The sequence below is a fragment of the Astyanax mexicanus genome, chromosome 21 (genome assembly GCF_023375975.1).
Source record: "Astyanax mexicanus isolate ESR-SI-001 chromosome 21, AstMex3_surface, whole genome shotgun sequence".
Lineage (NCBI taxonomy): Eukaryota > Metazoa > Chordata > Actinopteri > Characiformes > Acestrorhamphidae > Astyanax > Astyanax mexicanus.
Genome location: NC_064428.1, coordinates 38,909,340 through 39,053,518, shown reverse-complemented (window position 1 = coordinate 39,053,518; position 144,179 = coordinate 38,909,340). Strand labels below are relative to the sequence as shown.

At 39.9% G+C, this 144,179-nt stretch overlaps 7 protein-coding genes across 7 annotated transcripts in view; 2 read left to right on the top strand and 5 right to left on the bottom strand.

Moving 5' to 3' along the window:
• The window catches only part of LOC111189985 (B-cell receptor CD22-like), a 10,341-nt gene extending 831 nt beyond the window's left edge, over window positions 1-9,510 (bottom strand). Inside the window, exons 1-3 of the mRNA XM_049469532.1 lie at window positions 9,288-9,510; window positions 130-570; window positions 1-48 (exon numbers count right to left, since the gene is read on the bottom strand). The exon at window positions 1-48 is cut by the window's left edge and continues 204 nt beyond it. Coding sequence (XP_049325489.1) covers window positions 1-48; window positions 130-570; window positions 9,288-9,510 — 712 coding nt within the window. The remainder of the gene's footprint in view (window positions 49-129; window positions 571-9,287) is intronic.
• A 23,073-nt stretch (window positions 9,511-32,583) lies between these two features.
• Window positions 32,584-135,083, bottom strand: LOC125780487 (B-cell receptor CD22-like). The gene is made up of 14 exons (XM_049469531.1): window positions 134,744-135,083; window positions 134,397-134,648; window positions 134,029-134,296; window positions 133,726-133,771; window positions 133,400-133,620; window positions 126,245-126,261; window positions 125,600-125,944; window positions 124,748-124,999; window positions 124,390-124,647; window positions 33,841-34,098; window positions 33,488-33,755; window positions 33,182-33,227; window positions 32,856-33,076; window positions 32,584-32,632 (listed from the first exon to the last, which is right to left on the bottom strand). The coding sequence occupies exons 1-14, from the start codon at window positions 135,069-135,071 to the stop codon at window positions 32,584-32,586; spliced, it is 2,829 nt and encodes a 942-aa protein (XP_049325488.1). The 5' UTR covers window positions 135,072-135,083.
• On the top strand, window positions 43,444-44,557 carry LOC125785849 (B-cell receptor CD22-like). The gene is made up of 3 exons (XM_049470029.1): window positions 43,444-43,765; window positions 43,849-44,100; window positions 44,201-44,557. Exons 1-3 carry the CDS (start codon window positions 43,444-43,446, stop codon window positions 44,473-44,475), a joined length of 849 nt encoding a protein of 282 aa, XP_049325986.1. The 3' UTR covers window positions 44,476-44,557.
• Window positions 49,196-63,493, bottom strand: LOC111190589 (B-cell receptor CD22-like). The gene is made up of 6 exons (XM_049470028.1): window positions 63,385-63,493; window positions 50,800-51,240; window positions 50,467-50,718; window positions 50,155-50,366; window positions 49,470-49,690; window positions 49,196-49,244 (listed from the first exon to the last, which is right to left on the bottom strand). Exons 1-6 carry the CDS (start codon window positions 63,491-63,493, stop codon window positions 49,196-49,198), a joined length of 1,284 nt encoding a protein of 427 aa, XP_049325985.1.
• On the top strand, window positions 80,796-84,887 carry LOC111196663 (advanced glycosylation end product-specific receptor-like). Its single transcript, XM_049470027.1, has 10 exons — window positions 80,796-80,869; window positions 81,052-81,106; window positions 81,457-81,469; window positions 82,383-82,718; window positions 82,963-83,214; window positions 83,315-83,563; window positions 84,243-84,327; window positions 84,420-84,465; window positions 84,630-84,698; window positions 84,774-84,887. The coding sequence occupies exons 1-10, from the start codon at window positions 80,796-80,798 to the stop codon at window positions 84,885-84,887; spliced, it is 1,293 nt and encodes a 430-aa protein (XP_049325984.1).
• LOC111190588 (B-cell receptor CD22-like) lies at window positions 97,375-109,121 on the bottom strand. Its single transcript, XM_049470026.1, has 7 exons — window positions 108,998-109,121; window positions 98,984-99,424; window positions 98,651-98,902; window positions 98,286-98,550; window positions 97,980-98,025; window positions 97,654-97,874; window positions 97,375-97,423 (listed from the first exon to the last, which is right to left on the bottom strand). The coding sequence occupies exons 1-7, from the start codon at window positions 109,119-109,121 to the stop codon at window positions 97,375-97,377; spliced, it is 1,398 nt and encodes a 465-aa protein (XP_049325983.1).
• LOC125785783 (B-cell receptor CD22-like) lies at window positions 121,793-124,351 on the bottom strand. The gene is made up of 4 exons (XM_049469948.1): window positions 124,052-124,351; window positions 123,823-123,910; window positions 123,332-123,380; window positions 121,793-122,545 (listed from the first exon to the last, which is right to left on the bottom strand). Exons 1-4 carry the CDS (start codon window positions 124,254-124,256, stop codon window positions 122,429-122,431), a joined length of 459 nt encoding a protein of 152 aa, XP_049325905.1. The 5' UTR covers window positions 124,257-124,351; the 3' UTR covers window positions 121,793-122,428.
• Window positions 135,084-144,179: the final 9,096 nt, after the last annotated feature.

Genomic DNA, 144,179 nt, shown 5'->3' with positions numbered 1-144,179 from the left:
CTGCTGATTCTCCTTCTGTTACTTCTCCAGGAGATTCTACATGGAGCTCTGAGATCATTTGAGAATCATCAGAACAGGAAAGTGATTTATTAAAACAGGAAAACATTGAGAAGCTCTGCTTTATCTTACCTGTAACATTGAGTTTTATTCCAGGTGTTCCTATCCATTTATCTCTTTCTAGAGTTGTTGTGACTCTGAAGCAGTACTTATGTTCATCCTTCTTCATTATGTTACTCAGCTTGAGGGCGAAATTATTCTGTTCATCAATAAAATACTCAACCCTGCCTGAGAAACTTGAAACTGTACTCAGATCAGGTGAATCAACACCCTTAACTGGGTCTATGACCCAAAATGACTTATTCACTGTAAGATGTTCTGGATGTGTAAAAGTTCCGTTCATAAACACTGTAGATCCATTTAAAGCACATATTTCCTGCTGGATGTAATTCATACTCCACTTTGCTCCAGAAACTCCTGAAACATAAGATGCAGTAAAGATCTGATTACTGAGGCTGGAGATTATCAGACAGTCAGAAACTCCAGCAGCTACTGAACAACACTGATCTGATTCTGAGAGAAAAACATAAAGAGAGAAGAGCTCTGAGGTTCCTGGAGTTCTAGAGAGAGTCTAGTTCTAGTCCAGAACAGTTTAATGATCAGTTCAGCAGTGAATCACTACAGTCATGATGAAAGAGAACAGTAAGGGAGATAAAGTCAGATGTTTCAGTGATGGAGTTACAGTAGGATCTTCTGACTCACCAACAACCATCAGCAGAAACACCAGAGGAAGTGACATCATCAGCCTGCACAACATCAAACAATCATTAAAGTTTATTTTACTTAAAAATAAAACAATATAAAACACAAAACAATACAGAGCACTGTATATATGCATATATAGAGTGTACATGACATTATAGAAATCATTTTTGCATTACAATCAAAACTGATCCATCTCAACCAGTATTAAACTAGAAATAGGAATATTTGAGCACATTCAGTTCACAGGCTACTTTTATGATTGATTTTCTACAGTTTTATAGTTCAGTAAACTTTTAAATATTGCTATAAATATATAAAGATTACAGAAATAGAGCTGTTTTTATCTCTCTGAACTGAGCGTCGTCTGCAGTGTGAGAACAGCGAGTGAAGACTGAAGAAACAGCGCTGAAGTTAAAGCTGATAAAGCTTGTGGTTTATTCCGGTTCTATATTCATATATATAAATATAATATTGCATCAACTTCCTGTTTACAGAACTGTCAAACTAAATGCACACAGTAATAAGCTGGTAGTGCTCTGCAAACTCATTTAACTCAATTCAATTCAGTAGCTTTTTACTTACTACCTATTACTGGAATTAAAGGGTAACGTGTTCAGTATTTGTCTTTTAAGACTATATAATAAATATAATAAAACTACTATAAAAAACACATTTAAACACAGAGTAGAAAAGGTAAAGTAAATATTCTAGAGATTTCAGCTCTCCCCAATCACCAATCACAACCCTCTACCACTACTGATACTGATCAGAAACCACACAAACTACTTTTAACCTGAATCTACTGCTACAGACAGTCCTGCTGCACGAGGGCCTGTACTTGTGTCCTGGTGCACAAGGGCCTGTACTTGTGTCCTGCTGCACAAGGGCCTGTACTTGTGTCCTGGTGCACAAGGGCCTGTACTTGTGTCCTGCTGCACAAGGGCCTGTACTTGTGTCCTGGTGCACAAGGGCCTGTACTTGCGTCCTACTGCACGAGGGCCTGTACTTGTGTCCTGCTGCACGAGGGCCTGTACTTGTGTCCTGCTGCACGAGGGCCTGTACTTGTATCCTGCTGCACGAGGGCCTGTACTGGTGTCCTGGTGCACGAGGGCCTGTACTGGTGTCCTGGTGCACGAGGGCCTGTACTGGTGTCCTGGTGCACGAGGGCCTGTACTTGTGTCCTGCTGCACGAGGGCCTGTACTTGTGTCCTGCTGCACGAGGGCCTGTTCTTGTGTCCTGCTGCACGAGGGCCTGTTCTTGTGTTCTGGTGCACGAGGGCCTGTTCTTGTGTTCTGGTGCATGAGGGCCTGTTCTTATGTCCTGCTGCACGAGGGCCTGTTCTTGTGTTCTGGTGCACAAGGGCCTGTTCTTGTGTCCTGCTGCACGAGGGCCTGTACTTGTGTCCTGCTGCACGAGGGCCTGTACTTGTGTCCTGCTGCACGAGGGCCTGTACTGTTGTCCTGGTGCACGAGGGCCTGTACTTGTGTCCTGCTGCACGAGGGCCTGTTCTTGTGTTCTGGTGCACAAGGGCCTGTTCTTGTGTTCTGGTGCACGAGGGCCTGTACTTGTGTCCTGCTGCACGAGGGCCTGTACTGGTGTCCTGGTGCACAAGGGCCTGTACTTGTGTCCTGCTGCACGAGGGCCTGTACTTGTGTCCTGCTGCACGAGGGCCTGTTCTTGTGTCCTGCTGCACGAGGGCCTGTTCTTGTGTTCTGGTGCACGAGGGCCTGTTCTTGTGTCCTGCTGCACGAGGGCCTGTTCTTGTGTCCTGTTGCTTGGTTACTAATGTTTATTTGAGTAAACAACACCTGAACAAAGATCACTATCAGCCTCCAGATCTTCACACATTTGCATATTCTCACTTTAGAAGATGGGCCTCCTCACAGATCAGCTGACGGCCAGTAAATGATGTCATTTCCTCTGTAGCTCTGAAATAAACTCCAGCAGCAGAAACTCATCTCCTTCTTACCATCAGCGCTCTGGATTCAGAAGATATAAACTCATAATTTAATACATAATTAAATATTAATAATGATTACTTTATGAACGTCTCCACCAATCCTGATGATCATTAAAGTGATAATTGTTGTTATTGTTTGGGAACTGGGAGCAGGGGGGCGCTGTTTAGTCTGCTGTGTGAAATTAGTGGCTTTAACACAGTGATCTGTGAAGCTGAGGGATTTTTGGCTTTAATAGTATATTTAATTCAAGGCAAATGTGAAATATTTGACACACACATATACTAAGTTGCCAGGGTGTGAGATAGCAATGAAATCACGTCATGTCTTGTACAGGATGTAAGGTAGGCCCTCTATTTGTAGCCTCTTGGGCCTCAGTCCTGTCAATACCCACATCATCCTTCCAAAAAAACAAAACAAAAAAAATCAATTTAATGATGTACCTGTTTGATTAGAAAACACCTAAAAATATTTTATTATTTTATTTTTTAAGTTATAAGCAGTGCCAAAATTGGCACCCCTGCCAAAAAGTGCAACCAATGGACACTAAAATTCTATGGGGCTGCAAAAGTGTAAAAAACAGGTTTTGTGCCAAATTTGACATCCATGCCAAAAAGTGCACCACCATGGTCACTAAAAAATTATATTAAGCTACAAAAGTGTGTAAAGCAGATGTTATGCCAAACTTTTGCATCCCTGCCAAAAAATACACCCCCATGGGCACTTTAAAAATGTTTAAGCTACAAAAGTGTGAAAAACAGGTGTTGTGCCAAATTTGTCACTCCTGCCAAAAAGTGCACCCCCATGGGCACTAAAAAGACTATCGGGCTGCAAAATTTTGAAAAAGAGGTGCTGTGCCAAATTTGGCAAATATGCCAAAAAGTGCACCCCCTGAAAAGCAGATTTTATGCCAAAATTTTGCACCCCTGCCAAAAATACACCCCCATGGGCACTTTAAAAATGTTTAAGCTACAAAAGTGTGAAAAAACAGGTGTTGTGCCAAATTTGGCACCCATGCCAAAAAGTGCACCACCATGGGCACTAAGAATGCTATTGGGCTGATTCCTATCTGATTCTGAGAGAAAACACAAAGAGAGAAAAGCTCTGAGTGTTCATCAGAGAGTCTAGTTCTAGTCCAGAACAGTTTAATGATCAGTTCAGCAGTGAATCACTTCAGCCATGATGAAAGAGAACAGTGAGGGAGATAAAGTCAGATGTTTCAGTGATGGAGTTACAGTAGGATCTTCTGACTCACCAACAACCATAATAAAACACCACTGTACACATATGTATATATATAGAGAGTACATCAAATTATAGAAATCATTTTTGCATTACAATCAATACTGATCCATCTCATCCAGTATTAAACTATAAATAGGAATATTTGAGCACAATCTGTTGTTCACAGGCTACTTTTATGATTGATTTTCTACAGTTTTACAGTTACTTTATGAACATCTCCACCAATCCTGATGATCATTAAAGTGATAATTCTGCTGTTATTGTTATGGTTACTGTGTCTTTAAGCAGTAGTGAGGGGTGATGATTCTGTCTGCAGTTTGAGAACTGAGAGCAGGGGGGCGCTGTTTAGTCTGCTGTGTGAAATTAGAGGCTTTAATACAGAGATCTGTGAAGCTGAGAGGTTTTTGGCCTTAGTAGCATATATAATTCAAGCCAACTGTGAAATATTTGACACACACACACACACACACACACACACACACACACACTAAGTTGGCGGTGTGTGAGATAGCAGTGACATCATGACATGTCTTGTACAGGATGTAAGGTAGGCCCTCTATTTGTAGCCTCTTGGGCCTCATTCCTGTCAACACCCACATCATCCTTCCAAAAAAACTTTTTTTTAATCTAATAATGTACCTGTTTGATTAGAAAACACCTAAAAATATTTTACTATTTTATAAACTATGTATAAGTTATAAGCCAAAATTGTCACCCCTGCCAAAAAGTGCACCTCTTCGGGTGCTAAAAATGCTTGAATGCTGCAAAAGTGTAAAAAAGAGGTGTTGTGCCAAATTTGGCACCCCTGTCAAGAAGTGCACCCCCTTGGGCACTGAAAATGCTGTTGGGTAGCAAAATTGGGAAAAAGAGGTGTTGTGCCAAATTTGGCACTCCTGCCAAAATATGCACCCCCATGGGCACTAAAAACACCATTGGGCTACAAAAGTGTGAAAAACATCAAATTGTGCAAATTGGCACCCCTGCCAAAAAGTGCACCCTCTCGGACACTGAAAATGTTATTGGGCTGCAGCATTGTGAAAAAAACAGGTGTTGTGCCAAATTTGACATCCATGCCAAGAAGTGCAACCACATGAGCACTTTTGGGCTGCAAAATTGGGAAAAAGAGGTGTTGTGCCAAATTTGGCACCCATGCTAAAAAGTGCACCCCCATGGGCACTAAAAACAATATTAAGCTACAAAAGTGTAAAAAAAAAAAACAGGTGTTGTGCCGAATTTGGAATGCCTGCCACAAAGTGCACCCACATGGACATTAAAAATACTATTGTGTTACAAAAGTGAGGAAGGAATGGACGTAAGTGCAGAATAATTATTTTAATAAGTAAACAAACTAAAACAAACTAACAAACAAAATAAACCAAAGTTACACTGAATACATAACTACTAAACACTAAACTTGAAAACAGGACTCTAACAAACAGCAAGAGACAAACCTGACCACGGCAAACAAACCAACAAAAGACTAGACAAAGAAGGCTTGAAACAAAGGAGCTTATATACACATGGAGGGAACAGGAAACTGGAAACACCTAAGGATCAATCAAGAGGGGGCAGGGTTACAAATAACTAATGACAGGGTGGGGCTAAGGCGGAGACAGGACCAAAACACAACAATAGCACATGGCTGGGAAACATGACAGGTAAACAGAGGGGCAGGAGCACATGGGACCAAATGAGGGAGAAACAGAAGACAGACATGGGCTAAACCGTGACATATTGGGCTATAAAAGCGTGAAAAAGAGATGTACCACGTTTTTGCCCCCTGCCAAAAAGTGCACCACCATGGGCACTAAAAAACGATAATGTGCTAAAAACGTGTAAAAGCAGGTGTTGTGTCAAATTTCCTCACCTCTGCCAAAACGTGCACCCCCATGGGCACTAAAAACATTTTTAAGCTACAAAAGTGGGAAAAAACAGGTGTTGTGCCAAATTTGGCACTCCTGCCAAAAAGTGCACCCCCATGGGCATTGAGAATGCTATGGGGCTGCAAAAGTGTTAAAAAGAGGTGTTGTGCCAAATTTGGCACCCCTGCCAAAAATGTGCACCCCTATAGGCACTAAAACACTTTTGGGATGCAAAAGTGTGAAAAACAGGTGTTGTGCCACATTTGGCACTTCTACCAAAAATTGCATCCCCTAGTGCACTAAAAATGCAGTGGGGTATAAGACAGCAATGAGCATCACAACATGTCTTGCACAGGATGTAAGGTCCTGTATCTGTAGCCTCTTGGGCCGCATTCCTGCCAATTCCCACATCATCCTTCCAAAATCCTGTTTTTAAATCTAGAGATGAATCTGTGTGATTAGAAACACCTATAAAATAGTATAATACAAAATTAATTAATTAAAAGTAATTAAGAGGCTATTAGCACGAGTAAACGTATAAACTGAGACTATGTGTGTAGATGGTTTGAAAGGTGTTCTAAAAATAAGCTGCACAGGAAGTAAGAAAATAGCGTCTTAAAACCTCAGAGCTGTTTCTTCAGTCGTCACTCGCTGTTCCGGGGGTCTAGATGAGAAGAGGTAAGAAGAGCTCATACTATATATATATATATATGCTTTTTTAGTGTATGTTTATTATGTTTGTTAATGTATGTATATGTCGGTGTCTATATATATAGAGAGTGGTGTGAAAAAAATGTTTGCCCCCTTTTTTATTTTTTGCATGTTTATCTCTCTTAAATGTTTTAGACCATCAACCAAATTTAAACACTAGTCAAAGACAATACAAGTAAACACAAAATGCATTTTTTTATGAAGGTTTTTGTTATTAAGGGTGAAAAAACCTATATGAAAAAGTGTGAAAAAGTGTTTACCAACTTAGTTCCACGCCTCTTTACCTAATCAATACCTAATTGGAGGGTTTTCCAGCATGAACAGCCTTTTTAAGATCACGCCACAGCATCTCAATCAGATTCAGGTCAGGACTTTGACTAGACCACTACAAAGACTTCATTTCGTTTTTCTTCAGCCATTCAGAGGTGGACTTGCTGGGGTGTTTTGGGTCATTGTCCTGCTGCAGAACCCAAGTTTGTTTCAGCCTGAGGTCAAGAACAGATGGTCGGACATCATTCTCCTTCAGGATCTTTTGGTAGACAGCAGAATTAGTAGTTCCATTTATTTATCACAGCAAGTATTCCAGACCATCACAACACTACCACCACCATGTTTTACTGTTGGTATGTTCCTTTTTCTCGAATGCAGTGTTTCTTTAACACCAGATGTACCGGGACACACACCTTCCAAAGAGTTCAACTTTTGTCTCATCGGTCCACAGATTGTTTTCCCAAAAATCTTGGGGATCATCAAGATGTGTTCTGGAAAGGTTGAGATGAGCTTTAATGTTCTTTTTTCGCAGCAGTGCTTTTTGTTTAGGAACTCTGTGCCATGTCGGCCATTTTTTCCCAGTCTCTTTCTGATGGTGGAGGCTTGAACTCTGACCTTAACTGAGGCGAGTGAGGCCTAAAGTTCTTTGGAAGATGTTTTAGGGTCTTTTGTGACCTTTTGTATGAGTCGTCACTTGGCTCTTGGGGTAATTTTGGTCGGCCGGCTTGTCACTCCTGGGAAGGTTCACCACAGTTCCATGTTTTCACCATTTGTGGACTATGGCTTTCACTGTGGTTCTCTGTAGAAATGGCTTTATAACATTTTCCAGACTTGTAGATATCAGTTCCTGTTCATTTTCTTTGGATGTTGGCATGATATCTAGATTTTGAGTATCTTTAGGTCTACTTCTCTTTGTCAGGCAGGTCGTATTTAAGTGATTTCCTGATTTTGAACAGGTGTGGCAGTAATCAGGTGAGGGTGTGGTTAGAGAAATTAAACTCAGGTGTGATAATACACAGTTAAGTTACGTTTAAACTGGGGGGGTAAACCCATTTTTAATACAGGATCATGTAGGTTTGGATTGTTTTTCTATCTTAGTAACACAAACCTTTATTTAAAAACTGCACTTGGTGTTTACTTCTGTTGTCTCTGACTAATATTTAAATCTGTTTGAGGATCTGAAACTTTTCAAAGTGACAGGCATGCAAGAAGTAACAAATCATGAAGGGACAAACACGTTTTTACACCACTGTATACACATTTAAATATAGAGTTAAAGTCTTTCACTGTATTATAAACAGCATTGCATGTATGTTCTGTTAGTGGAATATATTGCTGTATTAGGGTGGTGTTTCTGTGAATGTTTGCAGCTGAGGGTGTTAACCACAAGCTCAGCACATTAGCGCTGTAGTTTACTTGCTGCTATGCTTTGTAAATAAGAAGTTAGATTGACATTGTGATTAAAAGAACTTTTAAGAGATCATGATCTGAATCTTTAGCTCTAAATAACATGAACATAAAGGCCTGGTCTTTTAGCAAGACTTTAGTAACCATAGTAACCATAGTTAAAAACAACAAGGGTCCTAAAACTGAGCCTTGTGGAACAACATATTAAATACTCTACAGTGAACAGTAATTGCTTAGCATGAATTAGCTTGCAGACCACTATTCTGTTAATGTGTATGTAGATTTAGGTTTAAGACGTCTGATATGTTTGCGTGAGGTCCTGGGTTCAGATCCTGGACACGCCCATATTCTGTTACAACCTGGTCTAGGATCAGAAAACAACAGAAAATAAGAGTGGCCTCAATTGCCATTGAAACAGAAATGGTGAATATGGCTTCAGTGGTGAACATAGGCCGAAATAAATAAAAACTTCTTTAAAAAGACGTCTTCTCCATTTGGCTGGATCCAGGGCATCTTCTGGCGTGACATTGATTATCTTTTATTTTGACGAGCCAGTGCAGCTTTGGTCGTTTGTGTGGTCGGTGTTCTTGGGGGTTCAACTGCATCACTGATTTCACCACAAAGTTCTCGTCGGTGTCCATACCACCGTAGTCAAGCCTCTCGTATCTTGTCTGTGATTGGTGAAACTCTCAGTTTTTTCACGTATGTCTTCGTTTCTGATATTATCAAGGCAGGAGATGCCCAGGGTCCATCGTAGCATCTGCATTTCTATAGCATGCATGGCTTTTTCTTGTTTCACTGTTGCTGCCAGCATTCATTTCCATGTAATGTCACTGGAGGTACAACGGTTTTGTGTCACTGGATAGGAAGATCCTGTCATCGGTGAACAGGAGAGACCTTTGGTGCTGGTTTTGTAGGTCAGCGGTGATCAGAATTAAAGAGGATAATTTAGTATTTAAAAGAACAAGTAAAAAGCTATTAAATTACTGTATGTGGAACTGGATTAAACTGCATGCACTTTAACAGCTCTAGTGTCTGTGTTCCAGTTCCTGTCCCCGCTGGTTTCTCTACGCCAGTCCCTGTTACTGTGTTTGTGTCTGTCCCAGTCAATGTTTTCATCCCTGTTCCCTTGTCCAACATCCAGCCCCGTGTCCAGTGTCCTGCCCCCTCCCCTGTCCAGTTCCCTGTCCTGTCTCCTTTCACATCCCCAGTCCAGTCTGTATCTCCATTTGTGTCTAGTGTCCAGTCCCGTGTCCAGTCTCTTGCCCAGTCCCTGTCCAGTCTCCTGTCTCATCCCCTTTCACCTCCCCAGTCCAGTCTCTTGTCCAGTCTGTTTCTCCATTTGTGTCTAGTGTCCAGTCCCTTGTCCAGTCTCTGTTTCAGCCTCCAGTCCAGTCTGTTTCCCCGGTTGTGTCTAATTTTTGGTCCCAGTTTTTCTCCCCTGTCCATTTCAGTTTTCTGTCCCGTCCTCTGTACAGTCTTCTCCTTTGTGTACTCGGCCCTAGTCTTGTTTGGTGTCTTGTTTTTTGCTTTCCACCCTCTCCTGACCGGCTCCCAGTGTTTCAGTCTTTGATTATTTCTTGTTTAGTCTTTGTTTATTCCTTTTTTCTGTTTAATTTATTCTGTCTTGTTTTAGTTCCTTGTTTCCTTGCTTGTTTATTCGTTTATTTGTTTGTTTATTTATTTAATGAAACCCTCTTACCTGCATTTACCAGCTTTAACCTCAGTTCTGTTTTTTCTTATGTCTTTACTCGCTGTTCTTCCGCTGCAGAAAACACTGCAGTACTAATCTGTATTCACTGTTCTCAACAAACTGCAAAAATTAAATCAAACTAATTTATGTGCTATGATATTTCTATTTCCTGTTTAGTTAGTCTAGTTGAGAAGGACTTGGTAATGCTAAAACGATTACTATAATTTTATGTACTGTATCTATAGATATTGTGATATAAAGTGCCTATGAGTGATATAGAGTGCATGAACTTAAAACATACCTTTACTTTGGCAAAACACTCAAACAAACTCAAAGAAACAGAACGACAGTCCAGTGTGGCTCTAGTTGCTCAATTTTGTAGTATTTTTAGGTTTGTGTCGCCTCAGTTTCTTCTCAGCATTAGTGTTTCACTGGAGTGAAGGCGGGGTCTTTATACTGGTCCCAGCTGGCTGTTCAATCAGTCCAATGCAGGCCAGCTGGGACAAACCGGGGCTGCACCCCACGACTCCCCTCACCTCCACACATCACAATATCTATACAGTGATGTTTCTGTATTGTTAATTTTCCCAGTATGTGTAACTAAGTACAGAAACAATGAATATGTACTAAAATGTGAATAAAAATATATATTCATGTATCTAAGGATTCTGGATGATTTTAGTGGGATTTTAGTTTAGTATTAAAGATATTCTGAAACAGTCTGATTGTTTGATGTTGTGCAGGCTGGTGATGTCACTCAGAATGGCTCCTCCTCCTCTTCTTCTGGTGTTTCTGCTGATGGTTGTTGGTGAGTCAGAAGATCCTACTGTAACTCCATCACTGAAACATCTGACTTTATCTCCCTCACTGTTCTCTTTCATCATGACTGTAGTGATTCACTGCTGAACTGATCATTAAACTGTTCTGGACTAGAACTAGACTATTTCTAGAACTCCTAAATGCAGTTTGTTCTTGAGATCAAGTGTTTTGTTACACCTCAGTCTTAGAAAGGGGAGGAGGTTTAACCCTTTCTGATGGTAGACGCTGAATTGTAACATCACTTTAACATACATTTTGGGGATATGAGCTGTAGATCTGCAGTTCAGGAGATGATACATAGTTGCAAGAAAAAGTATGTGAACCCTTTGGCATTATACTTGGATTTCTGCATAAATTGGTGATTAAATGTGTTCTGATCTTCATCTAAGTCACAACAATAGGCAAACACAGTCAATTATATGTTTGCATGATTTTATTGAACACAGCATGTTAACATTCACAGTAAGGAGGGAAAAGTATGTGAATCTTTGGATTTGATAACTGGTTGATCCTCCTTTGGCATCAAAACCCTCAACCAATCATTTCCTGTAGCTGCAGATCAGACCTGCAGAACGGTCAGGAGGAATTCTGGATCATTCCTCTTCACTAAACTGTTTCAGTTCAGCTATAATATTATGGGATATCTGGTGTGAATCTCTCTCTTGAGGTCACTCTCTTCTTCCTCACCTCATTGATCATTCTGTGCTGTGCTCTTGCAGTCACCTTTACAGGACTTTACCACACCAAGGGAGAGTAGCAGCAGTGCTGAACTTTCTCCATTTGTAGAGCGTCAGTCGTGTAGACCGTGGACACATGAACATCAAGGCATTTAGAGATATTTTGTAACCCTTTCCAGCTTCATGCAACAAGTCAACAATTCTTGAACATAGGTTTTCTGAGAGGCATGATTCACATCAAGCAATGCTTCTTAAAAACAGCTCAAAACTCAAAACTGGTGTGTTTATGTTTTTTATAGGGCAATGAAGCTTTACCCAACCCATCCAATCACATTTCATTACATCCTGCCTCCAATTGTTAGCTTTTAGAAAAGTCATTAGTCTAGGGGATCACACACTTTTTCCGCTCCTTACTGTGAATATTAACATGTTGTGTTCAATAAAACCATGCAAACATATAACTTTTTTGTGTGGGTTTATCTTAAGCAGACTGTGTTTGTCTATTGTTGTGACGTAGATGAAGATCAGAACACATTTAATAACCAATTTATGCATAAATCCAAGTATAATCCAAAAAGAGTTTACATACTTTTTATTACAACTGTATGCAGATATGTTTGCAGTTGTTCCTCTTGTCATCAGCAGCTGTAGGTCATTCTAAGTTTACATGTTTTAAGTAGTGTAAAAAAGATTGTTTTCCCAAAAGTCTTGGGGATCATCAAGATGTGTTCTGGAAAGGTTGAGATGAGCTTTAATGTTCTTTTTTCGCAGCAGTGCTTTTTGTTTAGGAACTCTGTGCCATGTCGGCCATTTTTTCCCAGTCTCTTTCTGATGGTGGAGGCTTGAACTCTGACCTTAACTGAGGCGAGTGAGGCCTAAAGTTCTTTGGAAGATGTTTTAGGGTCTTTTGTGACCTTTTGTATGAGTCGTCACTTGGCTCTTGGGGTAATTTTGGTCGGCCGGCTTGTCACTCCTGGGAAGGTTCACCACAGTTCCATGTTTTCACCATTTGTGGACTATGGCTTTCACTGTGGTTCTCTGTAGAAATGGCTTTATAACATTTTCCAGACTTATAGATCTCAGTTCCTGTTCATTTTCTTTGGATGTTGGCATGATATCTAGATTTTGAGTATCTTTAGGTCTACTTCTCTTTGTCAGGCAGGTCGTATTTAAGTGATTTCCTGATTTTGAACAGGTGTGGCAGTAATCAGGTGTGGGTGTGGTTAGAGAAATTAAACTCAGGTGTGATAAAACACAGTTAAGTTACGTTTAAACTGGGGGGGTAAACCCATTTTTAATACAGGATCATGTAGGTTTGGATTGTTTTTCTATCTTAGTAACACAAACCTTTATTTAAAAACTGCACTTGGTGTTTACTTCTGTTGTCTCTGACTAATATTTAAATCTGTTTGAGGATCTGAAACTTTTCAAAGTGACAGGCATGCAAGAAGTAACAAATCATGAAGGGACAAACACGTTTTTACACCACTGTATACACATTTAAATATAGAGTTAAAGTCTTTCACTGTATTATAAACAGCATTGCATGTATGTTCTGTTAGTGGAATATATTGCTGTATTAGGGTGGTGTTTCTGTGAATGTTTGCAGCTGAGGGTGTTAACCACAAGCTCAGCACGTTAGCGCTGTAGTTTACTTGCTGCTATGCTTTGTAAATAAGAAGTTAGATTGACATTGTGATTAAAAGAACTTTTAAGAGATCATGATCTGAATCTTTAGCTCTAAATAACATGAACATAAAGGCCTGGTCTTTTAGCAAGACTTTAGTAACCATAGTAACCATAGTTAAAAACAACAAGGGTCCTAAAACTGAGCCTTGTGGAACAACATATTAAATACTCCACAGTGAACAGTAATTGCTTAGCATGAATTAGCTTGCAGACCACTATTCTGTTAATGTGTATGTAGATTTAGGTTTAAGACGTCTGATATGTTTGCGTGAGGTCCTGGGTTCAGATCCTGGACACGCCCATATTCTGTTACAACCTGGTCTAGGATCAGAAAACAACAGAAAATAAGAGTGGCCTCAATTGCCATCGAAACAGAAATGGTGAATATGGCTTCAGTGGTGAACATAGGCCGAAATAAATAAAAACTTCTTTAAAAAGACGTCTTCTCCATTTGGCTGGATCCAGGGCATCTTCTGGCGTGACATTGATTATCTTTTATTTTGACGAGCCAGTGCAGCTTTGGTCGTTTGTGTGGTCGGTGTTCTTGGGGGTTCAACTGCATCACTGATTTCACCACAAAGTTCTCGTCGGTGTCCATACCACCGTAGTCAAGCCTCTCGTATCTTGTCTGTGATTGGTGAAACTCTCAGTTTTTTCACGTATGTCTTCGTTTCTGATATTATCAAGGCAGGAGATGCCCAGGGTCCATCGTAGCATCTGCATTTCTATAGCATGCATGGCTTTTTCTTGTTTCACTGTTGCTGCCAGCATTCATTTCCATGTATTGTCACTGGAGGTACGACGGTTTTGTGTCACTGGCTAGGAAGATCCTGTCATCGGTGAACAGGAGAGACCTTTGGTGCTGGTTTTGTAGGTCAGCGGTGATCAGAATTAAAGAGGATAATTTAGTATTTAAAAGACTAATACTGAACAAGTAAAAAGCTATTAAATTACTGTATGTGGAACTGGATTAAACTGCATGCACTTTAACAGCTCTAGTGTCTGTGTTCCAGTTCCTGTCCCCGCTGGTTTCTCTACGCCAGTCCCTGTTACTGTGTTTGTGTCTGTCCCAGTCAATGTTTTCATCCCTGTTCCCTTGTCCAACATCCAGCCCCGTGTCCAGTGTCCTGCCCCCTCCCCTGTCCAGTTCCCTGTCCTGTCTCCTTTCACATCCCCAGTCCAGTCTGTATCTCCATTTGTGTCTAGTGTCCAGTCCCGTGTCCAGTCTCTTGCCCAGTCCCTGTCCAGTCTCCTGTCTCATCCCCTTTCACCTCCCCAGTCCAGTCTCTTGTCCAGTCTGTTTCTCCATTTGTGTCTAGTGTCCAGTCCCTTGTCAAGTCTCTGTTTCAGCCTCCAGTCCAGTCTGTTTCCCCGGTTGTGTCTAATTTTTGGTCCCAGTTTTTCTCCCCTGTCCATTTCAGTTTTCTGTCCCGTCCTCTGTACAGTCTTCTCCTTTGTGTACTCGGCCCTAGTCTTGTTTGGTGTCTTGTTTTTTGCTTTCCACCCTCTCCTGACCGGCTCCCAGTTTTTCAGTCTTTGATTATTTCTTGTTTAGTCTTTGTTTATTCCCTTTTTCTGTTTAATTTATTCTGTCTTGTTTTAGTTCCTTGTTTCCTTGCTTGTTTATTCGTTTATTTGTTTGTTTATTTATTTAATGAAACCCTCTTACCTGCATTTACCAGCTTTAACCTCAGTTCTGTTTTTTCTTATGTCTTTACTCGCTGTTCTTCCGCTGCAGAAAACACTGCAGTACTAATCTGTATTCACTGTTCTCAACAAACTGCAAAAATTAAATCAAACTAATTTATGTGCTATGATATTTCTATTTCCTGTTTAGTTAGTCTAGTTGAGAAGGTCTTGGTAATGCTAAAACGATTACTATAATTTTATGTACTGTATCTATAGATATTGTGATATAGTGCCTATGAGTGATATAGAGTGCATGAACTCAAAACATACCTTTATTTTGGCAAAACACTCAAACAAACTCAAAGAAACAGAACGACAGTCCAGTGTGGCTCTAGTTGCTCAATTTTGTAGTATTTTTAGGTTTGTGTCGCCTCAGTTTCTTCTCACCATTAGTGTTTCACTGGAGTGAAGGCGGGGTCTTTATACCGGTCCCAGCTGGCTGTTCAATCAGTCCAATGCAGGCCAGCTGGGACAAACCGGGGCTGCACCCCACGACTCCCCTCACCTCCGCACATCACAATATCTATACAGTGATGTTTCTGTATTGTTAATTTTCCCAGTATGTGTAACTAAGTACAGAAACAATGAATGTGTACTAAAATGTGAATAAAAGTCTATATTAAGGTATTTAAGGATTCTGGATGATTTTAGTGGGATTTTAGTTTAGTATTAAAGATATTCTGAAACAGTCTGATTGTTTGATGTTGTGCAGGCTGGTGATGTCACTCAGGATGGCTCCTCCTCCTCCTCTTCTTCTGGTGTTTCTGCTGATGGTTGTTGGTGAGTCAGAAGATCCTACTGTAACTCCATCACTGAAACATCTGACTTTATCTCCCTCACTGTTCTCTTTCATCATGACTGTAGTGATTCACTGCTGAACTGATCATTAAACTGTTCTGGACTAGAACTAGACTATTTCTAGAACTCCTAAATGCAGTTTGTTCTTGAGATCAAGTGTTTTGTTACACCTCAGTCTTAGAAAGGGGAGGAGGTTTAACCCTTTCTGATGGTAGACGCTGAATTGTAACATCACTTTAACATACATTTTGGGGATATGAGCTGTAGATCTGCAGTTCAGGAGATGATACATAGTTGCAAGAAAAAGTATGTGAACCCTTTGGCATTATACTTGGATTTCTGCATAAATTGGTGATTAAATGTGTTCTGATCTTCATCTAAGTCACAACAATAGACAAACACAGTCTGATTAAACTAAAACCACACAGTCAATTATATGTTTGCATGATTTTATTGAACACAGCATGTTAACATTCACAGTAAGGAGGGAAAAGTATGTGAATCTTTGGATTTGATAACTGGTTGATCCTCCTTTGGCATCAAAACCCTCAACCAATCGTTTCCTGTAGCTGCAGATCAGACCTGCAGAATGGTCAGGAGGAAATTTGGATCATTCCTCTTCACTAAACTGTTTCAGTTCAGCTATAATATTATGGGATATCTGGTGTGAATCTCTCTCTTGAGGTCACTCTCTTCTTCCTCACCTCATTGATCATTCTGTGCTGTGCTCTTGCAGTCACCTTTACAGGACTTTACCAAACCTAGGGAGAGTAGCAGCAGTGCTGAACTTTCTCTATTTGTAGAGCGTCTGTCTTGTAGACCGTGGACACATGAACATCAAGGCATTTAGAGATACTTTTGTAACCCTTTCCAGCTTCATGCAACAAGTCAACAATTCTTGAACATAGGTTTTCTGAGAGGCATGATTCACATCAAGCAATGCTTCTTAAAAACAGCTCAAAACTCAAAACTGGTGTGTTTATGTTTTTTATAGGGCAATGAAGCTTTACCCAACCCATCCAATCACATTTCATTACATCCTGCCTCCAATTGTTAGCTTTTAGAAAAGTCATTAGTCTGGGGGATCACACACTTTTTCCGCTCCTTACTGTGAATATTAACATGTTGTGTTCAATAAAACCATGCAAACATATAACTTTTTTGTGTGGGTTTATCTTAAGCAGACTGTGTTTGTCTATTGTTGTGACGTAGATGAAGATCAGAACACATTAAATGACCAATTTATGCAGAAATCCAAGTATAATCCAAAAAGAGTTTACATACTTTTTATTGCAATTGTATGCAGTTATGTTTGCAGTTGTTCCTCTTGACATCAGCAACTGTAGGTCATTCTAAGTTTACATGTTTTAAGTAGTAATAGTTTTCCTAGTGCCTAGGTTTTTTTTCTTCAAGAGAAAATTAAATTTTTATCACTTTATGTCTTTCCTAAAACAACTGTGCACCCACCCACCACTCCCCTCCACCCCGTTAATTATATTATTATTTTTTCTATAGAGCGGTAGTCTGAAGAAATCTTCAGCCTCTGTAATCAGATCTTTACTGCATCATTTGTTTCAGGAGCTTCTAAACCAGACTGGGTTGTGACGTACAAACAGCGGGAAATATGTGCTTTAAAAGGATCTACAGTGTTTATTAAAGGCACTTTTACACTTCCAGAAGATTTAGGACAAAGTAATGTGGAAGCAGCATTTTGTATAAAATTCCCAAATCCTTGGGTGGAGCCGACTGATCTGAGATTAGATCCAGATTACTCAGGCAGGGTTGAGTGTTTAACTGATAATAAAACGTACTACTCTCTCAAACTGAGTAACGTAACGAAGAAGGATGAACACGAGTACAACTTCAGAATCAAAGCAGATGAGGAGAAAAACAAATGGAGAGGAAAAGATCATTTCATTCTCAAAGTTACTGGTGAGTCACGCAGTAATATGTTTTACTGATTAAATATGAACTAAATACGTAAATGTTCCCAAACTAAATAGAAAAAAATAATAAAAATAATTTAAATTAAGCTTTTTGTCTCAGAGCTCCATGTAGAATCTCCTGGAGAAGTAACAGAAGGACAATCAGTAAATCTGACGTGTAAAACCACCTGCAGTCTGACTGATCCAACATTCATCTGGTACAAAGATGGACGTCCTTTAACCACAGAGATGATCCAGAAGAATCAGCAGCTCCACCTGCAGACAGTCAGCAGTGAGGATGCAGGCAGTTATAGCTGTGCTGTAAGAGGATCTGAACATCTCCCCTCTACTGCTCAAACTCTCAGAGTCAGACGTGAGTAAAGTTCTCATTCTTCTCTAAACTATGGGAATGGTTGAACCACACAGTGACATTAGAGATTAGCAAGAAACGCTAAAGTCAGATCTGTCTCTAGATCCTCCAAAGAACGTCTCAGTGTCCATCAGTCCCTCTGGTGGAATAGTGGAAGGAAGTTCAGTGACTCTGAACTGCAGCAGTGATGGAGACCCACCTGTGGAGAACTACACCTGGTTTAAAGAAGGTGGAGACTCACCTGTAGGATCTGGACACAGTTATGTTCCTCTACAGAGTGGATCCTACTACTGCCAGGCTCAAAACCAACATGGAGCTCAGAGATCAGCTGCTGTACCGGTCAATATCAAGGGTGAGACACTTGATTATATAGACTGAACAAAAATATGAAAGCAACACTTTGGGTTTTGCTCCCAACTCAAAGATTTAAGACTTTTTCTATGAACAGTCACAGGTGCGGCATATCAATATGCTGATTAGACACAGTGATTATATACAGGTATACCTTGGGATGGCCACAACAAAAGCTACTCTAAAATTGCAGTTTTACAGTATTGTGAAATTCATGGAGGTTCAGAAAACCAGTCAGTATCTGGTGTGACACCAATCTGGAGCATCCCAAACATGCTCAATAGTCACACAAGAACTCACCTCATTGATCATTTGGCGCTGTGCTCTTGCAGTCATCTTTACAGGACTTTACCACGCCTAGAGAGAGTAGCAGCAACAGTGCTGAACTTTCTCCATTTGTAGAGCGTCTGTCTTACCATGGACACATGAACATCAAAGCTTTTAGAAACACTTTTGTTACCCTTTCCAACTTCATGCAATCAACAGTTCTTAATTGTAGGTCTTCTGAGAGCTGATCTTTTGTGTGGGAGGCATGATTCACATCAAGCAATGCTTCTTCTTAAGAATGGACAGTTTGATTTCACAGAAGTTTGATATACTTGGAGTTATATTGTGTTGTTTAAGTGTTCCCTTTATTATCTTGTTTTTGAGCAGTGTATTTACGTGTAATATCTCAGCAGGCCTCTGGGTGGCGCTGTATGCAGTTGGTGGAGTGGTTGGAGTTTGTGCGCTTGCAGCTTTTCTTACTGGACTTTTCTGCATGAGGTGAGAAAATGAATAAGAATCAAAAGATTGGGTTGTTTTTCTATCGGAGACATTCGTCTCCTGTTTTAATATTTATTTTTGTTTTCTACAAGGAGACGGAAGAAGCAGGATGTGAATACAGATGAGGACATCTACCAGGTGAGTTCTCACAAAGTTCTTCATATCAGTAGATCAGTCCATTAATGTTCCTCAGGGGATTTGGTTTCCAGGTCTTTGCTTTGCTCCCTGATCCTCTGAGAACCTCTGAGAACCCATAGCTCTTCTCACTGAGACTCTAATTCTGATCAGTGATCTTACTCTCGATTCTGCAGAATGTTGGAGATATCTCTTGTCCTCCTGATAAAGATTCCTCCAGTACTCCTGTTTATGGGAATGTAGAGGTGAGTTTTCTTTACTGGGTTTTTATAGTTCAGTTTTAAAGCATCTGCTGATGTTCTCTTTTCTTGGTTCTGCAGGATGTTGGAGATAAAGCCCATCCTCCTGATAAAAATTCCTCCAGTACTCCTGTTTATGGGAATGTAGAGGTAAGTTTTCTTTACTGGGTTTTTATAGTTCAGTTTTAAAGCATCTGCTGATGTTCTCTTTTCTCGGTTTTGCAGGATGTTGGAGATAAAGCCCATCCTCCTGATGATGATGATGATGATGATGATGACTCTTCCAGTATTGCTGATTACGAGAATGTGGATGGCACTGTTTAAAAATGGAAAAGTAAGCAAACTTACAAACTTGTTGTAAATAGTTTTATTCAATTCTTTAAAATTACTAAGATGTGGAATATCTTTTAAAGAGTGATGTTTTGGTAGTTGGCTTGAAGATTAAAAACTTAATGAATGAATGAATTAATTAAGTAAAATATGTGTTCATTTACTATGTAAATATGAACAAAATGTAGATATTTGCATGGATTTTATATTATTTTGATTAAAAACAACCAAGTTCATTAGATTAATTTGGCTTTTAAAGACTAGAAATCCAGTTCACATATCAGAAAATCTTTCAGCGGTGCTTTTTGATGACTTTTTGGAACGCATGACCAACCAAACCCAACAAAAAAATAAAATTCCATAGCCCAAGCATATCTGAACCAACAGCAATCAATGTAGCCTTTTTAAATATTTAATGGGTTTGCTGTGAAAAAGCCTGTTTAAAAAGTTTTTCCACGATGGGTGAAAATGTGTTGGTCATGAGAACATTGTCCCATGACAATTATAGAGCCAGTAAACCCTAAATCATATTTTTTTCATTAAAAGCTGAAATTTGTTTCTTTGAAGTAATAAAATATACCAGTCCTGCTTAAAACTTTTATGAACATTTCCTAACCTTTAAAAAAAACGCTTTTATTTCGGTCATTTCCGCCTCTGCAGTGCCTCTAAGGTTCCTGTACTTTGGTACGCAGACACTCTCAATATGCAAATCAGTCAATAATCAATAATACAGCCCCCCTGCTAACGTCCAATCATCTGCGTCTAATCGCCATCAGCCAATCAGCCAATTTTTGAAATGAAGTTGATTTTGTTTTATATAAACATCTAAAAATGTATACCTAAAAAAACACAATCTTGTGTTTTTTTCCCATAGAATGAAAGCAATCAACCCTGAGATCACCATCATCACCATCATTATTATCATCACCATCATCACCATTATCACCGTCATCACCATCACCACCATCACCACCAGCATCATCATCATCATCATCATCACCACCATCACCACCTTCATCATCACCATCATCACCATTATCACCGTCATCACCATCACCACCATCACCATCACCACCAGCATCATCATCATCATCACCACCATCACCATCATCATCACCACCATCACCACCTTCATCATCACCATCATCATTACCATCACCACCATCATTATCACCAGCATCACCATCATCACAATCATCACCAGCATCATCACCGTCACCACCATCATCACCGTCATCACCATCATCACCACCATCACCATCATCATCACCACCATCATCATCACCATCACCACCAGCATCACCATCATCATCACCATCACCACCAGCATCATCATCAACATCACCCCATCACCATCACCATCATCATCACTACCATCACCATCACCACCATCATTATCACCAGCATCACCATCATCACAATCATCACCATCATCACAATCATCACCAGCATCATCATCGTCACCACCATCATCATCACATCCATCACCACCATCATCATCAGCATCACCATCACCACCATCATCACATCCATCATCACCATCATCAATCATCACCACCATCATCATCACATGGTAAACTAGAGGAGGAGCAGAATGGAATGATTGCTTCTGATCTCAGTATATTAAACTTTTTTATGCAAGCTTTAGATTTTCCTACTTGTTTTTTATTCAAAAAGTCTGCATTTTAACCCAAATCCCTGAGATAATTTTACCTGCAGATTTCTATGTGCTCATTTTTTTAAAGCTTTTATTGTAAGAGGAATTGACGTAATGTATAAGCAGAGCTGAGAGCTTGAATTTTGCTTATGCTAAAAATAATGTGCAACATGTTCTTGATATGAAATGTGGAATTCTGTACATATTTACCCAATTTAGAGATTCTGGCTGAATAACACAGTGTATATAACACAGTTATATAGGATAGGATGGACATGCTCTAATGCTCTAAATTAAGTGAACTAACATTAAAATGATTTGTTAAATCTTACAGCTGTAATAAAAATAATATACACATGTTAAACATGCCTCTGATTGTGTTATTTTATGTTATTTTATTTAAGAGTTATTCTAAAGAGCTAAAGAGATCATGGGTAATGTCTTGTTCTTTGTGAATACAGCAGGTCTCTCTGAGTTGTTTATGATGCTGCACATAAAACTCTTCCTCAACCTCCATTGTCTGCCATAGCGAAAAAAGGAAATCCTCAGAAATATGAGTTGATCAGGGAGACATTTGGTGTCGACATCAACCAGTGAGTTCATGGCCCTGCCCACCTCGGCTCAAGACTGCCCACAGGCGGAGCTTTTAGCTTTTGTTTACAGAGCTAGTTAGCGTTAGCTATAGTGAGTGAGTAACTGTAGTTTTAAATCGGATCTCCGGTTGATTCTGCGTTTTTCCGAGACCTTAAATATACACTAGGGAAGCACGGTTTGACAAGGCAGCACAACTCGACAGAACACCGGTCAAATCGCCACCATTCACATCGGATTTTATGATATAAAGCGACTCTGGGGCTTCAATGGGGTGAAACTGCCCGAACACCAAATCACCACGTCTGAGGTAAGAGTTTAGTAGCGTTAGTTTAGCTGAATAAAACGTTATTAATGCATTGATCACGTTTATTTTAGGCTTGTTGTGATTTAACTTTAGGGTTTACTTAATCCAGCATTCAGTGCTTTATCTTAATAACCAAACCTGTATTTCTAAAAACATTTTGTCCTTTTTTCAGGTTTAGAGCTGTAAAATTGACTGTGTGGGGGAAGGCAGGTAGGTGTTCTCTGCTGCAGTGCTGTTAGCCAATCAGAGGCTATATGTTTGCATGTATGAATATTCATGATCGTCACTGTTGATCACACTGGACTGTAGTACTGTGAAGCTCAGAATGCAGTTGGAGTTCAGAATGGATCTGTGATGATTGGTGTTCAGAGTAGGTGGTGAATAATAATGTAAATAGTTCCAGTATTTAAATAAAGACTCAGTAAAGTGATGGAAATGATCTTCTTCCCTCAGAAGATCAGATCAGATCTGCAGTTTGGATCACAGTGGGAGGAGGAGGAGGATTTCTTCTTCTTCTTCTCTTTATTTTGATCTTAATCTTCATCTCCAGGTCAGTAGAATTTAGTAGAACATGGTAGAACTTCATTTGGTTTATAGCATTGTGTTAAACACTGTAAGTGTTCTGTTGTTTCAGGATGAAGAAGAGAGATGCTGGATCTGATCAGGATGGATCAGATCAGGTAAAATATCCAGCAGAACACAATCCATCATATTTCAGTGATGTTTCTATTCAGTCTTCAGTAAATAAGATGTTTAGTATCTTTATAATGAATGATCTTCTTCAGGATGACGTCCAGTACGCCACCGTTACTCACAGCAGATCCAGACCTGTAGAGACTGCAGGTGATGCTTCCTCTGGAGCTCCTGATCATGATGATGATGTTCAGTACGCTACAGTCAGGACTGGTAGAAATATACTATTTTTACTGTCATTCCATCTCAATCACCATCAATATTGCACTATTGTCTTACGTATGTTTATTGTGTCTTGCTGTATTGAACATATAGTGTCTCCCACTGTAGTATCTTGAGCTGTGATGCCATGTAGATGCATGAAATAAGTCTTCGCTGATACTGTTCTTTGTATATAAGAAAATTGATTACAGAAAAAAGAATAATTAGTACAAAAGATAACAGCATCATTAACAAGCAAACCGGTTTTGCTTGGAGAGAGGTTCCCAAATCTAATCCCAAGCTCTATCCTTTTCCCTTTGTGTTCAAGGGCTTTTATACCTCAGACCACAGCATCACATCTCTTTACCATAAAAGGACATGTATATGTTTCAGGCAAAATTCCAGAAATTTTAAGTAGAAACAGATGTGGGGTGTTCTCGGCTCTTAGCCCACATTCCAACATCTCTCAGGACCCTCAGTCCAGGCAAACTCAATGCTCCAACGAACCGAATGACCCAGTACTCTATTGTATGGAATACAAACTCCTAATACATTTCATATGAATACAGCGTTTTTACCATTTTAATACACCACACCACTCTTTCATATTATAATTATATATCTATTTTTACTTATTTACTTATATTTATATATCTATTCCTCCCCCACACTACTGCACCTTGTTTTTGTCTCATGTATGTCTATTTGTGTCCCTGCTATATTGTACGCATAGTGTCTCCCATTCTCCTTTATTATATCTATTATCTGTACTTGCTGTAAAATTGGGAAGGAGAGTAACGTAATTTCAATTCTCTGTATGTCCTGTACATATGCAGTATTGACAATAAAACTACTTGACTTGACTTGAACTGTTGTAAACATCTAAACACCTAACTATCTCAACTGTACTTGGCTGGTGGTGTTTTTCCTCCATAGACTAATTCTAACCATTTGTTTCTTAGCTCTGAATTACTGAGTAAAGTATATAAACACTGATGTGTTATTCGCACAAATAATACAGGAATTCAGCTCTGTCTGTGGGCGGTCCTGAGCCGATGTGGGCGGGGCCATGAATACTAATTCACAGGTTGATGTAGACACAGTGCTTTTGCTGATCGAATCGTTTATAAAATCAGCTCAAAAGTCCAAACTTGCATTCGCCAACTTTATTTAAAAAGAAGAAACAAATACAGTTTTTTAAATGCAAAGAACAAGAAAATATAAGTACAGTAGTATATGCCTTTTGTGGTTTTTAAGATGTGCAAGGTGTACTTTTCCCATCGTTACGGTAGCAAAGACACGTTGACACGCCCTAAACAAAGCTGTTATTTTTCCAGAAATAGTCTTAATCCACTAGTAGATATGTTTAATTGAAAGAGAGAGAGTGCCTCTATTACCCTACGATCGAAAAACAAAAGAATAAAAAGAAGAGCAGAAGAAGTTAGAATAAACAGTAATGTATAATAGAATAAATCTGCGTCTCTTCAGCAGGTGAGATCATTCTCCAGGCTGATCTTCTTCTCAGTGTTGGATTCTCAGCGTCTGAAAAAGGAATAAAGTCAGTAAAGTGTATCAGAACTGGTCTACAGTCTCCCACCTTCACTCCAACAGTCTAATCTTCAGTCTGAGGAAATAAATCCAGGTTAGAACTCAGTCTGTTACCTGGAAGAAGGTACTTATGTTCTGTGTTAAAGTGTGATGATCTTTAAACTGTGGAACTCACTGCTAGAGTCTCGTACTCTGGAGACCTGGACTGAGGGTCCAGAGCTTCATAGGTGTCGTCAGTAGACCTGGCCTGAGCAGCCTGTGGGAGGGAGAGATAGAATAAAGCAGAAGATGAAAGAGAAGAATGAAAGATCTCCACTGGGTTTAGAGAGCTAGGAACTCTTTAAAGATCTAGAGGAAGGGTTTATGAAGAGACACTCACTGCGAGAGTCTGGTACTCATCATCAGAGGACCTGGTTCTGCGCTGGAGAGCTGTGTAGGTGGGGTCTTTAGCATTAGGGTCAGGGTTCTGCTGGGGGGACGGTTAGAGGAGATGTGGAGATCAGAATGATGGAGATCAAGAGTCTAAACTCATCAATCAGGATCACTTTCAACACTTTAAAACACTCTGATTCACTATAGAACACTGGATTTGTTCTGTTTTTAGTTCTAACTCTTATATTTTAACTGCTCTCATGTATATAAACACCAAGTTTCCTCATTAACTTTGATTTTATAACATTGGCCTATGCTAGTTTTGCATTTATTAAGATAAAACACCAAATTTTGACTTATCTCATAGAAACAATGAACATTTTACATGCACAAAAATGCGTTTATTATATTTATTATATCGCTTTTTCCAAAAATTCCAAGTTCTTTCTTTAGTAGTGTGCACTTGTAACCAGTCAGTTCCAAAATAACAAAGACAACATGAAAAATCTGTGTAAAAGCCTTAAAAACCCATCAGGATTTACAGCATTTTAAAATCCCCCAATCAATTCCCATCAACAAAAATAGCCTAAAAACATTCAGAACTAAGAACTTTTTCACTCTTGTCTTCATAAATAGGCAACAGAAGGAGCAAAATGCATCTGCTGGAATTGATGATGCCTAAATTAATGATCTAAATGAACTATAGCTCTATACACAAGTTCACTTCCTCATCAGAACATTGTATGAAATGATTGGTTATTCAGTCCCATAAAGTTCTAGAAAGTTCTACACAATTCTGGACAGTTCTAGAAACTTCCTGATTGATCTCATAGTTCTAGAAGCTTCTCGAAATCTAAACTCAATATCCATACAGAATATTTCTCCATTATTCATAAAATAGATCAATTTCTAATATTTATTAAAAAGATCATGTTCTGTAATCAGAAGTTCTGATTCAGGTTCAGCTCTTAGATCAGCACCTTGGACAGCACCCTCACCTTTTCTCACTTATATCCCATTAACCTTACAGAGACACCTACTGCCCCCTACAGGACACAGTGTGGAATTACAGCATTACAGTGATTTTCTAAAGCAGTGTTTTAATTCTGGTTCTGGATCCACTGAACTGCAGCTTCTCCAGCATAACCTGTTCCATCACATCTGATCCAGATCATGAAGGAGATTAATTACTCATGTTTTATTGAGTTAGATTAGATGTGTTGATTTAATCTAAAGGAAATTACTGCCACCTCCTGGTGAACCTCATAATTACATGTGCTTATCAGTGATTAATAAGATAAATTTACCTGATTTGATCCAGTAACTTCAGATCCAGCAGCTCTTTTCTTCATCCTGTGATGAAGGAACACAAAACCAAACCTTTACATAACAGAACTTTCTGAATGAGGAGACTTAGAGCTAAACTGTACTGACCTGTAGATAAAGAACAAGACCATCAGAAAGAGAAGAAGAAGAAGAAATCCTCCTCCTCCTCCCACTGTGATCCAAACTGCAGATCTGATCTGATCTTCTGAGGGAAGAAGATCATTTCCATCACTTTTCTGAGTCTTTATTTAAATACTGGAACTATTTACATTATTATTCACCACCTACTCTGAACACCAATCATCACAGATCCATTCTGAACTCCAACTGCATTCTGAGCTTCACAGTAGTACAGTCCAGTGTGATTAACAGTGATGCTGATGATGCTGAAACTCTGTCCAGATCCTACAGGTGAGTCTCCACCTTCTTTAAACCAGGTGTAGATCTCCACAGGTGGGTCTCCATCACTGCTGCAGGTCAGAGTCACTGAACTTCCCTCCACTATTCCACCAGAGGGACTGATGGACACTGAGACGCTCTTTGGAGGATCTAGAGACAGATCTGACTTTAGCGTTTCTTGCTAATCTCTAATATCACTGTGTGGTTCAACCATTCCCAGAGTTTAGAGAAGAATGAGAACTTTACTCACGTCTGACTCTGAGAGTTTGAGCAGTAGAGGGGAGATGTTCAGATCCTCTTACAGCACAGCTATAACTGCCTGCATCCTCACTGCTAACTGTCTGCAGGTGGAGCTGCTGATTCTTCTGGATCATCTCTGTGGTTAAAGGACGTCCATCTTTGTACCAGATGAATGTTGGATCAGTCAGACTGCAGGTGGTTTTACACGTCAGAACTGCTGATTCTCCTTCTGTTACTTCTCCAGGAGATTCTACATGGAGCTCTGAGACAAGGAGAGAATTCTCATTAAATTATTTTTTTGTTGTTGTTTACTGAAATTGTTGAATTTTGGAAAAACAATTAAAAAATAAACTCACCAGTAACATTGAGAATGACATAAGGTTTTCCCATCCATTTCTTTTGATCATCATCTGCTTTGATTCTAAAGCTGTACTTGTTTTGATCCTTCTTCGTTACGTTACTCAGTTTGAGAGAGTAGTAAGTTTTATTATCAGTTAAACACTCAACCCTGCCTGAGTAATCTGGATCTAATCTCAGATCAGTCGGCTCCACCCCGGGAACGCTGAATTTCATACAAAATGTTTTTTTTAGTTTAAGTTTGCCTAAATCTGCTGGAAGTGTAAAAGTGCCTTTAATAAACACTGTAGATCCTTTTAAAGCACATATTTTCTCCTGTTCGTACGTCACAATCCAGTCTGGTCCAGAAGCTCCTGAAATAAATGATGCAGTAAAGATCTGATTACAGAGGCTGGAGATTTCTGTAGGTTACAGCTCTATGAAAATAAGGATAATATTACATAATTGAGGGGATGTTCAGCTTTTAACATCAGAAAGTGTTAATCCTCCTCCCCTTTATAAGACTGAGACGTAACAAAACACTTTACCTGAAGAATTAACTGCATTTTCACTAATAATTCATAAACTGATTCTGATTCTAAGAGAAACTACAAAGAGAGAAAAGCTCTGAGTGTTCATCAGAGAGTCTAATTCTAGTCTAGAACAGTTTAATGATCAGTTCAGCAGTGATGGAGTTACAGTAGGATCTTCTGACTCACCAACAACCATCAGCAGAAACACCAGAAGAAGAGGAGGAGGAGGAGCCATCCTGAGTGACATCATCAGCCTACACAACATCAAACAAACAGACTGATTCAGAATAACCATAAACAAATACTTTAATATACAATTTTACTCACATTTTAATACATAATTAACATGTTTTACTTAAAAATACACTGTATACATACATTTATATGTAGAGTACATCAACTTATAGAAATCATTTTAGCATTACCATCAATATTGATCCCTCTCATCCAGTATTGAACTAGAAATTCAGATCAAATATTCAGTTCAAAAGCTACTTTTACGATTGATTTTCTACAGTTTGTTGAGAATATTGCAGAATAAACTACTGCAGTTCAGTAAACTGTTAAATATTGCTATAAATATATAAAGATTATAGAACATTTAAGACAGTAAAAACATATTCATCAAGCATTTATATATTAAAATTAAACCTGTTCTTACCTCTCTGAACTGAGCGTCGTCTGCAGTGTGAGAACAGCGAGTGAAGACTGAAGAAACAGATCAGAGGTTAAAGCTGATAAAGCTTGTGGTTTATTCCGGTCCTGCATTCGTATATATAAATAATACTGTACCAACTTCCTGTTAACAGAACTGTCAAACTTAATGCACACAGTAATAAGCTGGTAGTGCTCTGCTAAATCATTTAACTCAATTCAATTAAATTCAGTAGCTTTTTACTTACTACTAATTACTGGAATTAAAGGGTAACATGTTCAGTATTTGTCTTTTAAAACTATATAATAAATATAATAAAACTACTATAAAAACACATTTAAACACAGAGTAGAAAAGGTAAAGTAAATATTCTAGAGATTTCAGCCCCAATCACCAATCATAATCCTCTACCACTACTGATACTGATCACAAACCACCCAAACTACTTTAACCTGAATCTACTGCTACAGACAGTCCTGCTGCACGAGGGCCTGTACTTGTGTCCTGCTGCACGAGGGCCTGTACTTGTGTCCTGCTGCACGAGGGCCTGTACATGTGTCCTGGTGCACGAGGGCCTGTACTTGTGTCCTGCTGCACGAGGGCCTGTACTTGTGTCCAGGTGCACAAAGGGCCGGTATTTGTGTCCTGCTGCACGAGGGCCTGTACTTGTGTCCTGGTGCATGTGGGCCTGTACTTGTGTCCTGCTGCACGAGGGCCTGTACTTGTGTCCTGCTGCACGAGGGCCTGTACTTGTTTCCTGCTGCACGAGGGCCTGTACTTGTGTCCTGCTGCACGAGGGCCTGTACTTGTGTCCAGGTGCACAAGGGGCCGGTATTTGTGTCCTGCTGCACGAGGGCCTGTACTTGTGTCCTGGTGCACGTGGGCCTGTACTTGTGTCCTGGTGCACGAGGGCCTGTACTTGTGTCCTGGTGCACGAGGGCCTGTACTTGTGTCCTGCTGCACGAGGGCCTGTACTTGTGTCCTGCTGCACGGGGGCCTGTACTTGTGTCCTGCTGCAGGTGGGCCTGTACTTGTGTCCTGCTGCACGAGGGCCTGTACTTGTGTCCTGCTGCACAAGGGCCTGTACTTGTGTCCTGCTGCACGAGGGCCTGTACTTGTGTCCAGGTGCACAAGGGGCCGGTATTTGTGTCCTGCTGCACGAGGGCCTGTACTTGTGTCCTGGTGCACGTGGGCCTGTACTTGTGTCCTGGTGCACGTGGGCCTGTACTTTTGTCCTGGTGCACGAGGGCCTGTACTTGTGTCCTGGTGCACGAGGTCCTGTACTTGTGTCCTGCTGCACGAGGGCCTGTACTTGTGTCCTGCTGCACGGGGGCCTGTACTTGTGTCCTGCTGCAGGTGGGCCTGTACTTGTGTCCTGCTGCACGAGGGCCTGTACTTGTGTCCTGCTGCACAAGGGCCTGTACTTGTGTCCTGCTGCACAAGGGCCTGTACTTGTGTCCAGGTGCACAAGGGGCCGGTATTTGTGTCCTGCTGCACGAGGGCCTGTACTTGTGTCCTGGTGCACGTGGGCCTGTACTTGTGTCCTGGTGCACGAGGGCCTGTACTTGTGTCCTGCTGCACGAGGGCCTGTACTTGTGTCCTGCTGCACAAGGGCCTGTACATGTGTCCTGGTGCACGAGGGCCTGTACTTGTGTCCTGCTGCACGAGGGCCTGTACTTGTGTCCTGCTGCATGAGGGCACGTGCTTGTGTCCTGCTGCATGAGGGCCTGTACTTGTGTCCTGGTGCACGAGGGCTCGTACTTGTGTCCTGGTGCACGAGGGCCCGTAGTTGTGTCCTGTTGATTAAACAACATCTGAACAAAGATCTCTATCAGCCTCCAGAGCTTCACACATTTGCATATTCTCACTTTAGAAGATGGGCCTCCTCACAGATCAGCTGACAGTCAGTAAATGATGTCATTTCCTCTGTAGCTCTGAAATAAACCCCAGCAGCAGAAACTCATCTCCTTCTTACCATCAGCGCTCTGGATTCAGAAGATATAAACTCATAATTTAATACATAATTAAATATTAATAATGATTACTTTATGAACATCTCCACCAATCCTGATGATCATTAAAGTGATAATTCTGCTGTTATTGTTATGGTTACTGTGTCTTTAAGCAGTAGTGAGGGGTGATGATTCTGTCTGCAGTTTGGGAACTGAGAGCAGGGGGCGCTGTTTAGTCTGCTGTGTAAAATTAGAGGCTTTAATACAGAGATCTGTGAAGCTGAGAGATTTTTATATTTAATAGCAGCAAAGATCAAACCCATTTATGAAGGAATGGATATTTATAATAACAAGCTAAATGTGAAATATTGATATGTACACATTTACAATAAAGAGAATGAAATAAATACCTAAATAAATAAAACTAATTATAAAGAACAAAGAAAATGCTAACACTACTACTGCACTAATATCTCTACTACTGCTAATAAAAATATTATTAATAAAAATAGAAAGAATTCAAGTTTGCTTTATCATTCATAAAATCAGCCCAAAAGTCCAAACCTGCGGTTAAATACCTGGTCAATTACCTGTTTTGGGCTTTTTGAATTCAAACGTCTCCCATTTGGTTTAAACAATGCTACAGGTTTCTCCTAACAACTGATGGAAATGTGTTATAAGACCTGAGTGGGAAATGAAATTCATCTACATAGATGACATTGTAGATTTCTTACCATATTTGAAAAAACATCTGTTTCATTTCTCTGAAGTCTTCTTAAGGTTACAACAAAAAAGACCTCGAATCCTCAAACTTTAAAAAGTATATGCATGAGATGTATGATAATCTAGAGCTTATCTTGTGTGGTAAAGACACCCAGACATATCCAGACAAAATTCAGGCCACCCAAATCTATCCTTGAAATTGTAGCAAAGATTTTGCCCAAAATAACAATTATTCTGAAAATTCCAATAAATAGCAAAAATACTAGTTTGTAATGTGGTTTACAAAATGGGAACTGCTAATATAATTGTTAAACAGTATCAACAGGTTATAAAGGGGCATCTAAAAGGTAACGATGCAATTTGGAAATAAGTCCTGGGGCTACAAATAAACAAAAAGAAAACGTGTTTTGAGAAACAGTGCATGTAAATGTAGAATTTTTCAGCCTATGAACCGGTCATACCTTCTTCAATGATATATTTGGTATCCTGGGAAACTGCAGCTCCAACTTTTCCTTTTTAACTTTTTAAAACAACTCTGCCCCCTATGAGCTGACATGGGTAACAACACTGAAGAGTAACCATCACCAGCATTATAAACTTATTCAAGAATTTTATTAGCATTCAGACTTTTCTTTACTTTTTATTTGCCACGTTATTTTGCCTACATGAGAAAATCACAGCTGAAATCATAAACACAAATTAAAAAGACATTTTATTAAAAGTTTTCAATATAAACCGACATGTCAAAAGCCATCGTATAAGAAATATACACAACATCATTTCTATAGGCTCCCACATAGAACCCTTTGGGACTCAACTGAAAAACTGACAAACAGTTTCTCCATTTATATCAAAAACTCAAAAAACAGGTTTAAATCTGTTAAAATCTTTCAACCTTGTAGAGATCTGTCAAAGAACCTTCTGTAACATTTACATTTTTAAACAGCATATGTTGAGGCACTAAACTAGAAAATACCCAAATCAAAATGACCAACAAATAATATTGTAAATAGAAATAATATTCATGTAATAAACTGCATGGAAATTTTTAAAATATGAACAATCACATCAAACTACTTACAGAATATGCTAATAGCTATGAGATAAACAAATACCCTAATATGAAACCAAAAAAGTACAATATTTTATACTTAAAATATAATTTCTAAAAATACAGAAAATCAACCTCAACTGTTTATAAAATGAATGAAGCAGCAAAGAATAAGCTATTTTAGATTATTTGTTGGGCATGAACATTTTTCATAATAAATTCAGGAAAATCCATTTTTATTTAATTACAATTATACTCTCTTGCATAGTCTTATAATCTTTCTCTCTCTCACATCATAAACCTCTATTTGACTCTGTCATAGATGACTGAAGCATCATCCTCTTTCTGTGACCTATAAAACGAAGGAAATAAAACAGTATGTTTTACATGATTATAAGCCTTAAATATAGATTTTTCAATATAGAGTCATATATTCCCATTGTGTATATGTATATATTCTCAAAAATTGTGCATTAGAGCTGAGAATTTTGTATTTTTATAAAGATTTTAAATCTTATTTGTCTTTCTGAAGATTCTACACAGTAAATTTAACCAGTGTTAAATATGAAACTCACCCAGTAGCAGCAGCATCAGCGTGACGGTGGTGGAATGTAACACTGGCGTACTGAAGCTCCTCCTGCTGGTCAGATCTGATCACAACATCAGGTTTTCTACCAGTCCTGACTGTAGCATACTGAACATCATCATCATGATCAGGAGCTCCAGAGGAAGCATCACCTGCAGTCTCTACAGGTCTGGATCTGCTGTGAGTAACGGTGGCGTACTGGACGTCATCCTGAAGAAGATCATTCATTATAAAGATACTAAACATCTTATTTACTGAAGACTGAATAGAAACATCACTGAAATATGATGGATTGTGTTCTGCTGGATATTTTACCTGATCTGATCCATCCTGATCAGATCCAGCATCTCTCTTCTTCATCCTGAAACAACAGAACACTTACAGTGTTTAACACAATGCTATAAACCAAATGAAGTTCTACCATGTTCTACTAAATTCTACTGACCTGGAGATGAAGATTAAGATCAAAATAAAGAGAAGAAGAAGAAGAAGAAATCCTCCTCCTCCTCCCACTGTGATCCAAACTGCAGATCTGATCTGATCTTCTGAGGGAAGAAGATCATTTCCATCACTTTACTGAGTCTTTATTTAAATACTGGAACTATTTACATTATTATTCACCACCTACTCTGAACATCAATCATCACAGATCCATTCTGAACTCCAACTGCATTCTGAGCTTCACAGTAGTACAGTCCAGTGTGATCAGCAGTGATGCTGATGATGCTGAAACTCTGTCCAGATTCTACAGGTGAGTCTCCACCTTCTTTAAACCAGGTGTAGTTCTCCACAGGTGGGTCTCCATCACTGCTGCAGGTCAGATTCACTGAACTTCCCTCCACTATTCCACCAGAGGGACTGATGGACACTGAGACGTTCTTTGGAGGATCTAGAGAAGACAAAACAAGATTTTTGAGAATTTAAAGTTTCAGGAAATGGACCAAATGGAATATAATAAAACATCATAAACGTACACAGAACATTTAAAGAGACAGCAGTGGATCTTCTCTCTCCGAGTTCATTACGACTCTGGCATGTGTATTCTCCACTGTCCTCAGAGCTGATGTTGGGAATGCTGTAGGTTCCTCCTGTTCCTACTGATGATGATCCTTTAAACCAGGTGTAGATCTCCACAGGTGGGTCTCCATCACTGCTGCAGGTCAGAGTCACTGAACTTCCCTCCACTATTCCACCAGAGGGACTGATGGACACTGAGACGCTCTTTGGAGGATCTAGAGACAGATCTGACTTTAGCGTTTCTTGCTAATCTCTAATATCACTGTGTGGTTCAACCATTCCCAGAGTTTAGAGAAGAATGAGAACTTTACTCACGTCTGACTCTGAGAGTTTGAGCAGTAGAGGGGAGATGTTCAGATCCTCTTACAGCACAGCTATAACTGCCTGCATCCTCACTGCTGACTGTCTGCAGGTGGAGCTGCTGATTCTTCTGGATCATCTCTGTGGTTAAAGGACGTCCATCTTTGTACCAGATGAATGTTGGATCAGTCAGACTGCAGGTGGTTTTACATGTCAGAACTGCTGATTCTCCTTCTGTTACTTCTCCAGGAGATTCTACATGGAGCTCTGAGATAAGGAGAGAATTCTCATTAAATTATTTTTTTGTTTTGTTTACTGAAATTGTTGAATTTTGGAAAAACAATTAAAAAAATAAACTCACCAGTAACATTCAGAATGACATTAGGTTTTCCCATCCATTTCTTTTTATCATCATCTGTTTTGATTCTGAAGCTGTACTTGTGTTGATCCTTCTTCGTTACGTTACTCAGTTTGAGAGAGTAGTACGTTTTATTATCAGTTAAACACTCAACCCTGCCTGAGTAATCTGGATCTAATCTCAGATCAGTCCGCTCCCCCTTGGGACCTCTGAATTTCATACAAAATGTTTTTGTCAATTTAAGTTTGCCTAAATCTGTTGGAAGTGTAAAAGTGCCTTTAATAAACACTGTAGATCCTTTTATAGCACATATTTCCTGCTGATTGTACGTCACAATCCAGTCTGGTCCAGAAGCTCCTGAAACAAATGATGCAGTAAAGATCTGATTACAGAGGCTGGAGATTCTCTAGATTCTATGAAAATAAGGATAATATTACATAATTGAGGGGATGTTCAGCTTTTACCATCAGAAAGTGTTAAATCTCCTCCCCTTTATAAGACTGAGACGTAACAAAACACTTTACCTGAAGAATTAACTGCATTTCACTAATAATTCATAAATTGATTCTGATTCTGAGAGAAACTACAAAGAGAGAAAAGCTCTGAGTGTTCATCAGAGAGTCTAATTCTAGTCTAGAACAGTTTAATGATCAGTTCAGCAGTGATGGAGTTACAGTAGGATCTTCTGACTCACCAACAACCATCAGCAGAAACACCAGAAGAAGAGGAGGAGGAGGAGCCATCCTGAGTGACATCATCAGCCTACACAACATCAAACAAACAGACTGATTCAGAATAACCATAAATAAATACATTAATATACAATTTTACTCACATTTTAATACATAATTAACATGTTTTACTTAAAAATACACTGCATACATACATTTATATGTAGAGTACATCAACTTATAGAAATCATTTTAGCATTACCATCAATACTGATCCCTCTCATCCAGTATTGAAGTAGAAATTCAGATCAAATATTCAGTTCAAAAGCTACTTTTACGATTGATTTTCTACAGTTTGTTGAGAATATTGCAGAATAAACTACTGCAGTTCAGTAAACTTTTAAATATTGATATAAATATATAAAGATTACAGAACATTTCAGACAGTAAAAACATATTCATCAAGCATTTATATATTAAAATTAAACCTGTTCTTACCTCTCTGAACTGAGCGTCGTCTGCAGTGTGAGAACAGCGAGTGAAGACTGAAGAAACAGATCCGAGGTTAAAGCTGTTAAAGCTTGTGGTTTTTTCTGGTCCTGCATTCATATACATATAATACTGTACCAACTTCCTGTTGACAGAACTGTCAAACTAAATGCACACAGTAATAAGCTGGTAGTGCTCTGCAAACTCATTTAACTCAATTCAATTTAGTAGCTTTTTACTAACTAATAATTATTGGAATTAAAGGGTAACATGTTCAGTATTTGTCTTTTAAGACTATATAATAAATATAATAAAACTATTATAAAAAACACATTTAAACACAGAGTAGAAAAAGTAATGTAAATATTCTAGAGATTTCAGCCCCAATCACCAATCATAATCCTCTACCACTACTGATACTGATCACAAACCACCCAAACTACTGTTAACCTGAATCTACTGCTACAGACAGTCCTGCTGCACGAGGGCCTGTACTTGTGTCCTGCTGCACGAGGGCCTGTACTTGTGTCCTGCTGCACGAGGGCCGGTACTTGTGTCCTGGTGCACGAGGGCCTGTACTTGTGTCCTGGTGCACGAGGGCCTGTACTTGTGTCCTGGTGCACGAGGGCCTGTACTTGTGTCCTGGTGCACGAGGGCCTGTACTTGTGTCCTGCTGCACGAGGGCCGGTACTTGTGTCCTGCTGCACGAGGGCCTGTACTTGTGTCCTGGTGCACGAGGGCCTGTATTTGTGTCCTGCTGCACGAGGGCCTTTACTTGTGTCCTGATGCACGAGGGCCTGTACTTGTGTCCTGCTGCATGAGGGCCTGTACTTGTGTCCTGCTGCACGAGGGCCTGTACTTGTGTCCTGCTGCACGAGGGCCTGTACTTGTGTCCTGGTGCAGAAGGGCATGTACTTGTGTCCTGGTGCATGAGGGCCTGTACTTGTGTCCTGGTGCAGAAGGGCATGTACTTGTGTCCTGGTGCATGAGGGCCTGTACTTGTGTCCTGGTGCACGAGGGCCTGTACTTGTGTCCTGCTGCACGAGGGCCTGTACTTGTGTCCTGGTGCACGAAGGCCTGTACTTGTGTCCTGCTGCTTGGTTACAACTGTTTACTTGAGTAAACAACATTTGACCTGACGTTGACCTGAACAAAGATCACTATCAGCCTCCAGAGCTTCACACATTTGCATATTCTCACTTTAGAAGATGGGCCTCCTCAGAGATCAGCTGACGGTCTGTAAATGATGTCATTTCCTCTGTAGCTCTGAAATAAACCCCAGCAGCAGAAACTCATCTCCTTCTTACCATCAGCGCTCTGGATTCAGAAGATATAAACTCATAATTTAATGCATAATTAAATATTAATAATGATTGCTTTATGAACATCTCCACCTATCCTGATGATCATTAAAGTGATAATTCTGCTGTTATTGAAAAACAGTAGATAATTCAGCCTGTTCTTTTCTCTTTGGTCGTTCTGGACTGGAATAAAATCACAATGAATCCCCCATTAAAGAGAGAATGCCCCCTAATCCTGTCTAGATAGGTCTAAATGTGTATTCAGTCAGTGGTGCACCTGTGTTTTCTGTTGTCAAGATAGCAATACACCAGAAATGTACCTGAACTCACCTCATTTCCAGAACACCACGCCCATCAGTGTAGTGATCTAAAAACAAAGATTGTTCAACATAGTTGCTCAGGGGAAGGATACAAAAAGTTGTCTCAGAGATTTAACCTGTCAGTTTCCACTGTGAGGAACATAGTCAAGGACAATCCACAGGTGACTCTGTTTGTGGCGTGCTTTCAGAAATGGCTTCTTTCGCATCACTCTCTCATACAGCTTCTCCTTGTGTAAAGTGCGCTGTATTGTTGAGCGATGCACAGTGACACCATCTGCAGCAAGATGATGCTGCAGCTCCTTGGAGGTGGTCTGTGGATTGTCCTTGACTGTTCTCACCATTCTTCTTCTCTGCCTTTCTGATATTTTTCTTGTTCTGCCACTTCTGGGCTTAACAAGAACTGTCCCTGTGCTCTTCCATTACCTTACTTTGTTCCTCACAGTGGAAACTGACAGGTTAAATCTCTAAGACAACTTTTTGTATTCTTCCCCTGAACAACTATGTTGAACAATCTTTGTTTTTAGATCAGTTGAGAGTTGTTTTGAGCCCATGATGCCACTCTTCAGAGGAGATTCAAATAGGAGAACAACTTGCAATTGTCCACCTTAAATACCTTTTCTCATGATTGGATACACCTGGCTATGAAGTTCAAAGCTCAATGAGGTTACCAAACCAATTTTGTGCTTCAGTAAGTCAGTAAAAAGTAGTTAGGAGTATTCAAATCAATAAAATGATAAGGGTGCCCATACTTTTGCACCGGTCAAATTCTGGTTTAATGCATATTGCACATTTTCTGTTAGTACACTAAACCTGTTTCGACCCAGCTCGTTCCAGGATTGCAACATAAAGAAAGGGAAGACAACAAACTAGTAGCAAATATAAAATACTTTATTTATTTATCAAAAATAGAAAAAAGATCAAAAGAGTATTAAAAAGAAGAACTGGTCAGCTGTTTAAACATGGGAATACAGGACTCACCACGCTAACCTCCTTTGGTCCAACCTCTAGGACAAACCATCCTTAGAGCAGGAGGGGGGGGGGGGGGAGTCGTCACAAACCTCATTTCAATCCTGAAATATTACTGTGTTCATCAGTTATTAGATATATCAAACTGAAATGGCTGTTGCAAACACCCAAATATTTACAACTAAAAATGATTAAGATTAATAGGGGTGCCTAAACTTCTTCATATGACTGTATATTCAGAAGCTCTGCTGCTATTCAAACAATTCGGGAGATGCCATGAAAAAAGCCTATTGATGGAGTGGAGGACAGCAATGAGCATCATGACACACCTTGCCCTATATGTGTAGCCCCTTGGGGCTCATTACTGCCAATTCCCGCATTTTTCTTCCAAAATCTGTTTATGCATGAATATGTACAGTATCTGTTTGATTAGACGTTATAAAAATATGTCAGTTATGTTAGTAGTTATAAGCAGGGATTGAAAGGCTATTAGCATGAGCTAGCTTGCAGACTGTGATCTTTGATATATCTGCTAACAATAAGCTGCACAGGAAACCAGTTAAAAAAAATCAACCAACCTCACATGCATTTATCAGCTTAAAACCTCAGAGCTGTTTCTTCAGTCGTCACTCGCTGTTCCGGTGCTGTAGATAAGAGGTAAGAAGAGCTGACTTTTAATATGTGTACTTATTATTATCTTTTGCTTAAAAAAATAATATATATGCATAGACATGTTTTCCTCCTATATGTATCAATACACGTATGTGTGTGTATTTTAAAGAGCATTGGAATATATATTCTGTTAGTTTATAATTTCTGTATTAGGTTGGTGTTTTCTGTAACCACAAGCTTAGCTCTTTAGCGCTGTAGTTTACTTGCTGTTAGATTTATAATTGAGACTTTTAAATATAATTTTGATTAGAAAATCTTTTAGGAGACCATGATCTGAATCTTTAGGTCTGATCAACGTGAACATAAAGGCCTGAGCTTCTATCAGGACCAGTGCAGGACTGAGTTTAAAGTGTTTTTGTTGTATAGACTGGGCCTAGAAGAGAGCAATGTGTGAAATGTAGAACCAGAATAAACTGCATGCACTTTAACAGCTTTAACCTCAGCGCTGTTTCCTTTCTGACACTTGACAGCTACATTTTATTATACTCTCAACGGCCACTTTATTAGGTACACCTTGCTAGTACGGAGTTGGAGCCTTTTTTGCCTTCAGAACTGCTTTAATCCTTCGTGGTACAGATTCAACAAGCTACTGGAAACATTCCTCAGAGATTCTGCTCCATATTAACATGAGAGCATCACACAGCTACTGCAGATTTATCAGCTAAACATCAATGATGACAATCTCCCACAATTCCACCACACCCCAAAGCTGCTCTAGTTTTAGGATTGAGATCTGGTGACTGTGGAGGACATTCCAGTACAGTGAATAAACTCATTGTGTGATTATTCTGCTGCTGTAGATCATCATCCTCCTCAAGGTTGGACGTCGTGTAGTGCTGATGTTCAGAGATGCAGTTCATCTTCTGCAGACCTCGGTTGTAACGAGTGGTTATTTGAGTTACTGTTGTCGTTCTATCAGCTGGAATCAGTCTGGTCGTTCTCCTCTGACCTCTGACCTCTGGCATCAACAAGGCCAAATTTGCTCCCACAGAACTGAATTGATATCAGCTCACTGGATATTTTCTCTTTTTCAGATCAATCTCTGTAAACCCTAGAGATGGTTGTGTTAAAAAAAATGTGAAAATCCCAGTAGATCAGCAGTTTCTGAAATACCTAAACCAACAACCACGCCACTTTCAAAATCACTTAAATCACCTTATTTGTCAGGGCCAGACAGGAACTAGACTTGTGTGGATACAATAAAATAGCTTTATTGACAGGAGTAGTCAACGAAACCAGGGACAATACCAGAGGAACACAGTGTAGAGAAACCATACCATAATTGTGAGACAGTCCAGAGTTCATACACAGGCAGGCAGTATCACAGGGCAGGCAAAAAAAGTACAATACACAGTCCAGGTCATACACGGAAATCCAACACAAGGGAAAAGGCAGAAATCGTAGTCGGTAGAAAACAAAAACAGGATCATACATGGAAATAGACAAGGGCAAGAGAAACGCTTTGTATTGCAGGATAAACCAAACAGATACTCGGCAGAGTGTGAGCGTGAGCATGGTCCATATACACTGAGGGAAATCAGTACTCTGGACTTCCTGGAGGTGTCATGTGGTGTGTCATGTGATCGGAAGTGAGTGTGGTGTCATGGTGTGGTGCGTTCTGGGTATTGTAGTTGGAAGCGTGAGAAACGCAGATATGCTCTGATTGTTTGAACTGCAGAAGATCGTCTTGGCCACGTCTACATGCCTAAATGAATTGATCTGCTGCTGTGTGATTTATTGCGGTAGTTATTTATTCTCATTAGACTGCAGAAAATCAAAATTCAAATTAGCCTTTGAACTAAATGCTAAAATATTCCTATTTCTAGTTCAGTAACAATTTAACTAAGTAAAAACCTTTAATTATGCATTAAAATGCAAGTAAATCTGTATATTAATGTATTTATTTATGGATTCTGGGTGATTTTAGTGGGCTATTAAAGGTATTCTGAAACAGTCTGATTGTTTGATGACGTGCAGGCTGATGATGTCACTCAGGATGGCTCCTCCTCCTCCTCTTCTTCTGGTGTTTCTGCTGATGGTTGTTGGTGAGTCAGAAGATTCTACTTTATCTCCATAACAACTGTGTTTAATGTCACAACATTGCAACATCTAGGAAAAACAAACTTATAGAAACTGCCTTGTAACCATGTGGGTTGGTATATCACTTCGTATACCGTACCAACCACTTAGCAACAGCATAGCAACAACATGATAACTGCCTAGCAACTTCTGTTAAATGCACTTTCTAGGTGTACTGCACTGAGTTTACTAGTGCATCTCCTAATTAGAGTGTACTAGGAGGTACACTACAGAGGTGTACTAGTGATTGTACTAAATGGAATGTACTAGTGAACGTACTACATGTAGTGTACTAGTGATTGTACTAAATGGAATATACTAGTGAACATACTACACGTAGTGTACTAGTGATTGTATTAAATGGAATATACTAGTGAAAGTACTACACGTAGTGTACTAGTGATTGTACTTAATAGAATATACTAGTGAACATACTACACGTAGTGTACTAGTGATTGTATTAAATGGAATATACTAGTGAAAGTACTACACGTAGTGTACTAGTGATTGTATTAAATGGAATGTACTAGTGAACGCATAGGCGTAGGAACCGGGGGGGATGGGTGGGACATGTCCCACCCAATATTAGAAACAGGTGGATTTGTCCCCCCCAAAAATGATATCAGTTCGCTCAGGTCAGCTGTACTATTAATGAGGAGACAGACCGGACCAATCACAGAGCCGGTTCAGGTATTAAATCACGCCTCTCAGTAGAAACAGCCAATCAGCTTGCTGGTTTTGCGGCGCGCGGAGCAGAGACAGTTTGCTGTTGGGGAAGCCCCGCCCCCTTGCTGTGAGATTTAGCAGCGGGATCGGGGTGCAGCAGCTTCAGCTGATTTTAAAACAGAACTGGATATACGGAGATTTTACTAAAATAAAGGTAACGATAGGCTAACCACTTCAACTGTGATGATATGTTTCTGATAGCTGGTTAAAAATACACGTCTCTGAATCAGCACACAGTTTAAACCCACTGTGATTAATAAACTGCAGCTGTGTTAGTGTGTAAGCTTTGGAATTAGCTAGATTGGGAGTCAGGGTTAAAGGAAAAAATAAAATATATATGTAATGTTTCCCTGTACCTGATCAGCTAATCACTTTAATTTTCAAACTGTTTATTCATTTAGGATTACAGGACTTACTGTGAGCTATAATGAACGAAAATTAATTTAACTAACTAGTTATCTAGAAGCTGGATGTAGATGATCGCCAGAATTTCGTACAGTACTTTACGTTGGTAGTTTAAAGCAGTTACTTAACCCCGATCACTGCCCTAAACTAGTGTTTTCCACCTGATCAGCTAATAAACAGTCATTTACTGAGTTTACCTGTTAAAATCCTTTAGCCCCCTATGGAGCCTAAATTAATCATGTATATCCACCAGAGGAAGCTGTAGAATATGCAGAACAGTTTTAATATGCAGTAGAATATGTAAGAACTGGGTTGAGAAACACTGCTGTAACGTGACTTCTGTTCATTTGTATTTCACAGTAAGACCACATATCCTGACGTTTATAAAAATCTCTATGAAACGTAAAGTTACATTCTTTTACATAAAAGGACACCATCTTAAGAAGAGCTCTCAGTAGAAAAAAATAAAAGTGCAGGAGAAAATGTAAATATACAACAGAATTGACATGCCAATACATAATAATAATAATAATAATAATAATAATAATAATAATAATAATAATAATAATCTGTTATATTATTTTAAATATTAGGTGATAACTGAAAATTTTTGTCATATGTACATAATTCAGACATTGCTTGCATAATTTTTCTAACAACATTACTTTTAATTAAAAGTAGTTTCCACAAATGTTGTTCTAGGAAACTATTGGGTGGGCTTGGGTTCATATTGGCAAATGTGTCCCCCCCAATATCAAGCCCGCTCCTACGCCCTTGAGTGAACGTACTACACTTAGCGTACTAGTGATTGTATTAAATGGAATGTACTAGTGAATGTACTACACGTAGTGTACTAGTGATTGTACTAAATGGAATGTACTAGTGAATGTACTACATTAAGAGTATTACAGGGGTGTACTAATAAGAGTACTACATGCAGTGCACTATTAAGATATTCAGTATGTTACTAAAAGAAATGCAGAATAGTTGCACAGCTAAAGTGGTTCCATCTGGTTGTTGTGGTATCCCAAAATGGTTGCAAGGTGGTTGCTGGTCATGTATTTAAATGTTTGAAAAATAGTTGCTATGATGTTGCTAAGATGTTGCTAAGATGTTGCTAAGTCACCCACACTTGATCCCTCTACTTTCAATGTGTTAGAGTTCTTTTGAAGCTGTAAACAACAGTAAGTCTGACTGTCTGACAATCTCCAGCCTCAGTAATCAGATCTTTACTGCATCTTATGTTTCAGGAGCTTCTGGAGCAGAGTGGAGTATGAATTACATCCAGCAGGAAATATGTTCTTTAAATGGATCTACAGTGTTTATAAATGGAACTTTTACACATCCAGAACATCTTATAGTCAAACAGAGGATTTGGGTCATAGATCCAGTTCGAAACAAAGAGCCACCTGACCTGAAAACAGCTTCAAATTTCTCAGGCAGGGTTGAGTATTTTATTGATGAACAGAATAACTTCGCCCTTAAACTGAGTAACATAATGAAGGAGGATGAACATGAGTACTGCTTCAGAGTCTTAACAGATGTAGAAGGTCAGAGATGGATGAGAACTCCTGGAATAAAACTCAGAGTTACAGGTAAGTTAAAGCAGAGCTTCTCAATGTTTTCCTGTTCTAATAAATCACTTTCACACTATTGACAGTTTTTGAAATGATCTCAGAGCTCCATGTAGAATCTCCTGGAGAAGTAACAGAAGGAGAATCAGCAGTTCTGACGTGTAAAACCACCTGCAGTCTGACTGATCCAACATTCATCTGGTACAAAGATGGACGTCCTTTAACCACAGAGATGATCCAAAAGAATCAGCAGCTCCACCTGCAGACAGTCAGCAGTGAGGATGCAGGCAGTTATAGCTGTGCTGTAAGAGGATCTGAACATCTCCCCTCTACTGCTCAAACTCTCAGAGTCAGACGTGAGTAAAGTTTTCATTCTTCTCTAAACTCTGGGAATGGTTGAACCACACAGTGATATTAGAGATTAGCAAGAAACGCTAAAGTCAGATCTGTCTCTAGATCCTCCAAAGAACGTCTCAGTGTCCATCAGTCCCTCTGGTGGAATAGTGGAGGGAAGTTCAGTGACTCTGACCTGCAGCAGTGATGGAGACCCACCTGTGGAGATCTACACCTGGTTTAAAGATGGTGGAGACTCACCTGTAGGATCTGGACACAGTTATGTTCCTCTACAGAGTGGATTCTACTACTGCCAGGCTCAGAACCAACATGGAGATCAGAGATCAGCTGCTGTGCCGGTTAATATCAATGGTGAGACACTTGATTATATTGATTGATCCTCTTATTTCTGTAATATATTTGTGTGTAATATCTCAGCAGGTCTCTGGGTGGTGCTGTATGCAGTTGGTGGAGTGGTTGGAGTTTGTGGGCTTGTAGCTTTTCTTACTAGACTTTTCTGCATGAGGTGAGAAAATGAATAAGAATGTAAAGATTGTTAATGTTAATGTGTTTTTTCTATCAGAGACATTTGTCTCCTGTTTTAATATTTATATTTATTTTCTACAAGGAGACGGAAGAAGCAGGATGTGAATACGGATGAGGACATCTACCAGGTGAGTTCTCACATAGTTCTTATATCAGTAGATCAGTCCATCAATGTTCCTCAAGGGATTTGGTTTCCAGGTCTTTGCTTTGCTCCCTGATCCTCTGAGAACCTCTGAGAACCCAGAGCTCTTCTCACTGAGACTCTAATTATCTTTTCTCGGTTCTGCAGGATGTTGGAGATATCTCTTGTCCTCCTGATAAAGATTCCTCCAGTACTCATGTTTATGGGAATGTAGAGGTGAGTTTTCTTTACTGAGTTTTTATAGTTCAGTTTTAGAGCATCTGCTGATGTTCTCTTTCTCTCGGTTCTGCAGGATGTTGGAGATAAAGCCCATCCTCCTGATGATGATGATGATGATGATGATGATGACTCTTCCAGTATTGCTGATTACGAGAATGTGGACTGCACTAAATAATGGTAATGTAAAGAAACTTAAATCAAGTTGTAGCTCACATTTATGCAGCTGAAATTGTTTTATTCAATTCTTTAAAAACGTATTTTGAATCTGTATAGGACCTTATATAGAAAACCAGTTCATGTATCAGAAAATTTGTTGAAAAAGGAAAATCTTGGAATTCATGATATAAGTATAATTCCAGGGGGTTTCTTTCTCTGACTTTTTGCAACTCATGACCGACCCGACCCACCACAAAAAAACAAATAACGAGCCATAGCCCAAACAAATCTAAACTAACAACAATCAATGTAGTCTGTTGGAAGGTTGGTTTAATGTGAATGTTTTAAAACATTTGTTCATGAGGGGTGCTATAGGTGAGGATGATGAACAGTCACAACATGCAGAGCAGTCAATAATATCAATAACATAAAAATCAATCAATAGTACTGCACCCACCACAGAGCCCCCCCCCCCTCGCCCAATCATCTGCGTCTTAGAGGAACACTGCTGCTGCAGCTCAGCCATTCCTTTCTCCCGCCTGCCCCACCCCTAAACCCATACATTACCCAGTGCCCCTCCCATTTTTTAGCCTTTTTCAAATTCAGCAAAAACCCTGGGCTTTAGTGTCCCTTTAATAACCTCAACCTAAATACGTTTTATTTTACAAAACAAAAAGAACTCTTATAACACAAGTTGAAAGGCTTCAGTTTAGGCTTCATGATAGAGAACTTCTCTTTAAACCTTTAAAAAGGAAGATTCTAACAAAGAACGCCTTTTAGCAAGTTGCCTTGTAGTTTGACTTGAGTTTGTTGTAGATGAAAATATAAAAGATTATACCTAAAATACCCTCTTGTGGGTTTTTACCATAGATGAGAGAAATCAACCCTGAGACTAACATCACCATCATCACCAGCACTATCACCAGAATTGTCAATCAGTAAACCAGAGGAGGAGCAGGATGGAATGAGTGCTTCTGATCTCAGTACTATTTAGATTTCAAGCTTTAGATTTTCCTACTAATTTTATATTCCAAACTTCTGTCTGCATTTTTAAGCCTATTCTCTGAGATAATTTTACATGTAGAACTTTATGTGCTACGTTTGATTGTGTTTATTGCTTTGCTGTTTGTGCCATAGAAAAAATAAAAGAACAAAAGTGTATAAAGCTTTTATAGTAAGAGGAATTAATGTAATGTATATTCAATGCTGAGAGGTTGAATCTATAATATATGAAGATGTTCATAATGTAAAATGTGGAATCCTGTACATATTACCCAATTTAGAAATTCTGGCTGAATATCACAGTGTGAAAACCCAACAGTTTTATAGGATGTAAGACAAGACAGTAGATGTGGTTAAAACCAAAATTTTACATACACTGCATATAAAAAAACATATATTCATGTTTTTCTTACTGTCTGAATTTAAATCAGAACATTTCTTTTTTGTTTTAGGTTAATTAGGATTACTAAAATTATTAATATTTGCCAAATGCCAGAAAAATGAGAGATTTTCTACCTTTTACATACATTTCATTAGTATTTGGTATCATTGCCCTTAACTGTATGATTTGGTTAAAAGTTTTGGATATTATTCCACAAGCTTCTTACAATATTTGGGATGAATTTGAGCCGATTCCTCTTAACAGAACTGATGTAACTAAGCCGTGTTTGTAGGTCAGCTTGCTCTTACCTGCTTTTTCAGCTTTACCCATAAATGTTCAACAGGATTGAGATCAGGGCTTTGTGGTGGCCACTCAAACACATTGACTTTATTTGTCTTGTAACCAGTTTGGCAGTATGCTTTGGGTCATTGTCCATTTGGAAGACCCATTTGCACCCAAGCTTTAACTTCCTGTCAGATGTCTTGAGATGTTGCTTCAGTATTGTCACATAATGTTCTTTCCTAATGGTGCCATATATTTTGTAAAGTGCACCAGTTCCTCCTGCAGCAAAACAACCCCAAAAGGTAACTTCCAAAGACATAACATCATCACGGGATCTGACAAAATTGTATAGGTCAATTTTTGGTTTGTTCTGATTTCATTTCAGACAGTGTGAAAAACATGTGTCTTTTTTACATAGTGCATGCAAACTTTTGGTTTCAACTGTATTTTTATGTAATCAAAATTAAAGAAATCAAAAAGCCATGTCACCTAAAAATTATAAAAGGAATTCAAAAAAAAATTCTTATAAGATATAACATATCCTGTCTTTTCATTATTTTTCAAGATTTTTTTGACAGGGGTGAGTAAGGTTCTCAAAGTCTAGAATTAAAGGTCAGAAAAATACTTCCTGCCTTCAGTAAACCAGATTAGGGAATCACTTGATTCTCAATTTAGAAAAACTGTATTCACCCAAAATTTGACAGGTGTTTCTCTGTAGTATCACTGAAAAAGGATAAATTAATTTCCCAGGTAATCGATGACATGCTGGAGAAGAGCATTATAAAACCTTTCCTCTTATCTTGGCTCAACTATATCATACTGGAACCTAAGAAAACTGTTAGGATTCAATTTACGTTGACTTCTGTAGTTTAGACACCAAGACTTGCCTAAATACCTGGTTAATTACCTGTTTTGGGCTTTTTGAATTCAACCGTCTCCCATTGGGTTTAAACAATGCTACAGGTTTCTCCTAACAACAGATGGAAATGTGTTATCACACCTGAGTGGAAAGTGAATTTTGTCTAAAAAGAAACATTGTATGTTTTTTACCAGATTTTAAAAAAAAAAAACCTTTGTTACATTTCTGTGAAGTCTTCTCTAAGTTACAACAAAACGGGCCTCAAATCCTCAAACTTTAAAAAGTATATGCATAAGGTGTATGATATTGTAGAGCATATCTTGTCTGATCAGAACACCCAGACATATCCAGACACAATTCAGGTCACCCAAGACTATCCTGACCTACCTTTGAAATTCACTCAAAAAATTGGCACAAAATAACACAAATAATTCAGAAGACTCAAATAAATAGCAAAAATATCAGTTTGTAATTTGGTTTACAAAATGGACAAGCCATATATCTTATAGTAAAAACTGCTAAAATAATTGGTAGACAGTATCAATAGATATCAAATGGGTATCTAAAAGGAACAATGAAATTTGGAAATAAGTCCTGTGGCAACAATTTAATAAAAAAAACATCTGTTTGGAGAAGCAATGAAAGTAAATGTAAACTTTTTAAGCCTGTGAACCGTTCAAACCTTCTGCAATGATTTAATTGGTAACCTGGGAAACTCATGCATTAACCTTTCTTTTTTTTAAAACAACTCTGTGGGCCCCTATGGGCTGACATGGGAAACATTAATGAAGAGTAACCATCACTAGCATGATTAACATATGTAAGACTTTTATTAATATTCAGACTTTTATGACTTTATTTACCATGTTATATTGCCTACATAACAGTATCACAACTGTAATCATAATAAGCACAAATTTAAAAAGACATTTCAGTAAAATATTTTTATATACTGAAAGTCAAAAGCCAAAATGTAAGAACTATACACATCAGTTCTATTGTCCCCAACATAGAACCCTGTGGGACTCTACTGAACATTGAAAATCAAACAGTTTCTCCATTAAAAATGAAAACAAACAAAACAAATCTGGTCTTTCAAATTTGTAGAGATCTGTCAAAGAAACTTTTGTAACAATTACATTTTTTAAAGAGCATATGTTGAGACCCTTAACCAGAAAATAGCTAATAAAAATGAGTAGAATAAGTATAAATACTATTTATGTAATAAAATGCACAATGTAAATAATATGAACAATAACATCAAACTTCTTACAGAATATGCTTATTAACATGACAAACAAATTACATGATATGAAATCAAGAAAAGCACAGCAGTGAAAATTGAAAATATATTTTTTTAAAATATGGCACAGTAAATAAATGTATAAAATGAATGAAGCAAAAACAAATAAGCTATATTAGATGACTGGTTGGACATGAATAGATTTTTGCATAATTAATTAAATAAAATCTTATTACCTAGACTCTCTTGCATAGCCTCCCAATCTCTGTCTCTCACATCTTAAACCTCTATTTGATTCTGTCATAGATGACTGAAGCTTCATCCACCTTCTCTGATCTATAAAACAAGGAAATAAATTAATATATTTTACTGATTATAAGTAAATATACATTTCTGAAAGAAACAACTATTTACATTGTATATATGTATATGTTTTCCAAAGTATTGGTAAAAAAGCATTAAAGCTGAGAATTTTGTATTTTTTTTAAAGATTTTAAAGCTTATTTGTCTTTCTGAAGATTCTACACAGTAAATTTAACCAGTGTTAAATATGAAACTCACCCAGTAGCAGCAGCATCAGCGTGACGGTGGTGGAATGTAACACTGGCGTACTGAAGCTCCTCCTGCTGGTCAGATCTGATCACAACATCAGGTTTTCTACCAGTCCTGACTGTAGCGTACTGAACATCATCATCATGATCAGGAGCTCCAGAGGAAGCATCACCTGCAGTCTCTACAGGTCTGGATCTGCTGTGAGTAACGGTGGCGTACTGGAGGTCATCCTGAAGAAGATCATTCATTATAAAGATACTAAACATCTTATTTACTGAAGACTGAATAGAAACATCACTGAAATATGATGGATTGTGTTCTGCTGGATATTTTACCTGATCTGATCCATCCTGATCAGATCCAGCATCTCTCTTCTTCATCCTGAAACAACAGAACACTTACAGTGTTTAACACAATGCTATAAACCAAATGAAGTTCTACCATGTTCTACTAAATTCTACTGACCTGGAGATGAAGATTAAGATCAAAATAAAGAGAAGAAGAAGAAGAAATCCTCCTCCTCCTCCCACTGTGATCCAAACTGCAGATCTGATCTGATCTTCTGAGGGAAGAAGATCATTTCCATCACTTTACTGAGTCTTTATTTAAATACTGGAACTATTTACATTATTATTCTCCACCTACTCTGAACACAAATAAACACAGATCCATTCTGAACTCCAACTGCATTCTGAGCTTCACAGTAGTACAGTCCAGTGTGATCAGCAGTGATGCTGATGATGCTGAAACTCTGTCCAGATCCTACAGGTGAGTCTCCACCATCTTTAAACCAGGTGTAGTTCTCCACAGGTGGGTCTCCATCACTGCTGCAGGTCAGAGTCACTGAACTTCCCTCCACTATTCCACCAGAGGGACTGATGGACACTGAGACGCTCTTTGGAGGATCTAGAGACAGATCTGACTTTAGCGTTTCTTGCTAATCTCTAATATCACTGTGTGGTTCAACCATTCCCAGAGTTTAGAGAAGAATGAGAACTTTACTCACGTCTGACTCTGAGAGTTTGAGCAGTAGAGGGGAGATGTTCAGATCCTCTTACAGCACAGCTATAACTGCCTGCATCCTCACTGCTGACTGTCTGCAGGTGGAGCTGCTGATTCTTCTGGATCATCTCTGTGGTTAAAGGACGTCCATCTTTGTACCAGATGAATGTTGGATCAGTCAGACTGCAGGTGGTTTTACACATCAGAACTGCTGATTCTCCTTCTGTTACTTCTCCAGGAGATTCTACATGGAGCTCTGAGATCATTTGAGAATCATCAGATCAGGAAAGTGATTTATTAAAACAGGAAAACATTTAGAAGCTCTGCTTTAGTTTACCTGTAACTCTGAGTTTTATTCCAGGTGTTCCTATCCATTTATCTGTTTCTAGAGTTGTTGTGACTCTGAAGCAGTACTTATGTTCATCCTCCTTCATTACGTTACTCAGTTTGAGGGTGAAGTTTTTCTGTTCCTCAACTAAATACTCAACCCTGCCTGAGAAACTTGAAACTGTATTCAGATCAGGTGAATCAACATCCTTAACTGGGTCTATGACCCAAAATGACTTATTCACTGTAAGATGTTCTGGATGTGTAAAAGTTCCGTTCATAAACACTGTAGATCCGTTTAAAGCACATATTTCCTGCTGGATGTAATTCATACTCCACTTTGCTCCAGAAGCTCCTGAAACATAAGATGCAGTAAAGATCTGATTACTGAGGCTGGAGATTATCAGACAGTCAGAAACTCCAGCAGCTACTGAACAACACTGATCTGATTCTGAGAGAAAAACATAAAGAGAGAAGAGCTCTGAGGTTCCTGGAGTTCTAGAGAGAGTCTAGTTCTAGTCCAGAACAGTTTAATGATCAGTTCAGCAGTGAATCACTACAGTCATGATGAAAGAGAACAGTGAGGGAGATAAAGTGAGATGTTTCAGTGATGGAGTTACAGTAGGATCTTCTGACTCACCAACAACCATCAGCAGAAACACCAGAGGAAGTGACATCATCAGCCTGCACAACATCAAACAATAAAGCTTTATACTTAAAGATACAAACACACCACTGTACACACACACACACACATATATATATATATATATATATATATATATATATATATATATATATATATATATATATATATATATTAATACAGTATAGAGAGAGTACATCAAATGATAGAAATCATTTTTGCATTACAATCAATACTGATCCATCTCAACCAGTATTGAATTAGAAATAGGAATGATCTAGCACATTTACCTCAAAGGCAACTCTTATGATTGATTTTCTACAGTTTTACAGTTCAGACTTTTAAATATTGCTATAAATAAATAAAAATTACAGAAATTGAGCTGTTTTTACCTCTCTGAACTGAGTGTCGTCTGCAGCAGGAGAAAAGCGAGTGAAGACTGAAGAAACAGCGCTGAAGTTAAAGCTGATATAGCTTGTGGTTTATTTCGGTCCTGCATTCATTTAAATAATACTGTAACTACTTCCTGTTTACAGAACTGACAAAGAAATGCACACAGTAATAAGCTAGTAGTGCTCTGCAAACTAATTTAACTCAATTCAGTTAAACAACTTTTTACTTATTACTGCAATTAAAGGGTAACATGTTCAGTATTTGTGTTTTAAGGATATATAATAAATATATAAGGGATTATTATAAGGGAACACATTTAAACACAGAGTAGAAAAGGTAAAGTAAATATTCTAGAGATTTCAGCTCTCCCCAATCACCAATCATAACCCTCTACCACTACTGATACTGATCAGAAACCACACAAACTACTTTTAACACACCTGAATTTACTGCTACAGACAGGCCTGGATGCACAAGTGCTGTCAAGGCATTCTACACGACAGCAAGGAAGACCACACCTCCTCAAAACGACCAGGTACTGTGCCACCACTGTCAACCCATGGAAAGGATGTGCACAACAGCTTGCAGATGTTCTCATGAACATTTTCAACAGTTCTCTGAGTACTGCAGACCTTCCAACGTGCTTCAAGACTAGCCTGGATGCACAAGTGCCAAAGAAGTCTCGAGTGTCCTGCCTCAATGACTACCGTCCCATCGCACTTACTCCAATCATCTTGAAGTGTTTTGAGAAGCTGGTCATGAGGCACATCAAAAAACAGCTCCCCTCCTCACTGGACCGACTGCAGTTTGCATATCGTCCAAACAGATCAACAGACGATGCCATCTCTACTGCACTCAGTCCACTGCTGTTCACTCTGCTGACTCATGACTGTACTGCAAAGTACAGCTCAAACCACATCATCAAGTTCACTGATGACACAACTGTAGTTGGCCTCATCAGCAAGAACGAAGAGTCAGCATACAGAGAGGAGGTGCAGTGACTGACGGACTGGTGCAGAACCAAAAACCTCTCTCTGAACGTGAATAAAACCAAAGAGATGGTTGTTGACTTTAGGAGAGCTGCATCCGCAAAGCCACCAGCATCTTCGATCTGATGCCATCCAGCAGAAGATACAGGAGCATCCGAGCCTCCACTTCTAGACTCTGCAACAGCTTCATCCACCAGGCAGTCAGACTCCTCAACACACAGAGACTGCACTACCAAATTCTGCAACAGCTTCTTCCACCAGGCAGACTCCTTAACACATAAAGCCTCCACTACCAGACTCTGCAACAGCTTCTTCCAACAGGCAGTCAGACTCCTCAACACATAGAGTCTCCAATACCAGACTCTGCAACAGCTTCTTTCACCAGGCAGTCAGACTCCTCAACACACAGAGCCCCCACTACCAAACTCTGCAACAGCTTCCTCCACGAGGCAGTCAGACTCCTCAACACACAAAGCCTCCACTACCAGACTCTGCAACAGCTTCATCTGCCAGGCACACTCTAAAAAATAAAGCCTTGTGTCAACAAAAAAATTAACACAACAGTCTGCAATAGACTTTCTGCGTTGTGTCAACTTCTTGTAGAATTGATCTTTGATCCATAAAAGTATTTTAAGTAGGGTGAATTAGTTTTTCAGTTATAGTAGAAAGCATTTTTAAATAGCATGAACTTATTAACTATCACCATCAACAGATATTTTTACGTTAACTGCACAAAAAAATCAAGTTACCTTTATTTATATAATTAAGTACAATATAGTATAATAACAATTATATTTAATTGTATTGTTGTCAGGTTGTCTGGGTGCAGGGAGGACGCAGAGGCGGACGCAAATGCAAACAAATAAGAATTAAAACGAGAGGCTAGTAAATACTTTAGCAAACTTCAGCTCCCTGTTCCAGAGGAACTAAGAATGGACGTTAATAAATGCCCTTTTTAAAACCTGAAGTCGAGTAAATAATTAATTTATGAAAAAAACATCTGTGGGTTGTAGCAGTAATCTTGAAGGTTGTAAGACTGTCTGTGGCAGAGTTAATTGGCTAGGCTAGCTTGCTAACCTACCGGTAATTCATTTCTGCCTAGACACAGTCAAAAACTGGCAAACTTAAACACCACTAAAGCAAACCACATATTCGGCATATGAAAATAGTTAAGCTATAACACTCTCTGGAGTGATATCCAACATGTCCAAGTGGGCGGGAGAATTCAGAAGGATGGGAAAATTAAGTTGCCCAATACAGATAATTAAGTTGGCAGAAAATGAATTTTGCTTTTTAGTGTTTAGTGGAATATATTGAGTCTGGGTTAGTCAGGAAAGTGTGTTGAAACAACACTTCCATTTTTTATTTCACCACAACTCAATAAAACAATAAATGAACATAAATATTCTCCCAAATTCATATAACTTTTTTTTTTATTTTACAACAGGGAATTTACTTAAGTATTGGCTAAAGGCCTTCAGAGTTACTTTTTAGAGTGCACTCAGACTCCTCAACACACAGAGCCTCCACTACCAGAAGCAACAGTTTCTTCCACCAGACTCCTCAACGCACAGAGACAGAGCTGAATCCCCCCACCACTACTCGTCCTCCCCCTTACACTTAACACGCACAGACAAGAACTGTACTGAACCCACCCATCACTCTACTCTCACACAGACTGGAACTGAAATGCCTCTATTCCAATCAGCAATATTTGCTGCTTCATTCCTAAAAAATCTATAAACTGTCTACCTCAGTAACAGCTGTGATTATGTATGTTCTATATGTTACAGTATGTTCCGTATCTCTGCCGTATCAGTGCTGCACTGTTCTGTCTGTTAAACTGTCTTGTCTGCTGTATTTATTTTATTTATTGTAATGTTATAGATTTATTTTGCACTATCGTCACTCTTCCACTTTATGTTGTCTATTGCTTGATTGTCTATGTTGCACCATGGTTCCAGAGAAAGGTAATTTTACTACACTGTGTACCTGTACTCAAATGTAATGATAATAAAAGCCTCTTAACTCTTGACTCTTTTGACTGTGTTTGTGGGCTGCTGCTTGGTTGCAACTGTTTACTTGAGTAACCAACAGTTGAGCTGACCCTGACCTGAACACAGATCTCTATCAGCCTCCAGATCTTCACACATTTGCATATTCTCACTTTAGAAGATGGGCCTCCTCACAGTTCAGCTGACGGCCAGTAAATGATGTCATTTCCTCTGTAGCTCTGAAATAAACCCCAGCAGCAGAAACTCATCTCCTTCTTACCATCAGCGCTCTGGATTCAGAAGATATAAACTCATAATTTAATACATAATTAAATATTAATAATGATTACTTTATGAACGTCTCTACCAATCCTGATGATCATTAAAGTGATAATTGTTGTTATTGTTTGGGAACTGAGAGCAGGGGGGCGCTGTTTAGTCTGCTGTGTGAAATTAGTGGCTTTAACACAGTGATCTGTGAAGCTGAGGGATTTTTGGCTTTAATAGTATATTTAATTCAAGGCAAATGTGAAATATTTGACACACACATATACTAAGTTGTCAGGGTGTGAGATAGCAATGAAATCACGACATGTCTTGTACAGGATGTAAGGTAGGCCCTCTATTTGTAGCCTCTTGGGCCTCAGTCCTGTCAATACCCACATCATCCTTCCAAAAAAAAAAAAAAATCAATTTAATGATGTACCTGTTTGATTAGAAAACACCTAAAAATATTGTATTATTTTATTTTTTAAGTTATAAGCAGTGCCAAAATTGGCACCCCTGCCAAAAAGTGCAACCAATGGACACTAAAATGCTATGGGGCTGCAAAAGTGTAAAAAACAGGTTTTGTGCTAAATTTGACACCCATGCTTAAAAGTGCACCACCATGGTCACTAAAATGCTATTGGGCTAGAAAAGTGTGAAAAAGATGTGTTCTGCCAAATTTGACATCCATGCCAAAAAGTGCACCCACATGAGCACTAAAAACACTATCGGGCTGCAAAATTTTAAAAAGAGGTGTTGTGCCAAATTTGGCATCCATGCCAAAAAGTGCACCCCATGGGCACTAAAAAATGATATTAAGCTACAAAAGTGTGAAAAGCAGATGTTATGCCAAACTTTTGCACCCCTGCCAAAAAATACACCCCCATGGGCACTTTAAAAATGTTTAAGCTACAAAAGTGTGAAAAAACAGGTGTTGTGCCAAATTTGTCACTCCTGCCAAAAAAGTGCACCCCCATGGGCACTAAAAAGACTATCGGGCTGCAAAATTTTGAAAAAGAGGTGCTGTGCCAAATTTGGCAAAAATGCCAAAAAGTGCACCCCCATGGGCTCTAAAATTGTTATTAAGCTATAAAAGTGTGAAAAGCAGATTCTATGCCAAAATTTTGCACCCCTGCCAAAAAATACACCCCCATGGGCACTTAAAAATTTATAAGCTACAAAAGTGTGAAAAAACAGGTGTTGTGCCAAATTTGGCACCCATGCCAAAAAGTGCACCACCATGGGCACTAAGAATGCTATTGGGCTGATTCCTATCTGATTCTGAGAGAAAACACAAAGAGAGAAGAGCTCTGAGGTTCCTGGAGTTCTAGAGAGAGTCTAGTTCTAGTCCAGAACAGTTTAATGATCAGTTCAGCAGTGAATCACTACAGTCATGATGAAAGAGAACAGTGAGGGAGATAAAGTCAGATGTTTCAGTGATGGAGTTACAGTAGGATCTTCTGACTCACCAACAACCATACTAAAACACCACTGTACACTTATGTATATATATAGAGAGTACATCAAATTATAGAAATCATTTTTGCATTACAATCAATACTGATCCATCTCAACCAGTATTATACTATAAATAGGAATATTTGAGCACAATCTGTTGTTCACAGGCTACTTTTATGATTGATTTTCTACAGTTTTACAGTTCAGTAAAATTTTAAATATTGCTATAAATATATAAAGATTACAGAAATTGAGCTGTTTTTACCTCTCTGAACTGAGCGTCGTCTGCAGTGTGAGAACAGCGAGTGAAGACTGAAGAAACAGATCCGAGGTTAAAGCTGATAAAGCTTGTGGTTTTTTTCTGGTTCTGCATTCATATACATACAATACTGTAACTACTTCCTGTTTACAGAACTGTCGAAGAAATGCACACAGTAATGAGTTAGTAGTGCTCTGCAAACTAGTTTAACTCAATTCAGTTAAACAACTTTTAATTATTACTGCAATTAAAGGGTAACATGTTCAGTATTTGTGTTTTAAGGATATATAATAAATATATAAGGGATTATTATAAGGGAACACATTTAAACACAGAGTAGAAAAGGTAAAGTAAATATTCTAGAGATTTCAGCCCCAATCACCAATCATAACCCTCTACCACTACTGATACTGATCAGAAACCACACAAACTACTTTTAACACATCTGAATCTACTGCTACAGACAGGCCTGGATGCACAAGTGCGGCCAAGGCATTCTACACGAGAGCAAGAAAGACCACACCTCCTCAAAACGACCAGGTACTGTGCCTGTCCTCAGCTGATGTGCGGAGAACTCTACTCAGAGTCAACGCACGGAAAGCCCCAGGACCAGACAGCATAACTGGCAGAGTGCTCAGAGGATGTGCAGACCAACTCACGGATGTTCTCATGGACATGTTCAACATCTCTCTGAGCACTGTGGCCGTGCCGACATGCTTCAAGACGACCACCATCGTCCCTGTGCCAAAGAAGTCTCGAGTGTCCGCCTCAGTGACTACCGTCCCATTGCACTTACTCCCATCATCATGAAGTGCTTTGAGAAGCTGGTCATCCACCAGGCACTCAGACTCCTCAACACACAGAGCCTCCACTACCAAACTCTGCAACAGCTTCTTCCACCAGGCTGTCAGACTCCTCAACACACAGAGCCTTCACTACCAGACTCTGCAACAGCTTCTTCCACCAGGCAGTCAGACTCCTCAACACACAGAGCCTCCACTACCAAACTCTGCAACAGCTTCCTCCACCAGGCAGTCAGACTCCTCAACACACAGAGCCTTCACTACCAGACTCTGCAACAGCTTCTTCCACCAGGCTGTCAGACTCCTCAACACACAGAGCCTTCACTACCAGACTCTGCAACAGCTTCATCACCAGGCAGTCAGACTCCTGCTGTATTTATTTTATTTATTGTAATGTTATAGGTTTATTTACATTACTCTCACACTTTGTTTTTCTATTGTTTGATGTTCCATGTTGCACCATGGTTCCGGACGAATGTAATTTTACTACACTGTGTACCTGTACTCAGATGTAATGATAATAAAAGCCTCTTAACTCTTGACTCTTTTGACTGTGTTTGTGGGCTGCTGCTTGGTTGCAACTGTTTACTTGAGTAACCAACAGTTGAGCTGACCCTGACCTGAACACAGATCTCTATCAGCCTCCAGATCTTCACACATTTGCATATTCTCACTTTAGAAGATGGGCCTCCTCACAGTTCAGCTGACGGCCAGTAAATGATGTCATTTCCTCTGTAGCTCTGAAATAAACCCCAGCAGCAGCAGCAGAAACTCATCTCCTTCTTACCATCAGCGCTCTGGATTCAGAAGATATAAACTCATAATTTAATACATAATTAAATATTAATAATGATTACTTTATGAACATCTCCACCAATCCTGATGATCATTAAAGTGATAATTCTGCTGTTATTGTTATGGTTACTGTGTCTTTAAGCAGTTGTGAGGGGTGATGATACTGTCTGCAGTTTGGGAACTGAGAGCAGGGGGCGCTGTTTAGTCTGCTGTGTGAAATTAGTGGCTTTAATACAGTGATCTGTGAAGCTGTGGGATTTTTGGCTTTAATAGCATATATAATTCAAGCCAAATGTGAAATATTTGAGGCACACACACACACATATACTAAGTTGGTGGTGTGTGAGATAGCAGTGACATCATGACATGTCTTGTACAGGATGTAAGGTAGGCCCTCTATTTGTAGCCTCTTGGGCCTCATTCCTGTCAATACCCACATCATCCTTCCAAAAAACCTTTTTTTAATCTAATGATGTACCTGTTTGATTAGAAAACACCTAAAAATATTTTACTATTTTATAAACTATGTATAAGTTATAAGCCAAAATTGTCACCCCTGCCAAAAAGTGCACTTCTTCGGGTGCTAAAAATGCTTGAATGCTGCAAAAGTGTAAAAAAAAGGTGTGCCAAATTTGGCACCCCTGTCAAGAAGTGCACCCCATTGGGCACTGAAAATGCTGTTGGGTAACAAAATTGGGAAAAAGAGGTGTTGTGCCAAATTTGGCACTCCTGCCAAAATATGCACCCCCATGGGCACTAAAAACACCATTGGGCTACAAAAGTGTGAAAAGAGGTGTTGTGACAAATCTTTGCACCCCTGCCAAAAAGTGCACCGCCATGGGCATTAAAAATGCCATTGGGCTGCAAAAGTGTGAAAAACATCAAATTGTGCAAATTGGCACCCCTGCCAAAAAGTGCACCCTCTCGGACACTGAAAATGTTATTGGGCTGCAGCATTGTGAAAAAAACAGGTGTTGTGCCAAATTTGACATCCATGCCAAGAAGTGCAACCACATGAGCATTAAAAACACTTTTGTGCTGCAAAATTGGGAAAAAGAGGTGTTGTGCCAAATTTGGCACCCATGCTAAAAAGTGCACCCCCATGGGCACTAAAAACAATATTAAGCTACAAAAGTGTAAAAAAAACAGGTGTTGTGCCAAATTTGGAATGCCTGCCACAAAGTGCACCCACATGGACATTAAAAATACTATTGTGTTACAAAAGTGAGGAAGGAATGGACGTAAGTGCAAAATAATTATTTTAATAAGTAAACAAACTAAAACAAACTAACAAACAAACAAACAAACAAAATAAACCAAAGTTACACTGAATACATAACTACTAAACACTAAACTTGAAAACAGGACTCTAACAAACAGCAAGAGACAAACCTGACCATGGACAGCAAACAAACCAACAAAAGACTAGACAAAGAAGGCTTGAAACAAAGGAGCTTATATACACATGGAGGGAACAGGAAACTGGAAACACCTGAGGATCAATCAAGAGGGGGCGGGGTTACAAATAACTAATGACAGGGTGGGGCTAGGGCGGAGACAGGACCAAAACAAAACAATAGCACATGGCTGGGAAACATGACAGGTAAACAGAGGGGCAGGAGCACATGGGTCCAAATGAGGGAGAAACAGAAGACAGACATGGGCTAAACTGTGACATATTGGGCTATAAAAGCGTGAAAAAGAGATGTACCACGTTTTTGCCCCCTGCCAAAAAGTGCACCACCATGGGCACTAAAAAACGATAATGTGCTAAAAACGTGTAAAAGCAGGTGTTGTGTCAAATTTCCTCACCTCTGCCAAAACGTGCACCCCCATGGGCACTAAAAACATTTTTAAGCTACAAAAGTGGGAAAAAAACAGTGCCAAAAAGTGCACCCCCATGGGCATTGAGAATGCTATGGGGCTGCAAAAGTGTGAAAAAGAGGTGTTGTGCCAAATTTGGCACCCCTGCCAAAAAATGTGCACCCCTATAGGCACTAAAAACACTTTTGGGATGCAAAAGTGTGAAAAACAGGTGTTGTGCCACAAATTGCATCCCCAAGTGCACTAAAAATGCAGTGGGGTATAAGATAGCAATGAGCATCACAACATGTCTTGCACAGGATGTAAGGTCCTGTATCTGTAGCCTCTTGGGCCGCATTCCTGCCAATTCCCACATCATCCTTCCAAAATCCTGTTTTTAAATCTAGAGATGAATCTGTGTGATTAGAAACACCTATAAAATAGTATAATACAAAATTAATTAATTAAAAGTAATTAAAAGTAATTAAAAGGCTATTAGCACAAGTAAACTCATACTATATATATATATATATATATATATATATATATATATATATATGCTTTTTTAATGTATGTTTATTACGTTTATTAATGTATGTATATGTCTGTGTATACAGTGGTGTGAAAAAATGACTTTTTATTTTTTTCATGTTTCTCTCTCTTAAATGTTTAAGACCATCATCCAAATTTAAATACTAGTCAAAGACAATACAAGTTAACACAAAATGTATTTTTTAACGAAGGTTTTTGTTATTAAGGATGAAAAAACCCACATGGCCTTGTGTGAAAAAGTGTTTACCATCTGGATATTAGTTCCACTTCTCTTTACCTAATTGTTTTAATTCAGCCAAATTTGAGGGTTTTCCAGCATGAACGGTGTTTTTGGATGTTCCACAGCATCTTTGGATTTTGTTTTAGGGTCTTTTGAGACCTCTTGTATGAGTCGTCACTTGGCTCTTGGGGTAATTTTGTGCGGCCAGCTGGTCACTCCTGGGAAGGTTCACCACAGTTCCATGTTTTCACCATTTGTGGACAATGGCTTTCACTGTGGTTCTCTGTAGAAATGGCTTTATAACATTTTCCAGACTTATAGATCTCAGTTCCTGTTCCTTTTCTTTGGATGTTGGCATGATATCTAGATTTTGAGTATCTTTAGGTCTACTTCTCTTTGTCAGGCAGGTCGTATTTAAGTGATTTCCTGATTTTGAACAGGTGTGGCAGTAATCAGGTGTGGGTGTGGTTAGAGAAATTAAACTCAGGTGTGATAAAACACAGTTAAGTTATGTTTAAACTGGGGGGTAAAACCATTTTTAACACAGGATCATGTAGGTTTGGATTGTTTTTCTATCTTAGTAACACAAACCTTTATTTAAAAACTGCATTTATTGTTTACTTCTGTTGTCTCTGACTAATATTTAAATCTGTTTGAGGATCTGAAACTTTTCAAAGTGACAGGCATGCAAGAAGTAACAATTCATGAAAGGACAAACACGTTTTTACACCACTGTATACACATTTAAATATAGAGTTTTTCACTGTATTTTAAAGAGCATTGCATGTATGTTCTGTTAGTGGAATATATTGCTGTATTAGGGTGGTGTTTACTGTGAATGTTTGCAGCTGAGGGTTTTAACCACAAGCTCAGCACGTTAGCACTGTAGTTTACTTGCTGCTATGCTTTGTAAATAAGAAGTTAGATTGACATTGTGATTAAAAGAGCTTTTAAGAGACCATGATCTGAATCTTTAGCTCTAAATAACATGAACATAAAGGCCTGGTCTTTTAGCAAGACTTTAGTAACCATAGTTAAAAACAACAAGGGTCCTAAAACTGAGCCTTGTGGAACAACATATTAATGTCACGGGTGCCAAATGTAATGTTTTTTTTTAAGGTGACTTTTAATTTATTGTACTTTTATTTTATGGACTTTTATTTTGTTGGGCTGCCGCAGCAAAAACAATTTGATCTAAATATGGCTCAGCTGCGGCTGGTGAACTTGCGCTGTTTGAGCGGAACTATTTAACAGGCTCACACCAGCCCATCGGGAGAGCGGAAGTGCAGGACCAGGGACGCCGCATGCGGATGCGGTTGGGGGCTCTGACTGAACTGGGAATGTCTCGCGCTGACTGAACTGGGAATGACTCGCGCTGACTGAACTGGGAATGACTCGCGCTGACTGAACTGGGAATGACTCGCGCTGACTGAACTGGGATTGACTTTCTCTGACTGAACTGGGAATGACTCGCGCTGACTGAACTGGGAATGGCTCGCTCTGACTGAACTGGGAATGACTCGCGCTGACTGAACTGGGATTGACTCGCGCTGACTGAACTGGGATTCGAAGGAATCGAGTGGCCGCTGGTTGAATCACTGATCGAGAAGGTGAATCGGTGAGGCTGTGTTAGCTGGGGGAAGGGTGTGGATTCGACTCACCCTTCCACAAAGTTAAGTTTCTATTCTGAGTCAGTTCTGAACAAGTTGCTGTCTGTGAGAAACGGAGCGGCTTTCTGTTCATGTTAGTGTTTGCCCTGTGTCTGCTGCAGCGCGCTGGGAAGCCACGTGGACCTGCCGGTGTGTATGAGAACGTGAGAGACTCTATTGCAGCGGCGTTGTGAGGAGAAGGAAGGGTGAGAACGCTCACCCTTCCCTAAGTTAAGTGCTATTTCCCCCCATATTTTGAGCAAATTCTACTCTTGGCTCACCACTAGTATTAGTTATTAGTTTATCACACTGCAGTGATTCAGGCTCGGGTGTCGGCACTTGTGCTGCCGTCGTTATATGTTGTCGTTATATATAGATATATATAGATATATAGTCACGTCTTTGCCCTTTTTCCTGTCTGTTATTATGTGTCTGTGTGTGTTCCCTACGTGATTCATACTCCTGCGTTTCTTCCCCAGTAGTTTTCCATTCACCTGTGTTCATTTGTAGCTCCGCCACCTAGACCCAGGTGTTTCTACTTCCCCTGTGTTATATAGTCCTAGTGTTTCAGTCTTTGTTCCTCTGTCTTTGCACTAACCCCTGTTGTTCTGTCCTTCCCTTGTTTACATTCTCTTTCTCACAGTGTATTGTTCTTTGTTTATTTCCTGTTTAGTCTTTGTTTATTCCCTTTTTCTGTTTAATTTATTCTGTCTTGTTTTAGTTCCTTTTTTCCTTGCTTGTTTATTTATTTCATAAAACCCCCCAACCTGCTTTTACGTCCGCCTCCACGTCTCCCTGCCTGGCCAATCCTGACAGAAAGACCAACCAGAAAATGGACGTAGCGGGTAATCCGTGGGCCGGGTCCAGGATGTCCATCCGCCATACCCACCTCGGGACCCCGGCGCAGGAGACCCCAGACGCAGCGCTTTGACACTTCCTCCTTGGCGGCCCGGCCACGCTCCGAGACTGCGCCGCGCCCCACACTACACTCCACTGTTCCCACAGCAGCGGCTCTGTACTCCACGGCTCTCACCGCCCCGGAACCTGCATGCGCTGCTCCCCCTGCACCTGTCCCTGTTCCTTCTCTCAGAACAGTGTTTGGCCTAGGCCCCGCCTACCCAGGCCTGCCCCTAGATCCCCGCACTACGCCCCCAGAACTGTGCCCAGTCTGGCCCCATGGACTTCTCCTCAGACTTTAACCAGTCCTGTGCACTCATCTGTGTTTGTTCCCTTGTCTCTCCCTTTCATGGTCCCTGTGTCTGTGTTCCAGATCCTGTCCCCGGAGGTTTCTCTATGCCAGTCCCTGTTACTGTGTTTGTCCCAGTCAATGTTTTCATCCCTGTTTCCTTGTCCAGCATACAGCCCTGTGTCCTGTCTCTTGCCCTGTTCTCTGTCCAGTCTCCTGTCCCGTCTCCTTTCACATCCCCAGTCTAGTCTGTATCTTTATTTGTGTTTAGTGTCCAGCCCCTTGTCCAGTCTCTTGCCTAGTCCATGTCCAGTGTACTGCCACCATCTCCTGTCCAGTCCCCTGTCCAGTCTCTGTTTCAGCCTCAAGTCCAATCTGTGTCCCCGGTTGTGTCTACTTGTTGATCCTAGTTTTTCTCCCCTGTCCAGTCTGCATTTCAGTTTTCTGTCCCGTCCACTGTCCAGTCTCCTTTCTTGTGTACTCGTTCTTGTTTGGTGTCTTGTTTTTGCTTTCCACCCTCTCCTGACCGGCTCCTGGGGGTTTATTTTGTTGCGTTAATGGGGATTCTGTCACATTTCCTGTCTGTTATTATGTGTCTGTGTGTGTTCCGTACGTGACCCGTACTCCTGTGTTTCTTCCCCAGTAGTTTTCCATTCACCTGTGTTCATTTGTAGCTCCGCCCAGGTGTTTCTACTTCCCCTGTGTTATGTAGTCCTAGTGTTTCAGTCTTTGTTCCTCTGTCTTTGCTTTTTGTTTTTTTTGTTTTTACTTGTTTTGATCCTTCTTTGTTACGTTACTCAGTCTGAGAGAGTAATACATTTTATTATCAGTTAAACACTCAACCCTGCCTGAGTAATCTGGATCTAATCTCAGATCAGTCCGCTCCCCCTTGGGACCTCTGTATTTCATACAAAATGTTTTTGTCAATTTAAGTTTGCCTAAATCTTCTGGAAGTGTAAAAGTGCCTTTAATAAACACTGTAGATCCTTTTATAGCACATATTTCCTGCTGTTTGTACGTCACAATCCAGTCTGGTCCAGAAGCTCCTGAAACAAATGATGCAGTAAATATCTGATTACAGAGGCAGGAGATTCTCTAGATTCTATGAAAATAAGGATAATATTACATAATTGAGGGGATGTTCAGCTTTTACCATCAGAAAGTGTTAAATCTCCTCCCGTTTCTAAGACTGAGACGTAACAAAACACTTTACCTGAAGAATTAACTGCATTTCACTAATAATTCATAAACTGATTCTGATTCTGAGAGAAACTACAAAGAGAGAAAAGCTCTGAGTGTTCATCAGAGAGTCTAATTCTAGTCTAGAACAGTTTAATGATCAGTTCAGCAGTGATGGAGTTACAGTAGGATCTTCTGACTCACCAACAACCATCAGCAGAAACACCAGAAGAAGAGGAGGAGGAGGAGCCATCCTGAGTGACATCACCAGCCTGCATAACATCAAACAAGCAGACTGTTTCAGAATACCTTTAATAGCCCACTAAAAGCATCCAGAATCCATAAATAAATACATTAATATACAATTTTACTCACATTTTAATACATAATTAACATATTTTACTTAAAATACACTGTATACATACATTTATATGTAGAGTACATCAACTTATAGAAATCATTTTAGCATAACCATCAATACTGATCCCTCTCATCCAGTGTTGAACTAGAAATTCAGATCAAATATTCAGTTCAAAAGCTACTTTTACGATTGATTTTCTACAGTTTATTAAAAATATTGCAGAATAAACTACTGCACTTCAGTAAACATTTAAATATTGATATAAATATATAAAGATTATAGAACATTTCAGACAGTAAAAACATATTCATCAATCATTTATATATTAAAATTAAACCTGTTCTTACCTCTCTTTACTGAGCGTCGTCTGCAGTGTGAGAACAGCGAGTGAAGACTGAAGAAACTGCTGAAGTTAAAGCTGTTGAAGCTTGTGGTTTTTTCTGGTCCTGCATTCGTATATATAAATAATACTGTATCTACTTCCTGTTTACAGAACTGTCAAACTAAATGCACACAGTAATAAGCTGGTAGTGCTCTGCACACTCATTTAACTCAATTCAATTCAGTAGCTTTTTACTTACTACTAATTACTGGAATTAAAGGGTAACATGTTCAGTATTTGTCTTTTAAAACTATATAATAAATATAATAAAACTATTATAAAAACACATTTAAACACAGAGTAGAAAAGGTAAAGTAAATATTCTAGAGATTTCAGCCCCAATCACCAATCATAACCCTCTACCACTACTGATACTGATCACAAACCACACAAACTACTGTTAACCTGAATCTACTGCTACAGACAGTCCTGCTGCACGAGGGCCTATACTTGTGTCCTGCTGCACGAGGGCCTGTACTTGTGTCCTGCTGCATGAGGGCCTGTACTTGTGTCCTGCTGCACGAGGGCCTGTACTTGTGTCCTGCTGCACGAGGGCCTGTACTTGTGTCCTGGTGCACGAGGGCCTGTACTTGTGTCCTGGTGCACGAGGGCCTGTACTTGTGTCCTGCTGCACGAGGGCCTGTACTTGTGTCCTGCTGCACGAGGGCCTGTACTTGTGTCCTGCTGCACGAGGGCCTGTACTTGTGTCCTGCTGCATGAGGGCCTGTACTTGTGTCCTGGTGCACGAGGGCCTGTACTTGTGTCCTGCTGCACGAGGGTCTGTACTTGTGTCCTGCTGCACGAGGGCCTGTACTTTTTTCTTGGTGCATGAGGGCCTGCACTTGTGTCCTGCTGCACGAGGGCCTGTACTTGTGTCCTGGTGCATGAGGGCCTGTACTTGTGTCCTGCTGCACGAGGGCCTGTACTTGTGTCCTGGTGCATGAGGGCCTGTACTTGTGTCCTGCTGCACGAGGGCCTGTACTTGTGTCCTGCTGCATGGTTACAACTGTTTACTTGAGTAAACAACATTTGACCTGACGTTGACCTGAACAAAGATCACTATCAGCCTCCAGAGCTTCACACATTTGCATATTCTCACTTTAGAAGATGGGCCTCCTCACAGTTCAGCTGACAGTCAGTAAATGATGTCATAAACCCCAGCAGCAGAAACTCATCTCCTTCTTACCATCAGCGCTCTGGATTCAGAAGATATAAACTCATAATTTAATACATAATTAAATATTAATAATGATTACTTTATGAACATCTCCACCAATCCTGATGACCATTAACGTGATAATTCTGCTGTTATTGAAAAACAGTAGATAATTCATCCTGTACTTTTCTCTTTGGTCGTTCTGGACTGGAATAAAATCACAATGAATCCCCCATTAAAGAGAGAATGCCCCCTATTCCTGTCTAGATAGGTCTAAATGTGTATTCAGTCAGTGGTGCACCTGTGTTTTCTGTTGTCAAGATAGCGATACAAGATTAAGAGTAAATAGTTAATTTATGAAAAAAACATCTGTGGGTTGTAGCAGTAATCTTGAAGGTTGTAAGACTGTCTGTGGCAGAGTTAATTGGCTAGGCTAGCTTGCTAACCTACCGGTAATTCGTTTCTGCCTATGACAGTCAAAAACTGGCAAACTTAAACACCACTGAAGCAAACCACATATTCGGCATATGAAAATAGTTAAGCTATAACACTCTCTGGAGTGATATCCAACATGTCCAAGTGGGCGGGAGAATTCAGAAGGATGGGAAAATTAAGTTGCCCAATACAGATAATTAAGTTGGCAGAAAATGAATTTTGCTTTTTAGTGTTTAGTGGAATATATTGAGTCTGGGTTAGTCAGGAAAGTGTGTTGAAACAACACTTCCATTTTTTATTTCACCACAACTCAATAAAACAATAAATGAACATAAATATTCTCCCAAATTCATATAACTTTTTTTTTATTTTACAACAGGGAATTTGCTTAAGTATTGGCTAAAGGCCTTCAGAGTTACTTTTTAGAGTGCACTCAGACTCCTCAACACACAGAGCCTCCACTACCAGAAGCAACAGTTTCTTCCACCAGACTCCTCAACGCACAGAGACACAGCTGAACCCCCCCCCCCCCACCACTACTCGTCCTCCCCCTTACACTTAACACGCACAGACAAGAACTGTACTGAACCCACCCATCACTCTACTCTCACACAGACTGGAACTGAAATGTCTCTATTCCAATCAGCAATATTTGCTGTTTCATTCCTAAAAAATCTATAAACTGTCTACCTCAGTAACAGCTGTGATTATGTATGTTCTATATGTTACAGTATGTTCCGTATCTCTGCCGTATCAATGCTGCACTGTTCTGTCTGTTAAACTGTCTTGTCTGCTGTATTTATTTTATTTATTGTAATGTTATAGATTTATTTTGCACTATCGTCACTCTTCCACTTTATGTTGTCTATTACTTGATTGTCTATGTTGCACCATGGTTCCAGAGAAATGTAATTTTACTACACTGTGTACCTGTACTCAGATGTAATGATAATAAAAGCCTCTTAACTCTTGACTCTTTTGACTGTGTTTGTGGGCTGCTGCTTGGTTGCAACTGTTTACTTGAGTAACCAACAGTTGAGCTGACCCTGACCTGAACACAGATCTCTATCAGCCTCCATATCCACACATTTGCATATTCTCACTTTAGAAGATGGGCCTCCTCACAGTTCAGCTGACGGCCAGTAAATGATGTCATTTCCTCTTTAGCTCTGAAATAAACCCCAGCAGCAGAAACTCATCTCCTTCTTACCATCAGCGCTCTGGATTCAGAAGATATAAACTCATAATTTAATACATAATTAAATATTAATAATGATTACTTTATGAACATCTCCACCAATCCTGATGATCATTAAAGTGATAATTCTGCTGTTATTGTTATGGTTACTGTGTCTTTAAGCAGTAGTGAGGGGTGATGATTCTGTCTGCAGTTTGAGAACTGAGAGCAGGGGGCGCTGTTTAGTCTGCTGTGTAAAATTAGTGGCTTTAATACAGAGATCTGTGAAGCTGTGGGATTTTTGGCCTTAGTAGCATATATAATTCAAGCCAAATGTGAAATATTTGACACACACACACACACACACACACACACACTAAGTTGGTGGTGTGTGAGATAGCAGTGACATCATGACATGTCTTGTACAGGATGTAAGGTAGGCCCTCTATTTGTAGCCTCTTGGGCCTCATTCCTGTCAACACCCACATCATCCTTCCAAAAAAACATTTTTTAAATCTAATGATGTACCTGTTTGATTAGAAAACACCTAAAAATATTTTACTATTTCATAAACTATGTATAAGTTATAAGCCAAAATTGTCACCCCTGCCAAAAAGTGCACCTCTTCGGGTGCTAAAAATGCTTGAATGCTGCAAAAGTGTAAAAAAGAGGTGTTGTGCCAAATTTGGCATCCCTGTCAAGAAGTGCACCCCCTTGGGCATTGAAAATGCTGTTGGGTAGCAAAATTGGGAAAAAGAGGTGTTGTGCCAAATTTGACATCCATGCCAAGAAGTGCAACCACATGAGCATTAAAAACACTTTTGGGCTGCAAAATTGGGAAAAAGAGGTGTTGTGCCAAATTTGGCACCCATGCTAAAAAGTGCACCCCCATGGGCACTAAAAACAATATTATGCTACAAAAGTGTAAAAAAAACAGGTGTTGTGCCGAATTTGGAATGCCTGCCACAAAGTGCACCCACATGGACATTAAAAATACTATTGTGTTACAAAAGTGAGGAAGGAATGGACGTAAGTGCAGAATAATTATTTTAATAAGTAAACAAACTAAAACAAACTAACAAAAAAAATAAACCAAAGTTACACTGAATACATAACTACTAAACACTAAACTTGAAAACAGGACTCTAACAAACAGCAAGAGACAAACTGACCATGGACGGCAAACAAACCAACAAAAGACTAGACAAAGAAGGCTTGAAACAAAGGGGCTTATATACACATGGAGGGAACAGGAAACTGGAAACACCTGAGGATCAATCAAGAGGGGGCAGGGTTACAAATAACTAATGACAGGGTGGGGCTAGGGCGGAGACAGGACCAAAACACAACAATAGCACATGGCTGGGAAACATGACAGGTAAACAGAGGGGCAGGAGCACAAGAGACCAAATGAGGGAGAAACAGAAGACAGACATGGGCTAAACTGTGACATTACTCCCCCTCAACGGCGCCACTACCAGAGGCGCCGAGAGAGAGGGAACAGACAACAAAACGAGACAGAACTAGGACGATGGAACTTATGACAAAACAGGAGACTCGACGGGACTGGACATGGGAACAGGGACGAGAGACTGGACGGGAGACTGGGACCAGACATTAGACAAGACGCAGACTGGAAAGGGCTTGGAAACAGAACAGGGGACGGAGACTGAACAGGAGAAGGAGACTGGACATGGCACGGAGACGTGACAGGGAACTGGACAGGGGACAAGGACTGGACAAAAGACTGAACAGGGGGCTGAGACTGGACAGGGGACAAGGACTGGACAAAGGGCTGAGACTGGACAGAGGAGTGGACACTAGACAGGGACGGAGGCTGGACAGGGGGTTGAAACACAGACTGGACAGTGGCCGGGAACTGGGACTGGACAAGACTGGGCAGGGGAACTGGGACAAATACACTTACTGGGACTGACACGAATATGGTGATAGGGACGGGAATAGAAAAACCACTGTGGACAGGAACAGGAACAAACACAGACACAGGGACCATGACAGGGAGAGAAAAGGGCACAAAAAACACAGGAGGGTGCCCAGGACCAGCAAAATCTGTGGGGACACCCTGGGCACAGTACTGGGGCAAAGTCAGGAGGCCTTGCTGGCCAAACATTGTTCTGGGAGTGGGCACAGGGTCAGAGGCGGCCGGAGTTGAGGGCACAGGGTCAGGAGCAGTGGGTACCACATGGGTGGCAGGCACTGCTGGTGCTGGAGCTGAGGCTGTAGCAGCGGGAGCTGCTGGTGCTGGAGCTGAGGCTGTAGCAGCGGGAGCTGCTGGTGCTGGAGCTGAGGCTGTAGCAGCGGGAGCTGCTGGTGCTGGAACTGAGGCTGTAGCAGCGGGAGCTGCTGGTGCTGGAACTGAGGCTGTAGCAGCGGGAGCTGCTGGTGCTGGAACTGAGGCTGTAGCATCGGGAGCTGCTGGTGCTGGAGCTGAGGCTGTAGCAGCGGGAGCCGCGGTGCAGCTTGAGCAGGCGCGGCGGGTGCAGCTTGAGCAGGCGAGGCGGGTGCAGCTTGAGGAGGCGCGGCGGGTGCAGCTTGAGGAGGCACGGCGGGTGCAGCTTGAGCAGGCGAGGCAGGTGCAGCTTGAGCAGGCGAGGCGGGTGCAGCTTGAGGAGGCGCGGTGGGTGCAGCTTGAGGAGGCGCGGCGGGTGCAGCATGAGCAAGCGCGGCGGGTGCAGCATGAGCAAGCGCGGCGGGTGCAGCATGAGCAAGCGCGGCGGGTCTAGGAGCTCATGACCTGGGAGTAGGCACAGGAGCTGAGGCGGGTGGCCCAGGCACATGAACTGGGGTGTCAGTGGGCACAGAGTCAGAGGCGGCCGGAGCTGCGGGCACAAAGTCAGAGGCGGCCGGAGCCGCGGGCACAGAGTCAGAGGCGGCAGTGGGCGAGGCTGTGAAAACCGGGCCGGAGCTTGCTTCTGGAGCAGGAGTCGAAAACCTGGCATCCGTCCGGGTTGTAGAGCTGGGAGCCGGCCGGGCTTGAGAGCTGGAAGCCGGCCGGACTGTAGAGCAGGAAACCGTCCGGGCTTGAGAGCTGGAAGCCGGCCGGGCTGGAGAGCGTGGTGGAGCTAGCAGGCTAGCTAGCTTAGCTGAAGCTGGGCTGACGAGCTCCAAGCCGAGGAGAGGCGCCGGGAGCGGTTCAACTCCCCTAATTTGCTCAGCGAGGAACCAGAGATACTCGAGGTCCACCCTCCTCGTAGCCTGCCACTTTGCTACATCCATATTTTGGGTCTAGTCTTATGTTACAAAAGTGAGGAAGGAATGGACGTAAGTGCAGAATAATTATTTTAATAAGTAAACAAACTAAAACAAACTAACAAACAAACAAACAAAATAAACCAAAGCTACACTGAATACATAACTACTAAACACTAAACTTGAAAACAGGACTCTAACAAACAGCAAGAGACAAACCTGACCACAGACAGCAAACAAACCAACCAAAGACTAGACAAAGAAGGCTTGAAACAAAGGGGCTTATATACACATGGAGGGAACAGGAAACTGGAAACACCTGAGGATCAATCAAGAGGGGGCGGGGTTACAAATAACTAATGACAGGGTGGGGCTAGGGCGGAGACAGGACCAAAACACAACAATAGCACATGGCTGGGAAACATGACAGGTAAACAGAGGGGCAGGAGCACATGGGACCAAATGAGGGAGAAACAGAAGACAGACATGGGCTAAACCGTGACATATTGGGCTATAAAAGCGTGAAATAGAGATGTACCTTGTTTTTGCCCCCTGCCAAAAAGTGCACCACCATGGGCACTAAAAAACGATAATGTGCTAAAAACGTGTAAAAGCAGGTGTTGTGTCAAATTTCCTCACCTCTGCCAAAACGTGCATCCCCATGGGCACTAAAAACATTTTTAAGCTACAAAAGTGGGGAAAAAACAGGTGTTGTGCCAAATTTGGCACCCCTGCCAAAAAGTGCACCCCCATGGGCATTGAGAATGCTATGGGGCTGCCAAAGTGTGAAAAAGAGGTGTTGTGCCACATTTGGCACCCCTGCCAAAAATGTGCACCCCTATAGGCACTAAAAACACTTTTGGGATGCAAAAGTGTGAAAAACAGGTGTTGTGCCACATTTGGCACTTCTACCAAAAATTGCATCCCCAAGTGCACTAAAAATGCAGTGGGGTATAAGATAGCAATGAGCATCACAACATGTCTTGCACAGGATGTAAGGTCCTGTATCTGTAGCCTCTTGGCCCGCATTCCTGCCAATTCCCACATCATCCTTCCAAAATCCTGTTTTTAAATCTAGAGATGAATCTGTGTGATTAGAAACACCTATAAAATAGTATAATACAAAATTAATTAATTAAAAGTAATTAAGAGGCTATTAGCACGAGTAAACGTATAAACTGAGACTATGTGTGTAGATGGTTTGAAAGGTCTTCTAAAAATAAGCTGCACAGGAAGTAAGAAAATAGCGTCTTAAAACCTCAGAGCTGTTTCTTCAGTCGTCACTCGCTGTTCCGGGGGTCTAGACGAGAAGAGGTAAGAAGAGCTCAAACTATATATATATATGCGTTTTTAGTGTATGTTTATTATGTTTGTTAATGTATGTATATGTTGGTGTCTATATATATAGAGAGAGTGGTGTGAAAAAATGTTTGCCCCCTTTTTTATTTTTTGCATGTTTATCTCTCTTAAATGTTTTAGACCATCAACCAAATTTAAACACTAGTCAAAGACAATACAAGTAAACACAACATGCATTTTTATTAAGGTTTTTGTTATTAAGGGTGAAAAAACCTATATTAAAAAGTGTGAAAAAGTGTTTACCAACTTAGTTCTACGCCTCTTTACCTAATCAATACCTAATTGGAGGGTTTTCGAGCATGAACAGCCTTTTTAAGATCACGCCACAGCATCTCAATCAGATTCAGGTCAGGACTTTGACTAGGCCACTACAAAGTCTTCATTTCGTTTTTCTTCAGCCATTCAGAGGTGGACTTGCTGGTGTGTTTTTTGGATCATTGTTCTGCTGCAGAACCCAAGTTTGTTTCAGCCTGAGGTCAAGAACAGATGGTCAGATATTCTCCTTCAGGATCTTTTGGTAGACAACAGAATTCATTGTTCTATTTATCACGGCAAGTCTACCACCAGCAAGTCACACTACCACCACCATGTTTTACTGTTGGTATAATGTTCTTTTTCTGGAATGCAGTGTTTCTTTAACACCAGATGTACCGGTACACTCCTTCCAAAGAGTTCAACTTTTGTCTCATCGGTCCACAGATTGTTTTCCCAAATGTCTTGGGGATCATCAAGATGTGTTCTGGAAAAATTGAGACAAGCTTTAATGTTCTTTTTTCTCAGCAGTGCTTTTTGTTTAGGAACTCTGCCATGTCGGCCATTTTTGCCCAGTCTCTTTCTGATGATGGAGGCGTGAACTCTGACCTTAACTGAGGCGAGTGAGGCGTAAAGTTCTTTGGATGATGTTTTAGGGTATTTTGTGACCTCTTGGATGAGTCGTCACTTGGCTCTTGGGGTAATTTTGTGCGGCCAGCTGGTCACTCCTGGGAAGGTTCACCACAGTTCCATGTTTTCACTATTTGTGGACAATGGCTTTCACTGTGGTTCTCTGTAGAAATGGCTTTATAACATTTTCCAGACTTATAGATCTCAGTTTCTAATTTTTTCTTTGGATGTTGGCATGATATCTAGATTTTGAGTATCTTTAGGTCTACTTCTCTTTGTCAGGCAGGTCGTATTTAAGTGATTTCCTGATTTTGAACAGGTGTGGCAGTAATCAGGTGTGGGTGTGGTTAGAGAAATTAAACTCAGGTGTGATAAAACACAGTTAAGTTATGTTTAAACTGGGGGGTAAAACAATTTTTAACACAGGATCATGTAGGTTTGGATTGTTTTTTTATCTTAGTAACACAAACCTTCATTTAAAAACTGCGCTTGGTGTTTACTTCTTTTGTCTCTGACTAATATTTAAATCTGTTTGAGGATCTGAAACTTTTCAAAGTGACAGGCATGCAAGAAGTAACAAATCATGAAGGAACAAACACGTTTTTACACCACTGTATACACATTTAAATATAGAGTTAAAGTCTTTCACTGTATTTTAAAGAGCATTGCATGTATGTTCTGTTAGTGGAATATATTGCTGTATTAGGGTGGTGTTTACTGTGAATGTTTGCAGCTGAGGGTTTTAACCACAAGCTCAGCACGTTAGCGCTGTAGTTTACTTGCTGCTATGCTTTGTAAATAAGAAGTTAGATTGACATTGTGATTAAAAGAGCTTTTAAGAGACCATGATCTGAATCTTTAGCTCTGAACAACATGAACATAAAGGCCTGGTCTTTTAGCAAGACTTTAGTAACCATAGTAACCATAGTTAAAAACAACAAGGGTCCTAAAACTGAGCCTTGTGGAACAACATATTAATAACTCTACAGTGAACAGTAATTGCTTAGCATTAATTAGCTTGGAGACCACTATACTTTTAATGTGTATGTAGATTTAGGTTTAAGACGTTTGCTATGTTTGCGGGAGGTCCTGGGTTCAGATCCTGGACACGCCCATATTCTGTTAGACCTGATTTAGGATCAGGACACAACAGAAAATTAGAGTGGCCTCAATTGCCATTGGAACAGAAATGGTAAATATGGCTTCAGTGGTGAACATAGGCCGAAATAAATAGAAAACTTCTTTAAAAAGACGTCTTCTCCATTTGGCTGGATCCAGCGGCCGAACCGTGCTTTGACACTTCCTCCTTGGTGGCCCGGCCACGCTCCGAGACTCCTGTGGCGGCTGCGCCGTGCCCCACGCTACACTCCACTGTTCCCACAGCAGCGGCTCTGTACTCCACGGCTCTCATGCCCCGGAACCTGCATATGCTGCTCCCCCCGCACCTGCCCCTGTTCCTTCTCTCAGAACAGTGTTTGGCCTAGGCTCCGCCTACCCAGGCCTGCCCCTAGACCCCCGGACTACGCCCCCAGAACTGTGCACTCATCTGTGTTTGTTCCCTTGTCTCTCCCTGTCATGGTCCCCGTGTCTGTGTTCCAGTTCCTGTCCCCGCTGGTTTCTCTACGCCAGTCCCTGTTACTGTATTTGTGTCTGTCCCAGTCAATGTTTTCATCCCTGTTCCCTTGTCCAACATCCAGCCCCATGTCCAGTCTCTTGCCCAGTCCGTCTCCAGTGTCCTGCCCCGTCTCCTTTCACATCCTCAGTCTAGTCTGTATCACCATTTGTGTCTAGTGTCCAGCCCCGTGTCCAGTCTCTTGCCCAGTCTGTGTCCAGTGTCCTGCCACCATCTCCTGTCCAGTTCCCTGTCCAGTTTCCTGTCTCATCCCCTTTCACGTCCCCAGTCCAGTCTCATTTCCAGTCTGTTTCTCCATTTGTGTCTAGTGTCCAGTCCCCTGTCCAGTCTCTGTTTCAGCATCCAGTCCAGTCTGTTTCCCCGGTTGTGTCTAATTTTTGGTCCCAGTTTTTCTCCCCTGTCCAGTCTGCATTTCAGTTTTCTGTCCCGTCCTCTGTCCAGTCTCCTCTCTTGTTCACTCAGTCCTAGTCTTGTTTGATGTCTTGTTTTTTGCTTTCCACCCTTTCCTGACCGGCTCCTGGGGGTTTGTTATTTTTCGCCCCAGGAGTTTAGCATTAAGGGGGGTTCTGTCACGTTTCCTGTCTGTTCTTATGTGTCTGTGTGTGTTCCCTACGTGACCCGTACTCCTGTGTTTCTTCCCTCCAGGTGTTTCTACTTCCTTGGTGTTATATAGTCCTAGTGTTTCAGTCTTTGTTCCTCTGTCTTTGCACTAACCCCTGTTGTTCTGTCCTTCCTGTGTTTGCATTCTCTTTCTCACAGTGTATTGTTCTTTGTTTATTTCCTTGATTATCTCTTTGTTTATTTCTTGTTTAGTCTTTGTTTATTCCCTTGTTCTGTTTAATTTAGTCTGTGTTGTTTTAGTTCCTTGTTTCCTTGCTTGTTTATTTGTTTATTTATTTAATAGACCCCCTTACCTGCTTTTACGTCCGCCTCCACGTCTCCCTGCATTTGCTGCTCCTCCCCACCTGCCCCTGTTCCTTCTCTCAGAACAGTGTTTGGCCTAGGCCCCGCCTACCCAGGCCTGTCCCTAGGCCCCCGGACTACGCCCCCAGAACTGTGCCCAGACTGGCCCCATGGACTTCCCCTCAGACTTTAACCAGTCCCTGACACTCATCTGTGTTTGTTCCCTTGTCTCTCCCTGTCATGGTCCCTGTGTCTGTGTTCCAGTTCCTGTCCCTGCTGGTTTCTCTATGCCAGTCCCTGTTACTGTGTTTGTGTCTGTCCCAGTCAATGTTTTTTATCTCTGTTCCCTTGTCCAACATCCAGCCTCGTGTCCAGTCTCTTGCCCAGTCCATGTCCAGTGTCCTGCCCCGTCCCCTGTCCAGTTCCCTGTGCAGTCTCCTGTCCTGTTTCCTTTTACATCCCCAGTCCAGTCTGTATCTCCATTTGTGTCTAGTGTCCAGCCCCGTGTCCAGTCTCTTGCCCAGTCCATGTCCAGTTCCCTGTCCAGTCTCCTGTCTCATCCCCTTTCACGTCCCCAGTCCTCTTGTTCAGTCTGTTTCTCCATTTGTGTCTAGTGTCCAGTCCCCTGTTCAGTCTCTGTTTCAGCCTCCAGTCCAGTCTGTTTCCCCGGTTGTGTCTAAGTTTTGGTCCCAGTTTTTCTCCTCTGTCCAGTCTGCATTTCAGTTTTCTGTCCCATCCTCTGTCCACTCTCCTCTCTTGTTCACTGAGTCCTAGTCTTTTTTGGTGTCTTGTTTTTTGCTTTCCACCCTCTCCTGACAGGCTCCTAGTGTTTTTCCTTCATTATCTCTTTGTTTATTTCTCGTTTAGTCTTTGTTTATTCCCTTGTTCTGTTTAATTTATTCTGTCTTGTTTTAGCTCCTTGTTTCCTTGCTTGTTTATTTATTTAATAAACCCTCTTACCTGCTTTTTTGTCCACCTCCTTTTTTAATGAATATAAAAGTCAAAGTCAAAGTGGTTTTTATTTTCATTTCAGCTATATACAGAGTACACAGTGAAACGAAACAACGTTCCTCCAGGGACCATGGTGCACATAAACACAGTGTAGACAGAACAATAGTGCAACAGTACAAAAGTGCAGACAGACAATACAACACAATACAGACAAAGAATAATAAATAACAAGACAGTGTGCAAATTATGCAGTGTGCAAAAAAGACCAGTGAGGTAGTAATTACCTCTATTACACAGTGTGCAATAGAGTCCAGTGAGGGAGTAGGGTTTTTAGTGCTTTCCATTTTCTGGGGTAAGTGGGGTAAGAGTGTGTGTGCATGTACAGAAAAACCATCAGTTCAGTCTCTGCAGTTGAGTAGTCTGATGGCTTGGGGGTAGAAGCTGTTGCAGAATCTTGTCGTGCTGGACCGGATGCTGCGGTACCTTCTTCCCGAAGGCAGGAGGGAGAACAGTTCGTGTGAGGGATGGGTGGGGTCATTCACAATGCTGGTTGCTTTGCTCTACGGGTTGTCCGTTTTACAGAAGGAGAGCGCATAGAAAAATGACTGCGCGTCAGGCTGCGAAAGAAACACCAGCAGCTTAAATAAAATAAAATAATTTTATTTTTTATTCTGTTTATTGTTTATGTAAAAACTGGTTTTGCAACACTGAATATTAAACAAGCAATCGATTATTCACACTGGATAGGGACCCTCATTTACAGTGCCGCTGAGCATTAACAGTTTAAAAGGGATTAAAAATATATATAAAAAATAGGAATAAAAACTGACATTCTTACACACACTCTTACCCCACTTACCCCAGAAAATGGAAAGCACTAAAAACCCTACTCCCTCACTGGACTCTATTGCACACTGTGTAATAGAGGTATTTTGTCTGATTTATCTTGATTAATTATCAGTACATTTATTAGCCTTAGTAAGTTTAATAGCACTAATTTTACTACACTTCTCCGACCTATTTATTAACACGTTTATTTTAGAAGACAGAGGTTATTATGCGGGCAATGCCGCGCGCTGCGCTAAGCTGGCTTTGCGTGGCTAATATTCTGGAGCACTGGACGAGATTTTAATTAATAAATTAACATATTTATAATTTTAATACATTTGCCCTGGCGAAAAGAAAGGAATTATAAAATATAGCTTTATATTTCTGTGCATGTTTTAAGTTTTATATAATTGACGGGCAGCACCAGACGCTGACAATGTGCTTTATTTTTCAGATATAATAGCAAAGTGAAATAAAATAAATTTATGTTTGTCAAAGATATTTTCTCTTTTAATTTTTCTTTTCAAAAACTCCAGCTATTGACTGAGAATAAGCATCTGTTGTAAATTCTTAAACAGCAGAATGCCTGTGTCTGCTATATTAAGCTATAAGTCTGTGTACCGAACATAAATATAAATCCTTATAACTGACAGAAATAAATATGACTAATAATAATGTATAGTTACTGTGCAGATTTTTGGGAAAACAGGTCGTGACGTTAAGAAATCGGCCCGCAAAACAGCTCACACTGTGAGACAAGCGACCAAAATTTCTGGCATGTCAGAAATCCCTGGTCGCGTCCGACTGCTCATTCGCAGCTCGTATGGGCAATTAATCGGACATCGCTTCCCCTCTCACACTGCACGACAAACGACGCACGATCAAGCTAAAATTCGGCCCGATCATGAAATTCAGTCGCATCCAACCAGATCGGGCTTAAAATCGGGCTAAAATCGCACAGTGTCCGCCTGGCTTTAACGCGCCGCCATCTTGGGTGGGAGATGTGTGAATGTGGCGCATATATGAATGTAGAACTGGATTAAACCACCTGCACTTTAGCAGCTTTAACCTCAGTTCTGTTTTTTCTTATGTCTTCACTCGCTGTTCTTCCACTGCAGAAAACACTATGTAAATATTTTAAAGTTTACTGAACTGCAGTACTATCTCTATTCACTGTTCTCAACAAACTGCAAAAATGAAATTTATGTGCTATAAACAGTGATGTCAGTAACGCGTTACTCTAATCTGACCCTTTTTTTCAGTAATGAGTAATCTAACGCGTTACTATTTCCAATCCAGTAATCAGATTAAAGTTACTTATTTAAGTCACTGTGCGTTACTCTCTCTCTCTCTCTCCACCTCATCTCCTCCACACACACACACACACACACACACACACACACACACACACACACCGCTCCCTTACCCATTCCCCCTCCGCTCTTCCCCAATCACACGCGTCTCACTTTCTCCCCTGTCTCTCTCTCTCTCTCTCGCGCTCGGCGTGTCTTTAGTTTCCGCCCGTTTTCGTTTTTCGCCAGTTCTCGGGCTCCCTATCTCTTTATAAAGGCGTTTTTTTTGCGGCCAATTCACTAGCCAGGGCAGCGGTCTGCCACAAATTTGATTGGCAGAGGAGAGCATTTAAAGATTTTACACCACACGTGATTGGAAGTTCACTGTGGCGCAGAGCACGTATACCGTAAAGACAAGAAAAGTTCCGGTGCTTTAAATGAACACTGGCAGAATTAAATCCTTCTCAGTAGTTGGGTCCGGTATGGGTCCGTATTGGACAACGTCTGGGTCCGGACCCGGACCGCAGTCTGCAAATATGTGATCCCTGGTCTAGACCATATACACGGTTATATAAAAATAAAAAATATATTTATGTTAAGTTAATTTTTTTATTTTTATAAAAAAAAAATATTTTTTTAGGAAATAGTTAAACTTAATAGAGATAAATTGTTGCTGTTAAAAATGCATTTTACAATAAAGGGAGTATTGGCAAAACTGGTTATAATGTTTATGTTAAGGTGGCGGGAGGTGGTGTCTGCAGCTGCTAAAAGTAACTAATAAAGTAACTTGTAAAGTAACTTAGTTACTTTTAAAATCAAGTAATCCATAAAGTAACTAAGTTACTTTTTAAAGGAGTAATCAGTAATCAGTAATCGGATTACTTTTTCAAAGTAACTATACCATCACTACCTATAATATTTCTATTTCCTGTTTAGTTAGTCTAGTTGAGAAGGACTTGTTAATGCTAAAACGATTACTATAATTTTATGTACAGTATATATAGATATTGTGATATAAAGTGCATATGAGTGATATAGAGTGCATGAACTCAAAACATACCTTTATTTTGGCAAAACACTCAAACAAACTCAAAGAAACAGAACGACAGTCCAGTGTGGCTCTAGTTGCTCAACTTTGTAGTATTTTAGGTTTGTGTCGCCTCAGTTTCTTCTCACCATTAGTGTTTCACTGGAGTGAAGGCGGGGTCTTTATACCGGTCCCAGCTGGCTGTTCAATCAGTCCAATGCAGGCCAGCTGGGACAAACCGGGGCTGCACCCCACGACTCCCCTGCCTCCGCACATCACAATATCTATACAGTGATGTTTCTGTATTATTTTTTTCCCCAGCATGTGTAACTAAATACAGAAACAATGATTGTGTATTAAAATATGAATAAAAATCTATAATAATGTATTTATGGATTCTGGATGATTTTAGTGGGATTTTAGTTTAGTATTAAAGGTATTCTGAAACAATCTGTTTGTTTGATGTTGTGCAGGCTCGTGATGTCACTCAAGATGGCTCCTCCTCCTCTTCTTCTGGTGTTTCTGCTGATGGTTGTTGGTGAGTCAGAAGATCCTACTGTAACTCCATCACTGAAACATCTGACTTTATCTCCCTCACTGTTCTCTTTCATCATGACTGTAGTGATTCACTGCTGAACTGATCTTTGAGTGGTTCTGGACTAGAATTATAGAATTGTTCCACTGAGTTTCATCCACCACATCAACTACACCATATAAGCAGAGAAACCGGCTGTAATATCACAATATTAATATAAAGTTATAACAACTAACTGGCAACCATGTGAGACATCACAACCACGTGGGATACCATAGCAACTACGTAAAACACCCATGCAACCCATATGGAACAGCACAGAAACTGTATATCTCATAATTAGAGTGCACAAGGTGGTACACTACAGAGGGTGTACTAGTAAGTGTACTACATGGAGTGTACTAGTGAGTGTACTATAAGGAGTGTACTAGTGAGTGTAAGTGTACTACATGGTGTGTACTAGAAAATTTACTACATGGAGTGTACTATAGGGAGTGTACTAGTAAGTGTAAGTATACTAAATGGAGTGTAATATAGGGAGTGTACTAGTAAGTGTAAGTATACTAAATGGAGTGTACTATAGGGAGTGTACTAGTAAGTGTAAGTATACTAAATGGAGTGTACTATAGGGAGTGTACTAGTAAGTGTAAGTATACTAAATGGAGTGTACTATAGGGAGTGTACTAGTAAGTGTAAGTATACTAAATGGAGTGTACTATAGGGAGTGTACTAGTAAGTGTAAGTATACTAAATGGAGTGTACTATAGGGAGTGTACTAGTAAGTGTAAGTATACTAAATGGAGTGTACTATAGGGAGTGTACTAGTAAGTGTAAGTATACTAAATGAAGTGTACTATAGGGAGTGTACTAGTAAGTGTAAGTATACTACATGGAGTGTACTATAGGGAGTGTACTAGTAAGTGTAAGTATACTAAATGGAGTGTACTATAGGGAGTGTACTAGTAAGTGTAAGTATACTACATGGAGTGTACTATAGGGAGTGTACTAGTAAGTCTAAGTATACTAAATGAAGTGTACTATAGGGAGTGTACTAGTAAGTGTAAGTAATCATGACTGTAGTAATCATGGCTCCAGAATTAGGAAGCCCTGGGGTAGGTCATTACAATAGTAATATGTTGTTAATATTTTGTAGACAGACATTCTTATTAAGTGGAGATAGAGAGGAGAGAAGTTAAGCTGTAATTTTCTGTAACTGTCTGATAATCTCCAGCCTCAGTAATCAGATCTTTACTGCATCTTATGTTTCAGGAGCTTCTGGAGCAGAGTGGAGTATCAATTACATCCAGCAGGAAATATGTGCTTTAAATGGATCTACAGTGTTTATGAACGGATCTTACACGATCCCAGAGAATCTTACAGTTACACAGAGGTTTTGGTTCAGTTATTCTCTTGGGTTGACTGATCTGAGTAAAGTCGCAGGTTACTCAGGCAGGGTTGAGTATTTAGTTGATAAACAGAATCACTTCGCCCTCAAACTGAGTAGCGTAAAGAAGAAGGATAAACATGAGTACATCTTCAGAATCGTAACTAATGTAGAAATCCAGAAGTGGATGGGAAAACCTGGAGTTAAACTCAACGTTACAGGTAGGCTCCTGCTCTTACTCATCACTTTTAACTCAGATTAATCAGTTTGTTAATAATAAAAAATAAAAAACATCAATCTATGAAGGACAAGGGGATTCTCCAGGTCCAGGTTTGGAAAATACTGAAATATTATTATGAAATTGTCCTATTTTTTTTATAATCAGTAAAAAAAACTCCTACTTCAGAGGCTTTCAGATATACAACTGATTCCTTTTCTGATTTTTTGAGTTTTTCGTTGTCTCAGAGCTCCATGTAGAATCTCCTGGAGAAGTAACAGAAGGAGAATCAGTAAATCTGACGTGTAAAACCACCTGCAGTCTGACTGATCCAACATTCATCTGGTACAAAGATGGACGTCCTTTAACCACAGAGATGATCCAGAAGAATCAGCAGCTCCACCTGCAGACAGTCAGCAGTGAGGATGCAGGCAGTTATAGCTGTGCTGTAAGAGGATCTGAACATCTCCCCTCTACTGCTCAAACTCTCAGAGTCAGACGTGAGTAAAGTTCTCATTCTTCTCTAAACTCTGGGAATGGTTGAACCACACAGTGATATTAGAGATTAGCAAGAAACGCTAAAGTCAGATCTGTCTCTAGATCCTCCAAAGAACGTCTCAGTGTCCATCAGTCCCTCTGGTGGAATAGTGGAGGGAAGTTCAGTTACTCTGACCTGCAGCAGTGATGGAGACCCACCTGTGGAGAACTACACCTGGTTTAAAGAAGGTGGAGACTCACCTGTAGGATCTGGACACAGTTATGTTCCTCTACAGAGTGGATCCTACTACTGCCAGGCTCAAAACCAACATGGAGCTCAGAGATCAGTTGCTGTACTGGTCAATATCAAGGGTGAGACACTTGATTATATAGATTGAACAAAAATATGAAAGCAACACTTTGGGTTTTGCTCCCAACTCAAAGATTTAAGACTTTTTCTATGAACAGTCACAGGTGCGGTATATTAATATGCTGATTAGACACAGTGATTATATACAGGTATACCTTGGGATGGCCACAACAAAAGCTACTCTAAAATTGCAGTTTTACAGTATTGTGAAATTCATGGAGGTTCAGAAAACCTGTCAGTATCTGGTGTGACACCAATCTGGAGCATCCCAAACATGCTCAATAGTCACACAAGAACTCACCTCATTGATCATTTGGCGCTGTGCTCTTGCAGTCATCTTTACAGGACTTTACCGCCTAGAGAGAGTAGCAGCAACAGTGCTGAACTTTCTCCATTTGTAGAGCGTCTGTCTTACCATGGACACATGAACATCAAAGCTTTTAGAAACACTTTTGTTACCCTTTCTAGCTTCATGCAAGTCAACAGTTCTTAATTGTAGGTCTTCTGAGAGCTTGATCTTTTGTGTGGGAGGCATGATTCACATCAAGCGATGCTTCTTTTTAAGAATGGACAGTTTGATTTCACAGAAGTTTGATATACTTGGAGTTATATTGTGTTGTTTAAGTGTTCCCTTTATTATCTTGTTTTTGAGCAGTGTATTTATGTGTAATATCTCAGCAGGTCTCTGGGTGGTGCTGTATGCAGTTGGTGGAGTGGTTGGAGTTTGTGGGCTTGCAGCTTTTCTTACTGGACTTTTCTGGATGAGGTGAGAAAATGAATAATAATGAAAAGATTGGGTTGTTTTCCTATCTGATATATTCGTCTCCTGTTTTAATATTTATATTTATTTTCTACAAGGAGACGGAAGAAGCAGGATGTGAATACGGATGAGGACATCTACCAGGTGAGTTCTCACATAGTTCTTATATCAGTAGATCAGTCCATTAATGTTCCTCAAGGGATTTGGTTTCCAGGTCTTTGCTTTGCTCCCTGATCCTCTGAGAACCCAGAGCTCTTCTCACTGAGACTCTAATTCTGATCAGTGATCTTACTTTCTCGGTTCTGCAGAATGTTGGAGATATCTCTTGTCCTCCTGATAAAGACTCCTCCAGTACTCCTGTTTATGGGAATGTAGAGGTGAGTTTTCTTTACTGGGTTTTTATAGTTCAGTTTTAAAGCATCTGCTGATGTTCTCTTTTCTCGGTTTTGCAGGATGTTGGAGATAAAGCCCATCCTCCTGATGATGATGATGATGATGATGATGATGATGATGATGATGACTCTTCCAGTATTGCTGATTACGAGAATGTGGATGGCACTGTTTAAAAATGGAAAAGTAAGCAAACTTACAAACTTGTTGTAAATAGTTTTATTCAATTCTTTAAAGTTACTAAGATGTGGAATATCTTTTAAAGAGTGATGTTTTGGTAGTTGGCTTGAAGATTAAAAACTTAATGAATTAATTAATTAATTAAGTAAAATATGTGTTCATTTACTATGTAAATATGAACAAAATGTAGATATTTGCATGGATTTTATATTATTTTGATTAAAAACAACCAAGTTCATTAGATTAATTTGGCTTTTAAAGACTAGAAATCCAGTACACATATCAGAAAATCTTTCAGCGGTGCTTTTTGATGACTTTTTGGAACGCATGACCAACCAAACGCAACAAAAAAATAAAATTCCATAGCCCAAGCATATCTGAACCAACAGCAATCAATGTAGCCTTTTTAAATATTTAATGGGTTTGCTGTGAAAGAGCCTGTTTAAAAAGTTTTTCCACGATGGGTGAAAATGTGTTGGTCATGAGAACATTGTCCCATGACAATTATAGAGCCAGTAAACCCTAAATCATATTTTTTTCATTAAAAGCTGAAATTTGTTTCTTTGAAGTAATAAAATATACCAGTCCTGCTTAAAACTTTTATGAACATTTCCTAACCTTTAAAAAAAACGCTTTTATTTCGGTCATTTCCGCCTCTGCAGTGCCTCTAAGGTTCCTGTACTTTGGTACGCAGACACTCTCAATATGCAAATCAGTCAATAATCAATAATACAGCCCCCCTGCTAACGTCCAATCATCTGCGTCTAATCGCCATCAACCAATCAGCCAATTTTTGAAATGAAGTTGATTTTGTTTAATATAAACATCTAAAAATGTATACCTAAAAAACACAATCTTGTGGGGTTTTTTCCCACAGAATGAAAGCAATCAACCCTGAGATCACCATCATCACCATCATTATTATCATCACCATCATCACCATCATTATTATCATCACCATCATCACCATTATCACCGTCATCACCATCATCACCAGCATCATCATCATCATCACCACCATCACCATCATCATCACCATCATCACCACCTTCATCATCACCATCATCATTACCATCACCACCATCATCACTAGCATCACCATCATCAATCATCACCACTATCATTATCACATGGTAAACTAGAGGAGGAGCAGAATGGAATGATTGCTTCTGATCTCAGTATATTAAACTTTTTTTATGCAAGCTTTAGATTTTCCTTCTTGTTTTTTATTTAAAAAGTCTGCATTTTAACCCAAATCTCTGAGATAATTTTACCTGCAGATTGTGCTCATTTTTTTAAAGCTTTTATTGTAAGAGGAATTGACGTAATGTATAAGCAGAGCTGAGAGCTTGAATTTTGCTTATGCTAAAAATAATGTGCAACATGTTCTTGATATGAAATGTGGAATTCTGTACATATTACCCAATTTAGAGATTCTGGCTGAATAACACATTGTATATAACACAGTTATATAGGATAGGATGGACATGCTCTAATGCTCTAAATTAAGTGAACTAACATTAAAATGATTTGTTAAATCTTACAGCTGTAATAAAAATAATATACACATGTTAAACATGCCTCTGATTGTGTTATTTTATGTTATTTTATTTAAGAGTTATTCTAAAGAGCTAAAGAGATCATGGGTAATGTCTTGTTCTTTGTGAATACAGCAGGTCTCTCTGAGTTGTTTATGATGCTGCACATAAAACTCTTCCTCAACCTCCATTGTCTGCCGTAGCGAAAAAAAGGAAATCCTCAGAAATATGAGTTGATCAGGGAGACATTTGGTGTCGACATCAACCAGTGAGTTCATGGCCCTGCCCACCTCGGCTCAAGACTGCCCACAGGCGGAGCTTTCAGCTTTTGTTTACAGAGTTAGTTAGCGTTAGCTATAGTGAGTGAGTAACTGTAGTTTTAAATCGGATCTCCGGTTGATTCTGCATTTTTCCGAGACCTTAAATATACACTAGGCAAGCACGGTTTGACAAGGCAGCACAACTCGACAGAACACCGGTCAAATCGCCACCATTCACATCGGATTTTATGATATAAAGCGACTCTGGGGCTTCAATGGGGTGAAACTGCCCGAACACCAAATCACCACGTCTGAGGTAAGAGTTTAGTAGCGTTAGTTTAGCTGAATAAAACGTTATTAATGCATTGATCACGTTTATTTTGGGCTTGGTGTGATTTAACTTTAGGGTTTACTTAATCCAGCATTCAGTGCTTTATCTTAATAACCAAACCTGTATTTCTAAAAACATTTTGTCCTTTTTTCAGGTTTAGAGCTGTAAAATTGACTGTGTGGGGGAAGGCAGGTAGGTGTTCTCTGCTGCAGTGCTGTTAGCCAATCAGAGGCTATATGTTTGCATGTATGAATATTCATGATCATCAACATCACTGTTAATCACACTGGACTGTACTACTGTGAAGCTCAGAATGCAGTTGGAGTTCAGAATGGATCTGTGATGATTGATGTTCAAAGTAGGTGGAGAATAATAATGTAAATAGTTCCAGTGTTTAAATAAAGACTCAGTAAAGTGATGGAAATGATCTTCTTCCCTCAGCAGATCAGATCAGATCTGCAGTTTGGATCACAGTGGGAGGAGGAGGAGGATTTCTTCTTCTTCTTCTTCTCTTTATTTTGATCTTAATCTTCATCTCCAGGTCAGTAGAATTTAGTAGAACATGGTAGAACTTCATTTGGTTTATAGCATTGTGTTAAACACTGTAAGTGTTCTGTTGTTTCAGGATGAAGAAGAGAGATGCTGGATCTGATCAGGATGGATCAGATCAGGTAAAATATCCAGCAGAACACAATCCATCATATTTCAGTGATGTTTCTATTCAGTCTTCAGTAAATAAGATGTTTAGTATCTTTATAATGAATGATCTTCTTCAGGATGATGTCCAGTACGCCACCGTTACTCACAGCAGATCCAGACCTGTAGAGACTGCAGGTGATGCTTCCTCTGGAGCTCCTGATCATGATGATGATGTTCAGTACGCTACAGTCAGGACTGGTAGAAAACCTGATGTTGTGATCAGATCTGACCAGCAGGAGGAGCTTCAGTACGCCAGTGTTACATTCCACCACCGTCACGCTGATGCTGCTGCTACTGGGTGAGTATCATATTTAAGAAGTGTTCAAAGGAACTGAATCTTAAAAAAGTTTAATTTCTTTAACTAAAACATCTTGGACAAAAGTTACTAATCATTGTAGACAAGAATAGCTTTTGTGAGAAATGAAAATCATGACTATTTTTAAGAAAAATCACATTTCCATTGTTTTATAGGTCACAGAATGTGGAAGAGGATTCAGTCATCTATGGGAAAGTTAGAGCTTAATTATGAGAGGAAGAAACAAAGAAAGTGAAAGAAAGAAAGAAAGAAAGAAAGAGTGAAAGAGAATGAGTATGTAAATGATTTAGGTGAAAACCTGATGATTACATGTTGGATGTTGGAGTATGTTTTGTTGTTGTTTGTTATTACAATGCTAACTTTTTTATCTGCCCAAGTAGATGATTTATCGTAGCTTGTTTTGCTGTTTTCCAGAATTTCAAAGGTTTTGTTTAAATGTTTGCATATTTTATTAATCTTCTTTGAAGTTTTATTTTCATTGAGTATTTAGCATCTTTATTCTTTTAAGGCTTTTTACGTAAAATATTGTAATAAAACAATAATTTTGAATCTTAATAAAAGTGATAAGCATGATAACCCTGCCTGTGTTGGTTCTTATTCAGTGGCATTACACATCTCAGCCTCTAGAGGGCATGGTTTATGTGGTTTATCAGGTGGGTAGAGTTTAGGAGCTGCCCAAGGTACTGATTCTCCTCACTGCTGAAAAACTCTACAATAACATATAATGCTTTTGTAGTGGAGCCCATTACAAATTGTATTCAGTGCAACAAGCTGTAGATCAACTAGTAACAACTTTGTAACAATGTAGAAACATACAAAAAACTATGTATACTGTCAACAATATATAATACAATTTGAATTACACAATATTTAAAAGGATTAAACATTTATACAGTGATTTCATCTGAATATAATCAGGAGTCACAAATACAACAGTGACATAATTTACTCATAAGAATAACTCAAGTATGACAAACTCAGAACATTTTAGTAAAGATTATTATAGAATGTGGGCTTTTGTGGGGTCAATGTGGGGTTGACTTTTTAACTAGTGTAAACAGAACTGTTGTAAACACCTACCTATCTCAACTGTATTTGGCTGGTGGTGTTTTTTTCTCCATAGACTAATTGTAACCATTTGTTTCTTAGCTCTGAATTACTGGTTAAAGTATATAAACACTGATGTGTTATTCGCACAAATAACACAGGAATGAACTGCATACTGCATACGTTGCTGCCCGGCTTCAGCTCTGTCTGTAGGCGGTCCTGAGCCGATGTGGGCGGGGCCATGAATACTAATTCACAGGTTGATGTAGACACAGTGCTTTTGCTAATTGATTCGTTTATAAAATCAGCTCAAAAGTCCAAACTTGCATTCGCCAACTTTATTTAAAAAGATGAAACAAATACAGTTTTTAAATGCAAAGACCAAGAAAATATAAGTACAGTAGTACATGCCTTTTGTGGTTTTCAAGCTGTGCAAGGTGTACTTTTCCCACGCCCTAAACAAAGCTGTTATTTTTTCAGAAATAGTCTTAATCCACTAGTAGATATGTTTAATTGAAAGAGACACAGTGCCTCTATTTCCTTACGATCCAAAAACAAAAGAAGAGAAAGAAGAGCAGAAGAAAAGAGAGTTAGAATAAACAGTAATGTATAATAGAATAAATGTGCCTCTCTTCAGCAGGTGAGATCATTCTCCAGGCTGATCTTCTTCTCAGTGTTGGATTCTCAGCGTCTGAAAAAGGAATAAAGTCAGTAAAGTGTATCAGAACTGGTCTACAGTCTCCCACCTTCACTCCAACAGTCTAATCTTCAGTCTGAGGAAATAAATCCAGGTTAGAACTCAGTCTGTTACCTGGAAGAAGGTACTTATGTTCTGTGTTAAAGTGTGATGATCTTTAAACTGTGGAACTCACTGCTAGAGTCTCGTACTCTGGAGACCTGGACTGAGGGTCCAGAGCTTCATAGGTGTCGTCAGTAGACCTGGCCTGAGCAGCCTGTGGGAGGGAGAGATAGAATAAAGCAGAAGATGAAAGAGAAGAATGAAAGATCTCCACTGGGTTTAGAGAGCTAGGAACTCTTTAAAGATCTAGAGGAAGGGTTTATGAAGAGACACTCACTGCGAGAGTCTGGTACTCATCATCAGAGGACCTGGTTCTGCGCTGGAGAGCTGTGTAGGTGGGGTCTTTAGCATTAGGGTCAGGGTTCTGCTGGGGGGACGGTTAGAGGAGATGTGGAGATCAGAATGATGGAGATCAAGAGTCTAAACTCATCAATCAGGATCACTTTCAACACTTTCAAACACTCTGATTCACTATAGAACACTGGATTTGATCTGTTTTTAGTTCTAACTCTTATATTTCAACTGCTCTCATGTATATAAACACCAAGTTTCCTCATTAACTTTGATTTTATAACATTGGCCTATGCTAGTTTTGCATTTATTAAGATTACACACCAAATTTTGACTTATCTCATAGAAACAATGAACATTTTACATGCACAAAAATGTGTTTATTATATTTATTATATCACTTTTTCAAAAAATTCCCAGTTCTTTCTTTAGTAGTGTGCACTTGTATCCAGTCAGTTAAAAAATAACAAAGAAAACATGAAAAAAATCTGTGTAAAAGCCTTAAAAACCCATCAGGATTTACAGCATTTTTAAATCCCCCAATCACTTCCCATCAACAAAAATAGCCTAAAAACAGTCAGAACTGAGAACTTTTTTATTTTTGTCTTCATAAATTGTCCACAGAACGAGCAAAATGCATCTGCTGGAATGAATGATGCCTAAATTAATGATCTAAATGAACTATAGCTCTATACACAAGTTCACTTCCTCATCAGAACATCGTATGAAATGATTGGTTATTCATACCCATAAAGTTCTAGAAAGTTCTACACAATTCTGGACAGTTCTAGAAACTTCCTGATAGATCTCATAGTTCTAGAAGCTTCTCGAAGTCTAAACTCAATATCCATACAGAATATTTCTCAAATATTCAAAAAATAGATCAATTTCTAATATTTATTAAAAAGATCATGTTCTGTAATCAGAAGTTCTGATTCAGGTTCAGCTCTTAGATCAGCACCTTGGACAGCACCCTCACCTTTTCTCACTTATATCCCATAAACCTTACAGCTACACCTACTGCCCCCTACAGGACACAGTGTGGAATTACAGCATTACAGTGATTTTCTAAAGCAGTGTTTTAATTCTGGTTCTGGATCCACTGAACTGCAGCTTCTCCAGCATAACCTGTTCCATCACATCTGATCCAGATCATGAAGGAGATTAATTACTCATGTTTAATTGAGTTAGATTAGATGTGTTGATTTAATCTAAAGGAAATTACTGCCACCTCCTGGTGAACCTCATAATAACATGTGCTTATCAGTGATTAATAAGATAAATTTACCTGATTTGATCCAGTAACTTCAGATCCAGCAGCTCTTTTCTTCATCCTGTGATGAAGGAACACAAAACCAAACCTTTACATAACAGAACTTTCTGAATGAGGAGACTTAGAGCTAAACTGTACTGACCTGTAGATAAAGAACAAGACCATCAGAAAGAGAAGAAGAAGAAGAAGAAATCCTCCTCCTCCTCCCACTGTGATCCAAACTGCAGATCTGATCTGATTTTCTGAGGGAAGAAGATCATTTCCATCACTTTACTGAGTCTTTATTTAAATACTGGAACTATTTACATTATTATTCACCACCTACTCTGAACACCAATCATCAGATATCCATTCTGAACTCCAACTGCATTCTGAGCTTCACAGTAGTACAGTCCAGTGTGATTAACAGTGATGTTGATGATGCTGAAACTCTGTCCAGATCCTACAGGTGAGTCTCCACCTTCTTTAAACCAGGTGTAGTTCTCCACAGGTGGGTCTCCATCACTGCTGCAGGTCAGAGTCACTGAACTTCCCTCCACTATTCCACCAGAGGGACTGATGGACACTGAGACGCTCTTTGGAGGATCTAGAGACAGATCTGACTTTAGCGTTTCTTGCTAATCTCTAATATCACTGTGTGGTTCAACCATTCCCAGAGTTTAGAGAAGAATGAGAACTTTACTCACGTCTGACTCTGAGAGTTTGAGCAGTAGAGGGGAGATGTTCAGATCCTCTTACAGCACAGCTATAACTGCCTGCATCCTCACTGCTGACTGTCTGCAGGTGGAGCTGCTGATTCTTCTGGATCATCTCTGTGGTTAAAGGACGTCCATCTTTGTACCAGATGAATGTTGGATCAGTCAGACTGCAGGTGGTTTTACACGTCAGAACTGCTGATACTCCTTCTGTTACTTCTCCAGGAGATTCTACATGGAGCTCTGAGACAAGGAGAACATTCTCATTAAATTATTTTTTTGTTTTGTTTACTGAAATTGTTGAATTTTGGAAAAACAATTAAAAAATAAACTCACCAGTAACATTGAGAATGACATAAGGTTTTCCCATCCATTTCTTTTTATCATCATCTGCTTTGATTCTGAAGTTGTACTTGTGTTCATCCTTCTTCGTTACGTTACTCAGTTTGAGAGAGTAGTACGTTTTCTTATCAGTTAAACACTGAACCCTGCCTGAGTAATCTGGATCTACACTCAGATCAGTCGGCTCCACCCCGGGAACGCTGAATTTCATACAAAATGTTTTTTTTAGTTTAAGTTTGCCTAAATCTGCTGGAAGTGTAAAAGTGCCTTTAATAAACACTGTAGATCCTTTTATAGCACATATTTCCTGCTGTTTGTACGTCACATTCCAGACTGGTCCAGAAGCTCCTGAAATAAATGATGCAGTAAAGATCTGATTACAGAGGCTGGAGATTCTGTAGATTACAGCTCTATGAAAATAAGGATAATATTACATAATTGAGGGGATGTTCAGCTTTTAGCATCAGAAAGTGTTAAACCTCCTCCCCTTTATAAGACTGAGACGTAACAAAACACTTTACCTGAAGAATTAACTGCATTTCACTAATAATTCATAAATTGATTCTGATTCTGAGAGAAACTACAAAGAGAGAAAAGCTCTGAGTGTTCATCAGAGAGTCTAATTCTAGTCTAGAACAGTTTAATGATCAGTTCAGCAGTGATGGAGTTACAGTAGGATCTCCTGACTCACCAACAACCATCAGCAGAAACACCAGAAGAAGAGGAGGAGGAGCCATCCTGAGTGACATCACCAGCCTACACAACATCAAACAAACAGACTGATTCAGAATAACCATAAACAAATACTTTAATATACAATTTTACTCACATTTTAATACATAATTAACATGTTTTACTTAAAAATACACTGTATACATACATTTATATGTAGAGTACATCAACTTATAGAAATCATTTTAGCATTACCATCAATACAGATCCCTCTCATCCAGTATTGAAGTAGAAATTCAGATCAAATATTCAGTTCAAAAGTTACTTTTACAATTGATTTTCTACAGTTTGTTAAAAATATTGCAGAATAAACTACTGCAGTTCAGTAAACTTTTAAATATTGATATAAATATATAAAGATTATAGAACATTTAAGACAGTAAAAACATATTCATCAAGCATTTATATATTAAAATTAAACCTGTCTTACCTCTCTTTACTGAGCGTCGTCTGCAGTGTGAGAACAGCGAGTGAAGAATGAAGAAACAGATCAGAGGTTAAAGCTGATAAAGCTTGTGGTTTATTCTGGTCCTGCATTCGTATATATAAATAATTCTGTACCAACTTCCTGTTGACAGAACTGTCAAACTTAATGCACACAGTAATAAGCTGGTAGTGCTCTGCAAACTAATTTAACTCAGTTCAGTTCAGTAGCTTTTTACTTACTACTAATTACTGGAATTAAAGGGTAACATGTTCAGTGTTTGTCTTTTAAAACTATATAATAAATATAATAAAACTACTATAAAAACACATTTAAACACAGAGTAGAAAAGGTAAAGTAAATATTCTAGAGATTTCAGCCCCAATCACCAATCATAACCCTCTACCACTACTGATACTGATCACAAACCACACAAACTACTTTAACCTGAATCTACTGCTACAGACAGTCCTGCTGCACGAGGGCCTGTACTTGTGTCCTGCTGCACAAGGGCCTGTACATGTGTCCTGGTGCACAAGGGCCTGTACATGTGTCCTGGTGCACAAGGGCCTGTACATGTGTCCTGGTGCACGAGGGCCTGTACTTGTGTCCTGCTGCACGAGGGCCTGTACTTGTGTCCAGGTGCACAAGGGGCCGGTATTTGTGTCCTGCTGCACGAGGGCCTGTACTTGTGTCCTGGTGCATGTGGGCCTGTACTTGTGTCCTGCTGCACAAGGGCCTGTACTTGTGTCCTGCTGCACGAGGGCCTGTACTTGTGTCCTGCTGCACGAGGGCCTGTACTTGTGTCCTGCTGCACGAGGGCCTGTACTTGTGTCCAGGTGCACAAGGGGCCGGTATTTGTGTCCTGCTGCACGAGGGCCTGTACTTGTGTCCTGGTGCACGTGGGCCTGTACTTGTGTCCTGGTGCACGAGGGCCTGTACTTGTGTCCTGGTGCACGAGGGCCTGTACTTGTGTCCTGCTGCACGAGGGCCTGTACTTGTGTCCTGCTGCACGGGGGCCTGTACTTGTGTCCTGCTGCAGGTGGGCCTGTACTTGTGTCCTGCTGCACGAGGGCCTGTACTTGTGTCCTGCTGCACGAGGGCCTGTACTTGTGTCCTGGTGCACGTGGGCCTGTACTTGTGTCCTGGTGCACGAGGGCCTGTACTTGTGTCCTGGTGCACGAGGGCCTGTACTTGTGTCCTGCTGCACGAGGGCCTGTACTTGTGTCCTGCTGCACGAGGGCCTGTACTTGTGTCCTGCTGCACAAGGGCCTGTACATGTGTCCTGGTGCACGAGGGCCTGTACTTGTGTCCTGCTGCACGAGGGCCTGTACTTGTGTCCTGCTGCACGAGGGCCTGTTCTTGTGTCCTGCTGCACGAGGGCCTGTTCTTGTGTCCTGGTGCACGAGGGCCTGTACTTGTGTCCTGGTGCACGAGGGCCCGTACTTGTGTCCTGTTGCTTGGTTACAACTGTTTACTCGATTAAACAACATCTGAACAAAGATCACTATCAGCCTCCAGAGCTTCACACATTTGCATATTCTCACTTTAGAAGATGGGCCTCCTCACAGATCAGCTGACAGTCAGTAAATGATGTCATTTCCTCTTTAGCTCTGAAATAAACCCCAGCAGCAGAAACTCATCTCCTTCTTACCATCAGCGCTCTGGATTCAGAAGATATAAACTCATAATTTAATACATAATTAAATATTAATAATGATTACTTTATGAACATCTCCACCAATCCTGATGATCATTAAAGTGATAATTCTGCTGTTATTGTTATGGTTACTGTGTCTTTAAGCAGTAGTGAGGGGTGATGACTCTGTCTGCAGTTTGGGAACTGAGAGCAGGGGGCGCTGTTTAGTCTGCTGTGTAAAATTAGAGGCTTTAATACAGAGATCTGTGAAGCTGAGAGATTTTTATATTTAATAGCAGCAAAGATCAAACCCATTTATGAAGGAATGGATATTTATAATAACAAGCCAAATGTGAAATATTGATATGTACACATTTGCAATAAAGATAATGAAATAAATACCTAAATAAATAAAACTAATTATAAAGAACAAAGAAAATACTAACACTACTACTGCACTAATATCTCTACTACTAATAATAATAATATTATTAATACAAATAGAAAGAATTCAAGTTTGCTTTATCATTCATAAAATCAGCCCAAAAGTCCAAACCTGCGGTTAAATACCTGGTCAATTACCTGTTTTGGGCTTTTTGAATTCAACCGTCTCCCATTTGGTTTAAACAATGCTACAGGTTTCTCCTAACAACTGATGGAAATGTGTTATAAGACCTGAGTGGGAAATGAAATTCATCTACATAGATGACATTGTAGATTTCTTACCATATTTTAAAAAACATCTGTTTCATTTCTCTGAAGTCTTCTTAAGGTTACAACAAAAAAGACCTCGAATCCTCAAACTTTAAAAAGTATATGCATGAGATGTATGATAATCTAGAGCTTATCTTGTGTGGTAAAGACACCCAGACATATCCAGACACAATTCAGGCCACCCAAATCTATCCTTGAAATTGTAGCAAAGATTTTGCCCAAAATAACAATTATTCTGAAAATTCCAATAAATAGCAAAAATACCAGTTTGTAATGTGGTTTACAAAATAAACAAGCCATATATCTTATAATGGGAACTGCTAATATAATTGTTAAACAGTATCAACAGGTTATAAAGGGGCATCTAAAAGGTAACGATGCAATTTGGAAATAAGTCCTGGGGCTACAAATAAATAAAAAGAAAATGTGTTTTGAGAAACAATGCATGTAAATGTAGAATTTTTCAGCCTATGAACCCGTCATACCTTCTTCAATGATATATTTGGTATCCTGGGAAACTCCAGCTCCAACTTTTCCTTTTTAAACTTTTTAAAACAACTCTGCCCCCTATGAGCTGACATGGGTAACAACACTGAAGAGTAACCATCACGAGCATTATAAACTTATTCAAGAATTTAATTAGCATTCAGACTTTTCTTTACTTTTTATTTGCCACGTTATTTTGCCTACATGAGAGAATCACAGCTGAAATCATAAACCCAAATTAAAAATACATTTTATTAAAAGTTTTCAATATAAACCAACATGTAAAAAACAACCGTATAAGAAATATACACAACATCATTTCTATAGGCTCTCACATTGAACCCTTTGGGACTCATCTGAAAAACTGAAAATCAAACAATTTCTCCATTTATATCAAAAACTCAAAAAACAGGTTTAAATCTGTTAAAATCTTTCAACCTTGTAGAGATCTGTCAAAGAAGCTTTGGTAACATTTACATTTTTAAAGAGCATATGTTGAGGCACTAAACTAGAAAATTCCCAAATAAAAATGACCAACAAATAATATTGTAAATAGAAATAATATTCATGTAATAAACTGCATGGAAAATGTAAAAATATGAACAATAACATCAAACTACTTACAGAATATGCTAATAGCTATGAGATAAACAAATACCCTAATATGAAACCAAAAAAAAGTACAATATTTAATACTTAAAATATAATTTCTAAGAATACAGAAAATCAACCTCAACTGTTTATAAAATGAATGAAGCAGCAACAAATAAGTTATTTTAGATTATTTGTTGGGCATGAACATTTTTCATAATAAATTCAGGAAAATCCATTTTTATCTAATTACAATTATACTCTCTTGCATAGTCTTATAATCTTTCTCTCTCACATCATAAACCTCTATTTGACTCTGTCATAGATGACTGAAGCCTCATCCACTTTCTGTGACCTATAAAACAAGGGAAATTAAACAGTATGTTTTACATGATTATAAGCATTAAATATAGATTTTTAAATATAGTCATCTATTCCCATTGTGTATATGTATATATTCTCGAAAGTATTGGTGAAAGTGCATTAGAGCTGAGAATTTTGTATTTTTATAATGATTTAAAATTTTATTTGTCTTTCTGAAGATTCTACACATTAAATTTAACCAGTGTTAAATATGAAACTCACCCAGTAGCAGCAGCATCAGCGTGACGGTGGTGGAATGTAACACTGGCATACTGAAGCTCCTCCTGCTGGTCAGATCTGATCACAACATCAGGTTTTCTACCAGTCCTGACTGTAGCGTACTGAACATCATCATCATGATCAGGAGCTCCAGAGGAAGCATCACCTGCAGTCTCTACAGGTCTGGATCTGCTGTGAGTAACGGTGGCGTACTGGACGTCATCCTGAAGAAGATCATTCATTATAAAGATACTAAACATCTTATTTACTGAAGACTGAATAGAAACATCACTGAAATATGATGGATTGTGTTCTGCTGGATATTTTACCTGATCTGATCCATCCTGATCAGATCCAGCATCTCTCTTCTTCATCCTGAAACAACAGAACACTTACAGTGTTTAACACAATGCTATAAACCAAATGAAGTTCTACCATGTTCTACTAAATTCTACTGACCTGGAGATGAAGATTAAGATCAAAATAAAGAGAAGCAGAAGAAGAAATCCTCCTCCTCCTCCCACTGTGATCCAAACTGCAGATCTGATCTGATCTTCTGAGGGAAGAAGATCATTTCCATCACTTTACTGAGTCTTTATTTAAATACTGGAACTATTTACATTATTATTCTCCACCTACTCTGAACACGAATCATCACAGATCCATTCTGAACTCCAACTGCATTCTGAGCTTCACAGTAGTACAGTCCAGTGTGATCAGCAGTGATGCTGATGATGCTGAAACTCTGTCCAGATCCTACAGGTGAGTCTCCACCTTCTTTAAACCAGGTGTAGTTCTCCACAGGTGGGTCTCCATCACTGCTGCAGGTCAGAGTCACTGAACTTCCCTCCACTATTCCACCAGAGGGACTGATGGACACTGAGACGCTCTTTGGAGGATCTAGAGACAGATCTGACTTTAGCGTTTCTTGCTAATCTCTAATATCACTGTGTGGTTCAACCATTCCCAGAGTTTAGAGAAGAATGAGAACTTTACTCACGTCTGACTCTGAGAGTTTGAGCAGTAGAGGGGAGATGTTCAGATCCTCTTACAGCACAGCTATAACTGCCTGCATCCTCACTGTTGACTGTCTGCAGGTGGAGCTGCTGATTCTTCTGGATCATCTCTGTGGTTAAAGGACGTCCATCTTTGTACCAGATGAATGTTGGATCAGTCAGACTGCAGGTGGTTTTACACGTCAGAACTGCTGATACTCCTTCTGTTACTTCTCCAGGAGATTCTACATGGAGCTCTGAGATCATTTGAGAATCATCAGAACAGGAAAGTGATTTATTAAAACAGGAAAACATTGAGAAGCTCTGCTTTAGCTTACCTGTAACTCTGAGTTTTATTCCAGGAGTTCCCATCCATTTATCTGTTTCTAGAGTTGTTGTGACTCTGAAGCAGTACTCATGTTCATCCTTCTTCATTGTGTTACTCAGTTTGAGGGCGAAGTTTTTCTGTTCATCAATAAAATACTCAACCCTGCCTGAGAAATTTGAAACTGTACTCAGATCAGGTGAATCAACATCCTTAACTGGGTCTATGACCCAAAATGACTTTTTCACTGTAAGATGTTCTGGATGTGTAAAAGTTCCATTCATAAACACTGTAGATCCATTTAAAGCACATATTCCCTGCTGGATGTATTTCATACTCCACTTTGCTCCAGAAGCTCCTGAAACATAAGATGCAGTAAAGATCTGATTACTGAGGCTGGAGATTATCAGACAGTCAGAAACTCCAGCAGCTACTGAACAACACTGATCTGATTCTGAGAGAAAAACACAAAGAGAGAAGAGCTCTGAGGTTCCTGGAGTTCTAGAGAGAGTCTAGTTCTAGTCCAGAACAGTTTAATGATCAGTTCAGCAGTGAATCACTACAGTCATGATGAAAGAGAACAGTTACGTAGTAACGCGTTACTCTAATCTGACCCTTTTTTTCAGTAACGAGTAATCTAACGCGTTACTATTTCCAATCCAGTAATCAGATTAAAGTTACTTATTTAAGTCACTGTGCGTTACTCTCTCTCTCTCTACACCTCACTCACACACACACACACACACACACCCCGCTCCCTTCCTCATTCCCCTCCGCTCTCCCCCAATCACACGCATCTCACTTTCTCCACCTGTCTCTCTCTCTCTCTCGCGCTCGGCGTGTCTTTAGTTTCTGCCTGTTCTCGTTTTTCGCCAGTTCTCGGGCTCCCTATCTCTTTATAAAGGCGTTTTTTTGTGGCCGCGTCCCAATTCACTAGCCAGGGCAGCGGTCTTCACAGATCTGATTGGCCAAAGAGAGCGTTTGAAGATTTTACACCACACGTGATTGGAAGTTCACTGTGGCGCAGAGCACGTATACCGTAAAGACAAGAAAAGTTCCGGTGCTTTAAATGAACACTGTCAGAATTAAATCCTTCTCAGTAGTTGGGTCCGGTATGGGTCCGTATTGGACAACGTCTGGGTCCGGACCCGGACCGCAGTCTGCAAATATGTGATCCCTGGTCTAGACCATATACACAGTTCTGTTTTATAAAACCACTCCTTGCTGCCCTGCAGAGAACAACAAGTTCAATGTTCAGTTTTAGAGTGTTAAATATGTCCAAACAAGAAAGACTTTCTTTATTTTATATTTATTTATAAAAACAGGTATTTATGTTAAGTAAAACCAAGAAAGGCGATATTGTATTTAAAAAAAGTTCATTTTTTTAAATAAAAAAAACTTATTTTTTCAGGAAATAGTTTAACTTAATAGAGATACATTGTTGCTGTTAAAAATGCATTTTCCAATAAAGGCAGTATTGGCAAAACTGGTTATAATGTTTATGTTAAGGCGGCGGGAGGTGATGTCTCTGCAGCTGCTGAAAGTAACTAATAAAGTAACTTGTAAAGTAACTTAGTTACTTTTAAAATCAAGTAATCCATAAAGTAACTAAGTTACTTTTTAAAGGAGTAATCAGTAATCAGTAATCTGATTACTTTTCAAAGTAACTATATCATCACTGACAGTGAGGGAGATAAAGTGAGATGTTTCGGTGATGGAATTACAGTAGGATCTTCTGACTCACCAACAGCCATCAGCAGAAACACCAGAGGAAGTGACATCATCAGCCTGCACAACATTGAACAATCATTAAAGATTTTTACTTAAAGATAAAACCAAACGACAAAATAAAACAGTACAAAATCACCACTGTACACATATGTATATATTTATATATATATAGAGAGAGAGAGAGAGAGAGTACATCAAATGATAGATGTTTGCATTACAATCAATACTGATCCATCTCAACCAGTATTGAATTAGAAATAAAATTTAAAGGCTACTTTTATGATTGATTTTCTACAGTTTTACAGTTCAGTAAACTTTTGAATATTACTATAAATATATAAAGATGACAGAAATTTAGCTGTTCTTACCTCTCTGAACTGAGCGTCGTCTGCATCAGGAGAACAGCGAGTGAAGACTGAAGAAACTGCACTGAAGTTAAAGCTGATAAAGCTTGCGGTTTATTCCGGTTCTGCATTCATATATAAATATAATACTGTACCAACTTCCTGTTAACAGAACTGTTAAACTAAATACACACAGTAATAAGCTGGTAGTGCTCTGCTAAATCATTTAACTCAATTCAATTCAGTAGCTTTTTACTTACTACTAATTACTGGAATTAAACGGTAACATGTTCAATATTTGTCTTTTAAAACTATATAATAAATATAATAAAACTACTATAAAAAACACATTTAAACACAGAGTAGAAAAGGTAAAGTAAATATTCTAGAGATTTCAGCCCCAATCACCAATCATAACCCTCTACCACTACTGATACTGATCCCAAACCACACAAACTACTTTAACCTGAATCTACTGCTACAGACAGTCCTGCTGCACGAGGGCCTGTACTTGTGTCCTGGTGCACGAGGGCCTGTACTTGTGTCCTGGTGCACGAGGGCCTGTACTTGTGTTCTGGTGCACGAGGGCCTTTACTTGTGTCCTGCTGCACTAGGGCCTGTTCTTGTGTCCTGATGCAAGAGGGCCTGTACTTGTGTCCTGCTGCACGAGGGCCTGTACTTGTGTCCTGCTGCACGAGGGCCTGTACTTGTGTCCTGCTGCACGAGGGCCTGTACTTGTGTCCTGCTACACGAGGGCCTGTACTTGTGTTCTGGTGCACAACGGCCTTAAACTTGTGTCCTGCTGCACTAGGGCCTGTTCTTGTGTTCTGGTGCACGAGGGCCTTTACTTGTGTCCTGCTGCACTAGGGCCTGTTCTTGTGTTCTGGTGCACGAGGGCCTTTACTTGTGTCCTGGTGCACGAGGGCCTGTACTTGTGTCCTGGTGCACGAGGGCCTGTACTTGTGTCCTGGTGCACGAGGACCTGTACTTGTGCCCTGCTGCAAGAGGGCCTGTACTTGTGTCCTGGCGCACGAGGGCCTGTACTTGTGTCCTGGTGCACGAGGGCCTGTACTCGTGTCATGGTTCACTAGGGCCTGTTCTTGTGTTCTGGTGCACGAGGGCCTTTAATTGTGTCCTGGTGCACGAGGGCCTGTACTTGTGTCTTGGTGCATGAGGGCCTGTACTTGTGTCCTGCCGCACGAGGGCCTGTACTTGTGTCCTGGTGCACGAGGGCTTTTACTTGTGTCCTGGTGCACGAGGGCCTGTACTTGTGTCCTGGTGCACGAGGGCCTGTACTTGTGTCCTGCTGCACGAGGGCCTGTACTTGTGTCCTGGTGCACGAGGGCCTGTACTTGTGTCCTGGTGCACGAGGGCCTGTACTTGTGTTCTGGTGCACGAGGGCCTGTACTTGTGACCTGGTGCACGAGGGCCTGTACTTGTGTCCTGCTGCACAATGGCCTGTACTTGTGACCTGGTGCACGAGTGCCTGTACTTGTGTCCTGGTGCACGAGTGCCTGTACTTGTGTCCTGGTGCACGAGGGCCTGTACTTGTGCCCTGGTGCACGAGGGCTTGTTTTTGTGTCCTGGTGCACGAGTACCTGTACTTGTGTCTTGGTGCATGAGGGCCTGTACTTGTGCCCTGGTGCACGAGGGCTTGTACTTGTGTCCTGGTGCACGAAGGCCTGTACTTGTGTCCTGGTGCATGAGTGCCTATACTTGTGTCCTGGTGCATGTGGGCTTGTACTTGTGTCCTGGTGCACACGTGCCTGTACTTGTGTCCTGGTGCACGAGGGCCTGTACTTGTGTCCTGGTGCACGAGGGCCTGTACTTGTGTCCTGCTGCACAAGGGTTTGTACTTTTGTCCTGGTGCACGAGGGCCTGTACTTGTTCCTGCTGCACAAGGGTTTGTAGTTGTGTCCTGCTGCACGAGGGCCTGTACTTGTGTCCTGGTGCACGAGGGCCTGTACTTGTTCCTGCTGCACGAGGGTTTGTACTTGTGTCCTGCTGCACGAGGGTTTGTACTTGTGTCCTGCTGCACGAGGGCCTGTACTTGTGTCCTGGTGCACAAGGGCCTGTACTTGTGACCTGGTGCACGAGGGCCTGTACTTGTGTCCTGCTGCACGAGGGCCTGTACTTGTGTCCTGGTGCATGAGGGCCTGTACTTGTGTCCTGCTGCTTGGTTACTAATGTTTACTACAGTAAAAACAACTGAACAAAGATCACTATCAGCCTCCAGAGCTTCACACATTTGCTAATTACTAATTACTGGAATTAAACGGTAACATGTTCAATATTTGTCTTTTAAAACTATATAATAAATATAATAAAACTACTATAAAAAACACATTTAAACACAGAGTAGAAAAAGTAATGTTAATATTCTAGAGATTTCAGCCCCAATCACCAATCATAACCCTCTACCACTACTGATACTGATCACAAACCACCCAAACTACTTTAACCTGAATCTACTGCTACAGACAGTCCTGCTGCACGAGGGCCTGTACTTGTGTCCTGGTGCACGAGGGCCTGTACTTGTGTCCTGCTGCACGAGGGCCTGTACTTGTGTTCTGGTGCACGAGGGCCTTTACTTGTGTCCTGCTGCACTAGGGCCTGTTCTTGTGTCCTGCTGCAAGAGGGCCTGTACTTGTGTCCTGCTGCACGAGGGCCTGTACTTGTGTCCTGCTGCCCGAGGGCCTGTACTTGTGTCCTGCTGCACGAGGGCCTGTACTTGTGTCCTGCTACACAAGGGCCTGTACTTGTGTTCTGGTGCACGACGGCCTTAAACTTGTGTCCTGGTGCACTAGGGCCTGTTCTTGTGTTCTGGTGCACGAGGGCCTTTACTTGTGTCCTGCTGCACTAGGGCCTGTTCTTGTGTTCTGGTGCACGAGGGCCTTTACTTGTGTCCTGGTGCACTAGGGCCTGTACTTGTGTCCTGGTGCACGAGGGCCTGTACTTGTGTCCTGGTGCACGAGGACCTGTACTTGTGCCCTGCTGCAAGAGGGCCTGTACTTGTGTCCTGGCGCACGAGGGCCTGTACTTGTGTCCTGGTGCACGAGGGCCTGTACTCGTGTCATGGTTCACTAGGGCCTGTTCTTGTGTTCTGGTGCACGAGGGCCTTTAATTGTGTCCTGGTGCACGAGGGCCTGTACTTGTGTCTTGGTGCATGAGGGCCTGTACTTGTGTCCTGCCGCACGAGGGCCTGTACTTGTGTCCTGGAGCACGAGGGCTTTTACTTGTGTCCTGGTGCACGAGGGCCTGTACTTGTGTCCTGGTGCACGAGGGCCTGTACTTGTGTCCTGCTGCACGAGGGCCTGTACACACAAGTACAGGCCCTCGTGCACCAGGACACAAGTACAGGCCCTCGTGCACCAGGACACAAGTAAAAGCCCTCGTGCACCAGGACACGAGTGCACGAGTGCCTGTACTTGTGTCCTTGTGCACGAGTGCCTGTACTTGTGTCCTGGTGCACGAGTGCCTGTACTTGTGTCCTGGTGCACGAGGGCCTGTACTTGTGCCCTGGTGCACGAGGGCTTGTTTTTGTGTCCTGGTGCATGAGTACCTGTACTTGTGTCTTGGTGCATGAGGGCCTGTACTTGTGCCCTGGTGCACGAGGGCTTGTACTTGTGTCCTGGTGCACGAAGGCCTGTACTTGTGTCCTGGTGCATGAGTGCCTATACTTGTGTCCTGGTGCATGTGGGCTTGTACTTGTGTCCTGGTGCACACGTGCCTGTACTTGTGTCCTGGTGCACGAGGGCCTGTACTTGTGTCCTGGTGCATGAGGGCCTGTACTTGTGTCCTGCTGCTTGGTTACTAATGTTTACTTCAGTAAAAAACAACTGAACAAAGATCACTATCAGCCTCCAGAGCTTCACACATTTGCATATTTTCACTTTAGAAGACTTTACAGTTCAGCTGACTGCTTGTGATTTCCGCTGTAACTGTGAAATAAAACCCAGCAGCAGAAACTCATCTCCTTCTTACCATCAGCGCTCTGCATGCAGAAGATATAAACTCATAATTTAATACATGATTAAATATTAATAATGATGCTTTATGAACGTCTCCACCAATCCTGATGATCATTAAAGTGATAATTCTGCTGTTATTGTTATGGTTACTGTGTCTTTAAGCAGTAGTGAGGGGTGATGATTCTGTCTGCAGTTTGGGAACTGAGAGCAGGGGGCGCTGTTTAGTCTGCTGTGTGAAATTAGTGGCTTTAACACAGATCTGTGAAGCTGTGGGATTTTTGGCATTAGTAGCATATATAATTCAAGCCAAATGTGAAATATTTGAGGCACACACACACACACACACACACACACACTAAGTTGGCGGTGTGTGAGATAGCAGTGACATCATGACATGTCTTGTACAGGATGTAAGGTAGGCCCTCTATTTGTAGCCTCTTGGGCCTCATTCCTGTCAATACCCACATCATCCTTCCAAAAAAACATTTTTTAATCTAATGATGTACCTGTTTGATTAGAAAACACCTACAAATATTTTACTATTTTATAAACTATGTATAAGTTATAAGCCAAAATTGTCACCCCTGCCAAAAAGTGCACCTCTTCGGGTGCTAAAAATGCTTGAATGCTGCAAAAGTGTAAAAAAGAGGTGTTGTGCCAAATTTGGCACCCCTGTCAAGAAGTGCACCCCCTTGGGCACTGAAAATGCTGTTGGGTAGCAAAATTGGGAAAAAGAGGTGTTGTGCCAAATTTGGCACTCCTGCCAAAATATGCACCCCCATGGGCACTAAAAACACCATTGGGCTACAAAAGTGTGAAAAGAGGTGTTGTGACAAATCTTTGCACCACTGCCAAAAAGTGCACCCCCATGGGCACTAAAAACAATATTATGCTACAAAAGCGTAAAAAAAATAGGTGTTGTGCCGAATTTGGAATGCCTGCCACAAAGTGCACCCACATGGACATTAAAAATACTATTGTGTTACAAAAGTGAGGAAGGAATGGACGTAAGTGCAGAATAATTATTTTAATAAGTAAACAAACTAAAACAAACTAACAAACAAACAAACAAAATAAACCAAAGTTACACTGAATACATAACTACTAAACTTGAAAACAGGACTCTAACAAACAGCAAGAGACAAACCTGACCACGGCAAACAAACCAACAAAAGACTAGACAAAGAAGGCTTGAAACAAAGGAGCTTATATACACATGGAGGGAACAGGAAACTGGAAACACCTGAGGATCAATCAAGAGGGGGCGGGGTTACAAATAACTAATGACAGGGTGGGGCTAAGGCGGAGACAGGACCAAAACACAACAATAGCACATGGCTGGGAAACATGACAGGTAAACAGAGGGGCAGGAGCACATGGGACCAAATGAGGGAGAAACAGAAGACAGACATGGGCTAAACCGTGACATATTGGGCTGTAAAAGCGTGAAAAAGAGATGTACCACGTTTTTGCCCCCTGCCAAAAAGTGCACCACCATGGGCACTAAAAAACGATAATGTGCTAAAAACGTGTAAAAGCAGGTGTTGTGTCAAATTTCCTCACCTCTGCCAAAACGTGCACCCCCATGGGCACTAAAAACATTTTTAAGCTACAAAAGTGGGAAAAAACAGGTGTTGTGCCAAATTTGGCACTCCTGCCAAAAAGTGCACCCCCATGGGCATTGAGAATGCTATGGGGCTGCAAAAGTGTTAAAAAGAGGTGTTGTGCCAAATTTGGCACCCCTGCCAAAAATGTGCACCCCTATAGGCACTAAAACACTTTTGGGATGCAAAAGTGTGAAAAACAGGTGTTGTGCCACATTTGGCACTTCTACCAAAAATTGCATCCCCTAGTGCACTAAAAATGCAGTGGGGTATAAGACAGCAATGAGCATCACAACATGTCTTGCACAGGATGTAAGGTCCTGTATCTGTAGCATCTTGGGCCGCATTCCTGCCAATTCCCACATCATCCTTCCAAAATCCTGTTTTTAAATCTAGAGATGAATCTGTGTGATTAGAAACACCTATAAAATAGTATAATACAAAATTAATTAATTAAAAGTAATTAAAAGGCTATTAGCACGAGTAAACGTATAAACTGAGACTATGTGTGTAGATGGTTTGAAAGGTGTTCTAAAAATAAGCTGCACAGGAAGTAAGAAAATAGCGTCTTAAAACCTCAGAGCTGTTTCTTCAGTCGTCACTCGCTGTTCCGGGGGTCTAGACGAGAAGAGGTAAGAAGAGCTCATACTATATATATATATATATATATGCGTTTTTAATGTATGTTTATTATGTTTGTTAATGTATGTATATGTTGGTGTGTATATATATATAGAGAGTGGTGTGAAAAAAATGTTTGCCCCCTTTTTTATTTTTTGCATGTTTATCTCTCTTAAATGTTTTAGACCATCAACCAAATTTAAACACTAGTCAAAGACAATACAAGTAAACACAAAATGCATTTTTTTATGAAGGTTTTTGTTATTAAGGGTGAAAAAACCTATATGAAAAAGTGTGAAAAAGTGTTTACCAACTTAGTTCCACGCCTCTTTACCTAATCAATACCTAATTGGAGGGTTTTCCAGCATGAACAGCCTTTTTAAGATCACGCCACAGCATCTCAATCAGATTCAGGTCAGGACTTTGACTAGGCCACTCCAAAGACTTCATTTCGTTTTTCTTCAGCCATTCAGAGGTGGACTTGCTGGGGTGTTTTGGGTCATTGTCCTGCTGCAGAACCCAAGTTTGTTTCAGCCTGAGGTCAAGAACAGATGGTCAGATATTCTCCTTCAGGATCTTTTGGTAGACAGCAGAATTAGTAGTTCCATTTATTTATCACAGCAAGTATTCCAGACCATCACAACACTACCACCACCATGTTTTACTGTTGGTATAATGTTCTTTTTCTCGAATGCAGTGTTTCTTTAACACCAGATGTACTGGTACACACCTTCCACAGAGTTCAACTTTTGTCTCATCGGTCAGCAGAATGTTTTCCCAAATGTCTTGGGGATCATCAAGATGTGTTCTGGAAAAATTGAAACGAGCTTTAATGTTCTTTTTTCTCAGCAGTGCTTTTTGTTTAGGAACTCTGCCATGTCGGCCATTTTTGCCCTGTCTCTTTCTGATGGTGGAGGTGTGAACTCTGACCTTAACTGAGGCGAGTGAGGCCTAAAGTTCTTTGGATGATGTTTTAGGGTATTTTGTGACCTCTTGGATGAGTCGTCACTTGGCTCTTGGGGTAATTTTGTGCGGCCAGCTGGTCACTCCTGGGAAGGTTCACCACAGTTCCATGTTTTCACTATTTGTGGACAATGGCTTTCACTGTGGTTCTCTGTAGAAATGGCTTTATAACATTTTCCAGACTGATAGATCTCAGTTTCTGATTTTTTCTTAGGATGTTGGCATGATATCTAGATTTTGAGTATCTTTAGGTCTACTTCTCTTTGTCAGGCAGGTCGTATTTAAGTGATTTCCTGATAGAGAACAGGTGTGGCAGTAATCAGGTGTGGGTGTGGTTAGAGAAATTAAACTCAGGTGTTATAAGTTAAGTGTGTTAAGTTATGTTTAAACTGGGGGGTAAAACAATTTTTAACAGGATCATGTAGGTTTGGATTGTTTTTCTATCTTAGTAACACAAACCTTTATTTAAAAACTGCGCTTGGTGTTTACTTCTGTTGTCTCTGACTAATATTTAAATCTGTTTGAGGATCTGAAACTTTTCAAAGTGACAGGCATGCAAGAAATAACAAATCATGAAGGGACAAACACGTTTTTACACCACTGTATACACCCATACGCCCATATTCTGTTAGACCTGGTTTAGGATCAGGACACAACAGAACATGAGAGTGGCCTCAATTGCCATTGGAACAGAAATGGTAAATATGGCTTCAGTGGTGAACATAGGCCGAAATAAATAGAAAACTTCTTTAAAAAGACGTCTTCTCCATTTGGCTGGATCCAGCGGCCGAACCATGCTTTGACACTTCCTCCTTGGTGGCCCGGCCACGCTCCGAGACTCCTGTGGCGGCTGCGCCGTGCCCCACGCTACACTCCACTGTTCCCACAGCAGCGGCTCTGTACTCCACGGCTCTCATGCCCCGGAACCTGCATATGCTGCTCCCCCCGCACCTGCCCCTGTTCCTTCTCTCAGAACAGTGTTTGGCCTAGTTTGTTATTTTTCGCCCCAGGAGTTTAGCATTAAGGGGCGTTCTGTCTCGTTTCCTGTATGTTCTTATGTGTCTGTGTGTGTTCCCTACGTGACCCGTACTCCTGTGTTACTTCCCCAGTAGTTTTCCACTCACCTGTGTTCATTTGTAGCTCCGCCCCCTAGCCCCAGGTGTTTCTACTTCCCGTGTGTTATATAGTCCTATTGTTTCAGTCTTTGTTCCTCTGTCTTTGCACTAACCCCTGTTGTTCTGTCCTTCCCGTGTTTGCATTCTCTTTCTCACAGTGTATTGTTCTTTGTTTATTTCCTTGATTATCTCTTTGTTTATTTCTTGTTTAGTCATTGTTTATTCCCTTGTTCTGTTTAATTTAGTCTGTCTTGTTTTAGTTCCTTGTTTCCTTGCTTGTTTATTTGTTTATTTATTTAATAGACCCCCTTACCTGCTTTTAAGTCCGCCTCCACGTGTCCCTGCATACGCTGCTCCCCCCCACCTGCCCCTGTTCCTTCTCTCAGAACAGTGTCATTGGCAACGGTGTCATTGTCCTGTAGTTGGTGATTGCCTGGATGCCCTGCCACATGCGCCGCGCGTCACCCGTGTCCTTGAAGTGGCTGTGGATTCTCTGGGCGTGTGCGCGCTTTGCCTCTCTAATGGCTCTTGACAGGTCGGCTCTCGCTTTCCTCAGGGCTACCTTGTCACCCACTCTGAAGGTGGAGTCGCAGGTCCTCAGCAGCGCACGTACCTCAGCAGTCATCCAAGGCTTCTGGTTTGGGCGTGTGGTGATGGTCTTGGAGACAGTGACATCATCAATACACTTGCTGATGTAGCCAGTGACTGATGCTGCATACTCCTCCAAATCAACAGAATCGCCTTCAGTAGCAGCCTCCCTAAACATGTCCCACGCAGTGCACTCAAAACAGTCCTGAAGGGCAGAGATGGAGCCTGCCGGCCAGGTTTTCACCTGCTTCTGAACTGGTCTGGAGCGTCTGATGAGTGGTGTGTATGTTGGAGTCAGCCAAACACACATGTGGTCCGAGAACGTGAGGTGGGGGCGGGGCTCCCCCCGGTACGCGCTGGGGATGTTTGTGTAAACAAGATCCAACGCGCTCACTCCTCTCGTTGCAAAGTCCACATATTGGTGGAATTTAGGGAGCACTGACTTGAGATTTGCGTAGTTGAAATCTCCGGCGATAATAAACATTCCGTCTGGGTGTTTGTTCTGCAGATCGCTGATAGTCCGATAGAGTTCACACAGAGCCTCTTTAGCATTAGCACCAATGCTAGCGCTGGGTGGGATGTAGACAGCAGCTATTAGCACGGCGGAGAACTCCCGTACTAAATAAAAAGGTCTGCACTTGACTATCAGGAACTCCACCAGCGGAGAGCAGTGTTTGGCGACAGTCACAGCGTTGTTACACCATTCTGTGTTGATGTAAACACACACGCCTCCACCGCGGGTCTTCCCGGATAGAGCCACGCTCCTATCCGCTCTGAACGCGGTTAGCCCGGCTAGCTGAATGGCGCTGTCCGGAATGTTGTCGTTCAGCCACAATTCCACAAAAACCAAAACACAGCAGTCTCTGAACTCACGCTGGGTAGTTCGCTGGAGTCGGATGTAGTCCAGTTTATTGTCAAGGGAACAGACGTTTGCCAGAAAGAGCGATGGTATAGCCGGCCGGCTAGGACTAGCCTTTAGCCTCGTGCGGATCCCGGCTCTCTTTCCGCGCTTTCGCTCGCACCGCTTGCGATGGCACTTCCGCTGGGCTCCGGCATCAGGAAACACCGCGGGCTGGCGGCCTGGGTCTCTTAGCAGGCTAAGCTCAAGTAGCGTCTGCAGAACCTCGTCCGGTAGCGTGTTTTCTGGCTGATTTCTCCACTGTAGCAGGGTCTGGCGGTGGTAGAACATGTGCACGGGTGTTCTGATGCACATATTTGCAGGAAATAAATGGTAAAACGACAAACAGTAACACAAAAGCACCATTTAACGGAACTGGAGCGGCCGCTGCGTGTTAATGCGCCACCATCTTGGGTGAAGATGTGTGAATGTGGCGCATATATGAATGTAGAACTGGATTAAACCACCTGCACTTTAGCAGCTTTAACCTCAGTTCTGTTTTTTCTTGTCTTCACTCGCTGTTCTTCCGCTGCAGAAAACACTATGTAAATATTTTAAAGTTTACTGAACTGCAGTACTATCTCTATTCATTGTTCTCAAAAAACTGCAAAAATGAAATTTATGTGCTATAATCAGTGATGTCAGTAACGCGTTACTCTAATCTGACCCTTTTTTTCAGTAATGAGTAATCTAACGCGTTACTATTTCCAATCCAGTAATCAGATTAAAGTTACTTATTTAAGTCACTGTGCGTTACTCTCTCTCTCTCTCTCTCCACCTCATCTCCTCCACACACACACACACACACACACACACACACACCGCTCCCTTACCCATTCCCCCTCCGCTCTTCCCCAATCACACGCGTCTCGCTTTCTCCCCTGTCTCTCTCTCTCTCGCGCTCGGCGTGTCTTTAGTTTCCGCCCGTTTTCGTTTTTCGCCAGTTCTCGGCGCCCTATCTCTTTATTTTGGGGGGTTTTTTTGCGGCCAATTCACTAGCCAGGGCAGCGGTCTGCCACAAATTTGATTGGCAGAGGAGAGCGTTTGAAGATTTTACACCACACGTGATTGGAAGTTCACTGTGGCGCAGAGCGCGTATACCATAAAGACAAGAAAAGTTCCGGTGCTTTAAATGAACACTGTCAGAATTAAATCCTTCTCAGTAGTTGGGTCCGGTATGGGTCCGTATTGGACAACGTCTGGGTCCGGACCCGGACCGCAGTCTGCAAATATGTGATCCCTGGTCTAGACCATATACACGGTTCTGTTTTATAAAACCACTCCTTGCTGCCCTGCAGAGAACAACAGGTTCAATGTTCAGTTTTACAGTGTTAAATATGTCCAATCAAGAAAGACTTTATTTATTTTATATATTTTTTTACAAAAACAAGTATTTATGTTTAGTAAAATCAAGAAAGACCATATTTTATTTTTTATAAAAATATATATTTATGTTAAGTTAATTTTTTTATTTTTATAAAAAAACTTATTTTTTTAGGAAATAGTTCAACTTAATAGAGATAAATTGTTGCTGTTAAAATGCATTTTCCAATAAAGGGAGTATTGGCAAAACTGGTTATAATGTTTATGTTAAGGCGGCGGGAGGTGCTGTCTGCAGCTGCTGAAAGTAACTAATAAAGTAACTTGTAAAGTAACTTAGTTACTTTTAAAATCAAGTAATCCATAAAGTAACTAAGTTACTTTTTAAAGGAGTAATCAGTAATCGGATTACTTTTTCAAAGTAACTATACCATCACTGGCTATAATATTTCTATTTCCTGTTTAGTTAGTCTAGTTGAGAAGGACTTGGTAATGCTAAAATGATTATTATAATTTTATGTACTGTATCTATAGATATTGTGATATAAAGTGGATATGAGTGATATAGAGTGCATGAACTTAAAACATACCTTTATTTTGGCAAAACACTCAAACAAACTCAAAGAAACAGAACGACAGTCCAGTGCGGCTCTAGTTGTTCAACTTTCAGTATTTTTAGGTTTGTGTCGCCTCAGCTTTCTTCTCACCATTAGTGTTTCACTGGAGTGAAGGCGGGTCTTTATACCGGTCCCAGCTGGCTGTTCAATCAGTCCAATGCAGGCCAGCTGGGACAAATCGGGATTGCGCCCCACGACTCCCCTGCCTCCGCACATCACAATATCTATACAGTGATGTTTCTGTATTATTTTTTTTCCCCAGCATGTGTAACTAAATACAGAAACAATGATTGTGTATTAAAATATGAATAAAAATCTATAATAATGTATTTATGGATTCTGGATGATTTTAGTGCGATTTTAGTTTAGTATTAACGATATTCTGAAACAGTCTGATTGTTTGATGTTGTGCAGGCTCGTGATGTCACTCAGGATGGCTCCTCCTCCTCCTCTTCTTCTGGTGTTTCTGCTGATGGTTGTTGGTGAGTCAGAAGATCCTACTGTAACTCCATCACTGAAACATCTGACTTTATCTCCCTCACTGTTCTCTTTCATCATGACTGTAGTGATTCACTGCTGAACTGATCATTAAACTGTTCTGGACTAGAATTAGACTCTCTCAATATATCTCTCAGCAATATAAGAATTATAATCTGAAGTGAAAAGGCATTTAGTTTTTAAGTTTAGTAAAGTGTTTTATTACACCTCAGTCTTAATAAACCTTGGTGGTACGAGCTGTAGATCTGCAGTTCAGGTGATGATATACAGTTGCAAGAGAAAGTATGTGAACCCTTTGGGAATTTTCTTGGATTTCTGCATAAATTGGTCATTAAATGTATTCTGATCTTCAGCTACATCACAACAATAGACAAACACAGTCTGCTTAAACTAAAACCACGCAAACAATTATATGTTTGCGTGGTTTTATTGAACACAACATGTTATGAGGGGAAAAGTATGTGAATCTTTGGTATTAATACCTGGTTGATCCTCATTTGGCATCAAAAACCTCAACCAATCGTTTCTTGTAGCTACAGATCAGACCTGCAGAACGGTCAGGAGGAATTCTGGATCATTCCTCTTCACTAAACTGTTTCAGTTCAGCTATAATATTCTGGGATATCTGGTGTGAATCGCTCTCTTCTTCCTCACCTCATTGATCATTCTGCATGTGCTGTGCTCTTGCAGTCACCTTTACAGGACTTTACCACGCCTAGAGAGAGTAGCTCCAGTAACAGTGCTGAACTTTCTCCATTTGTAGAGCGTCTGTCTTACCGTGGACACATGAACATCAAGGCTTTTAGAGATACTTTTGTAACGCTTTCCAGCTTCATGCAACAAATCAACAATTCTTGAACATAGGTCTTCTGAGAGGCATGATTCACATCAAGCAATGCTTCTTAAGAACAGCTCAAAACTCAAAACTGCTGTGTTTATGTTTTTTATAGGGCAGGGCAGCTTTAACCTACACATCCAATCACATCTAATCTCATCACATCCTGCCTCCAATTATTAGCTCTTAGAAAAGTCATTAGCCTCGGGGTTCACATACTTTTCCCCTCCTCACTGTGAATGTTAACATGTTGTGTTCAATAAAACCATGCAGACATATATATTTTTGTGTGGTTTTAGCTTAAGCAGACTGTGTTTGTCTATTGTTGTGACTTAGATGAAGATCAGAACACATTAAATGATCAAATTATGCAGAAATCCAAGTACAATCCCAAAGGGTTCACATACTTTTTATTGCAACTGTATGCAGTTATGTTTGCAGTTGTTCCTCTTGTCATCAGCAGCTGTAGGTAATTCTAAGTTTACATGTTTTAAGTAGTAATAGTTTTTTTTTTCTTCAAGAGAAAATTAAATTTTGATAACTTCATGTCTTTCCCAAAACAACTGTGCACCCACCACTCCCCTCCACCCCGTTAACTATATAATCTTTATTTCTATAGAGCTGTAATCTACAGAAATCTTCAGCTTCTGAAATCAGATCTTTACTGCATCATTTGTTTCAGGAGCTTCGGGACCAGACTGGGTTGTGACGTACAAACAGCGGGAAATATGTGCTATAAAAGGATCTACAGTGTTTTTTAAAGGCACTTTTTCACTTCCAGAAGATTTAGGACAAAGTAATGTGGGAGCAGCATTTTGTATAAAATTCCCAAATCCTTGGGTGGAGCCGACTGATCTGAGATTAGATCCAGATTACTCAGGCAGGGTTGAGTGTTTAACTGATAATAAAACTTACTACTCTCTCAAACTGAGTAACGTAACGAAGAAGGATGAACACAAGTACAACTTCAGAATCCAAGCAGATGATGGGAAAAACAAATGGATGGGAAAAAATCATGTCAATCTCAAAGTTACTGGTGAGTTACTACGTAATAGTTTTTTACTGAATAAATATGAACTAAATACGTAAATGTTCCCAAACTAAACAGAAAAAGAATTTAATTTAATTAAACTCCTTGTCTCAGAGCTCCATGTAGAATCTCCTGGAGAAGTAACAGAAGGAGAATCAGCAGATCTGACGTGTAAAACCACCTGCAGTCTGACTGATCCAACATTCATCTGGTACAAAGATGGACGTCCTTTAACCACAGAGATGATCCAGAAGAATCAGCAGCTCCACCTGCAGACAGTCAGCAGTGAGGATGCAGGCAGTTATAGCTGTGCTGTAAGAGGATCTGAACATCTCCCCTCTACTGCTCAAACTCTCAGAGTCAGACGTGAGTAAAGTTCTCATTCTTCTCTAAACTCTGGGAATGGTTGAACCACACAGTGATATTAGAGATTAGCAAGAAACGCTAAAGTCAGATCTGTCTCTAGATCCTCCAAAGAGCGTCTCAGTGTCCATCAGTCCCTCTGGTGGAATAGTGGAGGGAAGTTCAGTGAATCTGACCTGCAGCAGTGATGGAGACCCACCTGTGGAGATCTACACCTGGTTTAAAGGATCATCATCAGTAGGAACAGGAGGAACCTACAGCATTCCCAACATCAGCTCTGAGGACAGTGGAGAATACACATGCCAGAGTCGTAATGAACTCGGAGAGAGAAGATCCACTGCTGTCTCTTTAAATGTTCTGTGTACGTTGATGATGTTTTAATATATTCTATTCAATGAATTTCTTTAAAACTCGACGTGATTCATTTCCTTCTTACCTGTTTGCTTTAGATCCTCCAAGGAACGTCTCAGTGTCCTTCAGTTCCTCTGATGAAATGGTGAATCTGACCTGTAGCGGTGATGCTAACCCACCTGTGGAGAACTACACCTGGTTTAAAGAAGGTGGAGACTCACCTGTAGGATCTGGACACAGTTATGTTCCTCTACAGAGTGGATCCTACTACTGCCAGGCTCAGAACCAACATGGAGCTCAGAGATCAGCTTCAGTGCCGGTTAATTTCAATGGTGAGAGACTTGATAATATAGACTGAACAAAAATGTTAAAGCAACACTTTGGGATTTGCTCCCAACTCAACGATTTAAGACTTTTTCTATGAACAGAAAAGGCCTTTTTCTCTCAAATTTCCCCTTTAATGGGTTAAACCAGTCACAGGTGCGGTATATTAATATGCTGATTAGACACAGTGATTATTACACAGGTATACCTTGGGATGGCCACAATAAAAGCTACTCTAAAATTGCAGTTTTACAGTATTGTGAAGTTTTTGGGGGTTCAGAAAACCAGTCAGTATCTGGTGTGACACCAATCCGGAGCATCCCAAACATGCTCAATAGTCACACAAGAACTGGAATGTTTTCAGCTTCCATGAACTGGGTACAGATGCTCATGCTGTTTTCCTCACCTCATTGATCATTCTGCATGTGCTGTGCTCTTACAGTCATCTTTACAGGACTTTACACCTGTAATTGCCTAGAGAGAGTAGCAGCAACAGTGCTGAACTTTCTCCATTTGTAAAGCGTCTGTCTTACCATGGACACATGAACATCAAGGCTTTTAGAGATATATCTGTAACCCTTTCCAACATCATGCAAGTCAACAGTTCTTAATTGTAGGTCTTCTGAGAGCTTGATCTTTTGAGTGCGAGGCATGATCCACATCAAGCAATGCTGCTTTTTAAGAATGGACAGTTTGATTTCACAGAAGTTTGATATACTTGGAGTTATATTGTGTTGTTTACGTGTTCCCTTTATTATCTTGTTTTTGAGCAGTGTATTTATGTGTAATATCTCAGCAGGCCTCTGGGTGGCGCTGTATGCAGTTGGTGGAGTGGTTGGAGTTTGTGGGCTTGCAGCTTTTCTTACTGGACTTTTCTGGATGAGGTGAGAAAATGAATAATAATGAAAAGATTGGGTTGTTTTTCTATCAGAGATATTCGTCTCCTGTTTTAATATTTATTTTTGTTTTCTACAAGGAGACGGAAGAAGCAGGATGTGAATACGGATGAGGACATCTACCAGGTGAGTTCTCACAAAGTTCTTCATATCAGTAGATCAGTCCATTAATGTTCCTCAAGGGATTTGTTTTCTAGGTCTTTGCTTTGCTCCCTGATCCTCTGAGAACCCAGAGCTCTTCTCACTGAGACTCTAATCATCTTTTCTCGGGTTTTGCAGAATGTTGGAGATATCTCTTGTCCTCCTGATGAAGACTCCTCCAGTACTCATGTTTATGGGAATGTAGAGGTGAGTTTTTTCATTACTGGGCTTTTATAATTCAATTTTAGAGCATCTACTGATGTTCTCTTTCTCTCGGTTCTGCAGAGTGTTGGACATAAAGCTCCTGATGATGATGATGATGATGATGATGATGATGACTACTCCAGTATTGCTGATTACGAGAATATGGACGGCACTGTTAAAAAATGGTAACGTAAAAAAAGTTACAAACTTGTTGGAGCTGCAAAAATACTTTTATTCATTTCTAACATTTTTTTAGTTCTATATAGGACCATATATATTTTTGCCTGAAGATTAGAAAGTATTTATTGGAGGAAGTTACTCATGCTAGTAAAACATGTCTTAATTTACAATGTAAATATTAACAAAATATAGATATTTGCATGGAAAAAGAGGTTCCTTAGATTTATTTGGCTTGTAAAGACTAGAAAACCAGTTCACATATCAGAAAACATGATATGAATGTGATTTTCATTTTCAAGCAGTTCTTTTTGGTGATGATTTGGATCTCATGCCCAACCAAACCCAACTAAAATAATGTTTCATAGCCCAAAAAAATCTAAACTAACAACAACCAATATAGTCTATTGAAATATTCAAAGGGTTTGTTGTGAAAGACCCTGTTTTAGAACATTTATCCATGATGGCTGAAAATGTGTTGGTCATGAGACCAATTAAAGCCAATTAGAGCCACTAAATTATATTTTTTCCTTAAATAGCTGAAATTTGTTCCTTTGAAGTAATGAAACATACCAGTCCCACTTATTTTTTGTTTATAAACATGCCTGACCTTTAAAAAACACTTTTATTGTGGTAATTTCTGCATCTACAGCGCCCTCTCAGGTTAAACTCTGCTATAGGCGAGGATGATGTTTCCGTGTAGCGGTACTTTGGTACACAAATATATCACAGTATGCAAATCAGCCAATAATCAGTAATACCGCCCCCCTGCTGACGTCCAATCATCTGCGTCTCACCACTCTCAGCCAATCAGCCAATTTTTGAAGTTAAGTTGATTTTGTTGTACATAAACATCTAAAAATGTATACCTGAAAAATACAATCTTGTGGGATCTTTCCCATAGAATGAGAGCAATCAACCCCGAGATCATCATCATCACCATCATCATCATTACCATCTTCATCATCACCAGATTCATCACCACCATCATCATCACATGGTAAACCAGAGGAGGAGCAGAATGGAATGATGATCTCAGTATTTTTAAAGATTTAGATTTTCCTACTAATTTTCCGTTTAAAAAGTCTGCATTTTAACCCAAATCCCTGAGATAATTTTACCTGCAGAATTTTATGTGCTAAGTTTTTTTTAAAGCTTTTATTTTAAGAGGAATTGACGTAATGTATAAGCAGAGCTGAGAGCTTGAATTTTGCTTATGCTAAAAATAATGTGCAACATGTTCTTAATGTGAAATGTGGAATTCTGTACATATTTACCCAATTTAGAGATTCTGACTGAATAACACAGTGTATATAGCACAGTTATATAGGATAGGATGGGCAGTAGGGGTTACAGTGTATAGAGCTCATAAACTTTAATGCATAATGCTCTAAAATAAGTGAACTAACGTTACAATGATTTGTTAAATCTTATATCTCTAATAAAAATAATATACACATGATAAACATGCCTCTGATTGTGTTATTTTATATATTATTTTATTTAAGAATTATTCTAAAGAGCTAAAGAGAACACGGGTGATGTGATTTAGCAAAAGTATTCAGTCCAAGAGCTGCTCAGGGTTCTGATTCTCTATTTAAAGTAGAGGTTCTGATGTGTTCTGGATTGGAAATGATCTAATTTAAGATGTGATGCTTCTTGTTGCTTATTGTTAAAACATGACTTCTGTCCAAAATGCATCATATATATATATACACACATCATATACTCTCACTGGCCAATTTATATTAGGTTCACCTCACTAGAACCGGGTTAGAAGCTCTTTTGCCTTCAGAACTGCTTTAAACCTTTGTGGCATAAATTCAACAAGGAACTGTACTAAAATGGAACTATTTTAAATATACTTACATTTAGTAACATTTAAACATTTAAACTACTTGTACTTGTATGTATGTAACCCAATATTTTAAATATGCTTACAATAAAATTATGATGCATTTATAATTTACATGTATTATAACTGTATCACTATTTACTATACACCAGGTATATTAAAAATGTTCTAAGAATTGATGTTAAATATATTTGATCTATTTACTTTAGAGTACAAATATACACTTTTTGTTTCTGTCTTTTTTGTAAGTAGCACACTTCTAGTAGGCTATATTTCATTGAGTATAAAAATATATATTTAATATACTGTACTACAGTATTTAGCGTGTTACAAATGTACTTTTTTACATTTTATAAATGTAGTAATTTAATTTAATGTTTTACCTTTTAAAAGATTACATGATACATTGTACTTTAAGTGAACTACTCTAACAACTGTTTTTAACATGTAAAATGTAATGTTAAAATGTACAAAAGTATATTTGTAAATAAGTATTTTAGAAGTATATTTAATTACATTAAACTAAAACTGTATTTCATAGTATTCTATTTATTTAAAATACACTGTATTGTACTTTTTAAAAAGTATGATCACAGTTTACTTTTAAATTTGACAAAAGCATAGAATTAATGTACTTTTAATATATTTTAAGTAAGTACATAAATCTGCTAGTATATTTACAGATACTTAGATATTTCATAATATGTTTTATGTACAATTAAGTATATATATATATATATATATTTAATGTTTCATCTTCAGTTTATTGGCCTCCAGCATTTGCTTATGTTTCTTAATGAAGAACACTGAACAGTTTAGAGACAAAAAGAGTTTCTCTAGTTTTCTCTAGTTTTGATTTACTAATAAGATATTAAGATTCTCAGATGTCTTTTTAAAGATGATGTGCAGATATTATTCATTTGAACTGTTTTTATTCACAAATAAAACTGCAAAAAAACGTAAAGATTGTAGTGATTTTATTTAAAATGTTGTACATTGAGCTCTAATAGTTAGAAAGTTAGAAAAATAGACATTGTATACAAAAAACCACACACATTTTATTACATGTGCAAGTGTACACATTATGACACATCTGAAACAAAAGTAAAAAATAAACCATTAACATATTTCTACTTACTAAATCACTAAATCTGTAACAGTGTGTACTTCACCAGTAGTTACACTGTTATAACATGATTGTTAACGTGTAATTACACAGTTATTACAGACACTTGTGACTAAAGTACTGAAATAAAATGTTCTGTAAACTGAACTTGTAAAAGGATTATGTTAAATTACTATCAGAAGTTCAGAGTATATTTCATGACATTCTTTAAGTACATGAATGCAAATTTATTAGTGCAGCACAATCATAAATCACTATCAACAGCAAGGTTCCAGTTTCCAGCAGAAAGTATTCTCTGAATAGTAGAGACAGTTACTCCAACAAAAGCAGAATAAACTCTTTATAATATCCTTGATTTTAGAAAGAACCTTTAATAAACACATTGAGTCCCAACACCTTTGCGAATACTGTAAAACATATAATACCGGATCTAGATTTTGGTAATTTATAAGTGTAACTGTGATCTGATGGATGCAACTTAAGAGCAAAGTTGAAAAGCTATGATATGTGAAAGTGCTATACTGAATTTCTGATGGCAGTTCATTAAAAACTGCGATTTTAAATGTTTTTAAGATTTTTCCTCCAGGAACTCCTTCCTACAAGACGCTGAGAAAACTATTCCCTCATGAAGACACTGAGATTAAAACACCAAGACTCTGCAGATCTGAACTCAAACATAATTGTGATACTTACTTAGAAGAATCTAAAATAAAAAAAACATATTCTGGTTTGTTTAACACATTTTGTTCACTAAATAATTCAGCATGTGTTCCTGTAGAGCTTTAATATAGTCTTCAATATTACATTTACAATATAAAAAAACAGAAAAAGAAAGAAAAAACACATTGACCAACATTTGACTGTTACTGAAAATTAATTAAATGAACACTTTGTTTTTTTATTCTATATATTATTATGTGTATTAACATTTCATATGATGGTGATGTCGTCACTATTGGGACTGTCTCTGTCTGCAGTTTGTGAATGAACAGGAGGAGGGCGCTGTTTCTGTACTGTGATAAAAGGTCAATGAATAGTCGTCCTACTGCAAAACATAATTAATTCCCTATTACTTTGAAAAAATAATTATTCTAATATAAATATTTATATGTAAAAAATAATTTACAAATAAAAAGTAGATGTTTTTATTACAATCATATAGAAAATGTACAAGAAAAACATAAAGGAAAAAATAAAGGAAAAATAAAATATATAGAGAAAGACCACTTAAAATATATGAAATTCTTTGATTTTACCAAATTTAAATCTCTGGAATATAATCAAGAGGAAGATGGATGATCACAATCCATCAAACCACCAAACTGAACTGCTTGAATTTTTACACCAGGAGTAAAGCAGCATAAAGTTATCCAAAAGCAGTGTGTAAGACTGGTGGAGGAGGACATGATGCCAAGATGCATGAATTAAAACTGTGATTAAAAACCAACCAGGATTATTCCACCAAATATTGATTTCTAAACTCTTAAAACTTTATGAATATGAACTTGTTTTCTTTGCATTATTTGAGGTCTGAAATCTCTGCATCTTTTTTGTTGTTATTTCAGACATTTCTCATTTTCTGTAAATAAATGCTCTAAATTACAATATTTTATTTGGAATTTGGGAGAAATGTTGTCTGTAGTTTATAGAATAGAATAGAATTTCCATACTGTGTTTTGTCCAGCTGTTGTTGATGTTTTGTTTGGCAACAGTCTCAGTGTTGCTTCCTCGAATCCTGCAAAAAATATCAAAAAGCAAGTACAGTCTGTACAGTTAAACTTAAGTAACATGAGTAATTTGTGAGAAATATTTCTGAAAAAGGTAAATGAGTGACAGTTGATTTAATTTTTGGTTTCTACAAGGTGGGAAAGTGTAATAAGTCTCTGCTAACATGTGGAACTCACCGGAACGTTCTCGTAGTCTAGAATATCATCATCATCATCATCATCATTATCATCATTATTATCATCATTATGAGGAGGACGGGTCTCTCGCATGACATTCTGTAAAACAGAGAAAATGAAGAGAACATTAGAAAAAGTAAGAAATTTACCAACATATACCACCAACCACCAGCAGAGGGCCTGGATACTGCAGTAGAAGAGCTGGTGGATGTTGGCAAAAAACTCAAAGTCCCAGAATTCCCAGCAGTAATCAACACTGACCAGGCACCTTTGTAGAGAGGTGACTGATACCAGTGAGTAAAAGAGAAAAAAAGATAAAAGAAAAAATGGAGATCTGACAAGAAATCCAAAAAACAAATAAAGAAGAAAGCAAAGAGATCTAAAAAAAGAAAAGCCACACGAACAGAAGAGAAGATCTTGAAATTTCAATATGACAATGCTCGCCCATATGCTTCTGCTAATAAAAGAATACCATTTTGATTTGATAATTTTGCATTTTGGTATGTTTCACAGCGTATTCTTTTTCATTCTCTGTTCATCTACATTCCATGACCAAACTTTGACGTTAAAAAATACATAAATTATGAATTTAATGATTATCGTCGCTGTCCAATGAAAAACAAGTATCTAAATTTTTGTTGATTTTTAGTTCACTACATAATTTGAACAGACAAACTGTCCCTTAAACAGTGCCAAAATTTCTTGATGAATGGACCAATAGAAATACTTCAAATTGACTTGTAATAAACAAATTTTACATTTACTTCCATTAAAAGTTTAGAGGGTTTTTTCTCTCTCCTGTAAAGTTGCTGTTTTGTACAGATACTTGTTTTTCATTGGACAGTGATGATATATAGATATATAAGTTGAATAGTAAAATCTTACCGCATAGATTTGTTCATCCACGTTTCCAGCCTGCCTCTTTCTCCTGCTCCTGAAAAGAAAATATATGTAATATTGATCATGGACTTATTATGTCATATACACTGCACTACACTACAGTCGTTCTTAAACTGTGATACTTTGGTACCATTGGTGGTTTGTTGAGCCACTAAAGTGGTACAACATCACCAAAAAGATGTTTTAATGTATCAAAAACTAAACATATATATATATATATATGTTCTGGAGTTTTGCTTGTGTACTTTTCCCGTCGTTACGATAGCAAAGACACACTGACCCGCCCTAAATCAAGCTGCACTACCTTTTTTGTCCATATTGTCCACCCCTAGTTTTCTTATATGTTCATATGAATGACTTTTAAGAGATACTGTACATTGTTTTTTTAGGTTAATTTTAAATGGTACATGGTCTAAAATATTTAAGAAACACTCAATTCTTACTCAATACTACAATTAAAATGATAACATTCTCACCTCATGCAGAAAAACACAGTGATAAATGTGATTGCAAGCCCACAAACTCCACCAGCTCCAACAGCTATGTATAGAATCAACGATTGATCTGATGGCATAAAGACAACAGAACAGTAAAACCCAAATCCTGTAAATATATATATATATATATATATATATATATATATATATATATATATATATATATATATATATATATTTTTTTTTTTTTTTTTTTTTTTAAACCTACAGTAATTCTTCAGAATGTCAGAAACCACTGAAACAGCAGCTGATCTCTGAGCTCCATGTTGGTTCTGAGCCTGGCAGTAGTAGGATCCACTCTGTAGAGGAACATAACTCTGTCCAGATCCTACAGGTGAGTCTCCACCTTCTTTAAACCAGGTGTAGATCTCCACAGGTGGGTTAGCATCACTGCTACAGGTCAGATTTACCATTTCACCAGAGGAACTGTTGGACACTGAGACGTTCCTTGGAGGATCTAAAGCAAACAGGTAAGAAGAGAATTTTAGAAAAATGAGTTTTAAGGAAAAAAATCTTATAGAATATATTAAAACGTCATCAACGTACACAGAACATTTAAAGAGACAGCAGTGGATCTTCTCTCTCCGAGTTCATTACGACTCTGGCATGTGTATTCTCCACTGTCCTCAGAGCTGATGTTGGGAATGCTGTAGGTTCCTCCTGTTCCTACTGATGATGATCCTTTAAACCAGGTGTAGATCTCCACAGGTGGGTATCCATCACTGCTGCAGGTCAGAGTCACTGAACTTCCCTCCACTATTCCACCAGAGGGACTGATGGACACTGAGATGTTCTTTGGAGGATCTAGAGACAGATCTGACTTTAGCGTTTCTTGCTAATCTCTAATATCACTGTGTGGTTCAACCATTCCCAGAGTTTAGAGAAGAATGAGAACTTTACTCACGTCTGACTCTGAGAGTTTGAGCAGTAGAGGGGAGATGTTCAGATCCTCTTACAGCACAGCTATAACTGCCTGCATCCTCACTGCTGACTGTCTGCAGGTGGAGCTGCTGATTCTTCTGGATCATCTCTGTGGTTAAAGGACGTCCATCTTTGTACCAGATGAATGTTGGATCAGTCAGACTGCAGGTGGTTTTACACGTCAGAACTGCTGATTCTCCTTCTGTTACTTCTCCAGGAGATTCTACATGAAGATCTGAAACAAAGAAAAAACATCAGATCAGGAAAAAAAGCTTAAAATTTCAAGAATTTGACGTATACTTTTAAAGAACAGGAATTGTACATGTTAGAAGGTGAATCAGATCAAGAGTTCATCAGGAAATCAGGAGATGAAAATCTTATTTATGTAATGTCATGGGTCAAATAGACACGTTTTAAAGTTTGAAGATCTAAGAAAAAATAGTTAAAAGTATGCTTGCCTTAGTAATTAATGTAATCAACATATAATAATCATGTTATTTTCCAAGCCAAATAAATGAAGTGTAATGGGATGGAGTGCTACAGACTAGTAGCTCTCCAGCTCAGAGGGTTATTGAACCCAATTACAGAACAGTTGATCTCAAAGCAGGTAAACCCAAGAAGAAAGGACTAAGCAAATAAATAAATAAACACACCGCTCCTCATGAAGGATCAAACCCCTGTCACCAGGGTCACGTTCCAATACACTACCGCTGCCCTGGCTAGTGAACTATTGGGACAGAGCGGAAACTAAAAAGTCACAGGGTAGGAATGTAAACAAGAGCTCACCAGAGAAGCGTACCCCTGTTTAAGGTGTTTTATAAGTTAGAAATCTTACCTGTAACACAGAGCGTTACTCCAGGTCGTCCCAGATATCTTTGCTTTTCTTCGTTTGTGATAATCCTGAGGCAGTACTCCTGTTCGTCCCTCTTCATTACGCTACTCAGTTTGAAGGAGACGTGATTCTGTTCATTAACTGAATACTCAACCCTGCCGGAGTAATCAGACGCTGTTCGCAGATCAGTCCAATTCAAAATGTTAAAGGAATCTCTGATCCAAAACGTCTCAGTCACTTTTAGACCTTCTGGGTGTTGAAAACGTCCAGTCATGGAAACTGTAGATCCTTTTACAGCACATATTTCCTGCTGGTCGTAAGTTACACTCCACTCTGTTCCATAAGCTCCTGAAACATATGATGCAGTAAAGCTCTCTAGTTATTTTACAACACTGAGCTGATTCTGAGTAAAAAGCTAACTCAGAACTAAAGTTAGCATGCCTAAATGTAAAGAGTTAATTGCTTTTTAAAGCAACAGTTGAGTTTATAAAGAAAGGAATATGTGCATTGAGATGTTGCAAGTATAAAATAACAGTAGGATCTTCTAACTCACCCACAACCATCAGCAGAAACACCAGAAGAAGAGGAGGATGAAGAGGATGAAGAGGAGCCATCCTGAGTGAAGGTTCTTAGCTTAGTCTTTAATACCAACAGGTTTTCGGACTCTGGTTAAAAGTGAAAAACAGAAACTCTCAATAGGAATCAAGAGGAAGATGGATGATCACAAGCCATCAAACCAAACTGAACTGCTTGAATTTTTGCACCAGGAGTAAAGCAGCATAAAGTTATCCAAAAGCAGTGTGTAAGACTGGTGGAGGGGAAGATGATGACAAGATGCATGAAAAAAACTGTGATTAAAAACCAGGATTATTCCACCAAATATTGATTTCTGAACTCTTAAAACTTTATGAATATGAACTTGTGTCAGGTAATTTATTAAATAAATAACAAATAAATAATGAAACAAACCAAAACAAATGAGGAGTAATAATGACATAAACAAACAGGGAAAACAAAGAAACAAACGAGTAACTGAAACAAGACTCAATAAACAAAATAGGGCAAGGAAAACAAAGGAATAAACAAGATATGAACAAGGGAAATAAACAAAGAAATAAACAAGGAATAAACAAGGGCTAAGACTAGAGAAAACTCGGAACGACAAAACAACAGAGGTTAGTGCAAAGACCAACAAAGAAACACAGACACAAGGGGACTATTTATACAAACAGGAAGCACACACCTGGGGAAACAGGTAACGAGGGGGCGGAACTACAAATAGACACATGTGATGGAAAATTACTGGGGAACAGAAGAAACGACTTGTTTTCTTTGTATTTCAGAGGTCTGAAAGCTCTGCATCTTTTTTTCTGCACATAAATTCTCTAAATGAGAATATTTGTATTTGTAATGTGGGAGAAATGTTGTCTGTAGTTTATAGAATAAAACAACCATGTTTATTTTACTCAAACATAAACCTATAAATAGCAAAATCAAAGAAACTGGTTCAGAAACTGAAGTGCTCTCTTAATTCTTTCCAGAGCCGTATACGCTTTACAGTATAAAGTCCTATTATTTTAAAAAGACTTGCTTTACAGGGAATACACAAGCTTTTCAAGTATTTATGTTTATGGTTTAAACATATATTTATGTCTGCACATCACAGCTAGCAATGGATGCATCCTGAAGTCACTGAATGCATCATTTATTAGAATAGAAAGTGTCCACCAACATTTGTACATACAGTATTGTGTAAGTAGTAGTCAATACATTATAAATATCTTATTATATAATTTGCTCAGTTTCAAATGATATTCAATGCAAAATTTTGAATAGTTTAATTTTACTCTGGTAAAAGGTACAATAAAATGTTTTGTTAATTCAAAGTGATCTTACCGTCTTGTAATGAGGGTCATCTCTGAATGTACAAATCTGAAGTAGTTTTTAAAGTGTCTCATTTCACTGTAGGCTGATGATGTACTTTAACCCTGTTAATATACTCTTTCCTCTTACAGGAAGCATGTGACCTTCTCGGCAGCAGCCAGTGACACGCTGATTTATCTACCAACTCTGAGACTGTGGCACTTTCATTTCCTCATTTCAGTGTTTTGATGGTTCCCTGGAGACAACGGTCTGCTGCCCATCTTCCTCTGCTGCTGGATTCATCAATGATTTCTGATGTTTTAGATTAGCACATGATCAGGAGTAACATGCTCATAATAAATACTTTATTTATCAGAATTAAACATCAGAATTAGGGTTTGGTTTTAGGTTAAAGGCCAATGTTAAGGTCAAGATCATAGCCTGGGTGAAGGTCATGGTTTAGGGTTGAGATTATGGTTTGGATTGGGATTAGAACCAGGAAGAGGGTTAGAGTTTGGGAACCAGGAAGGGTTGAGATTATGGCTAAGATTAGGATTAGAGCCAGGAAGGGTTGTGATTATGATTAAAGTTGACATTAGAGCCAGGAAGAGTTGAGTATATGGTTAAGATTGGGATTAGAGCCAGGAAGGGTTGAGATTATGGTTAAAATTGACATTAGAGCAAGGAAGGGTTGAGATTATTCTTAACATTGGTATTAGAGCCAGAAAGAGGGTTAGGGTTTGAGTTGAGGTTATGGTTAAAATTTGGATTAGAACCAGGAAGAGGATTAAGATTTGTGTTAAAGTTGTGGATGAGATTGGGATTAAAGCCAGGAAGAGGGTTAGGGTTAGGGTCAAGATTATGGTTAAGACCGGGATTAAAGCCAGGATGAGAGTTAGGTTTAAGTTTTGGGTTATGTTAAATGTAGCCCCAAAAATATGGTCAATCTGAAGCCCAGGTTTTTGGTTGAAGCCCAATTTATGATCAGGATGAGGGTTAGCTTTACGGAATTGCTTGGTTTAGGCCAGGATTATGTCCAGGGTTAGGGTTAGCACTATTTTTGGTTTATGTCAGGATTATGACCAGGGTTAGGGTTAAGAATTTACTTGGTTTAGGCCAGGAAAGGGCTATGGATATGATCAGTTTAGGCCAGAATCATGTGCAGGGTTAGGGATAGGGACGTGATTGGTTTAGGCCAGGACTTTGTTGAAGGTTAGGGATAGGGATGTGATTGGTTTAGGCCAGGATTATGTCGAGGGTTAAGGACAGGGATGTGATAGGTTTAGGCCAGGATTATGTGCAGGGTTAGGGATAGGGATGTGATCGGTTTAGGGCAGGATTATGTCGAGGGTTAGGGACAGGGGTATGCTTGGGTTAGGTCAGGATTTTGGACAGGATGAAATTCAGGAATAAGCATAGTTTAGGTTAGAATTATGGCCAGGGTGATGCTTAGAGATATGCTTGGTTTAGTCCAAGAGTAGGGGTTACATTTTGGGTTGAGATTAAATGTTGGTTTAGGTTTAGAATTAGGACCAGACCATTTGTTACAATAATCCAATATCCAGCATGTTATTTTAGGTTAAGTTTGTGTGCAAATGCTACATCAGAATATATGTGTGAATTTAAGTGAGATTTATACTGCGCTTTTATCTTGTGGCCCATCTTGAGCTTCCTGAATATGTGCAGCTCTTAAGCGAGGTTTGAGAAACCACAGTATCACACATCCGCTGTACTTATGACTTTCTGGAACTTGCTCACTGAACGGACAAATAAAAAAATGCAGAAAATTCTTAAAGCAAATAACTTGGAAAATAATACATTTCCTAATATTCAAAGCTTTATCCTGCATTTCTACCATCATACTTATCAAGTCTATTTGTAGATGAACTCTATGTGTCATGGTTTAGACTATGATCATTTCCATTTAAGACAGGATTGTGGCCAGGGATAGGGATGTGATAGGGATGTGCTTGGTTTAGGCCAGGATTATGGCCAAGATGAGGTTTAGATATATGACTGGTTTAGGCCAGGATTATGGCCAGGGTTAGAGTTAGGAATTTGGTTGGTTTTGAGCCTAGATTTGGGCCTAGGTTAGGGGTATTATTGGTTTAGGCCAGGATTATGGCCATGGCTAGAGTTAGGGATATGGTTGGTTCAGGGCAGGATTATGGCCAGGGTTAGGGTTAGGAATTTGGTTGGTTTTGGGCCAAGATTTGGGCCTAGGTTAGGGGTATTATTGGTTTAGGCCAGGATTATGGCCATGGCTAGAGTTAGGGATATGGTTGGTTCAGGGCAGGATTATGGCCAGGGTTAGGGTTAGGAATTTGGTTGGTTTTGGGCCAAGATTATGGCCATGGTTAGGGATATGATTATTATTGATAAGCCCAGGATTATGGCCACTGTTGGGGATAGGGATATTATTGGTTTAGGCTAGGGTTATGGCCAGGGTAAGGTTAAGGATTTACTTAGTTTAGGCCAAGAAAATGGCCATGGTTAGGGATAGGGATGTAACTGATTTAGGCCAGGATTATGGCCATGGTTAGGGATATGTTCGGTTTATGCCAGGATTATTGCCATTTTTAGGGTTAGGGATATGTTTGGTTTAGGTCAGGATTATGTCCAGAGTTAGGGATAGGGATATGTTTGGTTTAGGCCAGGATTATATCCAGGGTTAGGGTTAGGGATATGTTTGGGTAGGTTAAGGATTTACTTGTTTTAGGCCAAGATAATGGCCATGGTTGGGGATAGGGATGTGATTGATTCATAGGGGTATTATTGGTTTAGGCCAGGGTAAGGCTAAGGATTTACTTGGTTTAGGCCAGGATTATGTTCAGGGTTAGGGTCATAGGTTTTGATTTAAAGTTAATCCTAGAGTTAGGATTATGATAAGGGTGGAGGTTACATTTTGGGATGAGGTTAAATGTGGGTTTAGGTTTAGAATTAGGACCAGACTCTTTGTTTCTTAGATCCAATATCCAACATGTTCTTTTAGGTTATGTTTGTGCGCATATGTCACATTTGAATATGCACAGCTCTTAAGCGAGGTTTGAGAAACCACAATGTCACACATCCGCTGTACTTATGACCTTCTGAAACTTGTTTACTGATCAAGCAACTTTTTTCTTTATGGCATAAATTCTTAAAACAAATATTCTTAAACTAAGACAATAATAAATTTCCTAATATTCAAAGCTTTATCCTGCATTTCAGCCATCATACTTATCAAATCGATCTGTGTATGAACTCTGTGTCATGGTTTAAGACTATGAGGCCTATAGTAAAGCATCATTTCCTCTGCAGCTATGTCTTGAACTTCCTTTATCATGCTAATCTTACTCTTTGAACACAGAGAGAGAGAGCTTATTTTTTATGATTAATTATTTGCATTTTAATTACTATTATTTATTGTTTACAGTTTATTTCTTCATCAATTTCTGCAAACATTAAAACAAAGTAATACATTTATTAGTATTATTAGTAAACACCTCTAAATTAGAGAATCAACACATATTTCTGTCTAATTCCAGATTAATAAACTCCAGATATTTGCTAGGTGCAAAACCCAACTTGTGAGGTTGTATTAAATTACTGAGTTTATGTGAATGTTGGATTAAAAACTGCACACTGGAAGCCAATAGACTAAAGGGTGAGAGCCATCAATAGAGCTTGGATTTACAACTATATATTTGCATATTGAGTGTGTACTTTAGTTTCGGACACCATCAGTGTTTATTCATTTCCTCAAGACTATCTTAAGTCAGTTATAGTTGTAGATCATTTATTATGATTATGCAGCTTCTATGTTGTAAAACTGTCATTTTCTGAGCTATGTGTTTAATTCACCTGACCATGAAGTTCAAAGGAGATTTAAACAATAATAACTTAAATTTTAACTTTAAAGTTGAATGAACTTAAGTTCTAAGTCACCATTACCTTAAATATGCCAAATTGCAAAATTGTCCCCCATGCTGTCGACTTTGCAACCAGAGCTTGTATAGCAAAAACCAAAGACCTACTCACTTTAGTCATTCTTAAGTGGCAGAATAACATTTTTAGAAAACAATTTCTGAAGAAAAACTACCTGTTGGAATTAATCACTGGAAAAAAATGATGATTCACTTCACTTCAGTTTTGCTGTTCATGCTTTTATACAGTCAAACAAAACAACGGTTCTATACGTTGATTTAGTTTATATATACTTTATTACAGACAGAATACACAAATTAAAAATATAGAAATGATGTTTGAAAATGAAGCAAAGCAAAAGCATAAAATTGATGTATTGAGAACTTATTGATAATATAAGCTTTTAGAATAGAATAGAATTATTGGCGAAAATGTAATAAACGGTGAAAAATATTGGGACACCTGCTGAATTTTTTTAAAATAAAAACATGTTTATCTATAGCTTTTTTTCTAAGTAGCTGTTTCTACTGTCCAGGGAACGCCTAGCTCTATTCGATTTTGGAGCATTGCTGTGAGGTTTTGACTGTGTTCGACCATAGGAGCCAGATCTTGGATGACCACCACTGAACTCATCCCCAAATCATCCCATCCAAAAAAAAAGTATCGGATGGACCCAGTTTCACTGCTCCACAACTCAATATTGGCCTTACAGAAGTTATTCTATTGGCAAGAGACTAGACATTGCATTGAGCAAAACTTTAATTAAAGCATTTGGAAGCATGAATCAGAACAGGTGTCCAAAAGAGTGTGTATTCAAAGCTGTGCGAGGAAAGGTCTGTCCATAGATGGTCCAAAATGACAATGAAGGAGATGTTCTCAGAGATGTTGCTTTACCAAATTCTATGGGATGGAAATACAGTTTAGAAGACACACACACACACACACATAAAGTTATTAATATTAGACAAAAATGTGCTTAGTTCATATGAATTTAACTATGTACATTTATGTTCTTTGCTAAATAAAGCTTGATTCTAAATTAATAAATGATTTAATAATAAATAACTGGAGCTCTGTTGTAAAAAAAACACTAAGGGCCCATTTTAGTGATTTATAGGTGAGCCATCAACCATGCAGCTTGATTTAGGGCGTGTCAGTGTGTCATTGCTGTCATAGCCTTGCTCAGCCTTAAAACGTATATAAGGCATATACAAATTCTCTTAATTAATCATGGGTGTGGTTAATTTTTGGGCGTAATGTAAAATAAACCAATCAGCGTGTATCTTGTCACGCCCATGAGTGTAGATATATTCAGAAGCACTATTGCTATTTTAATGATGCAGGTGAAAGGAGTGAAAATAGACTGTTGACAGGGTGTAAGATAGCAATGAGCAATGAGGTAGTGCCTCGTAATTGCATGGCATGGCCTTCAGCAAGCCACTATTACATTCACTGAGACTAGGTGGACTGAGAAGTTCACACTGTAAACTGCTGGTGTGATATGATGGTCGGTCACCCCTAGTAGTGATAGGAGGAACAGTAAGAGCTCAGTGATATGTGCAGGAAAAATAACATCAAACTGCTTACAGAATATGCCTATAAGTATAGACAAACAAATACCCTAATATGAAACCAAGAAAAGCACAATATTGAATACTGAAAATATAATTTCTAAAAATACGGCAAATTAAATAAATTTACAATTACAATTAGACTCTCTTGCATAGTCTTATAATCTCTCACACATCATAAACCTCTATTTGATTCTGTCATAGATGACTGAAGCATCATCCACTTTCTGTGACCTATAAAACAAGAGAAATGAAACTGTACATTTTACATGATTATAAGCATTAAATATAGATTTTTGAAAGAATCAACTACTCCCATTGTGTATATGTATATATTCTCGAAAGTATAGCTGAAACTGCATTAAAGCTGAGAATGTTCTGTTTTTGTAAAGATTTAAAATATTATTTGTCTTTCTGAAGATTCTACACAGTAAATTTAACCAGTGTTAAATATGAAACTCACCCGGTAGCAGCAGCATCAGCGTGACAGTGGTGGAATGTAACACTGGCGTACTGAAGCTCCTCCTGCTGGTCAGATCTGATCACAACATCAGGTTTTCTACCAGTCCTGACTGTAGCGTACTGAACATCATCATCATGATCAGGAGCTCCAGAGGAAGCATCACCTGCAGTCTCTACAGGTCTGGATCTGCTGTGAGTAACGGTGGCGTACTGGATGTCATCCTGAAGAAGATCATTCATTATAAAGATACTAAACATCTTATTTACTGAAGACTGAATAGAAACATCACTGAAATATGATGGATTGTGTTCTGCTGGATATTTTACCTGATCTGATCCATCCTGATCAGATCCAGCATCTCTCTTCTGAATCCTGAAACAAGAGAACACTTACAGTGTTTAACACAATGCTATAAACCAAATGAAGTTCTACCATGTTCTACTAAATTCTACTGACCTGGAGATGAAGATTAAGATCAAAATACAGAGAAGAAGAAGAAGAAATCCTCCTCCTCCTCCCACTGTGATCCAAACTGCAGATCTGAACTGATCTTCTGAGGGAAGAAGATCATTTCCATCACTTTACTGAGTCTTTATTTAAATACTGGAACTATTTACATTATTATTCACCACCTACTCTGAACACCAATCATCACAGATCCATTCTGAACTCCAACTGCATTCTGAGCTTCACAGTAGTACAGTCCAGTGTGATCAGCAGTGATGTTGATGATGCTGAAACTCTGTCCAGATCCTACAGGTGAGTCTCCACCTTCTTTAAACCAGGTGTAGTTCTCCACAGGTGGGTCTCCATCACTGCTGCAGTTCAGAGTCACTGAACTTCCCTCCACTATTCCACCAGAGGGACTGATGGACACTGAGACGCTCTTTGGAGGATCTAGAGACAGATCTGACTTTAGCGTTTCTTGCTAATCTCTAATATCACTGTGTGGTTCAACCATTCCCAGAGTTTAGAGAAGAATGAGAACTTTACTCACGTCTGACTCTGAGAGTTTGAGCAGTAGAGGGGAGATGTTCAGATCCTCTTACAGCACAGCTATAACTGCCTGCATCTTCACTGCTGACTGTCTGCAGGTGGAGCTGCTGATTCTTCTGGATCATCTCTGTGGTTAAAGGACGTCCATCTTTGTACCAGATGAATGTTGGATCAGTCAGACTGCAGGTGGTTTTACACGTCAGAACTGCTGATTCTCCTTCTGTTACTTCTCCAGGAGATTCTACATGGAGCTCTGAGATAAGGAGAGAATTCTCATTAAATTCTTTTTTTTGTGTTTTATTTATTGAAATTGTTGAATTTTGGAAAAACAATTAAAAATAATCTCACCAGTAACATTCAGAATGACATTAGGTTTTCCCATCCATTTATTTTTATCATCATCTGCTTGGATTCTGAAGTTGTACTTGTTTTGATCCTTCTTCGTTACGTTACTCAGTTTGAGAGAGTAGTACGTTTTATTATCAGTTAAACACTCAACCCTGCCTGAGTAATCTGGATCTACACTCAGATCAGTCGGCTCCACCCCGGAACCTCTGAATTTCATACAAAATGTTTTTTTTAGTTTAAGTTTGCCTAAATCTGCTGGAAGTGTAAAAGTGCCTTTAATAAACACTGTAGATCCTTTTAAAGCACATATTTTCTCCTGTTCGTACATCACAATCCAGTCTGGTCCAGAAGCTCCTGAAATAAATGATGCAGTAAAGATCTGATTACAGAGGCTGGAGATTTCTGTAGACTACAGCTCTATTAAAATAAGGATAATATTACATAATTGAGGGGATATTCAGCTTTTACCATCAGAAAGTGTTAATCCTCCTCCCCTTTCTAAGACTGAGACGTAACAAAACACTTTACCTGAAGAATTAACTGCATTTTCACTAATAATTCATAAACTGATTCTGATTCTGAGAGAAACTACAAAGAGAGAAAAGCTCTGAGTGTTCATCAGAGAGTCTAATTCTAGTCTAGAACAGTTTAATGATCAGTTCAGCAGTGATGGAGTTACAGTAGGATCTTCTGACTCACCAACAACCATCAGCAGAAACACCAGAAGAAGAGGAGGAGGAGGAGCCATCCTGAGTGACATCATCAGCCTGCACAACATCAAACAAACAGACTGATTCAGAATAACCATAAATAAATATATTAATATACAATTTTACTCACATTTTAATACATAATTAACATGTTTTACTTAAAAATACACTGTATACATACATTTATATGTAGAGTACATCAACTTATAGAAATCATTTTAGCATAACCATCAATACTGATCCCTCTCATCCAGTGTTGAACTAGAAATAGGAATATTTGAGCACATACTATTTATTTTCTACAATTTGTTGAGAATATTGCAGAATAAACTACTGCAGTTCAGTAATCTGTTAAATATTGCTATAAATATATAAAGATTATAGAACATTTCAGACAGTAAAAACATATTCATCAAGCATTTATATATTAAAATTAAACCTGTCTTACCTCTCTGAACTGAGCGTTGTCTGCAGTGTGAGAACAGCGAGTGAAGAATGAAGAAACAGATCAGAGGTTAAAGCTGTTAAAGCTTGTGGTTTATTCCGGTTCTGCATTCGTATATATAAATAATTCTGTACCTACTTCCTGTTGACAGAACTGTTAAACTAAATGCACACAGTAATAAGCTAGTGGTGCTCTGCTAAATCATTTAACTCAATTCAATTCAATTCAGTAGCTTTTTACTTACTACTAATTACTGGAATTAAATGTAACATGTTCAGTATTTGTCTTTTAAAACTATATAATAAATATAATAAAACTATTATAAAAACACATTTAAACACAGAGTAGAAAAGGTAAAGTAAATATTCTAGAGATTTCAGCCCCAATCACCAATCATAATCCTCTACCACTACTGATACTGATCACAAACCACACAAACTACTTTAACCTGAATCTACTGCTACAGACAGTCCTGCTGCACGAGGGCCTGTACTTGTGTCCTGCTGCACGAGGGCCTGTACTTGTGTCCTGCTGCACGAGGGCCTGTACTTGTGTCCTGCTGCACGAGGGCCTGTACTTGTGTCCTGGTGCACGAGGGCCTGTACTTGTGTCCTGGTGCACGAGGGCCTGTACTTGTGTCCTGCTGCACGAGGGCCTGTACTTGTGTCCTGCTGCACGAGGGCCTGTACTTGTGTCCTGGTGCACGAGGGCCTGTACTTGTGTCCTGGTGCACGAGGGCCTGTACTTGTGTCCTGCTGCACGAGGGCCTGTACTTGTGTCCTGCTGCACGAGGGCCTGTACTTGTGTCCTGCTGCACGAGGGCCTGTACTTGTGTCCTGCTGCACGAGGGCCTGTCCTTGTGTCCTGGTGCACAAGGGCCTGTACTTGTGTCCTGGTGCACGAGGGCCTGTCCTTGTGTTCTGATGCACGAGGGCCTGTACTTGTGTCCTGCTGCACGAGGGTTTGTACTTGTGTCCTGCTGCACGAGGGCCTGTACTTGTGTCCTGGTGCACGAGGGCCTGTCCTTGTTTCCTGGTGTACAAGGGCCTGTACTTGTGTCCTGCTGCATGAGGGCCTGTACTTGTGTCCTGGTGCATAAGGGCCTGCACTTTTGTCCTGGTGCATGAGGGCCTGTACTTTTTTCTTGGTGCATGAGGGCCTGCACTTTTGTCCTGCTGCACGAGGGCCTGTACTTGTGTCCTGGTGCACGAGGGCCTGTACTTGTGTCCTGGTGCACGAGGGCCTGTACTTGTGTCCTGCTGCACGAGGGCCTGTACTTGTGTCCTGGTGCACGAGGACCTGTACTTGTGTCCTGGTGCACGAGGGCCTGTACTTGTGTCCTGGTGTACGAGGGCCTGTACTTGTGTCCTGGTGCACGATGGCCTGTACTTGTGTCCTGCTGCACGAGGGCCTGTACTTGTGTCCTGCTGCACGAGGGCCTGTACTTGTGTCCTGCTGCTTGGTTACAACTGTTTACTTGAGTAAACAACATTTGACCTGACGTTGACCTGAACAAAGATCACTATCAGCCTCCAGATCTTCACACATTTGCATATTCTCACTTTAGAAGATGGGCCTCCTCACAGTTCAGCTGACGGTCAGTAAATGATGTCATTTCCTCTGTAGCTCTGAAATAAACCCCAGCAGCAGAAACTCATCTCCTTCTTACCATCAGCGCTCTGGATTCAGAAGATATAAACTCATAATTTAATACATAATTAAATATTAATAATGAATATTTTATGAACATCTCCACCAATCCTGATGATCATTAAAGTGATAATTCTGCTGTTATTGTTATGGTTACTGTGTCTTTAAGCAGTAGTGAGGGGTGATGATTCTGTCTGCAGTTTGGGAACTGAGAGCAGGGGGCGCTGTTTAGTCTGCTGTGTGAAATTAGTGGCTTTAATACAGAGATCTGTGAAGCTGCGGGATTTTTGGCCTTAGTAGCATATATAATTCAAGCCAAATGTGAAATATTTGACACACACACACACACACACACACACACACACACACACACACACACACTAAGTTGGCGGTGTGTGAGATAGCAGTGACATCATGACATGTCTTGTACAGGATGTAAGGTAGGCCCTCTATTTGTAGCCTCTTGGGCCTCATTCCTGTCAAAACCCACATCATCCTCCCAAAAAAACTTTTTTTAATCTAATGATGTACCTGTTTGATTAGAAAACACCTAAAAATATTTTACTATTTTATAAACTATGTATAAGTTATAAGCCAAAAGTGTCACCCCTGCCAAAAAGTGCACCTCTTCGGGTGCAAAAAATGCTTGAAAGCTGCAAAAGTGTAAAAAAAGAGGTGTTGTGCCAAATTTGGCATCCCTGTCAAGAAGTGCACCCCCTTGGGCATTGAAAATGCTGTTGGGCTGCAAAATTGTGAAAAACTGGTGTTGTGCTAAATTTAACACCCACACTAAAAATGCTTTTTGGCTAAAAAAACAGGTGTTGAGCCAAATTTGGCACCAATGCCAAAAAGTGCACCCACACGGCCACTAAAAATGCTATTGGGCTATAAAAGCGTGAAAAAGGGGTGTTGTGCCAAAGTTTGCACCCCTGCCAAAAAAGCACCCCCTTGGGAACTAAAAATGCTGTTGGGTAGCAAAATTGTGAAAAAAGGCGTCGTGCCAAATTTGGCACTAATGCCAAAAAGTGCACCGCTATAGGCACTAAGAATACTATTGGGCTGCAAAAGTGTAAAAACAGGTGTTGTGCCAAGTTTGGCACCCATTCCAAAAAGTGCACCCCTATAGGCACTAAGAATGCTATTGGGCTATAAAAGCGTGAAAAAGGGGTGTTGTGCCAAAGTTTGCACCCCTGCAAAAAATTGCACCCCATTGGGCACTAAAAATGCTGTTGGGTAGCAAAATTGTGAAAAAAAGGTGTCGTGCCAAATTTGGCACTTATGCCAGAAAGTGCACCCCCATGGGCACTAAGAATGCTATTGGGCTGCAAAAGTGTAAAAACAGGTGTTGTGCCAAATTTGGCACCCCTGCCAAAAATGTGCACCCCTGTAGGCACTAAAACACTATTGGGATGCAAAAGCGTGAAAAATATGTCTTGCGCCAAATTTGGCACTCCTGCCAAAAAACGCATCCCCAAGTGCACTAAAAATGCAGTGAGGTATAAGATAGCAATGAGCATCACAACATGTCTTGCACAGGATGTAAGGTCCTGTATCTGTAGCCTCTTGGGCCACATTCCTGCCAATTCCCACATCATCCTTCCAAAATCCTGCTTTTAAATCTAGAGATGAATCTGTGTGATTAGAAACACCTATAAAATAGTATAAAACAAAATTAATTAATTAAAAGTAATTAAGAGGCTATTAGCACGAGTAAACGTATAAACTGAGACTGTGTGTGTGTAGATGGTTTGAAAGGTCTTCTAAAAATAAGCTGCACAGGAAGTAAGAAAATAGCGTCTTAAAACCTCAGAGCTGTTTCTTCAGTCGTCACTCGCTGTTCCGGGGGTCTAGATGAGAAGAGGTAAGAAGAGCTCATACTATATATATATATATATGCGTTTTTAGTGTATGTTTATTATGTTTGTTAATGTATGTATATGTTGGTGTGTATATATATAGAGAGAGTGGTGTGAAAAAAATGTTTGCCCCCTTTTTTATTTTTTGCATGTTTATCTCATGTTTTAGACCATCAACCAAATTTAAACACTAGTCAAAGACAATACAAGTAAACACAAAATGCATTTTTATGAAGGTTTTTGTTATTAAGGGTGAAAAAACCTATATGAAAAAGTGTGAAAAAGTGTTTACCAACTTAGTTCCACGCCTCTTTACCTAATCAATACCTAATTGGAGGGTTTTCGAGCATGTACAGCCTTTTTAAGGTCGTTCGACAGCATCTCAATCAGATTCAGGTCAGGACTTTGACTAGGCCACTACAAAGTCTTCATTTCGTTTTTCTTCAGCCATTCAGAGGTGGACTTGCTGTGGTGTTTTGGATCATTGTTCTGCTGCAGAACCCAAGTTTGTTTCAGCTTGAGGTCAAGAACAGATGGTCAGATATTCTCCTTCAGGATCTTTTGGTAGACAACAGAATTCATTGTTCTATTTATCACAGCAAGTCTTCCAGGCCCTGACGCAGCAAAACAGCCCCAGAACATCACACTACCACCACCATGTTTTATTGTTGGTATAATGTTCTTTTTCTGGAATGCAGTGTTTCTTTAACACCAGATGTACCGGTACACACCTTCCAAAGAGTCAGCAGAATGTTTTCCCAAATGTCTTGGGGATCATCAAGATGTGTTCTGGAAAAATTGAGACGAGCTTTAATGTTCTTGTTTCTCAGCAGTGCTTTTTGTTTAGGAACTCTGCCATGTCGGCCATTTTTGCCCAGTCTCTTTCTGATGGTGGAGGCGTGAACTCTGACCTTAACTGAGGCGAGTGAGGCCTAAAGTTCTTTGGATGATGTTTTAGGGTATTTTGTGACCTCTTGGATGAGTCGTCACTTGGCTCTTGGGGTAATTTTGTGCGGCCAGCTGGTCACTCCTGGGAAGGTTCACCACAGTTCCATGTTTTCACTATTTGTGGACAATGGCTTTCACTGTGGTTCTCTGTAGAAATGGCTTTATAACATTTTCCAGACTTATAGATCTCAGTTTCTGATTTTTTCTTTGGATGTTGGCATGATATCTAGATTTTGAGTATATTTAGGTCTACTTCTCTTTGTCAGGCAGGTCGTATTTAAGTGATTTCCTGATTTTGAACAGGTGTGGCAGTAATCAGGTGTGGGTGTGATTAGAGAAATTAAACTCAGGTGTGATAAAACACAGTTGAGTTATGTTTAAACTGGGTGGTAAACCCATTTTTAACACAGGATCATGTAGGTTTGGATTGTTTTTCTATCTTAGTAACACAAACCTTTATTTAAAAACTGCGCTTGGTGTTTACTTCTGTTGTCTCTTACTAATATTTAAATCTGTTTGAGGATCTGAAACTGTACAAAGTGACAGGCATGCAAGAAGTAACAAATCATGAAGGGACAAACACGTTTTTACACCACTGTATACACCCATACGCCCATATTCTGTTAGACCTGGTTTAGGATCAGGACACAACAGAAAATGAGAATGGCCTCAATTGCCATTGGAACAGAAATGGTAAATATGGCTTTAGTGGTGAACATAGGCCGAAATAAATAAAAACTTCTTTAAAAAGACGTCTTCTCCATTTGGCTGGATCCAGCGGCCGAACCGTGCTTTGACACTTCCTCCTTGGTGGCCCGGCCACGCTCCGAGACTCCTGTGGCGGCTGCGCCGTGCCCCACGCTACACTCCACTGTTCCCACAGCAGCAGCTCTGTACTCCACGGCTCTCTTGCCCCGGAACCTGCATATGCTGCTCCCCCCGCACCTGCCCCTGTTCCTTCTCTCAGAACAGTGTTTGGCCTAGGCTCCGCCTACCCAGGCCTGCCCCTAGACCCCCGGACTACGCCCCTCAGAACTGTGCACTCATCTGTGTTTGTTCCCTTGTCTCTCCCTGTCATGGTCCCCGTGTCTGTGTTCCAGTTCCTGTCCCCGGTGGTTTTCTATGCCAGTCCCTGTTACTGTGTTTGTGTCTGTCCCAGTCAATGTTTTCATCCCTGTTCCCTTGTCCAACATCCAGCCCCATGTCCAGTCTCTTGCCCAGTCCGTCTCCAGTGTCCTGCCCCGTCTCCTTTCACATCCTCAGTCTACTCTGTATCACCATTTGTGTCTAGTGTCCAGCCCCGTGTCCAGTCTCTTGCCCAGTCTGTGTCCAGTGTCCTGCCACCATCTCCTGTCCAGTTCCCTGTCCAGTCTCCTGTCTCATCCCCTTTCACGTCCCCAGTCCAGTCTCATTTCCAGTCTGTTTCTCCATTTGTGTCTAATGTCCAGTCCCCTGTCCAGTCTCTGTTTCAGCATCCAGTCCAGTCTGTTTCCCCGGTTGTGTCTAATTTTTGGTCCCAGTTTTTCTCCCCTGTCCAGTCTGCATTTCAGTTTTCTGTCCCGTCCTCTGTCCAGTCTCCTCTCTTGTTCACTCAGTCCTAGTCTTGTTTGATGTCTTCTTTTTTGCTTTCCACCCTTTCCTGACCGGCTCCTGGGGGTTTGTTATTTTTCGCCCCAGGAGTTTAGCATTAAGGGGGGTTCTGTCTCGTTTCCTGTATGTTCTTATGTGTCTGTGTGTGTTCCCTACATGACCCGTACTCCTGTGTTTCTTCCCTCCAGGTGTTTCTACTTCCTTGGTGTTATATAGTCCTAGTGTTTCAGTCTTTGTTCCTCTGTCTTTGCACTAACCCCTGTTGTTCTGTCCTTCCCGTGTTTGCATTCTCTTTCTCACAGTGTATTGTTCTTTGTTTATTTTCTTGATTATCTCTTTGTTTATTTCTTGTTTAGTCTTTGTTTATTCCCTTGTTCTGTTTAATTTAGTCTGTCTTGTTTTAGTTCCTTGTTTCCTTGCTTGTTTATTTGTTTATTTATTTAATAGACCCCCTTACCTGCTTTTACGTCCGCCTCCACGTGTCCCTGCATACGCTGCTCCCCCCCACCTGCCCCGTTCCTTCTCTCAGAACAGTGTTTGGCCTAGGCCCCGCCTACCCAGGCCTGTCCCTAGGCCCCCGGACTACGCCCCCAGAACTGTGCCCAGACTGGCCCCATGGACTTCCCCTCAGACTTTAACCAGTCCCTGGCACTCATCTGTGTTTGTTCCCTTGTCTCTTCCTGTCATGGTCCCTGTGTCTGTGTTCCAGTTCCTGTCCCCGCTGGTTTCTCTATGCCAGTCCCTGTTACTGTGTTTGTGTCTGTCCCAGTCAATGTTTTTTATCCCTGTTCCCTTGTCCAACATCCAGCCCCGTGTCCAGTCTCTTGCCCAGTCCATGTCCAGTCTCCTGCCCCGTCCCCTGTCCAGTTCCCTGTGCAGTCTCCTGTCCTGTTTCCTTTTACATCCCCAGTCCAGTCTGTATCTCCATTTGTGTCTAGTGTCCAGCCCCGTGTCCAGTCTCTTGCCCAGTCCGTGTCCAGTGTCCTGCCACCATCTCCTGTCCAGTTCCCTGTCCAGTCTCCTGTCTCATCCCCTTTCACGTCCCCAGTCCTCTTGTTCAGTCTGTTTCTCCATTTGTGTCTAGTGTCCAGTCCCCTGTTCAGTCTCTGTTTCAGCCTCCAGTCCAGTCAGTTTCCCCGGTTGTGTCAAATTTTTGGTCCCAGTTTTTCTCCTCTGTCCAGTCTGCATTTCAGTTTTCTGTCCCGTCCTCTGTCCACTCTCCTCTCTTGTTCACTCAGTCCTAGTCTTGTTTGGTGTCTTGTTTTTTGCTTTCCACCCTCTCCTGACCGGCTCCTAGTGTTTTTCCTTGATTATCTCTTTGTTTATTTCTCGTTTAGTCTTTGTTTATTCCCTTGTTCTGTTTAATTTATTCTGTCTTTTTTATCTCCTTGTTTCCTTGCTTGTTTATTTATTTAATAAACCCTCTTACCTCCTTTTTTTAATGAATATAAAAGTCAAAGTCAAAGTGGTTTTTATTGTCATTTCAGCTATATACAGAGTACACAGTGAAACGAAACAACGTTCCTCCAGGGACCATGGTGCACATAAACACAGTGTAGACAGAACAATAAGTGCAACAGTACAAAAGTGCAGACAGACAATACAACACAATACAGACAAAGAATAATAAATAACAAGACAGTATGCAAATTATGCAGTGTGCAAAAAAGACCAGTGAGGTAGTAATTACCTCTATTACACAGTGTGCAATAGAGTCCAGTGAGGTAGTAGGGTTTTTAGTGCTTCCATTTTCTGGGGTAAGTGGGGTAAGAGTGTGTGTGCATGTACAGAAAACCATCAGTTCAGTCTCTGCAGTTGAGGAGTCTGATGGCTTGGGGGTAGGAGCTGTTGCAGAATCTGGTCGTGCTGGACCGGATGCTGCGGTACCTTCTTCCCGAAGGCAGGAGGGAGAACAGTTTGTGTGAGGGATGGGTGGGGTCATTCACAATGCTGGTTGCTTTGCGGATGCTGCGGGTGGTGTAAATGTCCGTGATGGAGGGGAGAGAGACGCCGATGATCCTCTCAGCTGTCCTCACAATACGCTGGAGGGTCTTGCGGTCAGAGACGGTGCAGGTCCCAAACCAGGCAGTGATGCAGCTGCTCAGGATGCTCTTAATGGTCCCTCTATAGAAGAGTGTGAGGATGGGTGGAGGGAGACGGGCCTTTCTCAGCTTCCGGAGGAAGTAGAGACGCTGCTGGGCTTTCTTGGCTGTAGAGCTGGTGTTCAGGGTCCAGGT

Coding starts and splice junctions, on each gene's coding strand:
- LOC125780487 (XM_049469531.1), bottom strand. CDS start 135,071: ATGTACGAACAGGAGAAAATATGTGCTTTAAAAGGATCTACAGTGTTT. Junction 134,297..134,396: donor TCAAACTCTCAGAGTCAGAC/GTGAGTAAAGTT, acceptor ATCTGTCTCTAG/ATCCTCCAAAGAGCGTCTCA. Junction 125,000..125,599: donor AGTAACGCTCTGTGTTACAG/GTAAGATTTCTA, acceptor TCTTTGTTTCAG/ATCTTCATGTAGAATCTCCT.
- LOC111190589 (XM_049470028.1), bottom strand. CDS start 63,493: ATGGACATCCTGGACCCGGCCCACGGATTACCCGCTACGTCCATTTTC. Junction 51,241..63,384: donor GGAGGCGGACGTAAAAGCAG/GTTGGGGGGTTT, acceptor TTTTTCTCTCAG/AATCAGATCAGTGTTGTTCA. Junction 49,691..50,154: donor GACTGTACTACTGTGAAGCT/CAGAATGCAGTT, acceptor GATCTTCTTCAG/GATGACCTCCAGTACGCCAC.
- LOC125785849 (XM_049470029.1), top strand. CDS start 43,444: ATGAATTACATCCAGCAGGAAATATGTTCTTTAAATGGATCTACAGTG. Junction 43,766..43,848: donor AATAAAACTCAGAGTTACAG/GTAAGTTAAAGC, acceptor AAATGATCTCAG/AGCTCCATGTAGAATCTCCT. Junction 44,101..44,200: donor TCAAACTCTCAGAGTCAGAC/GTGAGTAAAGTT, acceptor ATCTGTCTCTAG/ATCCTCCAAAGAACGTCTCA.
- LOC111190588 (XM_049470026.1), bottom strand. CDS start 109,121: ATGAGAGCCGTGGAGTACAGAGCCGCTGCTGTGGGAACAGTGGAGTGT. Junction 98,903..98,983: donor AATAAAACTCAGAGTTACAG/GTAAGCTAAAGC, acceptor AAATGATCTCAG/AGCTCCATGTAGAATCTCCT. Junction 98,026..98,285: donor ATGATTCGTGTTCAGAGTAG/GTGGAGAATAAT, acceptor CTGTTGTTTCAG/GATGAAGAAGAGAGATGCTG.
- LOC111196663 (XM_049470027.1), top strand. CDS start 80,796: ATGCAGGCCAGCTGGGACAAACCGGGGCTGCACCCCACGACTCCCCTG. Junction 83,215..83,314: donor TCAAACTCTCAGAGTCAGAC/GTGAGTAAAGTT, acceptor ATCTGTCTCTAG/ATCCTCCAAAGAACGTCTCA. Junction 84,699..84,773: donor CTGTTTATGGGAATGTAGAG/GTGAGTTTTCTT, acceptor TCGGTTTTGCAG/GATGTTGGAGATAAAGCCCA.
- LOC125785783 (XM_049469948.1), bottom strand. CDS start 124,256: ATGGTAAATCTGACCTGTAGCAGTGATGCTAACCCACCTGTGGAGATC. Junction 123,911..124,051: donor TGACATTCTGAAGAATTACT/GTAGGTTTAAAA, acceptor TTATGCCATCAG/ATCAATCGTTGATTCTATAC. Junction 123,381..123,822: donor ACTGTGTTTTTCTGCATGAG/GTGAGAATGTTA, acceptor TTTTCTTTTCAG/GAGCAGGAGAAAGAGGCAGG.